The 144,179-nt window shown below is 42.8% G+C and overlaps 1 protein-coding gene across 1 annotated transcript; it reads right to left on the bottom strand.

Annotated features, from left to right (window-relative positions):
* Positions 1-81,217: 81,217 nt before the first annotated feature.
* Positions 81,218-138,440, bottom strand: Itgb3 (integrin subunit beta 3). Its single transcript, XM_027427875.2, has 15 exons — positions 138,365-138,440; positions 121,903-121,988; positions 110,677-110,872; positions 109,422-109,674; positions 106,522-106,684; positions 105,757-105,918; positions 103,449-103,544; positions 102,806-102,895; positions 101,426-101,560; positions 99,769-100,198; positions 91,741-91,963; positions 90,753-90,853; positions 88,285-88,404; positions 83,283-83,449; positions 81,218-81,473 (listed from the first exon to the last, which is right to left on the bottom strand). The coding sequence occupies exons 1-15, from the start codon at positions 138,438-138,440 to the stop codon at positions 81,408-81,410; spliced, it is 2,364 nt and encodes a 787-aa protein (XP_027283676.1). The 3' UTR covers positions 81,218-81,407.
* Positions 138,441-144,179: the final 5,739 nt, after the last annotated feature.

Here is a 144,179-nt window from a genome sequence, read left to right as displayed (position 1 = left end):
GATTCTATGACTGTAGAAAATAGTATAATCCTCACCAACAAGGGTAAAATTAAAGATGCCATGAGCCAGAAACTCAGTCAATTCCTATCTAAGGGAAATGCTAAATCCTAACAGAAAATTAGACATGCATGAATTAATTAAAAGGATAAATACATGAGTAAACTTATTCAAAACAATTGTCTAATTCAAAAATTAATTAACAAAAATAGTATATAAATTGAGAATGAAATTAAAATATTCTTGCACTGTCTGAAAGATGGCAAACATAACTGAATTATTATTGTGATACAGAGAAATACAGTGGAACATATTTCATTATAAAGAAAGCCAAATTTCCAAGCTAATGGGAGAGATAACTGCCCTAATTGTTTAAATGAACAAGACAAAGGAAAACAAATAAGAGAATAAGGAAGGGTACTTGTACTTGGTAAAATGATAGATTTAAACCCAAATATATTAGTAATATCATGAAATATAAGTTAGTCAAATATTAATTCAATGACACATTATTAGTAACTCAATGAGGAAGAATAAATTTTTCCTACAAAAAATTTAAATAATATAATTTTTGTTTGTAATTGTCACACAATACACATAAATACATATATATGACAACTACAAATTCATCAATTTTTTGGAAATTAAGAAATATACTTCTGCGGGGGCTAGAGAGATGACTCAGAGGTTAAGAGCACTGGCTGCTCTTCCAGAGGTCCTGAGTTCATTTCCCAGCAACCACATGGTGGTTCACAACTATCTATGAGATCTAGTGCCCTCTTCTGGCATGCAAGCATATATGCAACAGAACACTATACATAAGAAATAAATCTTAACTTCTCTGGCAATGTGGATTGTAGGATGGTAATCCTTTGCTCTATGTCTAAAATCCATTGTCCAGACCTCCAAACTGACTTCCTCCTTCAGGGGGCCTGGAACAGTCCTATGCTGTTTTCCTAGCTATCAGTCTGGGGTCCACGAGCAACCCCTTGTTCAGGTCAGCTGTTTCTGTGGGTTTCTCCAGCCTGCTCTTGACCCCTTTGCTCATCACTCCTCCCTCTCTGCAACTGGATTCCAGAGTTCAGCTGTGTGTGTCTGCTTCCATTAGCTACTGGATGAAGGCACTTTTGATAGCATATAAAGTAGTCATCGATTTCAGTACCAGAGAAGGGCTTTTTTTTTTTTTTTTTTTTTTTTTGGTTTTTCGAGACAGGGTTTCTCTGTGTAGCTTTGGAGCCTATCCTGGCACTCGCTCTGGAGACCAGGCTGGCCTCGAACTTACAGGATTTGCCTGCCTCTGCCTCCCAAGTGCTGGGATTAAAGGCATACGACACCAACACCCAGCTGGAGAAGGGCTTTTAAAGTAACCTCTCGACTATTGCTTAGATTGTTAACTGGGGGTCAACCTCGTCGATCTCTGGACATTAACCTAGTGTCAGAATTCTCTTTAAACCTCTAATGGCTCCCTCTATAATGGTATCCCTTTTCTTGCTCTCCTCCATTCCTCCCCTGACTAGGAAACAAGGAGGACTCTAAGAGAGATATATATGGTCCCCCAGAGAAGGAGAAAGGGATAAGATCTCCTCAGCAAATTGGGAGCATGGGGGGAGGGGAGAGGGAGCTAGGAGAATGAGAAGGGAAGAAAATGAGAGGTGAGGAGAACATGAGGGAGCAGGAAGTTTGAATTGGGGGAAGAATAGAAGAGAGCAAGAAAAGAGATATCACAATAGAGAAAGCCGTTATAGGTTTAAAGAGAAATCAGGCACTAGAGAAAGGTCTGGAGATCTACAAGGATGACACCAACTAACAATCTAAGCAACAGAGGAGAGGCTACCTTAAATGCCCTCCCCTGATGAGATTGATGACTAACTTATATGCCATCCTATAGCCTTCATCCTGCAGCTGGTGGAAGTAGAAGCAGACACCAACAGCTAAACACTGAACTGAACTGGAATCCAGTTGCAGACAAGGAGGAGTGATGAGCAAAGGGGTCAAGACCAGGCTGGTGAAACCCACAGAAACAGCTGACCTGAACAAAGGGGAGCTCTTGGTCCCCAGACTGACAGCTCGAAACCAGCATGGGACTGATCCAGACCCCATGAACATGCGTGTCAGTGAGGAGACCTTGGAAATCTATGGGACCTCTTATAGTAGATCAGTACTTATCCCTAGAATAGGAATGGACTTTGGGAGCCCATTCCACATAGAGGGATACCCCCTAAGCCTAGACACACGGGGGGGAGGGCCTAGGCCCTATCCCAAAGGATACGACAGACTCTAAAGGCCCCCTATGGAAGGCCTCTCCCTCCCTGGGGAACTGAAAGGGTATGGGATAGTTGGGGGCGGGGCCAGAAGAGGAGGGGAGGGACAGAGAACTGGGATTGACAAGTAAAACAATCTTGTTTCTAATTTAAATAAAAATGGAGAAAAAAAATAAATCTTAAAAAAGAAAGGAAAGAAGGCAGAAGTTTAAGCTGAGCAACAATGAAAATGCTACATATCAAAACTTGCTGGAATGTACTTAAATCAGTACTGGGCGGGGGTGTTCTTCTAAGACATATAGTACAAAAGTTTTAACTCCTTTAAATTATTTAGATAAATATTCATCACTAGATGTCATCAAAAGAAGAAAACCAGAAGACAGAAAAAAAGAACATGAATTTAAGAGATGGATCAATCAAGATAAAGGTTGTATTTTTGTTTCAAAAGAAAAATAAGACGAAAATTATGTAGAGATCAACAGGGAGTTTTTTAAAAGTTACATTCTAGTAACACTGGTTGGTGATGGAAATGAAGTATCATTATAGACATGGCAGACAACAAAAAGAGAAGCAGAAAGCAGCAATAATTATATTCAACATGCTTTAAAATGAAGATAAAATGCACAAATTCTTCTAAAAATTGGCCTACCAAAATTAAGAAAAGTGAATATCTGTATCATCTAAAGTCACTCCACACAAAACTTTCAGTACTGGGTCTGAAGAGATGGCTGAGTGGTTAAGGGTATTTATTACTCTCCCAGAGAACCTGAGCTGGATTCCCAGCTCCCAACATCAGGCAGCTCTGTCAGGGTCCATAAAAATGGCTTGGCTTCATCTTGGCTTAAGGTCTGCCAAGGTTAAAGTCATAAGACCTAAAGGTCTAAGATGTGGCTATTGTAGGATGTTTGGTCTTAGGCATAGAAGTCTTATCTAAATAAAAAGAAATTTAGTCTAAGGTGAGGTTACTAAATGTTTAGAGAATTAAGGAAGAAAGTCTGTTTCTTCCTTGTATCTTGGTAAAGAAGTCTTCCCCTTTTGGGTTGGGTATGTACAAATGTTGAAGAATAAACTTGGGGCATTCAGCATCCACTGACTCTATCCTTCCTGACTCTATTCTGTGTATGTGGGCTACTAGAGATGGCTACTACACAGCTCCCACTGCCTGTGACTCCATACCTAGGGGATCTGATACTTCTGGCCTCCATGGTCACTACCTTCCCAACATGCACACACACTCAAGAGTGCACACACACAGGGTCTACATACAGAGTACACACACACAGAGTACACACAGAGTACACACAGAATACACACACACAGGGTCTACATACACAGAGTACACACATACATAGAATACACACAGAGAGTACACACACATAGAGTACGCACACACATTTAACTTAAAAAAAAAAACTCTCAGTGCATGCCTTCATGCACTGAATATTTGATAAAGAAAATAGAAAGGATATTCTCCAAATCATTTAAAGAACTTGGTAAAGACAACATCCAACCACACCTGCTACTAAAATAATAAAGTTATTTGTGCACTAGTAACTATCTGCTTCTCTGAGCCACTGCTGTGTGCAGCAGCCACTATCATCCTCCATTCAGGTTCTGCTGGATTAGCACCAGGCTTGGAGCTCCAAGGACCTGCTCTGCTCTACAGGGAGAACCCTGGTTGATCACAGCCCAAGAGAGTCAATTCACATGATAATCTCACTCCATCAGCACTACCGTTGACTTCCCAATGGGACAGGATGGGCCCTGGATTCCCTGCTTTATTTGGCTCTGTGGAGTTCTAAGTTGGCACACCAGCAGGGTGGTGTGACCAGCCATCCACTGCAGACGGCACAGAGTTACCCTCCGTCCTGTGTGCTCCTCCCAGACATCTTTCTCCTTCACCTGGTGAGAACAGCCCATTTAAGGTGGACAGATTACAAGTACGCACCATGTTCGGGAACATTTTTTAACATTTCAGTCAGTATGGTTTCAGCTGAATGAAGGTAGTCATTCACCAATAATTTCTTGAAGTCAGAGACATCAATTCGATCCTTCTGAAGAACTTGGGGAATGGTTAGGAGTAGCTGTGTGGCTATAGAAAGACAGTAGAAGGAAATGTTTCAACAGCAGACACCATGCACTACCCACCACTTGACTTGGGTTGCATAAAATAATGGAAATGTACATGAACCTTTGAACATGGTTTTAAAAACAGGAGCAAACAATCATTAAAACCTTAGTGCTAGACACTGCTCTAAGCACTTTCAGCTTACCTATTTAATCTCACAATAATCTTTAAAGTAATCATTATACCCATTTTTCAGATGAAGAGATTGAGTCAAGATTAAGTTGACTTGCTGTAATTGCATTGGTAAGAATTAGATTCAAACTAATTCAAATTACATGGTAAGAACAAGATTCAAACTTGGGCAATACAGGTCCAAAGCCAAAGCTTTTAATGACTATACCTTTCAGACAGACACATTCAGGTAGTCAAACTATCCCTTGGGCCATTTATCACTTCACATGTGGCCCCTGAGACCACTCTGAAGTGTCACAAATAACCTTTAAACCAAAGCTACACTGCATTATTTAACTTAAGATTGTGCTGCTGAAACAAAATAGATGATACAACCAAAGGGTAAACCTGAGGAACAAAATGTAAACATGCTGCCATTTTGTCCTAAATTATTAATAGACACTACTCTTGGGGGACATAATTGCCCAGGTGACTGTTGGCCCAGGAAGCCTCTTCCTCCAGCACCCCACCCTTCTTAGAAAGTCCACCATCAGCAGCTCCCCCACCCCCCAGAGCTGTTCAAAGACAGTGCCTACAGAGTATTTAAGGCCCCCCTCCTTGGGAGCAGTGGTGTGATTTCTCTCCTGCTTTCTTTCCCCAAGAATCACCCAGGGGTGCTTTGCTCATTAAACCTGGACTTTTAATTTGGCCTGATCTGACTTATTGCATCCGCAGGGAAACCCAATACCAAGAATTTCAAAATACTTCTCGACAGACCAAATAGCGAGTGTGGCTGGCTAGACACAGGAAGGCAAACAACTCCAATAATAGAATCGTATTCACTTACTGACAACTACTGAGTGATAAGCATTTTAATGAATATAACATTAAATACCCAGTTGGGATCGTTAGTCTTTACTGTCAGCCTGATGGGGTTACAGTCAACATGGAGATACATCTCTGGCTAAGTCTACCGAGGGGGTTTCCAGAAAGATTTACATTGAACAGGAAAGACCCACCCTGAATGTAGGCGCACCATCCCACGGGATGCATCCTGAACTGAATAAAAAGGAGATTCAATGTCTCTAGCCTCCACAGGCCCACACACACATACACACACATGCCTTTAAAATACAAAACTAATTTAAATTTTCATAGATTATAAAGCAAATTTCCAGTCACCTTCTTGAACCAGAAGTATTCACATACCTATGGAATCCTTAAAGCTTGGAGTATTTTTCATTGCCATTAAGAAATCTTTTAATTTCACCTCCATGTTATCTGGAAGGTCAAAATCAAACATGCTGACATTAAAATGTTATATTTAATCAGCACATGAAATTAAGATTCTGATTCATATATACATTTTACATTTCCCAGGAGTGGGAAAAATGAAGACACTCTTAAGCCAAAAAAAAAAAAAACAAAACAAAAAACCGTATCACACTGGTATCACACTGCTCAAGAGCTTCTTGGAAGTCTTCTTCAGTTAAATTGGCATTCAAACATTGCAAGACATGAGCCAAGTCAGATATAGTGATCTTGCCATTATCAACATGTGACAAGATGTCAGCAGCTTCTTTGATCTCTACAAAGAAATATGTACAACATACTGTCATAAAAAATATATAAAGGGCTGGGAATAGTGGAGCACATTTTTAATCCCAGTATTCAGTAGGCAGAGGCAGGTGGATTTCCATGAGTTCGAAGCCATCCTGGTCTACACAGAGAGTTCCAGGACAGCCAGATTCACATAATAGAGAACCTGTCTTAAAAAAAAAAAAATACAGGCAAACCAATTTATCCCAAACCTACTATGGGCAAAGCCATGTGTTAAAATATTTACGGGAACCAAAAACCTAGTAGAAGTAAAATATTTTCTATTGGTAATGATGACCTCCGTATGTCAAACAATATTTAAGTTTTAAAAAATGTTTTTGGCAAACAGATGGTGATGGATGTTTTAGTTTGCTTTCTGTTACTTCCAAGCAACTTGGGGAGTTAAATGTTCACTTCACTTTACAACTATAGTCCTTTGTGAAGGGAAGTTGGGGCAGGAACCTGGACTCCATTTCATAGAGCTTCTTTGCAAGTTTATCAGTCATCAATGTCTTCTCTCAACCAGGTTCTTTTGTCCACAACCTCTATAGCCAAAATGATACAATATAAAATATAAGGTATATTTTAAAGCATTGATGCTTCAAATTTATTTCAGCTATACCATTTATCTTTTAACCTCAAAATGAAGTTGTGTGTATTTCCCTACTCTGAAGTTACACAAAGGGATTCAAGCCTTCATGAAAGTCACTTGGGAGAAAACACCCACCATCAGTATCCTTCCCACTAACAGTCATTTCACAGTTACGAACAAGCAACATTGAAAAACCAATCCCTCGTATCAAAGAGTTTCCTGTAAATTCCTTAATGAGAGAGGCTGAGGCTGCCATCTCTGTAAACATAATTAAAATCTATCACATAATTGGTGCTATGAGAAAGGATACACGAGATCAATCTCAGATTAACCTTCTCACATCATTAGTGCGTGATAAACTTGGAATAAGGCTCTGTGAAATGGAATATGACATCTGAGCCAAGCTCCTGGGTGGAGGGCGGGAGTAAGTTCTTCCAACAGGAAATATATACAAAGTAAATAGTGTACACAAAAACAAATTGAAGCAATTTAAATGATGGTAAGTAGTATGGCTACAGAATAAATACAAATGCAGTATGATGAACAACAAAGCTAAAGAGATAAAGCAGATCATCCATTCAATGAATATTTAAAATTATGAGTTATCATAAAAGATTCAAAACATTATCTGGCATACTAAATGTAATTAGCTGTAAACATTAGCTTTTCTTAACAGTAAGATAAGAACCAAGATTTCACTGCACTCTAAAGCTACAATTATCCCTAGGCCAAGGGCACTTCCAGGAAAATAAAAGGCAATAACATTAATCAAATAATTAAAACCATGAACAGCTTTTTATATGGAATAAGTACTGTGAAACAGAAATTAACTAATAAGATCACACAACAAAGGAAATTAATTTAAGCTACAGGATGAGGAAAAGGTACCTCCAAGGAAGCAAGCTCACCAGTAAACATAAATGAGCAAAACAAATCAGGGACGAACATGCCAAGAAACAGAATATATACATGTTTAGGAGTAAAAAGAAAGTACGGGGTTTGTGATGGGGCAGGGGAACCAATACAGCTGAAGTAGTACAGACTGCAAAATAAATGGTGCAAAAACAAAAGAAAAAAGAAATGGTGCAAAGTAATGCTACAGAATAATGGCCTGCATGCTATGGAAAACAGTATGGAGTTTTCTCAAGAAACTGAAGACAGACTGTCTACATGACCCAGCTACACCTCTCCTGCACATCTGCCCAAAGACCTCATTCACAACAGCTAAGGAATGGAACCAGCCTAGATGTCCATGGATTAAAAAAAAAGTGGTTATTATACACTATGGAATTGCATTCTGTTGTAAAGAAAAATGGACTTATGACATTTTCAGAAAAAAAATGGAGGAAAGGGGTAATTATATAAAGAGAAGAAATGCAGACTCAGAGAAAATAAATACCACATTTTTTCTCACAACCAGATTCTATATTTGGGCAAGATACACTAGAAATGCATCAGCATTTGACAACCATCTAAAAACTCTCTTGCTTTATGAAATACATGTGTGTATATATACATATCAGATATAAAGTTCATACTCACCACTTATGGTTGGTAATTTCAGGTGTGGAGACAAAGTTTCCTTTATAAGACCTAAAAATATAAAGTAAGCAATAAAAGGAAGAACAGCATTTGACCTTACTTACTTGGACAGGAAACAAGGGGATAAATCAAGTTCTTCTCTTGATAACACTAATCAGTGATGACCACTCCCTTCTCAGACACCGAAGTCTCATTCTTCACTCTCACTCTTTCTAGTTTCCTCTGTGATCTCCTTCACCAACTCCTTAAATGTGGCAGTTCCTAATACAAGAGGTGCCCCTGCTTTACTAGCTTCTATTCAATAAAGTATTTGCTCATTGCTCTGAAATCAATCTCTCTCACCCTCCTTCCTTCTCTTCCTCTCTTTCTCACCTCTCTCTTTCTCCTCCTCTTTCAATGACCAAGCTGCTAACCCTGGCACTTTTCCTATGTTCCAGTCTCAATTGTCTCATTATCCCACATCCTTTCCACAGAGCTGTAAATCTATTTGAGGGATGGATCCTAGAAAAGAAGTCAGTCTGCTTTTGATTTTTTTATTATTTTATATGTATGGATGTTCTGCTAGCATGTATGTCAGTGACCACAGGTGTAGCTGTTGCTTATAGAAGACAGAAGAGGGCATCAGATCTCCTGGGAGTGGAATTACAGACATCTGTGAGCTGTCCTGAGGGTGCTTGGGAGAAGAACAGCCATCTCCCCACCCCACTCTATTTGTGTAAATGGGTCTGACTGTACTTGAGGAGTGCTTTAGGATAATCTATAAGTAGTAGGATATTACGTGAAACAAAAAGTGGTTAAAACACAGATAAATCATACTTATCTTATTTTTTATCTGAGTATGATGACCTAACCTTACTAAAATACTTCTAAAATGGTAAGGTTGAATGATTTTGTAGATAACTCTAAGATTTCTAGACCTGAACACTATTAAGGTTTTGGCCCAGATCACTATTGATTGCAGTGGTTTTGACATAGGTACTGCCAGATGAGGATGCTTAGCACATGACTTTTGCCACTACTCTCTAGATGTAGTCCTTCCTCATTGGTTCTAGCAATTAGAAACTGTCCTGGGGTGACAAATATACACTCAGGAAATTGTAGGGGCAAGACACAAGCCTGTGGTGGTCAAGCAACTCTACCCACTGAGTGATTTCACTGGCTGTACCTTGGGAAAATTTTAACTATATTTTTTTGCTAAAATTCAATTCAAATGCAGCTAATGACTTTCAAAATATAGTTAAGAACCATATAGATGATTAAGTAAACTTGTTGTAAATAAACAAATAATATAATTGGCTACAAAATAAGCATGCTTCAATTGAATTATTCAACAATACTTTACCTAATGGCCTTTAACAAGAAAGGGGGAGTAAAAGCAGAAGAGAAGGAGGGAGGAAGTTACAGTACTGAGATCATCTAAAATATACACAAAAATGTATTAATTGGGAATGAAATGTATGTAGAAATAAACATCAGTTTGAAGACACACAACATGGTGAAATAACGTGAGACCCAGTTTGCATTCCAGTCTATGGGGTCACCTAGGCATTTAATTTTATAACAAAATTTCTTTAGGGTCTGGAGAGATGGCTCAGTGGTTAAGAGCTCTTGCAGAGAACCCAGGTTCAATTCCCAGAACACACAAAGTGTCTCTCAACCATCTGAAACACCACTTCAGAAGATCAATGCCCCCTTGTGGTCTCCACAGGCACCTGTCATGCACATGATGCACGTACATACATGCATACCAAACACTCATACATGTAAGATAAAAATAAGTCTATCTTTAAAAATCTTAATCTCGGTCCTGCAGTGGGTGCCCTAGCCTCAGGTGAGTCTGGGCACTGCTCTGCCCGCCCCCCAACCTCCTCCATCAACACCTGCTCGCTTCTGCCTGACCCCATCCAGACAAGAGTGGACCTTCCCGAACTGGGGAGGTCCACCTTGAATCCAGACACACCCCACCCTTGTCCACCCACCACCCTCTTCGATCCTGCTGCTGCCAGAGGCTGAGCCCTCCGCCAGCCACCTGAGAGAGGGAGAGACCCCACCTGCACTCACTGGAAGAAGGGATGGGAAGAAGACAGAGTAAGAACACACTCAACAACAGAAAAACCAATATGATACCACCAGAATCTAGGGACTCCATACCAGCAAGATCTGAAAAGCCCAACACACAGCATGAAGATGAGATGGACCTCAAAAATTATCTTAGGAAGATGATAGAGTCCTTTAAAGAGGAAACAAGAAAATCCCTTAAAGAAATAGAAGAAAAAACAAGCAAAAAATTACATGAGATGGAGGAAAAGACAAACCAATGAATTCAAGAAGTAAACAAATCTCTTAAAGAATCCAAAGACAGCCAAGAAAAAACAACCAAACAAGTAAAGGAAGCACTCGAAACAGTTCAAGGCATGAAAGCTGAAATAGAAACAATAAAGAAAACAAAGAATGAGGCGATGCTGGAAATAGAAAGGCTGGATAAATGATCAGGAACTAAAGATGTGAGTATAACAAATAGAATTCAAAAGATGGAAGAGAGAATCTCAGTTGTTGAGGACTCTCTAGAGGATATACAGTCATCGACCAAAGAAAATCTCAAGTCCAACAAATCCTTAACACAAAATATCAAGGAAATATGGGACACCATGAAAAAGCTGAACCTAAGAATAATAGGTATAGAAGAAGGTGAAGAAATACAGCTCAAAGGTACAAAAAACATATTCAACAAAATCATAGAAGAAAATTTCCCCAACCTACAGAAGGATATGCCTATGAAAGTACAAGAAGCTTACAGAACACCAAACAGACTAGACCACAAAAAGAAATCCCCTCGACACATAATAATCAAAATACCAAACCTTCAGAATAAAGAGAAAATATTAAGAGCAGCAAAGGAAAAAAGCCAAGTAACATATAAATGCAGACCTATCAGAATCACACCGAACTTCTCAATGGAAACTTTGAAAGCCAGAAGGTCCTGGAAAGATATCCTACAAACACTAAGGGAGCATGGATGCCAACCCAGACTACTGTACCCAGCAAAACTTTCAATCACTATAGATGGAGAAAACAAGATATTCCATAACAAAACCAGACTTAAACAATACATATCCACAAATCCAGCACTACAGAAAGTTCTAGAAGGAAAACTCCAATCCAACGAAGATAACTACACTCACAAAAATACAGGCAATAGATAATCCAATTCTACCAAACAGGAAAAGAAACAGGAGGTCAAAATCCACACACAATGACACCACCAACAATAAATCCAAAACAAACAAGAACAATCAATGGACATTAATATCCCTCAATGTCAATGGTCTTAACCTGCCCATAAAAAGATACAAGCTAACAGAATGGATACAAAGACAGAATCCATCCTTCTGCTGTATACAAGAAACACACCTCAACTTCAAAGACAGGCATTACCTCAGAGTAAAGGGTTGGGAAAAGATTTTCCAATCAAATGGGCCCAAGAAACAAGCTGATGTAGCAATCCTAATATCTAACAAATTAGACTTCAAACTAAAATCAATCAAAAGAGATGAAGAAGGGCATTTCATACTTGTCACAGGAAAAGTCCATCAAGATGAAGTCTCAATCCTGAACATCTATGCCCCAAATACGAAGGCACCCACATTGTAAAAGAAACATTACTAAAGCTCAAACCACACATAAAACCACCCACACTTATAGTAGGAGACTTCAACAGCCCTCTTTCACTACTAGACAGGGCCAGAAGACCGAAACTTAACAAAGAAACAAAGGATCTAACAGAACTTATGACCCAACTGGGTTTAACAGATATCTATAGAACATTCCATCCAAACACAAAAGAATATACCTTCTTCTCAGTGCCACATGGCACCTTCTCTAAAATTGACCACATAGTTGGCAACAAAGCAAACCTCCACAGATACAATAGAATTGAAATAACCCCCTGTATCTTATCAGATCACCATGCTTTAAAGCTAGAATTCAACAGCAATACAAATTGCAGAAAACCTACAAACTCGTGGAAATTGAATAACACCCAATTGCACCATTCCTGGGTGAAGGAAGAAATAAAAAAAAGAAATTAAAGACTTCCTAGAATTTAATGAGAATGTAGACACAACATACCCAAACTTATGGGACACTCTGAAAGCAGTGCTAAGAGGAAAGTTCATAGCACTAAGTGCTCATATGAAGAAACTGGAGAATAGTCACCTGAGAGAATTGACAGAACACTTGAAAGCTTTAGAGCAAAAAGAAGCAAACTCGCCATGAAGGAGTACACATCAGGAAATAATCAAACTGAGGGCTGAAATCAATAAAGTAGAAACTAGGAAAACATTACAAAGAATCAATGAGACAAAGAGTTGGTTCTTTGAGAAGATCAACAAGATAGACAAACCTCTACCCAAACTAACCAAAAGGCAGAGAGAGAGCATGCTAATTAACAAAATCAGAAACGAAAAGGGGGACATAACAATGGACACTGAAGAAATCCAGAGAATCATCACGTCATACTTTGAAAACCTGTACTCCACAAAATTTGAAAATCTAAAGGAAATGAACAGTTTCCTGGATAGATATCACTTACCAAAATTAAACCAAGAACAGATAAGCAGTTTAAATCGACCTATAACCCCTAATGAAATAGAAGCAGTTATGAAAAACCTTCCAACCAAAAAAGGCCCAGGGCCAGATGGCTTCACTGCAGAATTCTACCAGAAATTCAAACAAGAGCTAATACCAGTACTTCACAAGTTGTTCCACACAATAGAAGCAGAAGGGATATTACCAAACTCTTTTTACGAAGCTACAGTCACCTTGATACCCAAGTCACACAAAGATACAACTAAAAAAGAGAACTACAGACCAATATCCCTCATGAACATCGATGCAAAAATACTCAACAAAATATTGGCAAATGAAAATCAAGAACACATCAGAAAAATCATCCACTATGATCAAGTAGGCTTCATCCCAGGGATGCAAGGATAGTTCAACATACGAAAATCCATCAATGTAATCCACCATATAAACAAACTGAAAAAGAAAAACCACATGATCATCTCACTAGATGCTGAAAAGCCTTTGACAAAATCCAACACTCCTTCATGATAAAGATCTTGGAGAGAACAGGAATAACAGGAACATATCTAAACATGATAAAAGCAATATACACCAAACCAACAGCCAACAATCAAAATAAATGGAGAGAAACTCAAAGCGATTCCTCTAAAATCAGGAACAAGACAAGGCTGTCCACTCTCTCCATACCTCTTCAATATTGTACTTGAAGTTCTAGCTAGAGCAATAAGACAACAAAAGGAGATCAAAGGGATACAAATTGGAAAGGAAGAAGTCAAACTTTCACTATTTGCAGATGATATGATAGTCTACATAAGTGACCCGAAAAACTCTGCCAGGGAACTCCTTCAGCTGATGAACACCTTCAGCAAAGTAGCAGGATACAAAATTAACTCAAAAAAATCAGTAGCCCTACTTTATACAGATGATAAATGGGCTGAGAAAGAAATCAGAGAAACATCACCCTTCACAATATCCACAAACAACATAAAATATCTTGGGGTAATGCTAACCAAAAAAGTGAAAGACCTGTACAGTAAGAACTTTGAGTCTTTAAAGAAAGAAATTAAAGAAGATACCAGAAAATGAAAAGATCTCCCATGCTCTTGGATAGGTAGAATCAACACAGTAAAAATGGCAATCTTGCCAAAAGTAATCTACAGAGTCAATGCAATCCCCATCAAAATCCCAACACAGTTCTTGAAACTGAAGAACTGTTGAAAGAACAATACTCAACTTTATATGGGAAAAAAAACAGGATAGCCAAAACAATGCTGTACAATAAAGGATCTTCTGGTGGCATCATCATCCCTGACTTCAAGCTCTATTATAGAGCCATAGTTCTGAAAACAGCTTGGTATTGGCACAAAAACAGACAGACCAATGGAATATAATTGAAAACCCTGTTATTAACACACATACCTATGAACACCTTATTTTTGACAAAGATGCTAAATCTATACAATGGAAGAAAAATAGCATCTTCAACAAATGGTGCTGGCATAACTTGATTTGGACATGCAGAAAATTGCAGATAGATCCATATCTGTCACCATTCACAAAACTTAAGTGCAAATGGATCAATTTGAAGCACTGATGCTTTAAAATATACAAATATTTGACAGAGGGCTGATTTCCAAAATATACAATAAACTCAAGAAGCTAGCTACCAAAACACCAAACAATGAAATTAAAAATGGGGTGCAGAACTAAATAGAGAATTCTCAACAGAGGAATCTGAAATGGCTGAAAGACACTTAAGAAAGTGCTCAAAATCCTTGGCCATCAGAGAAATGCAAATCAAAACAACTCTGAGATAACACCTCACACCTGTCAGAATGGCTAAAATCAAAAACACCAATGACAATCTATGCTGGAGAGGATGTGGAGAAAAAGGAACATTCCTCCATTGCTGGTGGGAGTGCGAAACTTGTAAGACCACTCTGGAAATCAGTATGGTGGTTGCTCAGAAAAATGGGAATCAGTCTACCTCAAGATCCAGCAATTTCTCTCTTGGGTATATACCCAAATAATGCACGTTCATACAACAAGGACATATGTTCAACCGTGTTCATAGCAGCATTGTTTGTAATAGCCAGAACCTGGAAGCAACCTAGATGTCCCTTAACTGAAGAATGGATAGAGAAAATGTGGTACATTTATACAATGGAGTACTACTCAGCAGAAAAAAAGCAATGGAATCTTGAAATTCACAGGCAGATGGATGGAACTATAAGAAACCATCCTGAGTGAGGTAACCTAGTCACAAAAAAACAAACATGGTATGTACTCACTCATATATGGATTTTAGACATAGAGCAAAGGATTACCAGCCTACAATCCTCTTCACCAAAGAAATTAGGAAACATGAAGGACTCTAGGGGATAAATGCATGGACCCCAAGAATGGGAAGGGGCAGGAACTCCTGAGCTAATTGGGAGCATGAGGGCACGGGAGAGGGAGCTGCCAGAATGAGAGCAGGAGAAGAGGAGAGGAGAGGAGGAAATGGAGGAGCAGAAATATTGAGTTGGGGGAAGAATAGAGGAGAGCAGGATGAGAGATACCATATTAGAGGGAGCCATTTTAGTTACAAGGAGAGATCTGGCACTAGGGAGATTTCCAGAGACCAACAAGGATGACATGAATGGACAATCCAGGCAATGGTGGAGAGGATAACCTAAACGCCCTTCCCCTATACTGAGACTGATGACTACTTTTTATGCCATCCTAGAGCCCTCATCCAGTGGCTGTTGGAAGTAGAGGCAGACATCCACAGATATACACTGAACTGAACTCTGGAACTTAGTTGCAGATAGGGAGGAATGAAGAGCAAAGGGGTCGGTACCTGCCTGGTGAAACCCACAGAAACAGCTGGCCTGAACAAGGGGGAACAGGTCGACCCCAGATGCTGTCTGGGAGGCCAGTACAGGACTGATCCAGACCCCTGAACATGGATGTCAATGAAGAGGCCTCTGCACTCTAGGGGGCCCCTGGTGGTGGATTAGTATTTTTCCCTGGTGTAAGAAGGGATCGACATGTGAAACAAGCTTGTTCCTAATTTGAACTAATAAAAAAAAATAGCATAAAAAATCTTAATCTCCACTTGGGAAGCAGAGGCAGGAGGATTTCTATGAGTTCCAGGCCAGTCCAATCTACAGAGCAAGTTCCAGAATAGCTAGGGCTGTTACACATAGAAACCCTGTCCTTTTTTGCTTGTTTGTTTTTTGTTTTTTGAGACAGGGTTTCTCTGTGTAGCTTTGGAGCCTATCCTGGCACTCGCCCTGGAGACCAGGCTGGCCTCGAACTCCAGAGATCCGCCTGCCTCTGCCTCCCGAGTGTTGGGATTAAAGGCGTGCGCCACCAACACCCGGCGAAACCCTGCCTCAATAAATCAAAAGAAAATGAATTTCTATGAATATATAGTCCAAAATCTAATCTATACTAAATAATGTTCCAGTGTATTCATGCCATTATTAGGAACTATTTATTTATTTATTTTTAAATTCAAAACAAGCTTCTTTTACATGTCAATCCCAGTCCCTCTCCCTCTCCCTCCCCTATTAGGAACTATTAAGAATGAATTGGTATCTGGTAAAATAGTTTGAAATCCTTGACTAAACATTTAGAAAGGGCACTGAAGAGATGGTTCAGATGCTCTGGCAGAGGTACTCAGTTCTGTTCTCATGGAGCAGCCCACAACTTCTTGTGTCTCCAGATCCAGGGGGGTCCATCTCTGATCCAGGGGGATCCATCCAGCACCTGAACTTGTGTACACACACCCATACACAGAGACATCCACATAATTAAAAATAATCTTTAGGGGAAACCAGAAAAACAGTAATGTTAACTATTAAAACGGAAAGCCCATTAGTAAGATCCCTTAATTTAAAAGATGTAAAATAAATGTTAATTACAAGCTGCTGGCTGTCTGCTTGATCAATTTACCCTTGACTTTTTCCAGTCCCTCCAGAGATCTGTCTTATCAGACAGATAACTTCTTTTCATGAAGTCCAGCACAGAAATGGCCTCTTTTAATGCTACAAGTATAGAAAATGTGCAAATAGAATACACATACAATGAACATAGATGTGCATTCGACAGATCATTTAGTTTGAGGATCTAAATTTTTGAGCAGATGACCTCTTTTAGCTTGCACTGCCCATTATGCATGTGGAGCACTCCACCCGACTCAGATAGTCTTCTTCATGCTAGCCATCGTCTATCTATATCCTATAGACCTACCTCTCATTTTTTTTTTAAAGAGTCTCACTACATAGCCCAGCCTGGGCTTACACTTGCAATCCTCCTGCTATGCTCAGAGAACCACCTTTGTTTATGTTCAAAACTATCTTGTAAAGCCTAGGATTTGGATAGAGTGTTTCAAAATATACACAAAGATTACTACTTTTTCAGTTAAAAGTTCCCTTCATCCTCAAGCATCCTCCAAACCCAATTCTCGTCTTTCTACTTTCCATCCCTGTATCCCTTGCTCCTGCCAGCTAACTTCACCTATCATTGAAGAGTCCTAATCTCCTCATGTTTAGTAGACATTTGAACTAGGAAGCCTATAGTCAATAAGCTCCTGTAATTAAGAGAGAGGCAGAGAGAGGGGGCGAGAGACAGATAGACATTAAAACACAGAGGGAAAGAGCACCTATATCTAAAATATACATCTAGAAAGGCTTCCCTAATGATTCAGTGGGAGAAATAGATAATAAATTATTTAAATTTTATGTACAAGTAACCATGTTTGTAGGTTTTTTCTGGGCCATTAGCCTATCTCTGCAGATAATTTGATTTTGATTTTAAACCAACATATGAGAGTTTTTGAGGGGGCTGGAGAGATGGCTCAGCGAATAAGAGCACTGACTGTTCTTCCAAAGGACCTGGGTTCAATTCCCAGCAACCATATAGCAGCTCACAGTTGTCTGTGACTCCAGTTCCAGGGGACCTGACACCTATGCCCATAAGATAAAAATGGAAGTTTTTAAAACTTGGCTTTTAATGGACTAATGAAGTGTTAGGTCCCCTACTGGGGACCTCATTCTCTAACTCAAGTAATCTAAAACCAGAAGTAACAAGCGTGGGGCAGCAGTGAATGGACAACATGGTGGGATAAAAATGACCTCCTAAGCTGCTTTTAGGTCAAGGGGGAAATCAATGCACAACTGGAAACATTTAGAAAACAACAGGGGCCAAGGACACGCTCAGTGAGTAAAGGGCTCACTGCGCCAGCCACCAGGGGTCAATCATGAGGGCTCCACCTTGCTGAGCTTGTCAAGTCTTAATCCGATCCCAAGGCCCCACCTCTAAACACCACAGTCAGGTGAGTTTCCACTCTCTTCACATATGGGTTTAAGAGGGACAAATAACAACAGGTATGTAGAGCAAGCATTAAATATGATGCTTGACTACATGACCTCTAAACGACTCCAAGTAGTTGTTGCCTTATAATAGTTTTATTGAAAAGCTCTTACCAATGAAGTTAGAACATTCCATTGTGTTTTTCAAAGCTTCCATACACTCTTTAACACTCACCATGTTGTCTTCTAGAATGGAGAGAGAGAGAGAGAGAGAGAGAGAGAGAGAGAGAGAGAGAGAGAGAGATGTGAAATATAAGAATTTCTGGGCAAAGTGATTTTCAAAACTAATATCAAAATAAACACTTTAAAATGTTTATATTTTTAAACACATTTTATTTACAAAGTACTTTTGGATTCTTTTTGCCAACTGTTATTTCTTACCATAGTCCTATGAGGCTGCAGACATATCAGTTCCAAAATAGAATTCATGTGCCAAGAAGGGCTGATAACTTCACTTGGCCCCAAGTGGTAAAGTAGTATTTCTGCTCAGTTTAAATTCTCAAACCTTTCTTCACTGAGAGGAACAAGGTGTCTGCAAGCAGAAGGATTTTTACAAGGGTGCTCCCCCCTAAACTTAGACTTGTTTATTTAAAAGGCTTGTTTACTCTTATAACTGCAAAACGGTAGATTTTTAAAGGAAAACCTTTCAAAGATAATATTTTCAGAAACATAACCAAATATCTATAGACATGCACACCATTTTTGCAGGTCCTCCTACAAAAAAAAAAAAAGACAGAACAACTCAAAAAACTTTATAAACACTGAGAATAGCGCAAATGCTCACCAGAAACAATGTCTGATTGACGGATTTTCTCCACTTCGTCTTTAAATAATGTAATCCCAAGATTTTCTAGAAAATCTTCCAAGTTCTCCTGAGCTACCTTGTCCCCTTCGAGCGAATTCAGAACTAAGGTTATCTCTTGCAACTCTAGAAATATATATTTAAAAAGACATTTTGATAATTGAACTGAGCTCTGGTTTATCAAAACAGAATAATAAAGACTTTTGTCTATGCAGTCCATGGTTAATTATGAAATCCTGAGTTTAGGGTTTCAAGACAGTTCAGTGGGTAATGGCACTTGCTACATAAGCCTGAAGAAAACCAGTTAAATCCCCAGAACTCCCAATGGAAGGAGAGAACCAACACCTGAAGTTGTCATCTGATCTCCATACATATGTTGTAGCATGTATGTGCCCATATGCGTATATCATACACAAACATCATCATATATACACAATCATCATCATATCCCTTTATGTGCACATATTGAAGGAAAGCATAGAAACTTACAAGCACTATTCTCTGATGCTTCCAAGCTCTCCCATAAGGAGTCTAGATATAGTAAGTTGGTAATGGAGAAAACATTCTGGAAGCCGAGTTCCCTATGCCAGCAAAAACTGAGGCTTTTCCAGAGATAGCAGCCTCAGTTTTGCTCTATTAACTCTTTCTTGCCCTTTGCAACCCTTCCTAGAAGTTCCCAGTCCTATTCTGCACTGGGCGGCAATGCCATCCTCCTTATCTCTGTGGCCATCTCTCAGATTCAGGTGCCCAACCAACATCAGCATTTACTTCATGACATTTACTTTGCTCCCGCTTTATAAAATGTCAACAATCCTGAGTAAGTCTTTCAGAACACTGCCCCCCCAGTTTCAAAATTAGATATAAAGTTGTAACTCTTTATTCGATAAACAACATACTCCCAATACCATGTTCTATGCAGCACACGGATTACTGCATTTGATCCTAACAGTTCTGTAAACATGATGCTATTAGCTTCCCAATTCTGAAGATAAGGAAGTGAAATTAAGGGGCAGATAGCATAGAAAAACAACTATTGAACTACAGAAAGGTGATGAGGAATGTCTAATAAAGGAAACAGTAGGTTTAGGAGAGATTCTATAAAATAAAGCAATCCATAGAATAGTTCTAACCCTGAGGCCTGAAATGCCAAAGGAATATTTTATATCTGGAAAACTTACACACACACACACACACACACACACACACACACACACACACACACACACACTAATAAAGGGGCTGGAGAGATGACTCAGCAGTTAAGAGCACTGACTACTTTTGTAGAGGAACAGAGTTTGGTTCCCCACACCCATATAGTGGCTCACAACCATAACTCCAGATCAAAGGGATCCAGTGCTCTCTTTGGACTGCCAAAGACACCAGACACACATGTCACGATCATATCAGTAGTCAACACACTCACACACAAAATAAAATAAATCTTAAAAAAATAACTAGCAGATTTCCCATAGAGTCCAAGAAGTGAAGATGGAATTTAAAAGATCTTTTAATAGACTTTTTAAAAGTTTTTTTTCTTCTGAAAGAAGTGCCAATTTCTAACCAAACAAAGCTTTGCCTGCCTTCCATCAGAACAACGCAAACGTGTTAATTAGAAATCAAATCAAATTATCAAAATATCAGTTTAAACAGTCACAAGTAATTCACTTACCTTCATTTTTTTTCTTTCTTAACTATCACTGGGGTATAGAACCCAGGATCTCAGTGCACATTAGGCAAGGGCTCTACCAAGCTGCAATCCCAGCTTCAATATCTTTTCTTCAATATCTTTTCTTCTTCTTCCCCTCCTCCTCCTCCCCCCTCCTATTCATCGCATGTGGGTGGTATGCTTGCATGTGTTTTCATATGTGTGAGGGTATACATGTATGGAGATGCAGGGGTACATTGTACACACATGTCCAGGTTGAGTGATAGGTCTTCCCCGATCACTCTTCACTGAGGCAGGATCTCTTCACTGAAATCAGAGTTCATCAATATGCTAGGCTAGCTAGCCAATTTACTCTAAGTGTCCCTGGTCTCTGCCTTCTAGAAGTTAGAATTATAGGCAGATGCCATATCTACCTAGCGTTTCCATCCATGTGTTCTAAGGATCCAAACTCCGATTCTGAGGCATATGTATGCAGCAACACTTTACTGGCAATACTTTATCTGCAGAGCCATCTTTCTGACCCCATTCTAAACCCATACTTACCTTTTACTCTGAGGGTATCCAGCATATCCTTTACTACTTTTGAAAATTCTTTAAGTTGTACTTTGTCACCTTTTGAGGGGAAAATGTTTTATTAGATTACCCTCATTCAGCAAAAGTCAAAGCCAATAAAGCAATCCATAAAAAATGTAAATCGTCTGGTATATGCTTCAGAGTCATATTTTTTTAAGTAACAGGTTGGTTTATGGAAAGAATGCAAAGACTATAATATTTAAACTAGGTTTTCAATTTCCATCAGTTAAGAGAAACCATACGATCCATAGTCATATAAAATGCAAATAGAGTCCTAAATAAAAATCAGAGCTAGGTCTCACTCTTAGTTTAGGGTTTGCCTGACAGACAACCTGAAAGGCTCTTTGAACATAAAATCTGACAGAACTGACACCCTTTTATTTAGGCAAAAGCATACAAGTACCAGACTATTGTCAAGGGACAAACATGAGAGTCAGAAGCAACTTTATTTCCTAACTACCATCAAGCAAGCTTAGGCTGGAGGCTTAAAATTATTGTAGTTGATGATCACAAACTAGAACAAAGCATAGGGGCCAGCAAGGCGCATCCCCAAGCAGTCAAAATCCTACTTGACAGGTTTCAAATATAGCTATAAATATAATACCTTGCCTTTTATCCACCATATGTTATAAATTAGTTCTTGAATTCCTAGGAACTACCTAATAAAATTGCATTCCTATAATGTAGTACATTTTCCTGTTTTTTATAGAAATATCTGGAATCTACCTAACTATACAAAGGCTTTGCCTCTAAATCTGTCAACTATCCTGACTAATGTAATAATAAAATGTTAACATAAAATTTGAACAGACGAGGGCCGGAGAGATGGCTCAGAGGTTAAGAGCTCCGACTACTCTTCCAGAGGTCCTGAGTTCAATTCCCAGCAACCGCCTGGTGGCTCACAACCATCTATAACGAGATCTGGTGCCCTCTTCTGGTATGCAGATATACATGGAAGCAGAATGTTGTATACATAATAAATAATTTTTTAAAAAAAGAACATTTAAATTTAAAAAAAAATTTTGAACAGACTCTTTATCTTGCCCCCGCCCCCTGACAGGTTCTTGCCAGGTAGTACCTACTTGCTGTTAACACAATATACAACATGAAGGTTGGAATAAAAAATAGATACTCACGTTTTATATAGAACAGCCAAATGATGTGAACTTTCTTTATAGTTCCTAAGTCTATGTTTTATCATTTCAGCTGTTAGATACTCCACCTCATTGAGATCTGAATCTAGAGGAGGCATGGAGGTCTTTGTGCTCACAGGTAAACATGTGGGAAACCTGGAATGCTAAGGCCACAAGGTTGTTCCTTCAAGGGAAGGAATGCAAAACCTGTTATCCAATCAAAAGGCTGGAGCTGACATGCTTTCTAGCCTGGCCACCTTTGCATGATCTGTGTGGATACTTTCCTAGCACTGGACCCTCTCCCAGACCCTTATCATAAATTTGGTTTTTCTCAGTCAATCTATCGAGCCTATCTGTATGGATTTTACAAAGAGTTTTGATGGAGTCACATCTGAACTTTATTTAGATTACTTTGTTCCCTAAGGACATTTATGTATGCTTTGTTGTGCATGCAGTATTTGGTTAATTATCACCAGAAAAATTTTCGCCAAATTGTGCTATGCTGAAATATACCTAAAATAAACCACTTGGAGTCAATTCTGGAGTTTGACTTCTGGAGTATCTGAACCAACACTAGCTACTGAGTCACATTGAGCTGAACTGCCTATTTTCTGCTACAGAATGTCACTCTGCTGGCATGAAGGTCACAGAGAACCACTCATGAATCTATAAAAGTGCTGGGGAAAAAAAGCAGAGAAAATGTTCCATGCCATCTGTTCTAAGCAGAGAATTCTTAGATATAACCTGGAAAGCACAACTGACACAAGAAAAACAGACAACCAGGACTTCATCAACATAAAAAGGGTTGTCAGAACAACAATAACCAGGGTGAGCAAGAGAAAGACAGACAGAAAGACAGAAAGACATACACACACACACACACACACACACACACACACACACACACATACACACACACACACACACACACACACACACACACACACAAAATGGGCAAGAAGCTAGCAACCACTCACCCATGAATTGAAAGAAAGTACTTTAAAATCATACATTGGATAAGGGGGCTACTATCTAAAATATATAATGAACTCAAAATACTTAACAGCAAGAAAATATATAACACTATTTCTTTTCTTTCTTTCTTTCTTTCTTTCTTTCTTTCTTTCTTTTTCTTTCTTTTTTTTTTTTTTTTTTTTTTTTTTTTGGAGACAGGGTTTCTCTGTGGCTCTGGAGGCTGTCCTGGAACTCGCTCTTGTAGACCAGGATAGTATCGAACTCACAGAGATCCACCTGCCTCTGCCTCCTGAGTGCTGGGATTAAAGGCGTGTGCCACCAACGCCCGGCATAACCCTATTTCTTAAATGGTCAAAAGTCTTGAATAAATATTTCCCCCAAGAAAATACATAGGCAGCTCACAGCTGTATGAAACATACTTTAAGCATGAGAGAAACACAAGCTGAATGCACAGTGAGATCCCACTTTGTATTTGTTTGGCAGCTTATCACTAAAAACAAACACTAAACTTTGTATATCTCTTAATTTAATATTTGGACTACCCACCATCAACTGTTGCTAATTTCACTGCATCTAAGAATTCATCCTTTTTTAAATGACTATACAAACTAGACAGTACGTTCCAAAGTGAGAAACATCCATCTGGTCCTTGCTGAGGTTGTGGAGGGTCTCAATAGCATCCGGCAACACTAAACCATGGGCAAAAACACAAACTTCATAATATATTTATCCAAGATAACAGCACAACAAACTATTATTTGAATAGTTAACAATTTAGGATTTGGGAGCTAATTTAAACATCAAATATAGCATAAATTAGAATCAAAACAATAAAATATCTAACATGTTACAATATGTCTTAGAAGTTTCTGAAGTGTTTCAAGAAAATATGCCCTCACCCCTGGGTAATCACAAATCATCATCATCATCATAATCATCATCATCATCATCATCATCATCATCATCTCCTAACTGGGAATTCAAACCAATGGAGCAGTTTCCCAGCATATTCAAGGGTCTGAGTGCAAGCCTCAACACCACACACACACACAAAAAAAAAACCAATTCCTTGAATTTTAGATTTATAAAAGTCTGAGTTCCCAAGCATTTCTGATGGGGGATGTCCTTCTATACATATATGTTTCTCTTATGGGCTGATGAATAAAACACTGTTTGGCCAATAGCCAGTAGAGGCAAAAAGACAGGTGGGACTGGGAGATGAAGAGAATTCTGGGAAAGGTAGGCAGAAGGAGCCCGCCAGAAAGAGAATGCCATGTAGCCACCAAAGGAGTAGCAGGTCTGGGCATTCTCTGGTAAGCCCGTGAAAATACACAGATGTATAGCATACCAACTTGAGACTGATCCAGACTCCAGGAACATGGATTTTATTGAAATCGGAAATTTCAATAAAATCTCCGAAATCTACCTCAGAAATCTACAGGACCTCCTGTAGTAGTTCAGTACTTATCCCTAGCATAATTATGGACTTTGGGAGCCCATTCCACATAGAGTTATAAGAATTTAAAAATAATGCCTGTTGGAATACTCCCTGAACTAAGACACACAGGGGTGGGCCTAAGCCCTATCCCAAAGGATATGATAGACGCTGATGACACCCTATGGAAGGCCTCACCATTCAGGGGGAGCAGAAAGGATATGTGAGGTAGGGTTTTAGTTGGGGGGGGTGGTAGGGGAGGACGGGAGGGAGAAGGGAACTGGGATTGTCATGTAAAACAATCTTGTCTCTAATTCAAATAAAAAAATCTGAAAAAAATCCACTACCACTCAATATATAAGCATCAAATAACATAACTCCAGCCACAATGTTTAAAGCACTAATGTCAGTCCCTAAAAATAGATGGTTATGGGGTTGGAGACATGACTCAGCAGTTAAGAGTATGCCATGCTCTTCTAGAGGACCTGAGTTCAGGTCCCAACACCCATGTCACCAGCTCACAACTACTTGAGACTACAGCTTCAGGGGATCCAACATCTATTTTTGGCCTCCATAGCGAACCATATGCATGTCAGACACCAACATGCCAACATATAGCAACATATAATTAAATATTATTAAACAGAGGTTTATAGCCTTACTTTTCTCTATGCTGAATAGTGCGCCAAATACTAGCTCATATTAGCTTACTGACAGCTTAACATAAAGCCCAGTACACAGTAATGGTCCTTAAATGTTATTAAGTAGGCTAGAATGCTGAAAGAAATGCTAGTAAAACAGCTGAAAATGTGCATATTAGTTTTCAGATTCTAAATAGCATCACTTTCTCGGAGTGAGAAGACATTTCAATCCCCCCCACACACTCCTAAATTGATATAGCTCATGTGGTTCTGTCTACATTAAGTATGGAGGTCAAAGTAAAACTATAATAGCTCTCATGTCACCTGGGTGTAGAAGTTATTCTAGAATTAGGGCTCAGTAATGAAAAGATTACAACTACACTTAGCAGCACAAAGGTAGGCAGTCATTGCCTGGTGATCTGTCAGATGACTAATTCTTCTAGTATCTTATAAAAGTCTGATATCTTCTAAAATCTTTCAGACCACTTGGTCCACAAAAAGCACCAAGTGTCAATAACATTCATACGTATATAAATTTTCAGAGAAGCATTCCATATTGCTCATCATGGTATCAATAAATTCTTTAAAGTTCACTTGTTTTGTTCCTAAAGGGAAGAGAAATATTTTCTTTAATATTTTCAAGTATCAAATTATTATGACAAATACTGAATTATGTGAAGATATAATTATATCCATCATTTATTACTAATCACTAAAATATATGTTTAGAAAGAGAAAAGACAATTCAATTTAGAAGCAAAAATCAAACACTTGATAGAAAGATGTTCAAATAGTGCACAGTAGTGTAACTTTCAATATATTTCACCTGGCATCTCATTTTTTGTCCATGTGTGCTCATGGATGTCTGCAAGTTCTTTATCATGCCTTCTGTCACATTCCCTTTGCCTGTACCTGTCTCACAGACACTATTATAACTGCAATAACCTTTCAAGAAAAACACGTGCATACCTTGGCACACATGGTTCATTCTGTTCATTCATACAAACATTAGAATTGGCTCATAAAAGCCTGAATCTTGTTGGAAATTCTTTAGACAATCAAATTAGAGAAATGACAGTCTAAGTTTATGGCCATAACACCCTCAGCATTCCCAGATCTCAGCTCATCCCAAAAGCCTAATAGCACTGGATGGAAGAGCTGACTGGTTTCAGTCTCTGAACCTATCAGAATAAGACATGTACCCATTCAAATCACCCTTTATATCCAAACAAAGTCATATTTTCTCTAAGTTTTATACAGATTATATTTTCTACTTCTTTTTATTATGAATGTTTTAAATACATACAATTAAGAACATTATAATGAATTTTCATACAGTGTCCTTAAAATCAATAATTATTAACTCAACTATTCATCCATGTGGAACTCCACTTGCTTGACTAGCCCACCTCTATCTCTCCCTTAAGGAAAATTCTTGCTCAGTTACATGGGCACTGATACCTCAAATTGGTAAGCCTTTACTGTGAGTATATAGCTTTGACATGAGGGAGACACCTTTGCCCTTTCAGTGCCTTATGTCCTGACTTCCACCTTATCAGAGAGCAAGATCAAAACTGCTTTCCGTTTCTTTGCAGTTTTACCTAGGGAAAATTACCTGAAAAGACAATCAACACTGGCTATTTCTAGATGATGAATTGTAAGCATCAAATTATACTTTTGGGCTTTCCTTTATTAACTTAATACTTTTTCTAACAAAAACAATATTCTGAGGAGAATAGTTTCCTTGAAATTTTAGCATTTACAAGCCGAGTGTTGGTGGCTCTTGCCTTTAATCCCAGCGCTCAGGAGGCAGAGGCAGGCGGATCTCTGTGAGTTCGAGGCCAGCCTGGTCTACAAGAGCTAGTTCCAGAATAGGCTCCAAAGCCACATAGAACCCTGTCTTGAAAAACCAAAAAAAAATCAGCATTTACCATCAACTGCAGTTAATTTTTTGATCTTCTTTAGTTCTGGCTTAGGAAGATAAACTCCAAAATTTTGAAGACAAATTTCTACAACATCATAAGCAACATTTTCATCTTGAATTTTACTAAGGCCTTCAATAGCATCATTCAGTTCTGAAAATAAATTTGTTCCTATTAGATGTAAGTAAAATTTAAGCCAAAAAACCCACAAGTATTAAGATGAATGTTAGGTCTATCATTAAACAAAAATACAAATCACTTTAGACATGTTGCATAGTAACAGCATAATCAGAATGCTTTAAGAAGTTTTGTTGGTTTGCTCAGGTTTTGTTGTTGTTTGAGGACAGGGTCTCATGTCACCCAGGCTGGTATCAAACTCCCTTTGAGGCTGAGGATAACCTTGAACTTCTAATATTCAATCACCATGCATGGTTTCTGCAATGCTGGGGATCAAACCACATGTATGCCAGGCAAACACCCTGCCGACTGAGCTGCATCTCTAGACCCTAATTTTTCAGTGCTAAAAATCAGTAAGTATCAGACTCAATCAACAATATTCTCCTTTGCTATGTGATTTCTACACCTAAGAAATGCCAACTTAATCATATTGACAATATCACCACTGAATACATATAGAAACAAAAATATTATGAGAATGTCCTACTTTATTTAACAAGTTAAAATCTCTTGGTGGTTTATTTCATATTAGCAAAAACCTAAGTAGAAAACCTTCAATCCTTAATGATAATTGAGATAGTATTTTGTGAAATATGTAGTTTGGTCCATGGTAAATTCATTTAGTTTAATCTTCTTTAAATATAAATATGATTACTTAGAAATAATTATCTTATATCTCCTTTATAATACTTTAAAATCTATAATAATTTGGACAGTGTTCCCTTTCCTTCATTAAATTTAAATTGCTAAATTTGTGCTGCAATGAAAGCATTCCTTTTTTTTTCTTTTGCTTTTTAAGACACAGTCTCACTGTGTAGCCTTGGCTGTCCTGGAACTCACTATGTAAACCAGGCTGGCTTTGAACTCACAGAGATCCACCTGCCTCTGCCTCTAAGTGCTGGGATTAAAGGCATGTGCCGCGTTATGTCTGGCTATGAAATCATTCTTAAAAGAAATTCTTCCAAAGCACACAGGTTTTCTGTCTAGCTTGAGCTTGTCACAGGTCTTGAGTGTGTTGTCTCAACTGCTGTTAGTTCATGTGTACTACTGCTCTCCTGTGTCCAGAGAACACCGATTCTTTGTCATAAACCACCTCTGACCCTTACATTTTTTCTGCTCCCCCACCCCATCCTTGAGCCTTGGGAAGAGGGGATATTATAAAGATGCCCCATTTAGGGCTGAGCATTCCACCATCCCTTATTTTCTGTACTTCTCCTAGATAAGGAGCTATTGACAACTGGCAGAAGCTGGGAAAGAGTGAGTAAATTTTCTTTAAGATTTGGTGGAGCATGACGCTCCAGTGGAAGGCCACACAGCTAAGAGTATATAGCAGTGTCAACTGTATTCAATGAGTATTTTTTTTAAAGTGGACACAAACTTGGGTAAGTAGGGAAGGGTGCAGGGGTGGGGTGAGGGATGGGATAAGTGGCAAATGTGATCCAAATACACTGTATGAATTTCTCAAAGAACTAATAAAAGTGAGAAAAAAGAAATTAATAATGAAAATCAAGCAAACATTATTGTGTATATACATGTATATGCATAGTTTTTAAATTGGTTAATAGACCAGATGGTGATCAACACAGAGAATAACTGGCCAAGGTGCAGAGAATAAGAGATTTTGGAATGCTCAGCCCTAAATGGAAATGTGTACCCATGCCCTCTTTCCAAGGCTCAGGGATCATTGTGGAAGAAGGGATGAAAAGAGTTGTAAAAGTCAGAAGCAGTGGACAACTACAGGAAACATTGTCTTCTGGACACAACTAGTAAATTGCACCTATGAACTCAGCAGTTGCAGCAGCATGCATAAAACCTGTGCAAGCCCAAGCCAGGCCAAATCCCAGGATGGAGACAGAAGCTGGGCACACAACTCCACCCCTAGACATGGAGCTACTGACAAAATGTTAGCTGCTAGGGGATGGGACACAGTTTTCTCTAAGAGTGTAGTTCCTAGTGAGATGCCCATGCTCCAGTGGAATAACACATCCAAAAATATTTAGGTGGCACAAATTGGTCTTAAGGGTTTTTTGTTTTTCTTTTTAAAAAAAAAAAAGACACAGAGTCCATGAGTAGTGAAATGGAATAGATCTAAGAAGAGTTGGTGGGGGAATGAATTTAATCAAAACACACTTATTAAACTTTCAAAGAGCTAATAAAAATTTAAAATTTTAAGTAGGAAAAGGTAAATCATTTGAAGAAAAAAGATCTGGAAAAATAACACACATACTGGGAAAAAATTAAATAGGTTTCTCAAATGTAAGATTCAGATAAAGTATCTTATCTCATTTTAATCTTGTTTTTAAAAAACTATTTGTATAAACAAAATAATTATAAGCAAAAATCAACAACAAAATGAAAACAATACTGGATTGTTGTGACCATTGCACAACTCTATAAATTTACTTAAAAATCAGTGAGTGGGTCAATATAATATGTATAAATTATAACCTAATAAGTGCTTGGTAAAAATGTTCTAAAACAAAAGTAAATGATATCAGTATTTCATTCAAACAAGTTCCTCATCAATAGTTGGAAATCAGTTCCTAACCAATGCTCTCTTGCTATCACTTGTATTGCTGGACCTGTACGAGGCACTTTGGGTTTATAAAATTCAGATGACAACTCTGTGAGATGAGCAAGTTAGATGTTGCTACCCTGAGACAGCAAGTTCTTACAAGCTGGCTGTTAACCTGCCTAAGAGTCACAGCAGCAGGAAATGTGGCAGTAAGTGTCCATCTCAAAGCAAGCCCACTTCTTTTTGTTTGGGCTTAGTTTTGCTTAATTTTGTGCTCTGTTTTGTTTGTGTTGAAGACAAGCTATGTAGCTCAGCCTTGAATTCCCCATTCTCTTGCCTCAGCCTTCCAAGTGTGGGAATTGGAGGGCTATGCCCTACCATGCCCCACAGAAGCAAGTTCACTGCCATCTATTCAATCTTCTTTTGAACCTAATTGCTTTTCCTCCAAGTCATTCCAAATCAAATTCTACCTACCATCATATTCAGTAAAATTGTGCTCCTTGGAGACTGCCATAATAAAGTCATCTAAATTCACCATTCCACTTTCTGTAAAATAAAGAATTTAAATTACTCATTCTGATATATTTTACATTAAAAGTATGTTTTCATTTTTACGAAATTAAGAGTAAAAACTTACTTGATCCTTAATTTCGCCATCCTATTCTGCCTTCATACACTCTCTCCTAAAATGAGTCTTTCTGAATTAAGTCAGTTCATATCATTGTTTCCCTTTTTAATTTATGTGATCATAATTTAATTACAACATTTCCCCCTTCCCTTTCTTCCCTCCAAGCCTTCCCATATACTCCCCGCTGCTCTCCTTCAAATTCGAGGCCTCTTCTGTGTTGTGGGATATTATTTTAAGATGTGTTACATTGTTCATGCTGTGGAACATTTGTTTAAAGATACAAAGATATGTTGCATTCTTTTATGTTACATTTGTTTAACTCTGTGAAGCTGTGTTACTTTGCCTGTTTAAAATATCTGATTGGTCTAATGAAGAGCTGAAAGTCCAATAGTTAGGCAGGAGAAATGATAGGCAGGGCTGGCAGGCAGAGAGAATAAATAGGAGGAGAAATCTGGGGAGAGAAGATTGAGGAGCAAGAAAAGGAGGAGAGGACGACTCTAGGGGCCAGCCACCCAGCTATACAGCAAGCCACAGAGTAAGAAGAAAGGTATATAGAAAAGAGAAAGATAAAAGCCCAGAAGCCAGGTAGATGGGATAATTTAAGCAAAAAAAAATATGGCTAGAAATAAGCAAGCTAAGGCCAGACATTTATAAGTAATAATAAGTCTCCATTTGTTTATTTGGAACTGGGTGGCAGGCCCCCAAGAGAGTAAAGAGTAAAAACAGCCAACAACACTTTTGTTTATTGTTATTGCAAGCATAAACAAACACACCTATTATTTTAATAACCACTGAAAGCATATTAGTGCCATAAACTAACTAGTTACCAAAGGCACAAAAATAAGTAAGACATAGTCCCCATTTTTTTTAATAGTTACTTCATGCAAAGGACTGGATTGGATGCTAAGATTTGATAAATATGAGAAAAGGGGGAAGACCACACAGGTGGACCATAAGGAAGTTGAAGAGTCAGTTTCATACCAAGGTGAAAAGCTAGTCAACATGGCATCCATTAAGACATCTTGACAGTATTAACCAGGACTGACCAAGTATCACACCCATACCCCTGGGATTAGAGGTCCAATTCATTATCAGTTTTTAAATATAACCCCTCCAACAGCAATCACTCAAGCCTGATAAGCATCAGAGGGTTCAATAACTTCTCTAGCACCCACTCCTTATAAATTTTGAAATCAAATTTTCTTCCTACTTGTATTAGCTAAGAAATTATGTCCAGACTCTGAAAATTCACTTTTAATGTTAAGTTATTCCCAAGTCATTCTTCCAAAAAGAATGTTCCTTCTTTTCTCTCCCCATATGAGATTCTACAGTGGATAATTCTTAGTTACTAATAAAAATAACTCTTTAGCCCCAGCTAACACTCCTAGCAACAGTATATAACATAGCCTGAACTGGCCATCTCCTGTGACCAGGCAAGACTTCCAAGGAAGGGACTGGGTCACCAACCAGCCACACAACCTTTGACCTACAGTCTGTCCTGCCTATGGGATGTGCTAGGACTAGTGACCACCCCAATTATCATCAAAGATAATCCAGTGACTGATGGAAATGGATACAAAGACCCACAGCTAAACATCAGGCTGAGCTTGAGAAATCCTGCTGAAGAGAGGGAGGGAGGATTGAATGAGCTAGAGGGGACAAGGACATCACAAGAAAACGCACAGAAACAACTAACTTGGGCTCATAGGAGTTCACAGAGTCTGAACTGACAACCAGGGAGCCTTCGTGGAATGGACGTAGGGCCTCTGCATATATAGGACAGTTTTATGTAGCTTGGTCTACTTGTGGGACTCATAACAATGAGAACAGGAGCTGACTCCAGTGCTGTGGCTGGCTTTTGGGAACCAATTCCTCATACTTGGTTGCCTTGCCCAACCCTAATACAAGGAGAGGAGCTTAGTCTTACTATGTGATATGTCATGTTTTGTTGATACCCATGGGAAGCCTACCCTTTTCTAAACAGAAACAGAGGAGTGGATGGGAGGGCATAGAGGAGGTGGGGCCTCTAGAGAATGGGAAGAGAGGAAGGAAGGGAAACTTTGGTCAGGATGTAAAATAAATTAATTTAAAAAAAAAAAGAAAGAAAGAAACTAATACAAAATCCCTCTCAAGAAGAAGAAAACTTAAGGGTTCATCCTGAGACACTGCTCCACATCCCTCCTGTGTGTGGAACCTTCAGCCACTTCCCCTTAAATCCAAGCTACTTGATTGGAGATTTCTATAGGGCCTGTTTTACTCCCTGACCTCTGCAGCTAGCTCAGCCAGTGCCTATTCCCACTCTAGATGGCACAGCAGTGTGGAGCCTTTCCAAAACAAGGCCTAGTTTCCCAAAGCAATCCAGTAACTCACATTTCACAGGGCTTTATGTTTTATCTTTTTTCCACTATTATGCTTCTTTTTTTCCTGAGTATGTGTAGTGTGTAGGTGGTGTAGTGGTGTGTGTGTGCGTGTGTGTGTGTGTGTGTGTGTGTGTGTGTGTGTGTGTGTGTGTGGTGGTCACACAGTGCCTGCTCAGCTTTTATGGTGCCGGAGGAATCTGAACTCTGATCCTCAGAGTTGAGCAGCAAGAGCTTTATCCACTGAGTCATCCCCGCAGTCCCCTATCTGTTCTTTCTTACTCTTTAGAATGACCCATTCCATTCCTCAGGAAGAGAACACCAGCCACCCGGATTGAAGTACTACACCCCCAAAAAAAGTACTAACTTACTCAAAAGTTTAGACTTAGCAAGTTCTCACCAATATTAATCTCTGACACAATCTTCTGGATGTCTTCGTCTGATAAAGTAATCCCTAACGTGGGTAAAGCCGACTGAAGTTCCTCCAGAGAGATGTAACTTCCTTGGAGCTTGTTGACAGCCTCAAGGATACTTTCTAAATACACCAAATATCAGATGGTTATAAGTATGTTTTGTTTTGTTTTTAATATGTTTTGAGACAAAATCTCACTATGCATCTTAGACTGGACTAGCACCCTCTACATGTACAGTCTGGCCTTGAATTCGTACACCTACCTGGACCTCCTGAGTGATGGGGTTACAGGTATGTACCACCATGCACAGCTGGTACCTAAAATCTTGAGAAGAGATTTCATCTATTCAATACCACCTGACAGAAGGACTGCTTTTCCTGTTCTCTAATACTTTCGCTTTTAGATCAAGCACAAAACTGTTACAATTCTACAAACATCTATTCAGGTGTTCCAGTGACCCAGGCTGCTTGCCTCTGATTAAAATACAGCTCAGGAGTCCAAGACATCAAAATATCTGTGTATTTTGTTTAAATTCCAGAACCCCAAGCACAGTTTTAGGAGTTCTTTCCCCTCCTGTAAATTGACCCTGCTATGCTTTGAGTGCACACTTTGAATAAAAATCCTAAAGGCATATACACTTCTGATATTCAGGGAAGAAATGTATAACCTGAATTTACTCACAAAGAAACATAAGGAAAAGTCAAAATGAGGAGTATTGTACAAAATAACAGGTCACTACTTTCTAGTGTCAAGATCATGAAAGACCCACAAGATATCCTAGAAAGAAAGATGAGGGTCACTTTCCCACTAAATGCAATGTGTAATCAGTTTGTGATCAGAAGGACGATCCTGAGACAACTGATAATATCTGAGTAAGGCCAAATGTCAGTAAGGATTGTTGTAGCAATATTAATTCCCTGATTTAGTTCATGGATATATAAGATATTAACACATGGGGATGACATCATTTGATTTAGTAATGTAGGTAGACAGCATTGGCTTGTGAGGCCTCTTCTACCAGCTGACTAAATCTTTACTACCCTGTTATTCTGTAAACCCAGGACTTTCTTACCTAACACACAGTAATAGCAGCAGAGTAGTAGAGGAGTCAGAATGAAAAGCCCTAGTCTTCCTTACTGGGTCATATTCTTTTCTCAGCTAAGTTATTTGAGCTACATGTTAGTGTAGGAATCATTTATTTTTCAGTAATCCCTTATTTTAACTACTGTATTAAATGACAGTGTGTTTTTAAAGTTCCTTTAAAGATAGCAGACATGATACAGTAACTTCAGCAGACTGTAAGACGTGAATAATTAAATTCCACACAAGGTGCCTCTGTGATGGAAATGGGACAAAAGAGAAGGAATTCATTAATTAACTTTGATGAGAGCCATGAATACTAAGGTATACTTCTTCCTAAGATGTATCATATTAATTATTCTAACTTTAATGGTTTCCATCCATAAGAAGTAATACCTGACATACCAGTAATATCTCCACATATCTGAATTGTGGGACTGTAACAAAAATTTCATAATTGCCTACATATCCAAATAAATTATCCAAAAAAATTATCAAAGAAAACTACACCTTCTATGCTTCCCCACCCCTCTTTTTCTCTGTGTATGTGTGTGTATGTTTGTGTGTAAGTGTGGCATGTTGTGGGCTTGGATATGGGCATGTGTGCATGTGAATGTGGAGGTCAAAGGTCAACGCTGGGGCTCATTTTGTTTTTTGTATTTTTTTTTCAGGTGCCACCTGCCACAGTCTTTCTCTGGCATGGAGATCTCAGTTTAGGCTAAGCTGGCTAGCCAGCAAGCTCCAAAGATCCACCTCTCTCCACCCTTTCCCAGGAATTATCACCAAAATCACAGAATTATATCCACTGGTCTGCATATCAAAACTGTTAGTTACACAGGCTAACAACTAAAAAGCTAACTATTAGGGGAGAGGAGGAGGAAGGAGTGTAAGTAATCAGTGATTGGCTCATGCTGCCCACCCATTACTGCAATATCTGAAACACTCCAAAACCTAAGTCCTGACTTAGGAATGAGACACTGACCTAAAGCAGTCATTGCATCTTTTTCCTCAGATGAAACTGGTTTTTAGGGTACTAGACTGCTTTCTCGTAGCTAACTTCTAGAGTTTTGACGTGCTAAAAGTATCACTTTTATCCGAAAACTTATCGAGGCTTGTAGTACTCCTCAAGATAGGTGTATTAGACTTTGAATCTTCAACCTTTGGGTATGGTTGCTGAATCACGGCACAACCAGTGTCAAACCCACTTCTTGTTGTTGGTCCCTCACGATCGATGTCAGCCCCACTTGAGAGTCTTCTTGCTGGTCCCTCACAATCGATGTCAGCCCCACTTGACAGTCTCCTTGCTGGTCCCCTCACGACCGATGTCAGCCCCACTTGACAGTATTCTTGCGGCTCCCTCGCAAACAGACCTCAGCCCCACTTGACAGTCTCCTTGCTGGTCCCTCACGACCGACGTCAGCCGCAATTGACAGTCTCCGTGCCGGTCCCTCACGATCGACGTCATCAACCCCACTTGAGAGTCTCCTTGCTGGTCCCTCACGATCGACGTCGTCAGCACCACTTGACAGTCTCCATGCTAGTCCCTCACGACCGACCTCAGCCCCACTTGACAGTCTCCTTGCTGGTCCCTCACGACTGACCTCGGCCCCACTTGACAGTCTCCTTGCTGGTCCCTCATGATTGACGTCGTCAGCCCCACTTGACAGTCCCCTTGCTGGTCCCTCACGATCGATGTCCTCAACCCCACTTGTCAGTCTCCTTGCTGGTCCCTCACGACTGACCTCAGCCCCACTTGACAGTCTCCTTGCTGGTCCCTCACGATCGACGTCCTCAGCCCCACTTTACAGTCTCCTTGCTGGTCCCTCACAACAGACCTCAGCCCCACTTGACAGTCTCCTTTCTGGTCCCTCACGATCGACGTCAACCCCACTTGAGAGTATTTTTGTTGGTCCCTCACGATCCACGTCAACCCCACTTGAGAGTATTTTTGTTGGTCCCTCACGATCGACGTCAACCCCACTTGAGAGTCTCCTTGCTGGTCCCTCACGATCCACGTCCACCCCACTTGAGAGTCTCCTTGCTGGTCCTTACGATCGACGTCAACCCCACTTGAAAGTCTTTTTGTTGGTCCCTCACGATCCACGTCAACCCCACTTGAGAGTCTCCTTGCTGGTTCCTCACTATCGACGTCGTCAACCCCACTTGACAGTCTCCTTGCTGGTCCCTCATGATCCACGTCAACCCCACTTGACAGTCTCCTTGCTGGTCACTCACGATCGATGTCAACCCCACTTGACAGTCTCCTTGCTGGTCTCTCATGATTGATGTCAAGTGTTCTTGCTGGCCCCTCACTATCGATGTCAACCCCACCTGAGCGTCTTTTTGTTGGTCCCTCACAATCGATGTCAACCCCACTTGACAGTCTTCTTGTTTGTCCCTCACGATCCCTGTCAACTCCACTTGAGAGTCTTGTTTGTCCCTCAGGATCTATGTCAACCCCTCTTGTGAGTCTTCTTGTTGGTCCCGCACCCCTGTCAACCCCACCTGAGAGTCTTTTTGTTGGTCCCTCACGATCGATGTCAACTCCACTTGAGAGTCTTTTTGTTGGTCCCTCACGATGGTTGTCAACCCCCCTTGAGAGTCTTCTTGTTGTTACCGCACCCCTGTCAACCCCCCTTGAGAGTCTTCTTATTTGTAAGGAAGTTTTTGATCGTTTAGATTCAGGCTCGTCCTGTTTCTCCGTGATTTTACTGCGATATTTAAGGGAAGGTACACTAAGTTTTTTTGATGCAAGTAAACTGCTTTTCTTCTTATGTTGTCCTGGTATATCTGACAACCTTTTACTTGAAGTGGCTTCATCCATAATTGCTAAGTAAGAGAAATATATTCTTTTATTTATTGATTTCCTTCATTTGTAGGATTTGTACATTATTTCAAACAAATCATTTAAGTCCTCATAAAGGCCAATCCAGAACTTATGAATTGCTTAAATATATAAAACAAAGTTTAACACAGTTGAAAGGGCTGGTGATTAAACCAGTTACAATCTTACAGATTATTATATTTAAATACATCCACTCAAATATATTTAAAGTTAAAATAAAATACTCTGCTGGTCTGCATAGTTCTCTACTTCACAATTAGAAAGATAACAGGTTAGTAAGCAATGGAGTTAGAAACACCCTCATTGTAACTGTGCAGAACTATAAGAAGCTGCAGAAAGGAAGCTCTTGTTAATAAAGTTAAAATCCAAATAATTATTCTCATGAATACTCTCAATGTCTATAGACAGAAACAATCTGATACAAAAGTCACAGCTCTAGAAAATATTAGAAAATGAAATGTCTGAAGTCACAACTTCATTTATAAAAATCCATGTGACGGTTCAGAAGGATACCTTATGTATGAAAACAAAGTATTTCAAGAGTTCTAATACTGGATCCTCAATTCAACTCTATCTGCTGTGGGTTATTTGTACACTGTGTGAAGATGTGTCACTATGATTGGTTTAATAAAAAGCTGAATCGCCAATAGCTGGGCAGGAGAGAATAAGCAGGACTTCTGGGGAGAGAGAGGAACTCAGGGTTAGAATCTAGGAGTGCTAAAGATACCAGAGAGACACTGAGGAAGTTGGGCATACAGAATGGAGGAGAGATAAAGAGTCACATGACAGAATGCAGATTAATAGAAACTAGTTAATTTAAGTTATAAGAGCTAGTTGGGGACAAGCCTAATCTAAAGGCCAAGCTTTCATAGCCAATAAGAAGTCTCTGTGTCATTAGTGAGGAGCTGGCAGTCTCAAAGAACATCTAGCAAGAAAGATACAAAAGTCAACAAAATATGACCAAGAGGACAGAATATCTGATACACCCAATTTTACAAAGATGACTTTTTGATGTTTTAGAGCATTTGAAGTCAAATCAGTAGTAAAAAAAAATCTTTTAAAAAAAGCACATGCAAATAAATAAATGACAATTATTAATTCAAAGGAGGGGTTAAGGTTATACAGAAAAAGAGCACAGCCATGAGATACTATATAACTCAGCTATAAGTGGTGTTTTCTGGGATTATTAGTAATACTGAATTACAAGCTCGTTACATTGGCATATAAATATGTTAAAAGGATGAATTTGTGTGGGAAGAGCATATATGCTGAGAACATCTCAAAAAGTCTAAAAACTTTTTAAAGTTAGAAAGTTCCCAATACAAACAAATGACAAATGTTTGAGATATGGAAATGCTGCTTATCTTGAATCAAAAAGTATCTTCATTACAAAAAAATTTATCACACTTTCCACATAAATATATGTGTGTGTGTGTGTGTCAATTAAATTTTAATGGAAAAAATCAACAAGTTATAATGATAAATATCAGTTACCACCCCAAGGAAACCTAAGGTGGGGAAAACCAAAGGCAGGGCTTCCTTTTTGTAATAAGCCAATCAAACTACAGAATTTTGGGGGGATATATTATTTATGATTTATTAAAGCTTGCCTGAGGATTCAGAAAGGAAAGTTAGCCACAATCTATAGAGATCAGGCAGTGGTGGAAAACCTTTAATCCCAGGACTCAGTATTAAGAGGTAAACAAATCTGCTAGTTCAAGGCCACCATGGTCTTCCAAAGAGTGAAGAGTAACAGAGCTCATGTCTTTGATCCCAGTACCTGGATCACACACCTTCAATCCCACCATTAGGGCGGTATATAACACAGGAGCAAGGTCTCAGAGCTGGCATTCAGTCTCAGGATTCTGCAGCCACATTGAAGAGAGAATAACAGTCTGGGATTACAACTGAGTTTTGGTGGAGCCAGGGTCACCTTTCAGCCTGAGGTAGAGGTAAGAGCCAGTGACTGGCTGCTTTGCTTTTCTAATCTTCAGCTTGAAGCTTTAACCCCAATATCTGTCTCTGGGTCATTTACTTTTTGTGCTATGAATTTTTATAATTATTGGGATAATCTTGACCAACTTATATTTGAATAAATGAAAGGGAATTTAAAATGTGGTATAAAGTGCAGTAAAAGACCAAAAAGGATGTACTTAATGGAGAACACCACCAAATAATTTCAAATGGTAAAGAATATGTAAGGAACTAATGCCAGGGAAATACCAGTGTTATGTAACCAATATCAAGAAGGAACACTTAAAGAATGTCTATTTGGTCTCCTTGATTAGAAGGTTAGGGGGAAAGGCTCAACACCCATTACAAGAGCTTAAAAAGCTGTGGACTAGGAATTAACTTAAAGATTATAAACAAAACTTATAGCCACAAAGATCCCTTACAAACATCTTCATACTGTTGATGCAGATCATCCAAAGTAATTATAACATCCCCAGTATCCACTGTGTGGTTACCTGTAACAGAAAGAGTCATTTAAAGTACTTCTATTTACTTTTAAGCATACATACAGCTTCCAACTTGAATATAATAGGAATATGATTCAGAAGAGTGTGCAGGTGGAATCAGGGGGCCAGCCATTATGAGTTTTGAGTACTATCTGGGACTGTTCATTAATAGCTCAGTACACAATGAAGTATGAAATTAAGACCATAGTTTTCCCTTTAATAAAAGTTGTTCTTTTGTCTGTCTTTTTTTATTAATTTTTTACATTCCAATCCAAGCTCCCCCTCTCTCCTCTCCTCCTGCTCCTCCCACTTCCCCCATCCTACCTCCCATCTTCTGCTCCTCAGAGAGGATAAGGCCTCCCCTAGGAAGTCTACTAAGTCTGTCCCATCACCTGATTGAGGCAGGACCAAGGCACCTCCCCACCTCTCACATCCCTGTGTCTAGGATGAGCAAGGTATCTCTCCATACAGACTATGCTCCACTAAGTCAGTTTGTGCATTAGAGTTAGATCTTGTATTGTCCCAGCCACACCACTGTCACCTATAATAAGGGTTTCTTTGTCAAAAGAAACAGCCACATTTTAAGTGTCTATACAAAACAATCAGATTAACATTTTATAAAATGTTTTTGAGAATTTACTATAGATATCACTTCAAGTATTTACTCCTTTGTTGCAATTTCTAAATTGTGGACTCAAAAACAGAGAATATGTATTTCAATTATTCTCCCCAATTCTTAGCAAAGTATCTACTTCCTATCACTTAAAATGATTTTAATAAACAAAATATACCAAAAGCTGTAAAGAACAGCACAAAGTCAGAGATGCTAGAAGAATGTCTACAGCATCAGTCCCTCTACATATGTATCATAAGTGTGTGGTCCAAATCTGTTTCCTAAGGTCACTATTTCCCATAATATTTAAACAAAACAGGTGAGACACCCCCCCCCATATCACACACTATCAAAAATCAGTATCTGCCCAAATGCTGAAGATTCCCGAGCAGTTTTTGCTTCCACAGTCAACTTTCCTGCTCTGTAGATTGTTTCGGCTTTGTTTCTGAGATAAGATCTCATGCAACAGCCCACGCTGACTTGGAACTTACTGTATAGCCCATGCTGGCCCTAGACCACAGCAACCCTCCTGGTTCTGTCTACCAAGTGCCGGGATTATAGGCATGGACCACCACACTCAGCTCCCATAGATTCTTGATCTCACATCAGTGTCTATAGACTATCATCCCTCACCTCCAGGTGAGCCAACCATAACCTATAAGCCTTTCTCCTTTAAACAGCTTTTACCAAATATTTTTAATTAATGAAAAAGGCACAAAAATCAATTATACTACAGCTTGGCATTGTATAGTTATTCTTTATCAATTGCTAGACTTTTGCAACAGTCTTCTTATAGCACTGAGCCACTGCTCTGTACCAAATTCCTGGTTTTTCTCATTCGGTGAACTCTAATTTGCCTCTCTGCTCAATGTAGGTACCTCCAAGTTGACTTTAACTCTCATCACCAAACATACCCATGAAGATGATTTTCATGGGTTCAGGAGGTATGGAACTAGCAGAGTGTTTGTATGGCATGCCTGAGGCCCTGGGTTCAAATCCCAATACCCCCAACACAGACAGATTATTTCAATAGCTAAAACATAAGGAGCTTCTTTGTGATGGTGTGTGTGTGTGTGTGTGTGTGTGTGTTGCAAGGGGTATGTACATGTGTATTCAGGTGAGCATGCCCGTGCATACAAATGTGAAGATCAGATGTCTACATTAGAATGTTTTCATTTATTGTGCTCTACCTTATTTTGGGGGGACAAGATTTAAAGCCCACCATTTTTTCTAGGTTGACTGGCCAGCAAGCTCCTAAGATGTGCTGGCCTCCATATCCCTACCCCCTCATCACTGGGATTAAAAGTATGCATGCCTGGCTTTTACATGGGTGTTGAGAATCCAAACTCAAGCCTCATACTCAACAAAGCAAGCCTGTTACACACTGAGCCAGTTCCCAAACCCTAAGGACCTTCTTTAGGAGGAATTTTGTTTAAATTTTAGCTAACTTATTAACATGACAAAGAACACCTCTCTGGTTGGAGGGGATGGAACAAAAAGGTCCTAATTATTAATTCAATGCATATGTGTTCACAGTTTGTATGTGCTGGAAGCACTCTTGTAAATACTGAGGATAAAATATTGAGCAACAGCAGGGGACTGGGAAGACCGCTCAGTGGGTAAAGGGCTTGCTGCATAAAGCATAAAGGCCTGAGTTGACTACCCTGCACCACATCAGAGTCAGGCTGAGCAATGCACAGCTATAGGCCCAGAGCCGGAGGGGGTGAAGACCTCTGATCCCCAGCCTCACCAGCCAGCTAGTTCAACAAAAATAACAAGCTGTAGGTTCAGTGAGAGACCCTTTCTCTAAAGACAAAAAAAGGAAAGCCATAGAGGAAGATACCCAAATTCAACCTCTGGCTTAGACACACACACACACACACACACACACACACACACACAAACCTTAGCATTTGTACACTTAGTGCTTAGGTTTGAGACACAAATATTTTTTTAAAAAAGCAATTTGAAACATAATTTGCACTGTAATTAGTACTGTGGGATATACAACTATACAACATAAGAATGTGGTCTAGTCAGAGATCAGGATAAAACATCTTAAATATATACAATTGTGTTTAGATCTAAAGTGTAAGTAGAGATTGACTAGGAGGAGAAGAATATTCAAGGAAAAGTGTACAAAGCAATGGTTGTTTGGCAGGAAGGGATGTGGTATATAGCTGAAATTCTATGAGGACACAGAAAACAAGAACATGTTCTGAAATACAACTAAAGATCTGGGTACAAGGCTTTTTCTTAGTGAAGGTTACAGTTGTTGTGATGAACAACATGACCAAAGCCACCTGGGGAGGAAGAGTTTATTTGGCTTACATTTCCACATCACTGTTCATCATCAAAGAAAGTCACAAAAAGGGTAGGAACCTGGAAGCAGGAGCTGATGCAAAGGACAGGGAGGGGTGCTACTTACTAGCTTGCTCTTCATGGCTTGCTCAACCTCCTTTCTCATAGAACCCAGGACCACCAGCCCTGAGATAGCACCACCCACAATGGACTAGGCCCTCCCACATCAATCACTAATTAAGAAAATGCTCTACAGGCTTGCCTACAGCCTGACCTTATAGAGGCTTTTTGTCAATTGATGCTCCCTCTGATAGCTCTAACTGCTGTCAAGTTCACATAAAACAGCTAGCACAGCCTTGTACATCAACTTTAAGGTGTTCTTTATCCCAAGAGCTATTGTTGATCAATCCGCAAGGAAGGTAACATGATCAGATCTGTGTTTTGAACAGATCACTCGGCCTGTAATGTAAAAGGATCAAGGCTGGTATGGGTAGGCTTGGGAAGCTGAACTTCCATAGTCCCAAAGAAAAGGTATGTTCATGTAGATTAAAGTAGGGAAGTAGGTATGAGAGATATCTCAGAGTTTAAAATACGAGAACTTCACAATAATAGAGCTGTCAGAGATGACTTGGATTTCCGCCTCACCCCTCTATTCATAATGACAAACTCTGTGATATTTATAGTCAATTCTTACAACAATCCTCGGAAATTAGTTTCATTGTTTAGTCTACCTCTCCAAATCACATGGGAGACCTAGAGACCCGAAGACTTAGACAAGAAACCATAAACCAATAGTTCTGCACTAGTTGCTATACCTGTTGTTTCTGGTATAGCATACCCTAAACACTATCAAATTATATGGCTTTAAACTTACCTTTTTAAAATCTCCACTTTTATGAACTCTACTCACATCTACCATCCAAAAGCTCATCATATATAATAACCTCCAGCTCTGAAAGGCTGAAGCAGAAGGATCTCCACAAATTCAAAGCCAGTCTAGGCTACAAATGAGTTCTAGGCAGGTATGAGATGCAGAGTGAGACCCTGCTTCAAAACCAAAAAGACATGGAACATAAGAGATTACAGTTAAGAGCACATGTTGCTCTTGCAAAAGACCAAAAGTTCAGTTCCCAGCACCCAAACAGCTGCTCACAACTGTCTGTAGCTCTAGTTCCAGGGGATAGGATCCCACTTCTGGCCTCTGTGGGAACCAAGCATGCATGTGGTATATATACATACATGCAGGCAAAACAGATCATTCACATAAATAAAAAAAAACTTCAAACCAAACAAATAAATAACAAACCTATAAAAAATATGCACAGCTTAGGTCTATCTTCACACAACTACAAAGTCACCTCTAGAAAATGACAATAGCCATTGGAGCCCACTTAAAAGGACATAATATCTGTTTTTTCTGCCATGTTTATACAAATTGTTTCATCAACCTACACTCTCTCTCATTCTTCACCATCACTTCATCCATAGCCCCTACTGACCCTTTAGTATTTAGTTCAGACATCACCTTCTTAGATAATCTCTCCCTGATGCTTCCAATGGCAGCCTACAAACATGCCACTATGCATTTACCATGCATTTACCACAGAGCATTATAATTTACATGGTTCTCTCCACACTAGAACTGTATTTTATCCCTCTTTATTCCACCTATCATTACTCTATGCAAAGTGACTATTAAATGACTGACTGGCTTGTTGAATAAATAAATCATTTAAGTCTGTTATTGTAGGCTATCCTTTGGTCAGATGCTAGCATAATATAGAACCTCTCATATATCCTTATAATATTTGAAATCAAGCTATGATGCATAGAGAATAACTAAACAGGATAGGGAATCAAAACTACATAATAAAATTTAGAATTCAAGAATTCTGTGTCTCCTCATTTCTGAAGTCAACACTCTTCCTTCCTACTGTAAGAAATGACCCATCTATAAAGACAAGAAATGACTACTGAAAACGAGATGAAGCTGAATGTTTTCAAATTTTTAACTTTATTTTTAATGTGTATATGCATAGGGCCTATATGCATATGTCATACTGTGTGGTCAAGACAATTATTCATGATAACAAGGGAAGAATTTCACCAACTGAGTTATCTCACCACCCCAATGTTGAGAAGTTTGTTTTTAAGATAGTGTCACTATGTGACTAACCATGGTTGGCCTGGAACTCACAGAAACAAGAATGGCCTGTCTGCCTCCCAAGTGCTGAGATTAAAAGTGTTGTGACACTATGCCTGGCAATGCTGATTTTTTTTTCTTTTGGTTTTTTGAGACAGCATTTCTCTGTGTAGCTTTGGAACCTGTCCTGGAACTTGCTTTGTAGACCAGGCTAGCCTTGAACTCAAGGAGATCCACCTGCCTCTGCCTTCCAAGTGCTGGATTAAAGGTGTGTGCCACCACTGCCTGGCAAGTTCATTTTATTCTTAACTTTTGGGAAATATACCAAAATAGAACAATTTTAGAACTTTCTCAATTTTTTCTATACTAATTTTTACTACCAATATCAGTAAGCAGTACCAGTAGCAAAAGGTAAAATCAAGAGAGGAAGACATGGAGGCAAATAATGTGAAATAGACATGATCAACAAAATTCAAATAACTCACTGTCCATGTAAGAGTGACTTATCAATCCTTGAGTGTCTCAGGGCTTACTGGAATACCCATGGCATCCAAAAAAGCAGCCACTTCATCAATGGCTACGAGACCACCTTTCACCTTAGAAAAAGTCTTCAAGACATCTTGAAATTCTGGAGGAAAAGAAGTGAGCAAAAATGATTGAACTATGAGAATCAGCATCTTTTCTAGGAAACAGGGTGACTGTGTACCAATAACCCAATAAGGAAGAAGTGACCCCAGCCACATAGGTTTCACTGTGACATTTCACACATACACACTACGTCAACTGTAATCACCTGCATTACCCTTCTCTTGTTCCCATCCCCCTGATTACTCTTACCAATCCCTTCCCCCTTCTACCTTCAGGTCTTTTGTTGCTACTGTTGAACCAATGAGTTTAATTATGGTTATGGGAGCACTGGCTGCACCACTGAGAAAAATGAGGAGAGATCTCGATTCCCATTAATATGCTGTAGAGGACACCTTAACCACGCCTGCTAGGGGCTGGCTACAGGTGTGCCTGACCATGCCTTCGAGGGTGTGATGTAGGGAAGGTTTAAGAGTGAGGGGCACACATGTGGCCTTCCCTTCTTCCGTTTCATCTTTTGCTTGCCGTACTTGCTGCTGCCCTGCCAGCTTACTAGGTCACTCTGTAAGTAAGGCTTTTCCCTAATAAATTACCTCATATTTTTACCTGACTCCGTATTGGTAATTCCCACAATAATATGCTTCATTGGTTTTGTTTTGTTCTGTGGGATTTTTGTTTTTGTTTTTTAGACTCTATGAGATCTAGGTCCTCTGATTCTCCCTTGTCAGTAATTGGTAACTCATTTGCCTTGGCAAAACATTTGAATTATGTATGCATGTATTTGTGGGCATATATGTTAGTAGTGATATATTAAAAGTATTCTAACTGGGTGTGGTGGCACATGCTTGTAACCTCAGTTCTTAGGAGGTGGAGACAGGACAATCAAGAATTCACAGGCAGCCTCAGCTACATAGCAAATTCAAAGTCAGTCTGGGTGATGTGAGACCCTGTCTCAAAATAGAACAAAAGTATTCTAAAGTCAATATTAAACTCGTAATTAGCTAGGAGGGGCTAGAGTTCAATATACAGACATCTTACATCTAAATTTTTAAAAATATAATATTGTATGTTATTTTAAAAGGAACAAAAGATACTTGATTACTCTCAAAACATTTTAACCCTAAATACAGGAAACCTAGATTTTAAAACCAAAGAAATAGAGATTTAAATATGGTTTAACAACTATGAAGTACTTAGGAGTCTACAATATAAATCTATTGTCAGAAAAAAGGCACTAAGTCAGAAGACAAGGAGACAAAGAAACCCAATACTGTGGGAATTTGAAGGAAAAGCTAAACAGATAGCAAAGAATCAAAAGGGAAAACAAGCCAAGTATCTTACCTCACATTTGACTATTCAATGTGACCATTGCACATGTGACAGGTGTTTAATGACATGTGGGTAAGTAAAAAACAGTTTTGCTTGCTTTTCCAGGAATGAAAATATTACCACACTCATATAGTCTTGAGTCTAAAGAAACACAGTTTGATGAACTATAAAAACACATGATCCCAAGGACTGAGCTAAGAAACTGATCATGCCTAAAGAGTAAGTGAGAAACACTAACAGTCTCAAATTTTTAGAAGTACTGTTTCTATAACTAACATAAATAGTTCTTCCCATCACTTTATTATTTATTTGTAACATGAAATAAGCAATTAGGAAGTCAATAAGTATCTGAAGTTTTAGGGAGAAATCATGTACAGATTTTTGATAGAGTAGGGAAAGTACTGTCAATGGAGAAGAAAATGAGACTTCAACAGAAAACAAGCACACAGAAGTACAAAAACACAGATGTGAAAATGAAATCAACATGAATATAGCTTTATGATTAACTAGGGAAGAAGGTTCATCATGAAAAATATTCTACGGAGATGGCCCAGCAGATAAAAGTGCTTGCCAAAGAGCCTGACAATCTGAGCCCAATCCCCAGAACTCATGGTGGATGGAGAGAATTGAATCCCAAAAGCTTGAAGGTTGTCCTCTGACCTACACACACACACACACACACACACACACACACACACACCATGGCATGCAAACATCCTCATTCACATACTAATCACAAATATACCCACAAATTAAATTTTTATAAATGAATTAGTCTAAGGGCTAGGGTGATGATTCAGTTGTGGAAAAGTGTGAGGACCTGAGTTCTGATCGACAAAACCCCCATCAGACCAGGCATGATGTCACATGTCTCTAATACCTATAGTGACGGGGGAAAAAGACAGGAGGTTCACTGGATGCTCACAAACCAACTAGGCTGGTGTTCACAGCAGGAAGAGCAAAGAGACCCTGTCTCAAATAAGGTAAAAAGCTAGGATCAGCACTCAAGATCTCCTCTGGCCTACACACAGACACAGACACACACACACACACTGTGACATGTGCACACCCATATATACACATGAACATGTACACATGCACACATAAAAATAAAAAAATTAATCTAGTAGTTACTTAGCAGTTACATACATAGAAAACAGGAGTTTGGCAATAGAAAATTATGATACTGCAGCAGTGATACAGGATATAGACAGAGAGAGAGAGAGACAGAGAGAGAGAGACAGAGACAGAGAGAGAAAGAACTTTATAAATACTCATGACTAATTTGCTGGACTATGGAATAAAATAAAATGAGATTCTAAAAAGACATAAGTTCAACTATCTAGCCCCACATTAAAACCAGTTACTGTCAAAACCATTCTCTTTTATACTTTTGATATTTGTACCTGGATCCTGAGAGGTCAAATGAGAAGCATCATTCCTGGCCTTAAGGAAATCTGTGAAATCCAGTATTCCATTAACTATAAAAACAGTTCAGAAACAAGGCAAAGAAGTCCATCAGTAAACTCATTAAGCTGATAATTTAAGTGTAATTAACTAATATAGCATACCTTTATAACTGAATAGCATACCTTTTATGCAAAAGCAATAACACTTTTACATTGTGTGGAGGAAGAGAGAACTTACCAGAAAGAATTTGAATGCCATATTAAATAATAAACAGTGTTTCAGTAATAATAAGAATGCCTTGGACTAGGATTGTCAGTACTTTCCTGCTCTTTACTCATGAGTACATCAAATTTGTATTTGTAATTATGCACTTGTGTGGGGGAGTGGGGAGGGTTATCTCCCTGTATGTGTAAGTTCCAGGAGAGGCCAGAAGAGGACGTCAGACATCCTCGAGCAGAAGTTACTAATAGTTATGAGTCACCTAACATGTAGGTTGAGAACCAAACTCTCACCCTCCACAAGAACAGCAAACATTCTTAACTGCTGAGCCACCTCTGCAGCCCCCAAAAATCTCTCTCTCTCTCTCTCTCTCTCTCTCTCTCTCTCTCTCTCTCTCTCTCTCTCTCTCTCTCTCACACACACACACACACACACACACACACACACACACACACACACACACAAGCACTCTAGCTTTTGCACTACATATTCAGAAATGAAAGTAAAAACAAAGGGTCCACAAACATAAGTGTATTTTAAGTGTATTTTTCTTCAACATTTTTCCTCCTTTGGACTTTCCAGACAGGGTCCCAGGAAACCCAGACTGGCCTAGAACTAATTATGTAGCCAAGGATAAAATCTTAAACTCCTGATTCTCCTGTTTTGACCTTCCAAGCACTGGGATTAAAGGTGTTTTCCACCACACCCAGCTTCTCTGGCTTTTTTCTTTTTTTCTCTCTCTCTGACATTCAGTGTAAGCCAGGCTAAAGTAAATGACAAACATTTACAATCACAGAGATATGTTGCATTCTTCTTAATTCCTAAAAATTGTGAACTATATAATCAGGCATAAGATGTTGACAAACAGATGTGTACACTACCTGACTGTAAAACATTAGTAACCATTTCCATCCTATACTTTTTCAAGTAAATCGAAACCTTCAAAACATAATTTGACATAAGCTATCTTCTCACAGTCAATTTTGAAAACTATAGTAAAGTCAAATTTAAAAAGTTACACACTTTTAATCCCAACACTTGGGATGCAGAGGCAGGTGGATTTCTGTGAGTTTGAGGCCAGCCTGGTCTACAGAGTGAGTTCCAGGACAGCTAGGGCTACACGGAGAAACCCTGTATTGAAAAACAAAGTTAGACACATCAAGAAACGGGCAGACTTGGAAAGACCTCCACACTCATCAGTGAGATAGTGGACAGGTAGCCGGCATCCTTCTGGAATGAGGTCTCCAACACCAATGAGAGTGAAGACAGGCTATGTCCCTGGTGTCACCAGTGGACCAAGGCCTTTCAGGAACTACCCTGGCTTCCACTTTCATTATGTCAGAGTGCTTATTCCAAAAAGAGTCAGGCAACAGAAGCCAAAATATGATTTATTCGCACAGGATAATAGCATACAATTGATTACACAATCAAGAGGTAGTATACAAAACTACAAAAGGAATCTTGTTTATGTAATATTACTATAAAACCCAAAGATTATATATATCATCAAAAAACTTTGTAAAAAATTATATAAATACAACTTTTAAGTATTTTTAAAAAAACATATGCCCATAACAATGAAAATCCATAAAAGGGAATAAAGAGCATATAACTCAAGACAGTATTTTCCTCAAAGTGGAGAAAGCACAAAATGGACTGTTTCATGAACTTTATGGATAGATGCAAATTATTGCCACGGTCTTAGGTTCCATCTGGAAAGACTGGGTCAGATACTTATTTCATCATTAATATAGCATTACTATTAAAATCTAAATAGGTCACTCATAGTCCAACCATTGACTGCCTCATAACCCAATGCAGTAATCAAACCAATTACATTCACCTAAGAATAGCTTTTACTATCTTTGTAAATAATGTTTTTAAAACATTATAAAAATTATATTATATAAATATCTGACATCTAGCCTTCCCGTCATCTGTAATCAATCAGCTAAACACAGCTTACATTCATGTGTGCAAGACACTTAAGAGAAAACTCACCATCAATGTCAACAGTCTTCAGCACCTGTCGCATTTCTGAGTCATTCATAGGAATCTTCAAGATGTGAAGGACCGTTGGCAAGTCATTCACATATGCCTTACCCTGTCGAACTCTACTAAAAATTGCGCAGGCTTTAGGATTGTGCTGCATGGACATAATGCAACAGCTAATTAAGATGAATACCCATCCTGATTTTCCCACATTCTCACAAGAGAAAACAGTAATAATCACTAAAACAAGAAAGAAGAGGAGGACACTTTTGTTTACCCCGATTGTCCCTTGAAACTCTAACTTGTGACTTAGGTATGTCCACAACATTGAACCTGTCCTCTCCACTCCTGAAGCACAACAAAAACCTTTTATGTTCTTATTGCTTCCAGAAGGCAAGATCTTTCCTGTTTCATCTTTCCAGTACTTCTTTATAGATTCTTCCCCTTCAAAAGAATGTCTGTTGAGTTGAATTCTGTTTAGTTTAATGAAACCAGTATTTAAGAAAAATACGCAATAGCCAGGGAAGCCAAGGCAGGATGGTCAAAGCTCCGGACTACCTGAGTACATGATGAATCCCAGGTTAACCTGGGCTATAAGTGAGACCCTGAGAGAAATGGGGTGGGAAGGAGGAGGATGGGCCAGGAGAGGAGAAAGAGGGAGGAAGAGAGAGAAAAGGGGATAGGGAAAGGAAGAAAGGAAAATACACTGAAAAATAGTAACATTAGGATGTTGATAAATGGTTTATGGAGGAATGGAGGTAGATGAGAGATTTCAGTAAAATGGGAAGTAAAAATCATGAGATGCTAAAGAAAAATAAAACTATTTTAAGAAGTTTTTCTGGGCTGGAGAGGTGGCTCACAGGTTAAGAGAACTGGCTGCTTGTCCAGATGACTAAGGTTCGATTCCCAGCACCCAGATGGCAGCTCACAACTGACTGTAATTCCAGTTCCCAGGACATCTGATGCCCTTCTGACCTCCATGAGCTCTGCACACACATGGTCCACAGACATACATGCAGGCAAAACACCCATACACATTAAAAAAGAAGAATGGGGAGAAGAAGGAGCACAAAGAATGAGGGATGGGAGGAAAAACTTCAAATACAGAGCATAGCTAGACTTAATGATGGCCTTTAATCTCAGCACTTGAGAGGCAGCGGCTGGTGGATCTCTATGAATTCCAGGTCATCCTGGTCTACAGAGTGAATTCCAGGCCAGCTGGAGTTACATTGTGTGACCCTGTCTCAAAACAAAACATATACATATATAATTGCATACATGTATATAAGTGCATGTACATATAAACATATGACCCTGTAAAAGCAGAAACATAAATAAATATAAAAGAAATGTAAAGGGATTTGTCTGTTGAAAGGGAACCATTTCCAAATGGAGAAAAGGGAGAATGTGAATGGTGTTTATAACTAAGTATATGGGTAGGAAAACAAGATGTTTAGGGAGATTCTTTCCAATAGTTTTTATTACCTGTCAATAAAAAAATAAACCTATTTGATCTAACAGTCCTACTTCTGGGTTTTTTAATGAAAACTGATAAACATAGAATGATGGTGCAGGCCTACAATCCCAGCACTTGGAAGGTGGCAGCATGAAAATCAGAAGTTCAAAGCCATCCTTGGCCTCATTGTGAATTTGAAGCCATCACCATATATATATATATGTGTGTGTGTGTGTGTGTGTGTGTGTGTGTGTGTGTGTGTATGTGTGTGTGTGTGTGTGTGTATATGTATATGTATATGTATATTAAAACATCTGTGACCGCAGTATTCACAGTTGACAACACATAGAACAAACTACATAGACCACATCCATCAGATTAATTAATTTTTAAACATGGCACATATACATAGAATATAATTCACTTAGCCTTCTAAAAGAAAGAAGTATTGTAATATGCAATGATTAGAAAAGCTGGAAGATACTGTGTTTAGTGAAATAAGCCAGTCACAGGGCAAATTATTCTATTTACAGTAATTATCTAAAAGAGTTGAACATAAGAAGCAAAGACTAGAACTGTGGCTGTGGGGGACTGAGGGAAGAGAAATAGGGGTCATTCACCAATGGCTATAAACTTTCAATAACATAAAGTAAACCCTATAGGTCTGTACAATATTCTACACATAAATAACAATACTGCATTGTACACTTAAAAATACATTAAGGAGGGAGTTCTTACGTTAAATGTTCTTGAAATTTAGAAAGAAATTGGAAGTAAAATGTTTACTTTCATAGATTTTAGATAAGCAAAGTGTGTGTGTGTGTGTGTGTGTGTGTGTGTGTGTGTGTGTGTACATGCAAGTGTGTAGAGGTGAGAGGTCAACCTCAGTGTCATTCTTCATGAGTCATTGCTTCTCTCCTGATACAAGGTATCTCACTGGAACCTGAGGCTTGCCAACTAGGCTAGTCTGTTTGGCCAGTGAACTCCAAGGATCTGCCTGTCTCTGCCACCCAAGAGCTGGGCTTACAAGGTGCACTGCCACGCCCAGGCTCTTTAATGGAAATGCTGGGATTGACTCATGTCCTCATGCTAGCATGACAATCACTTTACCAACTGAGCTCTCAGAGAGAATTGTAGCCCTAAGACAGAAGCATGTTTGAATTACTTTTGTATATCTTTAACACAATTAAAGACTAGGTGACAGGACTGAGAATTTGAGGAAAATAGTGAAAGTGTGGAATAGACTCAAAGGAAACACAAGAAAATCTGGTCAAAAGTTAAAAGGAATGCCAAGCATTTACCACTTAATTCTTGGTATTTTAAGTATCCTTCAGGTATTTGTTCATATAATGTCAGGTAGAGGTTAGAAGTTGCCTCCTTCTTCCTGTCAGAGAAAGGGCCACATTAGAAAGCATAAAAGGACATTCATAAAACCCCCACAGAAAAATATCAGCAAACTTATAAATATCCTGAAATCATAAGTCTTTTTATTTTTGCCTGGCTTTATTTTAGTGTTTTATTGAAACACAGTCTCATCAAGTTGCCCAGGCTTCATCAAACTCACCACATAGACAGGCTAGCCTTGAACTCTTGGTGATCCTCCTGCCTTAATCTCACAAGAGTTGGGACCTGTGCTACAAATCTCAACTAAGAGAACCTTTGTTAACAAGCTCCCAGGTGGTTAGAGTTGTTATTGTCACCCAATCTTCCCTTGCTCCTTTCTAACTGTCTCTACAGGGAGCAGAATCTTGTCAATGCCCTGACTTATTAGTCACTGGCTCTGGTCCAGTTTTTCCTGCTGTTAACACGAACACAGTAATTCTTCAAAGAAAGGCATATATGACAAATAAGAGAATTTTTAAATATCAACAAAAAGAAAGAAAGAAATCCCAGATTCCATCATCACCTATTAATAAAATGTCTGGAGAAAAGGATTCATCTGATATCACTAACAGCTTAGGCTCAGATACAGGCTTTAGCTATATATACAAAATACTGTGGGGCACCAATAGTCATCCAAATGATACAAGTAATTTCATTTTAGGTTATCCTTATGATTGAGTAAACTGACCACTTAACCATAGCACATATAAAGAAGATTCAAAAAAGACAACCAACCAGGTAGATAGAAAAATTCCACTTAAGAAAATGATGACTCCCTGTGTGTGTTTTCAATTTTTCATGGAACTTTGGGCTTTAAAGACTATGTGGAGAAAACTCAAGCCCCAGGAGACTGATGGGAGTTGGTACTGAGGTCCCACATAAACCTAATGCCCTCCAAAGTAATGTTTTCTCTAAGAACCAGCCAAGAAAAAACAGCAACAATAACAAAACTTAATTCCAATGGAGGGGTACACAGAATAAAGTCTTGTCTGTCTCAACTCCAAGCTAGAGAGGAAAAGGAAAAAAAGAAAAAACCCTCCTCATATTGGTTGTAACCAATCTCTAGGCATGTATTAATATTTAATTCAAATGCATAAGCCAAGAAAACTAGAACATTTTAATTAAAGTGCTCTCAAATTTATAAAATTTGTGAAATGCAAGGCAGAAATGGGTGCAAATTCTCTCTTTAAAAAAAGTCTTTTACAGCCAGACATGAGGATGGTGCATGCCTGTAATCACAGCACTGGGAGACAGATGCAGGAGGATCACCAAAACTTCAAGGCCCTCCTTGTCTATATTGAAGGTTCCAGGGTCACCAGGGCTACATCATGAGACCCTGTCTCTGAAAAATATACATCTTGGAAAAGTAGAAAATCACAAGTGTAGATCAAGTACATGTGAATAAAAGGGCAACAGGCTCACATGAGCAAGATCCACAAAATAACAAGATTTGGATGCCCTAAAGATTTTGTACACTGGATTCGTCAGACACCCTTGAGGTAACTATGAGAAGCGAACATAGTATGATATATAGGTGGACTTTTAGGAACCACCAAACAAAACTTTTGAAAATAAAACAATCATTGAAATTAAAATCTCAATGAACAAGGTTAAACCAGCACATTAAATTTAGCTGGATAAAGAAAAATAAGTTAACTACAAAATAGACAGGGAACAAAATAGAAAAATAAAGTCAAGTAGAGGAAAAACATAAACCAATGTAACTATGGGCAGTACTCCCCCACAGGTCCATGCATTGGAGACTTTTTGCCCTAGGAGGTACTATTAGGAAGTGGTAGGAGACCCCTAGGACACCAGGGTGCACTGCAGAAGGACTGCAGGAGCCTGGCATCTTCCTGACTTACTGTTTCTGAACAGCAGTTCATGAAGGGAGCAGTTTGTTTAGCCTATGTCCCTGACACAGCATGCTGCCTCACCAAGAGTGGACCACAAGCCAACCTATTTGCTTTGGGACTGGAATATCCAGAACCACAATCAAAGCGGAGTTTTTATCTTTACAACCTAACGGCCTCAGACAGTTTGTGGCAAAAGGCAACAAATAGAAATGTCACAGAGCATAAAGAATGGAATGATGTGGTCCAGTGTACATGTGGCAGAAGAGCTAGAAGGACAGCAAAGAACTAGAGGACGGGAAACATCCATAAGATGAGTTAGGGGCTTGGCTGGCATTGCACAGGGATCCAGAGACGGGAAGAATAATAAGGACAGCAGAGTGAATGTTTCTAGAAGGAAAGTGTTCATTCTCAGATTTAAGAAAGACAACAAATAACAAGCCAGAGAAATGAAAAGAAATATGCACCAAAGTACATTACAGAGAATATAGTGAGTGCAATGTTGGTTCCACTTCACATCCTAATACCAGAAACCCGTGAACGTGACCTTATTTAGAGAAAAATAATCCCTGCAGATGTAATGAATTAAGGATGTCAATAGGTGATGTCCAAGGACTGGTGTGCATGTAAGAATAAGGAAAAGAGAGACTGAGATCCAGACACAGGGAAAATGACCATGTGAAGACAGATGAGGGCAAATGTTGGCAATACATGCCACCAACCAAGAAATGCCTAGGATCAAGGAAAAAAAAAAGTAAAACCACACAGTAAAAAAGAAAAAGGAAAAAATTAACTAAAGTAAATCTAGTTTCCTGAAAGGATTTAATGCCTTATTTTTATAAAGAAAGGGGAAGAATTGTTTGTAATTCAATAAAGAAAACACAATTTCTTTTTATGTAGGTTCCCAAGTTAGACAGATACGACCCTTTGCCACTAGGTGTGTACTGTCTAGAAATAGAGTCAGTGGGGCAGGGGTGTAGATGAAGGTAGCAGGTGTGAATACAGCTTCTACCCATTAGTTTTCTTCCTTTGTAACTGTAGCACTGACTAGTGGTCTTCTGAAAACTCGTTTCTCAGAAGTAAATATGTGAATCTGCATAAAGCTCAGCAAACTGTGAATCATATCTGCTTGATTACCTTCTGTAATTGCTCTGGTCTGAGTCACAAGCATTTCACAACTTCTACTGTTTTTCTCTTTTGCATACCATACTGCCTGCCAGTTCTCTGGAATCTTCCAAACAAACCAAGTTTCCACTAAATGAATCTTTTCCAACCACACTGTACAGTGGTGATGTTCAATAATGTGGTGTTTGTTTGCCATTGGGAGAAAAGTACATTTTTGTTTTCAAATGGGGATTTCTCTGTTACCATTTTCTGCTCTGAAATATTAAAATAAATCTATAGTTGCCTTGAAAGAAAAAGAAAGGGGAAGGAGAAGAAAGCCACACAAGGTGGTGAACGCCTATATTCCCTGCAGCTGCTTAAGAGACTGAGGTAGGAAAATCACTTGAACTCAAGATTTGAGATAGTGTGGACAACAAGGATCCATCCAAAGCATACAAACAAAAAAGCAGAAATAAAGGAGTGGCATCTTAGTCCCTTTCCTATTACTATGATAAAATACTCTGAAAGAGCACGCTAGGGGAGAAAGGTTGTTTTGGCTCCCAGCTCCTCACTGTAGTCCATCACAGCAGGGATGTCACAGTAGCAGCAAGAATCTGAAGAAACTGCTCATATCCACAGTCAGGAACAGAGAACAAGGAGTGCATGCACACTTGCTCAGCTCAGTTCCTCCACTCTTATGCAGCCCAGGATTTCCTGCCTAAGGGATGGTAGCACCCACAGTGGACAGCTCTTCCCACCTCAATGTAATCAAGATAATTCCCCCAAAGACATGCCCAGAAGTCCATCTCTGAGGTAATCTTATATCTTATCCAGTTCACAATTGGCACTAACTATCACAGGGATAAGAAAAGTAAAGTAGGAAAGTAACATTTCAACACTTCAACTAAAACATCAAGAATATTTGGGGTCTAAGGACAAAAAGAAAACTTTCAAAAAGTCTTGACTTACCTCAGTTCTTTTACTATGAAACTGCACTTGTAAACTTTTCTTTTTCATGATTTTTTTTTGGTCCTGAAAACTCAGTGGATTTTTCTTGTCTATACAGGAATAATGATGCTTCATATCTAAATGGCACAAAAATTAGAATAATGCTCAGTTTTCTGGATTTATCTTCCTTTCAACCTTTGATTGTGGAAATTTCCAAATAATTGCTAATTTCCCATTACCATCACCCCACTTAAAATAATGGCCTACACTAACTGTCTCATTATACCTTTTATTCCTGCTTCCATCCTTTATAAATTTGAAATCACCATATTTATTTCATCTGCATTGTTTCATTTGTAATGATTCTGATAAACATCTCTATAAGGTATGTTTTCTTCTTGAAAAACATTTAAAACACCATTATGACACATAAAAATTAATAGATATTTCTTAGTATCAACAAATGTAGAATATATGTCCAAGTTTCCAGATGTCTACTAAATATCATAAACTTCAAAACTCTGGTTCAGGATGCAGTAAGTCCCCATGCATCAGGAGGCAGTAAGTCCCCATGCATCAGGATGAAGTAAGTCCCCATGCATCAGGATGCAGTAAGTCCCCATGCATCAGGAGGCAGTAAGTCCCCATGCATCAGGATGAAGTAAGTCCCCATGCATCAGGATGCAGTAAGTCCCCAAGCATCAGGATGCAGTAAGTCCCCATGCATCAGGATCCAGTAAGTCCCCAAGCATCAGGATGCAGTAAGTCCCAGTGCATCAGGATGCAGTAAGTCTCCATGCATCAGGAGGCAGTAAGTCCCCATGCATCAGGATGAAGTAAGTCTCCGTGCATCAGGAAGCAGTAAGTCTCCATGCATCAGGAGGCAGTAAGACCCCATGCATCAGGAGTAACACAGTATTAAAAAAAAATAGAACTATAGGATTCAAATGATCTAATTTCACAAACCTAAGCCCAGATGGAAGAGGCCTTCCATGTCCTTAAATTCTCTTTAAGACAAACTTACAGACCTATGAATCACTGCTCCCAACTAACTGGGACTCTATGATACCTTTTAGACTGCCATGTAGCTGCACCTGAAGTCAGAGGTTTAAGAACAGCTGTGCAACCGTTAAAACTATGTTCCTAAAAGAATGACCATAAATACAACACAATCCTACTGTTACAACACATAAGCTGCATGTCTGGGTTTCTTAAACTTGCCAAAGAATAATTTCATAGTATAAATACAAAGTTTTTAACTTACATTTTTTTTATATTGTGGGACTAAACCCTTAGTTTCAGATGAATTTTTCTTCCCTGATGGTTTAGAAATTTTGCTGCATTTCTTGCTTTCAATATTTCTTGATGACAAGTTAGTTGTGAAAGAATTAAAGCCACGAAGTGATATATCAATACTTTCTTCCGTCTGAGAATAATCAATAGTCACAATCATGAGTATTCTTTCCTAGAGACATACTAAATAGAACATTCAACTAAAGGGAGTTTGATTTTTAAAGGATCTTATTCATTCAAACATTATTAGTCTATAGAAATATATATCCCTTAATACATTGTGTAACTATAAAATGCATAGAATTTATGAATATGTATAAATGAAAATTTTTATATGTTTATATGTTTTCAAAGCAAACATTTTATCACAAAAATAACTACTTTCAGATATAAACCTAAGGTATGGTCCACACAAGATAAAAAATTATTAATTACACTCCATTAAAATAAAAAAGCATCTACTGTGTGAGAAACACTTTCAACAGATTGAAAGGATAAGCGAAGCAATGGGAGAAAGTATTTGCAAAGGACACATTTGATAAAGAATCACTATTCTAAAATATACAAAGAACTGTGTGGGTTGTATGTATGTGTGTGTACACATGTGTGTGCATGCAGATTCACTCATTCTTGTTGCATGTGTGAAGACCAATTTAGAAAAAAATATCTGAACCTAATATGGACAGATACAAAATAAGCTTATGAAAAAATGTCCAACATCGTGTTTTCAGGAAATGTCAACTTAAACAAGATACCACTACATGCCTGTTAGAATGATAACAACGTCAAAGAGAAATGGGATAATTTGAGTTAGAAACGATGGCAAGAAACAAGGCAAGCTAAGACTGAGCATTTGTAAGAATAACTCTGTGTATTCATTTGGGAGCTGGGTGGTAGGCCCCCAAAAGATTAAAAAAAAAAAAAGAACCAACGACATTTTGGCACCCTACACTGGGGCACCAAACGTTGCATTCAATATGGTGGCTGCACCTTAAGCAACTGCTGTCACAACACACAATTGCAACTCCACAGCTACCAGCAGCATTTTGGCCACATGGGCAGCAGCCAGGCCAGAATTCTGTTCCCTCAGACACAGGCTCTATCGCAGCCACTAAAAGAAACTAAATAAATCTCTATCCTCCTATAGAACTCAGGATTCAAAGGTTGAGGTGAAATTCTGCTATCTCAGAGAGGTTGGATAGCAAACAGTTAACCTTCTCTCCTTGCTCTCCTCTCCCGAAAAACCAAGGCCTTCTGCTCAGCCCCCACTTAAGAAGACTGGCTACACCTGGTTCCTCTACACCACTTCCTGTCAGCTAGTTGCTGACTTAACCTCCTGATGCCAGGTTGATTTTATTTAATCAAATAAATGTAACACATCTTTGCATCATTAACAAAGGCAACAGAATCAAGAGTAACATACCTTTACACAGTGAAAATAATATTCCACAGTGTTGGGTCCATAAATTAATAGTCAATTTCGAAACTAGTATAGATGTTCCTTAAACATACCTGTCACATCACACAGCAGCTCAGAAAAACTAAAATCAAGGTATTGCCATGTTCCTTCTAACAGGACTCATAATAACCGAAATAGAGAATCAACCTTAGTGTATACCAACTGGCATGCAAATAAAGGAAATGTATAGAGACAACAGTACAATACTGGCTTAAGTAGAAGTTCTGTCACTTGCAAAAGCACGAAGGGAACTGAAAGGCATTTGTTACATTAGATACACCAGGCATAGAGAGATAAATAACATAAGGTCTTGGTTAAATTTGTTGGTCTCACAGGAGAAAAGTGCTTATCGGGAGGCCTGTCAGGCAATTGGAGTGATGGCCCAGCAGGTAGGAGTGCACACTGCTCTTGTAGAGACCCACCACTTGTATCAGGAGGTTCTCAGCTGTCTATAACTAAAGTGCCAAGGTATCCAATGCTGTCTTCTGGCCTCTGCAGACACCTGCACTCATGTACAATGTAAATACACGTGCAGTGCACACGCGCACACACAGAGAGACACACGAGAGAGAGGAGGGAGAGAAAGACAGAGAGAGAAGAAAGAGAGAGACAGAGAGAAATTAAAAGCGAATTTTTCTAAAGATGCTGGCAGCTCACTACACCCATGTGCATCTGGACAGCACTAACTGAACTCAGTGAGTTATTAAAAAACAAAAACATCATGAAGTTAGGAAGGAGATATGTTGAGAGAGTTCAGCGGGGAGTTGGGAGGAAGGGGTGGTAGCTATAATTAAGATACAGTGCATGCACATATGAAATTCTCACATAGAAACAGACTGGTATGTAAGAGGAAGGATGGAGAAAGGGAAGACAAGGATCAAAGGGGACAAAGTTTCAGTTAAACTGAAGGAATGTTTTCATAATCGAATGTACTGAAGGCATGGTGACAGTATTTGTAATGATATATAATATTAGCAATTGCCATGACTGTTGGTTGCCACCAGAACGAGCTAATAAGACTACTGCTAAAGACATCACACACGTAGGAAACCCAAGCTGAAACTCAGTTGGATGCTCCCTCCTTGCTGGCTAGCTCCAATGGTGCTAGAAGCTGCTATGCAGGCTGTGGGAAGAGAACTTTCAACAACTGTCTTCCTCAGCTGTGGTCAGTGTGTGTAATAACACAGGCAAGATGAGCTCACAGGCAAAATAACGGCCAGCTAATTGTGGAGACAATCAACTGCTTTCTGATTGGATCAGATGCCTGCTCCACAATTCTAACTGTAAGCCTGGTCAAAAGCTAGGAGGCCCACAAGCCCTAGTGGGAAGCTGTCTCCCTAAATGGACATGATGTGCTTGTCAAGCTGCTTTTGAAATGACTGTGTTTATGCCCACGGGAAAGTGCTATTAGCTTTGATAAGAGAAGCTTCTGTTTACAGTGGTCAGCGGTGACTATAACTAGTCACAATATAAATACAGCTAGTCATAGCTAGTCAAAACTAGTCAAACTATAAACTAGTCAAAATATAAGTGACTATGGGACGCTGTAGTGGTTTCAATGAGAATGGCCCTCGAGAATTCTTATATTTGCATGCTTAGTCCCCACTTGATGAACTGTTGCAGGAGGATTAGCCAATGTCACTATGTTAGAGTAGGTGTGTCCTTGTTTGGGGGAGGTGTGTCACTGGGAGTGGACATTGAAGTTTCAAAAACCCACACCAGGCTCAGTCTGTCTCTCTCTCTCTCTCTCTCTCTCTCTCTCTCTCCTTCCCTCTCTCTCCCTCTCCCTCTCTCTCCCTCCTTCTCTCCATCTGTGGAACAGTATGCAAAACTCTCAGCTACTGTTCGAGTGCCATGCCCGCCTGCCTCCCATCTTGATGACAATGGATTAACCCTCTGAAACTGTAAGCAAGCCCCCAATTAAATGCTTGCTTTGGTAAGCATTGCCTTGGTCGTGGTGTCTCTTCACAGCAATAGAACAGTAACTGAAACAAATGTCCACTCATAAATGTCTCAGGGGACATCAGAGAAGATGGAGTAAGAAGAATTAAAAAGCAAGTGGTGGGATTTCTGATGTCGAGGCATGGTGTGGCTATGGTATTCTGGTGCCCACAGCATCTGTGATTATCTGCACAAGATCTCTACAAGATTGAACCTATCCCCATCCTGTCACAGAGGGTGAGGGGCTAATGGAACCCCATCCCTCTCTGAAGAGCCTATCTCATGTTAGTGACAATGCAAAATGGTTAGCCACTTTGACAAAGTACTAAAATTGTTTGACCACCTAAAATTAATCATACCAAAAAGAGAAAATATATTATGTTTATATATGTTAATTTCTGTCTATAGAATTCCATGATATGCCTTAGAAGCTCTTGGCATAGTACTCCATTGTTACTGAATTAGTCCAACATATGTCTACTAAAAGAGTTCAGAAGCCATCAGTTATTAAGCAAGTTCATCGGAACCTTATACTCTCTAAAAATTTAAAAACCATGAATAATAAGCAATCATAAAACTAATTTTAAAAGGAGAAGAAATCTTTTTTAAAAAACTGTCTTGAATGATTTACCTTGCAAAATAAATGTGTTTTCTTCATTTTTCTGTTTGAAGATTAATTCTGTCCTTCAGGACCAAAGGCCTTGCTTGATGAATGAATATAAATGAGCAATAATATAAAAGGATTTCCTGAGAAAACATAAGCAGAAAAAAAGAAAGAAAATATCAATATTTATTTATTGAAGTTACCTCTTCAGTGTAACGCTCAGAATACAATGCCTAATAACCAATACTGGCTGCCAGAACAAGCAACCAATAGATGATAAATTAGAAGTTTACCTTTTTACTATGTAGGGAAGTAGAGACATATATCTCAAATGACATGAAAGAGAAGCTCAACTATATTTATCCAAACAAACCCTAAGACGAAGAAGTGCCAAAACCTTGTTACTGAGCGTTTAGTGTGTGCTAGACATTACTATTAACACATTGACATGAATTATTTTACATATTCCACATACTTACCCTTTAAGGAATTGTCATTGTCTCTCTTTTAAAGAAACACATATCCAGCAAACAGAGGGATAGAATTTGAATTCAGGAAATCTAGCTCCCAATCCTTGGTTTCCTGTACCACACAATATTACCTCAAAACATCACTGCTGCCTGAGGCTGGAGATACGGCTTACAGGTTCAGAGCAAATATTGCTCTTAGGACCCAAGTCGCCTGGAACTCCAACTCCACGAAATCTGAAGCTTGTAGCTGCCTCAAGCAATGCATTCACATGCACAAACCATATAGTCACATACATACACATATAATTTTAAACTTTTTGAAAAAAACTGAGGGGGCGTCAGTGTTTTTGCAAACAAAAGGTATTTTAACCTGGCTTCACTCCAAAAATTTTCACATTCTACAAATGTAATAACCAACATTTTTTAAATCGAAATGTTTTTATTTTACCAATATACGATCCACATTTGATGAGCTATTCATTAATTACAGTTAGTTGTATAACGGTGCTAGTTGCAACTATCAGTGATTTTTTTTTCTATTGTAAAGTATTAATATTCTAGGACAGACTTCCACATCTGCAAGCCGCGTCTTACTACGTCTAACGCCGCTGATGAATGTTCGAACATTAACTTCCGTTTATCCTATTTGCTGAACAAGAGAGCCTCCACCTCATGCAAGAACTTAGGCTGTGGAGAATTCCCGCCAGCCCTGCCTTTGTGAGGTAAAAACTTGAAGAAGAGTAGACACGAAAACAAGGAAAACTTCCTCGATATGACAGCACGTGATGTGACAGGCGCAGGCAAGTTTCCCAACCACTAAGTCGCCACCTAACTAGGACAAACCGTTTGACTGACCACTTGGGTGCCTTCTCCACCTTTCCGGAATGTTCCTTCATCCAGCTTCACTGAGGCCCGCTTTCTCCTTTAGCATTGCATTCTCTCCTCAGCCTCTCAGGTGACTTATCCCTGGTCTCTGAATTGTCCCACCATTGCCCTCACGTCCTCCACCCCGTGCACCGAGTCTCCTCGGGGCTGCTCTAGCTTCGCCCCTTCTCGCGCTCCCTCGCTCCGAGGCCCCGCCCCCAAGATCACCTGATCAGCCCGAAGCCCCGCCCATGGAACTGCCAGAGGGGTTAGGCGCGAAGACCCTGCCACTTGATCCTTCCAGGCTTCCGGGTAAGCGATGGCGAGCGCCTGAGGCCTGGGCGCCTCCTGGAAAGCGCTGGGGTGGCGCGCGCATCCCCACACCTCACAAGGGCCTGTGACCTCACCCGATGGAACCGATCCAACCCAGGCCGGTTGTGGACGCCATTGGAAGACTGTCCTCCCACTGCGGTGCTAGCTGCCTCCTGCTCGGCTTTCTGTCATTCTCTTGTGCTCTGTGTGCCACTGTGGCCTGTCCCCAAGTTCGGGTTTGTCTTCTGTCCGTCATTTGACTGCCTCCATCCTCCCTTCTAGCACCTTCCATGCCTCCTGTTTTCCAATGGACAGCAACTCAAGATCATTTGTCCCGCTTAAATTGGGCCCAGCTGCTTCCTTTGTGGAGGAGTTTGAGTCCCCGAATGGGTTGGCGGAGTGGGATCTTTCTACAGACGAAACGATGTTAGCAGGAAGACACATGGTGATGATTCATGGCTGCCATCGTTATTATATCCCTACGCGATTAAATCCAGTTCTGTGAATGTTAAGTGTTTTTTTAGGACGTACTGAATTTGTAAATTCTGTGAAGTAAAGAATGTTTTGAAAGTAATTTTCTCCAAAAGTCTGTGACAAAGACTTAAAAAAATTTTTTTATTACATGTTTTTATTATTAGGGGGAATGTTGTACACTTGCCATAGGGTACATGTGAAGATCAGAAAAAGATTTAAAGAGTTGGTTCTTTCCGTAATGTGGGTTCCAGTTATTGGACTCATGCCATCAGGTTTGGCTGCACACACCTTCATTGGTTCTCTTGAACCATCTTGCTGGCCTTCAAGTATCTTACCTTTACAAACAGATAAGTGTAACATGTCAGGAGCCATGCAGCCTAGTCTCAGATCAGCGCATCACTGCCTGTCCAATGGGTTTCCTCGGGGCAAGGAACCCATGGAAACAGAATCTTCACTTGGCAAGGACCATGGGACATCGTAGAAATTTGCAGAATTAGTGCAGCCTGCAGGCTCTCTTCTCTCTCGTTATATTGTTGATTCTTTAGGTGGTTTTTAGTTTTACTTTGTCAGTCACACAAGCAACAGCTGTAATTTTCCCTGGAAATTCTGTCCTTTCTTGAATGTTTTCCCCTTAGAATCAGCAGGGGCTAATGCTTCCCAACTCTCTTATCTGGAATTACTAACTACAACTCCTTATCCTGGGAGCTTTTCTGACTCCATAGAGACAGTTAGGCACATGTGAGGAAACAACACTTGGAACATGAACCATGTCTCACAGTTCTGGGAAGGAGAGTAAGGCATGCATACACAGAATAGGGGGAAAGCCTCAAGAACACATAGAGTGCCAAATGTCGAGAGTAAGTCCCTGGACACCAAGCATAGATTCAATGGTAGGATCTGGTATGGTCCAAGAGAAAAAAATACAATACACAATGTGGGATGGACAGATCCATCTTCACCATACACAGGAGCTTATAATGGTGGGGAAAGTGTGGTATAGGGGGCTGGGAAAAGAGTGTCTTATCAAAGTCTGCCTTTACAGAGAGACTGAGACATGGGACCCGGTTGTAGAAAAGGGAACTGTAGAAAAGCATATCTTCAGACATGAAATAATTGTTTGGATTTGAATATTCTTGTCCTTAAAGCATTATACCCATGTCTCTTATTTTTTAACTTTATATCCACAAGTAGCTACCAGCTGACATAGTGCCGCAAAAGCAGGATGTGTCTGGCCTGGTATCTACTTAAGCCTGCAAAAATGCTGAACTCTGTATCTAGAATAAGGTTATGTAGGGATGGGAAGATGTATTTGGGGAAGCATAAAGGGGAACAATGGAGGCTTTCATAATGATTACAATGTATTCCTTAAAATATTATTTCTTCAAAGTCAAAAATAGGAGTCAATAATAAAGCTGTCCATGTAACCCCGGTAAGAAAAACTGTTTAAGTATAAATAAAGACAGTTCGAACTATTTGGGGCCACTTGAGAGCAATCCACCTGGTGGTCAGAATTTTTTCTTGTGCCAGTGCCCCTTCCCTGTCTCAGGACCTGAACCCAAGCTGAGACTGGTCCCTGGAAATAATCCAACCTGAATTCTCCCTTATCTACATTGGGGTGAACAACCCAGGCCTTAGATAGATGAATACTATTCAAATTTTGCGGGACAAATTTCTTATGGTCTTTTGCTTTCCCATCCTTCCAAAGTTATAAGAATTTAAAAATAGTGCCTATTGGAATACTCCCTGAGCCAAGACACATGGGGGTGGGCCTAGGCCCTATCCCAAAGGATATGATAGACTCTGATGACACCCTATGGAAGGCCTCACCATCCAGGGGGAGCAGAAAGGATATGTTATAGGTAGGGTTTTAGTTGGGGGGGGTGGTAGGGGAGGACAGGAGGGAGAAGGGAACTGAGATTGTCATGTAAAACAATCTTGTTTCTAATTCAAATTAAAAAAAATCTGAGGGGCTGGAGAGATGGCTCAGAGGTTAAGAGCACCGACTGCTCTTCCAAAGGTCCTGAGTTCAATTCCCAGCAACCACATGGTGGCTCACAACCATCTATTATGAGATCTGGTGCCCTCTTCTGATGTGCAGATATATATGGAAGCAGAATGCTGTATACATAATAATCTTTAAAAATATATGAAATAAATAAATAAAAATCTGAAAAAATAAAAATAATAAATAAAAATAATGCCTGTGGTGCTTAGCAAATATTACAGTATTTCATTCATTCAGTGTTACCCATTTCTGCCTTAAAAGCCTGATTTGTAAGCATTTAGTAATTTTACTTCTATTTCACTTATTTTTTAATTAGCAACTCATAAGTTAGCAATTCATATCTATTGTGTGTTGAGGTACAGTGTGTTTTAATATATGTATGGAGAATAGGATAATTGAATCAAACTTGTTATCATAGTCATCACCTCACACTTGAAATTTACTCCCCAGGCAATTTTTAAACATAAAATACATGAGAATAGCTGAATATATAAAATAGTAACTGAAAGCTATGCAATAGATTTCAAACTGTGTCCCTCTTATCTAGCAGAAACTTTGGATTGAAGTGATATGTAAGTAAAGCCTTTATGTCTGGCTTTAAGCAAAATGTATAGTAAAGCCTTTGTGTCTTACATTGGGTGAAATGTTTCAGCAAAGACTTAGCTTGTATTTGGGTTAATCAGTAGAGGCTGAGAAATTATTTTGAGGCAGTTTAAACCTTGAAGAATTGTTTCTCTGGAGAATATGCACTTTGGTGCTACGTGAGAGCTTGCTGCTGCATCGACCTTGGTCCTAGACAGTCCTGGCAGACCTGGACTTCTTAGTTTTCATTTTGGCTTCCATAATCAAAAGGGGCTGGGATTTGTGTGGGTTGTCGGCTCTCACGGGCAGCAAGAGCAAGATGACTTTGGTAGTTGGAACCTTTCCCAGCCCCAATTAACCTTGTAATTGTTTGGATAAAGTAACTGGAGGGAGCTAGCCAGGTGTCAGTCTTTTCCAAGAAGGCTGAACCCCTCTGCTCCTTCAGAAAATGGAGGCTTAGCATCTTGGTGGGCTTCTCTCTCTACTGTGGCAGCACCTATGACCCAGCATCAAGCAATACTGTACCCTTTTTAGCAATCCCTCTGCTCCTACTCTGTCTCATTCTCTGACAAACAACAATCTATTACATACTTCGAAACATCTATTCTCATATTCTACATATATGTGAGATCATGCGATGTTTGTCCTGGGCCTGGCTTATTTCTTGTAGCAAAATGTCTATTTTTTTCTTGTTGTCACATTATAGGATTTCTTCCTTTAAGGCTAAAATAATCTTTAGCTGTGAATGTATACATTTTCCATATCCATTCATCCACTGGCAGAGACTCCTCTGTCCTATCTTGGCGATCATGAATAGTACAATAATAAACATAGCTGTGTTGCTGTCTTTTGATATAGTGATTTCCATTCCCTTGGGATTACTAGATCATATAATAATTCTACTTGTTGTTTGAAAACCCTCCATACTTTTCCCGTGACAGCTATAATTTGCACTAACAGTATGCAAGCACGCTTGTCTGTTTTATGTTGCTGTGATAAAACATTAACCAGGGGAGGAAAGGGTTTATTTGGCTTACACTTCCACATCATGCTGTCATTGATGGAAGTCACAGCAGGAACTCAAGCAGGAACCTGGAAGCAGGAGCTGAAGCCAAGACCGTGAAGGAACACTGCTAACTGGCCTGCTTCTCCTCAGGCTCATCCAGCTACCTTCCTTATGTTACACAAGAATACTTGCTCAGGCATGGCACTGCCCACAGAGGGCTAGGCCCTCTCTGTCAGTTAAGTAACCAAGAAAATGCCCCATAGACAAGCCTACAGGCCAATCTGATGGAGGCAATTTCTCAGTTGAGACTCCCTAATTGATTATTGCCTCTTCCCAGGTGTCTCTACTTTGTGTCAAAATGACAAAAGCTGCCCAGCACGGTGCCCTTGGCTTTACCTCCTCACCAACACTTACCATTTGCCTTTTTTATAAGAGATTCTACCAAATATGAAGTAATTTCTCACTGTTTTCTTTTTTCATTTCTCTAGTGAGGCATTATGGTAAATATTTTTCAGGTGTCTGTCAGCCTGTCTTCTTTCCAGGAAATGTTTATTAAGAGCCCTTAGCCATTTTTTCCCCACACGTGAAGAGATTTAGTTATTTGTTTGTTAAATTTGGCCTCAGACAACTTCATACCTATGCATAGTGCTTTCTGATTACTCCCACTCCCTGCCTGCTCTTTTTTTTCTCTCTCCCACCTCCATCAACACCCCAAGTCCCTTTCATGTCTTTTTGTTGTATGGCCCAGTGAGTTTACCCAGGGTCTGGGACTGAGCCTGGTGGGCTCACCAGGATCTTTGCTCTGTTTTTGTTGGACTTTTTCCTTTCTTGGTGCTGAGTTGTTTGGACTGCTTGTATACTTTGGATGTGAAGCCCTTATCAGAAATGTGCTTTACAAATATTCTCCCATTATTCCCGTTGTGTCATTACCTTTGCTTCCTCTGCTGGGCAGAGGCTCTCCAGCTGCTAGTAGCCTAAGTGTCGATTCCTGCTTTCATTGCCTCTGTTTTCAAGGCCAAGTGGGAAGTTTTGCCCAGGCCAGTTATGGAACTTCCTTGTTCTCTTCTAGTAGTTTTACAGTTTGGGGTCTACATTTAGGTATTTCATCCATTTTGAGTTAGGTTGTTTGTTTGTTTATATAAGGACCCAGTTCCTTTCTGGTATGTAGATACTCCCTTTTGTCAGAAGCATTTATGGAAGAGATTGCCATCTCCCCACTGTATATTCTGGGGCCTTTTATTAAAAACCAATTAACTTCCAAGGCAGCATAAAGTCTTTGTCCATCAGCAGAAACCCACGGTAAAGAATCGCATCTTCAAGAGATTTTCGAACTTTAATCTCATGTTCTGGAACTCAGTAAGATTTAAATGAGACTAACACATTTTTTTCTGAGAGTTTTATTACCAGGAACACTTAAAAGGAAGCACACGCATAAGAAAAGGAGCTGAACATGATAATACATGCTGTGATACAGCCCTCGGGAAGCAGAGACTTCATGAATTGCCATGAATTCAAGACTATCCCGGACAACATAATGAGTTACAGGCTAGCCAGAGCTACAGGGTAAGACCCTGTCTCCAAAAAATGAAATAGTACAAAAAGGAGCTGGGAAGATGGCTCAGTCAGAAAAAAATGCTTGCCTTGCAAGCAGGAGGATTTGATGCCCAGAACATACATCAAAACATCAGGCATGGTGGCACACTTTTGTACTTGGGAGATGGAGGCAGATCCCTGGGGCTCACTGCCTAAACAACCTAGGTTTACTGGAGTTCAGATTGAGGGTTTTGTACTTGAGAAGCTGCATTGTACCCAGGAAACATAACCTTCTACTCCTGTATCTGTTTAGAAGATACGAGTTGATGCTATAATGGGATAAGACTCTGGGGCTGTGGGAGGGTGAGTTTATTTTACATGTGGGAAAAATTAAACATAATTTGTGGCCAGAGGCTAGACAGTGGTGGTTTTAGATTATATCTACAAATATTTATTGCTGTTAAAAAATTTTCCCACAAATTTAGTGGCTTAAACAACACAAATTTATTATCTACTACGTGTAGAGGTCAAAAGTCCAAAATGGGCCTTACAGGGATAAAACCAAAGGGGACAATCCTTTGAAAGATGTGGCTCCAGGCTCTCAGCCAGTGGTTCTCAACCTTCCTAACACTGCGACTCTTTAACACAGCCCTTCATGTTATGGTGACCCCTAAACATAAAATTATTTTCATTGCTACCTCTGTAGCAATGTATATAATTATAATTTTGCTACTGTCAGGAATTGTAATATAAGCATCCAATATGCAGGCTATCTGATGTGCAATCCCTATAAAAGGGTCATTTGACCCCAAAGGGGTCTTGAGTCACAGATTGAGAACCACTGTTACAGGCTGTAGACATTGACCAGCTTATGGCCAATTCATTCTGACCCTTTTGTCATCACATTTCCTACTCTGACCCTCTTGGATCTCAAAAGGACTCTTCTAAGTATATAGTACCCACCAGACAACCCAAGATCCTTAATTATATCAAAATGCTTTATTTCATGTCAGGCAACATAGTCACAGGTTCCACTATTAGATGTGAATATATTTGGGAAAGGAGGGACAACAACTCTGCCCATAAAATATGGAACCTGCTCAAGAGGTGGAAATTGTTCCATCCTCAATCAAACATCTCTTGGTTCGGTGAGCTAGTTATATGATTAGAATATGGCTTATGATGTGGCATTATAAGTCTAAGTCATAGAAATCATTGTGACTTCTTCCCTAGTCTCTCAATGAGTTTCTTTAAGAAAAGTCAACAGACAGACAGTCCCATGGAGGTAGCTCACTGGTAAGGAACACCTGTCACCACCAGCCAGCATGGACTCACTGCCTCCTGCCAATGGCCATGTGAGTAAGTCCTCTTGGAAAAAAAGATCTTCCAGCTCTTTTGAGGCTTCAATTGGCTGGAGTCTTAGTCAATAGTTTGAACCCAACATCATAAGACTCTTTGAGACCAAACCACTAAGTGAAAGCCATTCCTGAATTCATGAATCTGGAAGCTGGGCAACAGTATTTTTAAGTTGAAATTGTGAAGTAACTTGTTACGTATTAATAGGTAAGGAACACAGTCCCCTACGTCACTTCCTGATCCATTGCTTCTATTCCTCTACATCCCAGCCTGCAGAAAAGAAAGGGGAAAGCCATGCTTGTCCCCTTAAATGGTGTTACTGGAAGTCATGCACCCACCCTCATTTGAATCTTAATATCTAGAAGGGCATGGAACATCTGGCTGTAAGACTGAGGAAAAATAGGCTGGGGTACTATTAACAACCTGTCTCAATGATGATTTCAATCATCAGGAAAAGCTAACTAAATTCAGCCCACACCCATCAATATTTTTCCATTGGCCATCCAAGTGACATTTACACACCCATCACTGACCCCTCCAAATCCTGCCAGTTGTGCATTAGTCACTGGAAAACGCAGCTAATATATTTTGTAAAACAATTAATTGTGAAACTTTTTCTTAAATTCTTCTCAGAGTAGCTGAAAATGTAGCTTAGTTTGTAGAGTTGTTGGTTCATTTGGGTTTTTGTTTGTTTTGTTTTGTTTTGTTTTCAATGCATAAAGCCCTGGGTTCAAATCCTAGAGATGAAGGCTGGAGAATCAGAAGTTTAAGGTCATCCTAGGTTATATAGTGATTTCAGAATGTGCTACCTGAAACTATCTCAAAAACAAGCAAACAAAAAATCATGGGGCTGGACTCATTTGATGGAGAATGGGGTATGCAGTCACTGGCTAGCCACCTCCTTTTGCTTTTGTTCTAAGCAGGCCCCTTGCCTTTGGTTGGTGCCACCCACCTTCAAAAAGGGACTTTCCCCTGTTTGCTGTGATTGTTAATTTTGGTTGTTAATTTGACCAGATCTGAATTCAACTAAAACCTGTTTTGGGGTGGGCTTGTAAACCTGCCTCCCAGCAGGATTAACTGAGGGGAGAGCCCTCCCCTCCAGTGAGTGGCACCTCCTCAGTTGCCCAGATATGAAGTCTAAAAGAAAAGCTGTTGCTTTTTGCCCACTCGCTTGCTGGAGACTGCATCCACTTGCCTGCAGCCAGCGCTGCTGCCCATCCTTCACAGACATCAGAACCCAGCATCATTCCAGGCTTTCAGCGCCAGATTGTGACATTGCTGCTGAGACATCCAACTTGATGGACTGAGCAGCTAGCTATTGGTGTCCTGAAAAGCTAGTCCTTTTCAGTGTGCAGCCATTGCTGGCCTACCCAGCATGTATTGTGTAAGCCATCCTAATAAATCCCATTTGTAATGTATATGCATTTCTGTAGATGTTCACCCTCTAGTCCAGGGGTTCTCAACCTGTGGGTCTCCACCCCTTTGGGTCAAACAACCCTTTCACAGAGGTCACCTAAGCCCATTGGAAAACACAGATATTACATCATGATTCATAGCAGTAGCAAAATTACAGTTGTGAAGCAGCAATGAGAATAATTTTAGGACTGGGGGTCACCACAACACGGGGAACTGCATTAAGGGATCAGAGCATTAGGAAGGCTGAGAACCACTGATGTAGATAATCCTAACACAGTTCTGCTCCGCATACCAGTCACCTTGAGAGGTGGACAGTAAAGACCACACTCATGAAGTTTCATATAGAAACCAGGGCTTTGTTGGAAATGGGACTGGAAGCCATTCATGTTCATCCTAGCATACAAACACATACACACACACACATACACACACACACACACACGAAATCATGTCCACAAACTGCCCATCCCCCTCTAAGTAAGCTATTGGCTGAGACTGAGTCTAAAGGTAATAGACTGTTTATCAGATGGAGGAAATTTCAAGGCAGTAAAGCACACAGGTGCTGGTATCGCTATTGTAAGCTCTGAGCTGAGTTTTCAGAGAGAACTGGAGCAATGTGTGGCAGGGTCAGAACCCCTGGAGAGGGTAATGCATATAGCTGAAAAAAAAAAAAAAAAAGCCTATCGGTGGTGGTGCACACCTTTAATCCCAGCACTCAGGAGGCAGAGGCAGGAACATCTCTGTAAATTAGAGACCAGCCTGGTCTACAGAGTGAGTTCTAGGACAGGCTCCAGAGCTACACAGAGAAACCCTGTCTTAAAAAAAAAAAAAAAAAAAAAAAAAAAAAAAAAAAAAAAAAGGAAGGAAAAAAAGTCAACACTGCAGTGAGACTCTAAGATGTTGGAGAAGGCAGGAAGATAGACTCTTCTGAAGAAAGCTGTAGGCAGTAAACCCAGCCTACTAGAAGAGCCAGATGGGCTGCAAAGGGCAAGGCCACAGGGACAGTTCTGCCCAGCTCATCATAGCTCACAACACCCCAGATGTAGGACATAGAGCTACAAAATGGTTTGCCGTGTAGGGCAAAAGTCATGCTTTAGTTTCATTCTTTCTATGCTCTAATTACACTATTTAAATGTTTATTATTTTTGTAATTTGTGTGTGTGTGTGTGTGTGTGTGTGTGTGTGTGTGTGTGTGTGTGTTGTATGGACAGATACAGGCCACAGTGCTTGTGGAGGTCAGAGGACAACTTTGTGGAGTTGGTTCTCTCTGCCCACCTTTCGGTGGGTTCCAGGGATTGAACTCGGATCCTCAGGCTACATTCAAGCATTTCACTCACTGAGCCATCACACTGATCCCCATTGTTTCTTAAAGCGTGTACCCTGTTAGTTGATTTTTTTCACAGAGGCCCCCAGCTTAGTAGCTCTCAGAGGAGACTTGGGACATGCACAGTGGGACTGCTGATACTGTGGAGACTCTTGGAAAAGGACTAACTGAATTTTTCATTAGAAGATGGGCATAAGCTTCTGAGGGCAGAATGTTAGGCTTTGGATACCAAATACCTTCCCCTACCCCACTAGCACATGCAAATACGAATACCTTATTTGTCCCAGGCTCATCCCCATCGCAATAATCAGAGAGGTTTTAAGGAGGTGTTGGGATCCTAGAAGCTCTGTGTCTAATCAACAGATTCCACATTCTATTTATATCAAATTATAATAGATTCATAATTTGATGGCATTGAGGTGGTGAAAACTAGGAGAGAGGGCCTGGTTGGAGGAAGCAGGTCACTGGAGGTATGACTTTGAAAGGTTATCTCATCCCCAGCTTTCCTCTCTTTCTACCATGAAGAAGACCCGCCACCAGGCCCTTCCACCACAGAGTTTCTGTCTTACCAAAAAGCAATGAATCCAGCCAACCAGGGATTGAAACCTCATAACTGTGACCTAAAATAACTCTTTCCTCAAGTGTTTGTCACAGAAACAGTATCACAAAATCCCACCCCCAGACATTTAATCACCAAATGTCTACATGTAAATAAGAAACAGAGACTCTCACAAGACCTTAGACAAGATTGGACACATTTAGGGAGATATGGCTGTAGACAAATCCCACAGGATTTCAGCATTAAATGACTGACCATGTCTGCTCATGTCTCTTTTATGATGTTGTACATTGTTGCCAAAAAAAAAAAAAGTTTTCTAATTTGTATATGGGTGTTTTGTCTGCATGTATGTCTGTACCCTGCATTCATGCCTGGTGCCTGAGGAAGCCAAGAGGACATCAGGTCCTCTGGGACTGGAGTTATAAACAGTTGTAAGCCGCCATGTCAGTGCTGGGAATTGAACCCTGGTCCTCTGGAAGAGCAGTGGGTGCTCTTAACTACTAAGCCATTTCTCTTTCCCTAAATGTTTATTTTTTTAAGATGTTTTGGGGGGCAGTGTCTCACTGTATACCCCTGCTGGCCTGGAACTTACAGAGATCTGTCTCCCAAGTTCTGGGTTTGAAGGCATGTATTATCACGCCTTCACAAGACTTTTTTAAAATTATGCACAGGAGAAAACAAGAAAGGAGATACCATAATATAGGGAGACATTTTAGGTTTACAGAGAAATCAGGCACTAGGGAAAGGTCTGGAGATCTACAAAGATGACACCAGCTAACAATCTAAGCAACAGAGGAGAGGCTACCTTAAATGCCCTCCCCTGATAATGAGATTGATGACTGACTTATATGCCATCCTATAGCCCTCATCCAGCAGCTGGTGGAAGTAGAAGCAGTCACCCACAACTAATCACTGTACTGAACTGGAATCCAGTTGGAGAAGGAGGAGTGATGAGCAAAGGGGTCCAGACCAGGCTGGTGAAACCCACAGAAATAGCTGACCTGAACAGTGGGCAGCTCTTTGTCCCCAGACTGATAGCTGGGATACCATCATGGGACTGATCCAGACCCCAGGAACGTGGGTTTCAGTGAGGAGACCTCGGAAATCTACAGGACCTCCTGTAGTAGTTCAGTACTTATCCCTAGCATAGGTGTGGACTTTGGGAGCCCATTCCACATAGAGAGATACTCCCTGAGCCAAGACACACCGGAGCCCTATCCCAAAGGATATGACAGACTCTGATGACCCCTTATGGAAGGCCTCTCCCTCCCTAGGGAGCAGAAAGATATGTGCTAGGTAGGGTTTTAGTTGAGGGGGGTAGTGGTAGGAGAGGAGGGGAGAGGGAACTGGGATTGACGTGTAAAACAATCTTGTTTCTAGTTCAAATAAGAGACAGAGAGAGAGAGAGAGAGAGAGAGAGAGAGAGAGAGAGAGAGAGAGAGAGAGACCAAAAAAAAAATTATGCACAGGGAGGACATGTGCACTTAAGTGCAGGTGCTCACAGACTCCAGCAGAGGGCACCAGATCCTCAGAAGTCAGAGTTACAGGCAGTTGTGAGTGGCCTTATGTGGGTGCCGAGATTGGATTTGTATCTTCTACAAGAGCAATTACACATTCCTAACCACTGAGCACTTCTCCAGCCACCCCTTCCCGAAAGATTTTCATTATGTAAGGGATATATGAGGCAAAGAAAAGATTGTCATAATCAAGCATCCTTATGCTTGGTGTTTTCCAGGGACCCAAAGCTAGTGCTTCTTTTAGTTTTTGTTGTTTTGGGTTTTTTTTCTTTAACAAACTTGTGCCTATGAAGAAACGCAAGAATTCCAAGATCAAAATGGACCAAAAGTCTATTTTCAGGGCTGGTGAGATGCTGAGAGAGCAAAGGCACTTACCACCAAACCCTGAGTTCAATCCACAAGACCAACTTGATGGAAGGAGAGATCCAGCTCCCACCAAGCTATCTTCTAAACTCACATGCATGCTGTGGTGCACACACACACACACACAAATAACTTAACTTTTAAAAAAGAAATGTTTAAAGAGATTTTTTTGTGTGTGTATCTGGTTTTCTGAACCTGTCCACCGGTAGAGATGTACAGTATAGTAACTGAACTAATGATAAATTTCTATGTCAGGACACATACATACCAGCAACGGCTACTAAGTATTCTTCAGTTCACTATTCTCAAACAAGCATTCATCAGAATGGGAGGACATGTTAAAGCAGACTGCTGGGCTCCACCCTCAGATTTTCTCCCCCTCCTCCTGCTTTTTTTGAAAACAGATTATTTTCTCGTATATCCTGATTACAGTTTCCCCTCCCTCTCCTCCCAGTTCCTTCCCACATCCCCTCCCATCCAGATCCATTCTCTTTCTGTCTTTAGAAAAGAACAGGCTTCTAAGAGAATAATAAAATACAGCAAAATATAGTAAGATAAAAACTGTCACATCGAAGTTGGATGAGACAGACCAACAGAAGGAAAAAGACCCAAGAGAAGGCCCCAGGGTCAGAGACGCACTCGCTCACACACTCAGGAGTCCCATTTAAACACTAACCTGGAAGCCATCATATATAAGCAGACCTGGTGTAGACCCTGTGCAGGCTCCGTGCTTGCTGCTTCGTCTCTGTGAGTTCATGTGAGCTTTGCTCATCTTGATTTAGAGGACCTTGTTCTCCTGGTGTCCTCCATGCCCTCTGGCTCTTACACTCTTTTCTGCCTCCTCTTCCTCAAGGTTCCAATTTAGGGCTGAATGTTGCATTACACTCTCTGTGTAATGTCTGGCTATGGGTCTTTGTTACCACCCTTCAGATTTTCTTATTCAGTCCTTACATGACATACATTTTGTGTATATGACAGTGGCCTCGTGAGATTATGATAGAGTTGGTTTTTTATCACTTAGTGACATCATAGCTATCGTGTAACTAAATGAAACTGTTGCTGCCAAAGTATCACACACACACATTGTATACAGTACATAATACTTGACAATAGCTATGTTGGTTGTGTCTTCACCATACTATGTTTCAGTCATTATTTTAGTGTGTACTCCTTCTATTTACTTGGTTTTTTAAAAGGTTTACTGTATAAAGGTATGTTTTGTTCCCCAGACAGCAGCCTCTTATCTTTTGTTTTCCATGTCTCACAGCTGTATCACTAGGCCTTCTGTGGTGACTCCCTTCTGGTGGACCCCACCCCCCCCCCAGGTCTATGTGTCCACTCTCCCACAGCAAGAAAGCTACTCAGCATTTCTCAGAACATATGACTGTAGTTCTGGGGTATGACTTGTCAACTTTCATTTCTTTGTGAGTATGTGTAGAGTGTCTCTGTCTGTCTGTCTGTGTCTCTGTGTCCATACATGTGTGTGCAGGTTCCTATGGAAGCCAGAAAGGGATCCTCTGGACCCGAAGCTGCAAGTGATTGGGAACCAAACTCCAGTCTTCTGAAAGGGCAGAGAGCGCTCTTAACCACTGAGCCATCTCTCCAGCCCCTCAACTTAATTCTTAAAAACTTTCTAGGTGATACTGCTACTGTTGGTCCTGGGGCCACACTTTGTCACCAGCTGTCTTAAGTAAAAGTTAGGCATATAAATGGTCCTGAAAATAATTTGCCATCCATCAAGCCTTCACTGGTTTCTGATTCCCACAGGCAAAGCCTAGGCTGTGTCGACAGTCTGTTCTGCTTTGGTTTCCAAAGTTCCTTAAAAAATCCCCAATTTAAGAAAAACAAAACCTTAGAAAGTAACGACGGTCTCATTTTGAAAAAATCTCAAAGTTCTGGATTCCGAAGCAAGCTGCAGTTCCCACAGTCATTACCATTCTGTTACATCTGGAAGCAGTGACAGTCTTTGCACCCAGAAAAGACAAAAATAACAACACAGGAAGCTTGGGGTAGCCTGAGGCCACTTCTTTTAGAAAGCACATTTAATTCCACTACACTACTCTGACGAGGTGCCGAGGAAGCCAGGAAGGTGCTGAAGCAATCTCAACCAGAAATTGACAAAGAAAATCTTGATGATGTCAGCAGCTTCAGAGTATCTGGGAGATAAACAACCAACTCCAAATGGAACACTGTGTCAGGCAGGCGTGTTCCACTTCCTATTATTGTCCTCAGACCCTGAGCCTGGGCAGAAATCACCTGTAACAGAACAGGGGACGATCCCTTTGTGCTGTGTTGCTCAAAGCCAGAACAATTTTAGATGGTCACCCTCATGATACCAAACAGACTGTTCCTGGGCCTCTGGTAAAAACAGCTCCAGGTATTCCCACATCCTGACGAACAGTGCGAGTCATCAACAACCACAAGCCTCATTCCAGAAACAGACAGGGTTCCTGCTCACCTCTTCATCCTTTTAATGCCTTTTCTTCTCTTCTCTTAGTTTCCTCATCTAAACCATCTTCTCTAAAGAAAATCCCACTCTACTCTCATGGATGGATTCTGCCTCAGTAGCTAAAGGTGATAGTTAATATTTAAACTTCTTAGATTTGTGACCACCCTTCCCGGTCCTTCCCTCATCCCTCTCCATATCCTACCTGCTAAGCCCAGAGTAACCTAAGGACAAGACAGGACAGTAATTGGTTTATTCCTGTTCCTGTGGCCTGTTCTCAACACTGATGGTCTTCCCAGACATGAAGAGGCAAATGCAGAGTGAGCACGAAATGACCAACCAAATGACAACCAAGTGCTACATTAGATGCCCCCATTAACAAAAGATGCAGGGGTTCTGAGAAAGGACCAGACTCACTGAGAATTATGACAATGACATCTGCTCTTGTAAAAGCCAAGGGATTCAGATCTCAAAACTGAAGGACAGACACCAGCAACACACACACACACACACACACACACACACACACACACACACACACACACACGTTTTCTTTCAGTGCTGGGAACCAAACCCAGGGCATTCCATAAGCACTCTACCACCGAATAATATCCCAGTCCCCTTATAGGCAAACAGAATCTTGGCTGTATGCTTGATGCCATATTCAATCTCAGCATCTTAGGGTACTGACACTAAAGCTGGAAATATAACTCAGTCAGTAGTGTTCTCTCCTAGCATGTGTGAAGTCCCGGGTTCTATTCCCAGCACCGCATAAACCAGGCAGCACATGCCCATGATTCTAGCACCTGAGAGGTGGAGGCAAAGAGGATCAGAAGTTCAAGTCATCCTCGGCTACACAGCAAGCTCAAGGCCATCCTGGGCTACATACGACCCCGTCTTCCAAAAAGTTAAAAAGAATATTGACACTTAAAACAGACCTTCCAAGTAGCTGGTCCAAGGTCCAAACTCTTTATTTTTCAAACTAGAAAACTGAACAAACTGAAAACTGATCAAAGAAAGTGGCTTTAACATAAAAAAAAATAGCTACAACCCTGAGGCCAGGACTCAGATTTTCTGATCAAGATCACAGTAACAGGTCTCTTTTCCTTGGGAGGTTGGGTGTTGGTTTTTAACATCCTCCTTGAGAAAGGTCCAATTTGTCCACATGCCCACCCTCACATGCTGACAGGAAGAGGGGCCCCTTAGAGGCCCAGCAAGTGAGTGGTAAGTTACTAAGAATGATGCCACAGGGGAGAGTGCCTGTGTCTCACACAGTCTGTGGGTTCTTTATGCCCTCCTTTGTCATCATATAAAACTACAAACATAATAATCCAAGTACATCTATATACATCTCCTTTAGAGCGAGTGAACCTCATCATAGTTTTGGGTGTCCCCTTAGAGAATAAAATAAAATTGCACTTGTGGCTTCCCAGATTAAAGGCTGAGATAAAATGAGGTTGTCCAACCCCTAGGAAAACAGGCCACACATGCAGACCCGCCTGGCCTGTCATTCCTTCCCGGCACTTTGCTCGGCACACTAATAGGAATGACTCCTTCACAAGACACCCAAGAGGTAGCTAAAGATAATCACCCCCATGGATTGGTGTAGCACACAGAGGCAAGGGATGAGGTGTGTGGAAGTGCCTGGGAAGAGGAGCAGAAGACCTGGAGAGTGGAGATAGACCTCTAGTTCTGAGCGTAGCATTCTCCCCTGAGAGGAAAGCATTTATTTGGTCACGAGAGGTACCCTCAGTGCATAGCAAACGTAACAATGAGAATGTGGAGGTTGGAGGTAAGAGATAGTGTTGACGTAACAATGACACTTCTACACAAATCTCTAGGGAAGAATGAACATCCTTCATGAATGAACATCCCCCAGGCCATGCACGACCCCTGAGGGGTCCTGCCATCATCATGCTCAACAGGCCAAAAAGCCAGGTGGCACGGACTTCCCTTATGAGAGAACCATAGCAGAACTGAGGAGATGGCAAAAGATGCAGGCAACTCTTGAGGACTCAATTCTCCCCTAGCTCCACCTTCTGCCTGAGGGAAGGGAGGTGGGCAGAGGCACAAATGATACAACTGGCCTTCAAAGGCAAGCAGTTCCTACTGTAGCTGTTGACAGGACCAAGAACCAGATCATACAAACTCAGTATAGAGCCAAGGCCTGGTATCGCTTCCTCTGGAACCAAAACATCTCAGCCCCACCCTTCTCTCTAGGAGAATGACCTAACAAGGCAAGCTGGCTTCTCAGAGGTAACAGAGAGTGCCCGCTCAGCATCATGAGTTCCCCTCAAGCTAAGCACGAAGAATCCCTTCAGGAGGGATTCTGAGGACAAAGGCTGTGGAGCTCTGCCTATGGGGACAACTCAAAAGTTTTAAGCTACACATTACCCCACACTCAACACACACACACACACACACATATATACATATATATGTGTATATATTTATACACACATATATATACACACACACACACATATATATATATATATATATATATATATATATAGAGAGAGAGAGAGAGAGAGAGAGAGAGAGATAAACTCCCATTAACACATACGCACACACACATATATATACACATACACAGAGATACACTCCCACATACTTTTTTCAGCTGGTCCCAATCCAAGCCCCAGATTCTACCCACAAATACTGTCCCCTGTAAACATGATGTCACAGACTCCCACAATCTGACAAATCTGGCCTAAGCTGACAAAGTTCTAAGGATGACTTCTTCTCATTAAGTGCCCCGGTAGGTGATATTGGTGAAGGTGGAGGTGGCCTCTTTAAACAGTGGGTTGTTTGCCTGCAAAAAGAGCAGAAGAGAGTCACAGTCAGCTCCTTGCACTTCCTTACCCTCAGCAGTTGAATTTCATCTGAGAATTTTGCCCAAGACATCCTTCTCTAGAGTCAACTGTCAAAAGCAGCCGTGTGCACATATACGCTTTTGCTCTGAGGATGGGACTAGACAGTTAGTTAGGAGAGGAGAGGATGGTGTGTTGCTAGTCAGCCGCCATTTCTAAGGGCTTCTAATTCAGCCCATAACTTTTGGTGGTGAATACCCATTAGTTCTTGGCTGTCCCAAAATAGTGTACCATTTTACCCAGTCTCTCCTATTTCCTCTTCTCTCTCTACTCTTCCTTTCCCTTCATCACGGCAGTGCCAGGAGATGTGAGCCAGAAAGGAAAAGGGGAGTAGGTGGGGTCAGAACACAGAGCTTTACTGAAATAATTCTTGCTTTATCTCATCTCTTGAGTCAATTGCTACCCACAAACCTGTTGTGTGCTCAGGAAGACAGAAGACCTTTACTGAGTTTCCAAAATTATTTCCCAACAAAACTGATGAATCCCCCGCTCAATGGCAGTACGAGATATTTACAAAATTCTTTGGTCCCTTGGTGGCTCAGAATGTTCTACATAGTCCCAACAGAAACATCTCTGCTTCTTGGGTCCAGTGAATACAAAATCTAGGGTCACCAGGAACAAAGTTTCAGCCTAACCCTGGATACTCTATAGAGTCAAATGGTCACTTGGTAGGTTCAGGAAAAATAAAATGAACAAAAAGAGAATAGAATTAAATATACAGGTGGTTCTCAAAAAAAAAAAAAACTGCTCGTTTGATAGGCTGGTGAGCTGGCACAGTAGGGGTGGGGGGAGAACTTGCTGCTGAGTTCCATCCTCAGAACCCACAAGAAAGAAGAGGACTGACTCCTGCAACTTGTCCCCTGACCTCTGCACAAATGCCATGGCATGCATTGGTTTGCACACACACAAACACTCTTTTCTTAATGCTCATTTGGTTGGATTAAATCAGGATAAACTGCATCCTGGGTCCCCCAGAGAAGCCTGGTTTGGAAGCTACTACTTTGCATTTGCAGAAAAGGAGAGAATGAAGTAAACAGATGTACTGTGGCTACATCAAAAGGTCGACCCCGAACGGAATTCCTACAGTCACCCAATTCCTTTCTGGGTCAGGCAAGCTACTTTAATTCTCAGCTTCAGCCTCCTTAACAGAGAGAAAGCAAAGTAAGGTGTCAAAAGCACCTTACAGTTTTTGGTGTGAAGTCCTCAGTAAATGTTCACTCTTCTGTCACTTTCTGTTCATGTTTAAACTTCAGACTTGCTCACCACTATACAGTGTGTTACAGATCTGCCCTGTCTCAATCAACTGGAGAGTAAATGTCTCCTTTCATCACAGAGTCCTATGTGTGCACAGACAGGGATCACGACTTTCAGTCACTGTAAGGTAAAGGACTGGGTGTTTTTCATGAACTATAAAGACAAAAGAGGATAGTCAAACCATCTGCCAAACAGGATAACTAGGGAACAACTGTCGGGGCTGACTCCGACCACAGCGAACATCTGGTGCCTGGACCTCAGGTTCTGGTTTGGGGGAGGCTTTGTTTGTATTTTGTTTTGATTTGTTTGGGATTTTGGTTTTTTGAGATAGGGTTTCTCTGTGTGACACCCCTGGCTGGCCTGGAATTCATTCTGTAGACCAGGCCAGCCTCGAACTCACTGAGATCTGCCTGCCTCTGCCTCCAGACCACTGCCCGGCAACCTCTGGCTCTTGAACCAAAGATTTAAGAAAACACAAGCACAGCACAGCCTCTTACTGTGTCCCATTTTGCTCTGGCTCGTTCTTCCTCAAATTTAGCAAATTCCTTCCGGTCATGGATGGTGATGAGTAGCTTCCAGATGAGCAGAGTAGCAAGACCGATGAGCAGAATGGCTCCCATCACTGACATCAGGACCATCAGGATGTCAGGACCCTTGGGACACTCTGGGAGACAGAGGGAGAAAGCAGGAGTCACCAGACATGTCTAGGAATGAGGTCTTAACACGTAAACAAAGGACTGGAACTAAGATAGTCAAAACAGTAATTTCACCCTTTTTTTGAAGGGGGGCAGTCTTTAAAACAGCCATAATCTGTCCTAAGTGGTCTAAAGCAGAGTTCTCAGGCCGAATTGTACCCATCTGATGCAGGTTCACCCAAGTGTACATTTTAAAACTTAGTGGAGAGATGGCTCAGAGGCAAAGAGCACTCCCTGCTATTTCAGAGAACCCACATTAAATTCCCAGCACCCACATGGTGGCCCAGAACCATCTATAAATCCAGACCACTTGACAACCTCTTCTGACCTTCCCTGGCACCCAGGCATGCATATGGTACATATACATACATACAGGCAGGCAAGTCACTTATACACATAAATCTTAAAAACATTAAAAAAAGTGATTTGGGGAGTGACTAAGAGATGAATAAAGGTTGAAGCGTGCGCCAAAAGATGAACTGTGATCCGGGATGGCAAAGTCTCTTTATTCAAGAAACACCGGGGCAAAACGCAGGCCAGAGCGAGGTTACAGGAAACCAGCAAGCATGGCCAGAAAAGGGCTACGGTCTTCCGGTGCAGCCCTTAAGAAGCTCCCTTACGTCACACCGGCTTTCCTTCACCACGCCCTTATGGGCGAGTCCCAGGTCCACCTGGCACCTGTCCCATGACTATTGTGCGGGGCTAGTGTGTCTCCCTACAACTAAGCTTGGTGGTAAAGATCTCACTATTTTCCATGAAGCCTTGGCCTCTATCCCTAGCACTACAAACACAGGGGTGTGCACGCGCGCGCGCGCGTGCGCACGCACGCGCACACGCGCACACACACACACACACACACACACACACACACACACACACCCCTGCCAATACTAGAACTCACATTCCAATAGTGCAGCCACTGGCTACAGGCAGGAAAAGCTAGCTCTTTCATATTTGGAACATTTGTTTTCTACTTACCAGAGTCCTCATCTCTTTCCCCTTTCTCCCCTAAGCCCAGGCAATGTGTGACTTGTCCTTGGGTCTATGCCACTGGGCACTCTGGAGCCAAGACTGCCTGGGTTTGAATACTGGTATTCTTGTTTACTTTGCTTATCTGACCTTCAATAAACTAATTTTTCTGGGTGTCTGTTTCCTGTTTCTCCATCTTTAAAATGGAACAGCTATTCACACTCATTCAAGAGTTTGTGATGAGCAATGACTAAGCTAAGTAGATTTAAAGAGCTCAGAACAGTGCCCGGCACAAAATTAACCCCTCATAAATGCTAGCTGCCATTGGCACTGGTGCTGTTCTCATACCTAGCCTTTCTACTTATTGCCCCATCGGCAATTGTGTCTTTTGTCCAGTTCAAATATTTACATCCCTGAGAGCTATAAACTTGGTGGGCTTCTCAGCATCTTTAGAGACCAGGACACCAGGCAGTCTGGATAATATTTGGTCATCGAAAATCTTAACCCTATTGTTCAACCCCAGTCAACAAACAAAACAGGCAAGCTATGCCACTCCTTCACGGGTCAGCTGATTATTTCTGTAGAATCCAACTTCCCATAAGGCTTGGGTATCCAACAAGTGATCTCACACTGGCAACCTCCAATATTATGAAACCAGGTGCTTGTATATATGGGTGCTGATGAGTCTGGAGAGGAAGTCATGCCCACTTTCCACTCTGTCTCCCACCTTCTTCTCTAAACAGACACGCTAGCTCACCACATACTGCACAAAAACAACTGCCACCACAAACCACGCTGGCTGTTTCCCAACCCACCAAATTACAACCTATCAATAATTAAGGGGTTCCTGGAGAGAGCTTGCAAGGTTCCAGTGTCAAATTACCAGGAGCAAAGGGCCCCAGTTCTTCTGGGAAAAGCAACTGTGAATTCTTTGAAAGCTTGGGATAGGGCTGACCCTCAAACCTCAAAGTGACATTTTCACATGATGGTCTCAGCAACACAGGTAGAATCCTAGAGAAAAGCAATCTGTCATCACTAGGGGTGGAAGGCAAGAGACAGTATCAGATGACTCTGGAGGGCCCTCGCAACCACAGCAGTAGGCCCACAGTGGTCCATCCACACACAAGCAGATTTAGTAAACAAAAGTATAGGAAGTCCAGGTCGATTTGACTTCCAATAAACAAGCTACTATTTCAGTGTGTGTGTACTAAATATCGCATGGAACACACCGTGTTTTTTTCTGGCAGCCCTATCGGAGAGTGAAGAGGGCCCAGTTCCGATGCCCATTCCATGTGGCTGAATCCATTTGGAAATATTCTTTACTGCCCTTCAAAGTAAGCATTTGCAAGGCCATGAGGTGGTGAAAAGAAAGAGAGGAGTCTCTTTCTAAGCTTCAGGACTCCATCTGCCCATGCTGCTCCAGGCTAGAATGTTGGGTCAAAGGAGAGGCAGAGCCATGGAAATAGGAAACTCGGGCCCCTGGTTGAGGGCATGACTTTAAAATACAGCACCTGCACGGGGCCCTAGGTTCTACTTCCAGCACCACAAAGTCAAAGACACTGTAGGTCACTAGACCTGGGGATCCCACGTCCCACTGTGAAAAATGGGTGCATTGGCAGAGAGCGTAAGTGACCCCCTCCCCCAAGGGTTGTCTGACTATCCCACATAATCATCACCTTTGCCCCCCTTAACTATAGTAGATTCCAGTCTCAAAATCCCAAGCCAAACGTTTGAGTAAGTTATCCAACAGGAACACCAAAAAAAGATTGTGCGACAAAGAGACAAAGTAACAGTAGAGCCAAAAGTAAAGACCTAATGCCCTCCTGAAACACACAGGGATGGAGTTATGGCTAGGGTAAGGATGGAAAAAACCTACAGGGTGAGTAGGAAACTGTGGTCAAACCGTAACAGGCATGTTTCTTCACACACCTGCTTGTCCTTCCCACAACAGCTTTCCCTGGACTTTCTAAGATGAACATGATGCCCTTTCCAATCCGTAGTCCACATATAAAGGTTGAGAGGCCTAGAAAGGGCTGATAAGCTATCCCACATGAGAGCATCATGCTCTCCTTACCCCAGAGATAGCAGGATCCTGGGATCCTGGGTACCCAAGGAAGCTCCTATGGATTTTCTTGCCTCCACTGTCATACCTTCATCCCCTTGCTTGTGCAAGTAGCCAAAATTCTGTAAGTAAATTAGCCCCAGAACCACATAAAAAACTGGATGTGATGGTTCATGTCAAACTCCAGCACTCAAGGAGAGGCAGGAAGATCAGAAGTTCAAGGTCATCCTCATTACAAAGTAAGTTTGAAGCCAGCCTAGCTACATGAGATCCTCTCAAAAAAAACAAACAAAAAAAAAGTGTGTGTGTGGTGATATATATTATTTATGATTTATTAAAGTTTGCCTGGAGATTCAGAAAGCAAAATCAGCCTCAAGCTATAGAGATCAGGCAGTGTTTGTACACACCTTTAATCCCAGGACTCAGGAGACAAAGGCAGATGGATCTCTCTGAGTTCAAGGCCATCAGGGCTACATGAGAGTGAATCAGTCTAAAAGAGTAACAGAGTTCATGCCTTTAATCCCAGCACTAGAAAGATATAAAAGATATGAGAAGGATCTTCAGTCTTAGGCCTCTCTAGCCACGCTGAGGAGAGCATAGCAGTCTGAATGAATCTGAGGAGCAGTGAAGTTGGGAGCAGTCTGAGGATTGCTCCTTTGGTCTGAGCTGAGGTAAGAACTAGTGGTCAGCTGCTTAGCTTTTCTGATCTTCATCTCAAAGCTTGAAGGCTATTATCAGTCCCTGGGAGTTAACTGTATTAACTTGAATCTTCTGTCCCTGGACATGGTGGATGGGATTGAGAAGGACCCAAAGGAGCCTTGAGGCAGGAGATTTATTGGATAGAGCAAGGAGAGTGTCTAGGGGTATGCAACAATCTCAGGACTGGTACACTTCCGGGCTTGGGCAACCTGTCTTGTGTTGATTGGTCAACTGGTTGCTGTGTCCTATAGGCACTCCCAGAGCGATTGCTGCACGCCACTGTTTTGACACTGTTACCATAAAGCACATCCAGAGCTCCCCAGCTACCTTCTGATTGGTTCCTTGCCACATGGAGGGTATCCGACCTCCTAGTGACTGGGGCAGGTCCACCAAGGTCAGAAGGCTGGAAACTCAGCAACATGTGCTGAACTGAATCTTGCTGGGTCTTTTCTGCAGCCTGTCAGGGCTGCTAAAGCAGGGGGCTGGGTGAGGGTCTTCACTCTTAGGGATATCTATATTCACCTTCTTCGTCTAGTTTTTTCTGTCTCCTCAATTAACAAGTCACTTTATTTTTTAATTAATTTTTAGTCAGCTGGTAGTGGTTGCACACCTTTAATCTCAGCAGGGAGGCAGAGGCAGGCTGATCTCTGAATTTGAGGCCAGCCTGGTCTACATAACGAGTGCCAGGATGGCCAGAGCTACAGAGAGAGACCTGTCTCCAAATTTAAAAAAAAATAAAAAGTTTTATTTTTATTTCTAATGAAGTGTATGTGATTGTGTCTGTGTTTAAAAGCTGTTGTCTGCAAGGGCTGGCAAAAGGGGGGTCACATCTCCTAGAGCTGAAATTACACCTGATCTTGGTGCTGGGAACCAAGTTCAGGGCCTCTGTCTGAGCATCAAGCAATCTTAACAGAGTGAGCCATCTCTCCAGCCCCAGTGAGTCACTTTCTTGCTAGTTCTTAGTGTTCTATCCCCTTACCTCTTTGGCCTGTTTTGTTTGACAGGGTTATAAGTTGAAATTCCTGCCTTACAAGGTAGTCTCTTTCTCCCTAGGGACAGGCAGGGCTCACTTACCTGGCTCTTCTACCACATACAGGATGGCCCTTCCACTGGTGTCTTCATAGTACTGGAATCTGACAACACAGTCATCCTCATTCTTGTAGGTACAGTTCACTGCATTTTTGCCGGTATCCTCTGACATAGGGAAGGGAGAACATGGAGAATGAGAAAAAGATTAAACCCCAGAAGAGAAGGGCTTTTCCAAAACCCAGGTCATAGGACATCTGGGAAGTATGTGACAGGAAACTGCCTGACATTAAGCAAGACACCCAGGTTGGAGATCACTCCTGGCAATCGGCATTGACTGGTCCGTGGTGATGAATTTTATTTCTCACCGGCCCTTTTCGGTTCTTGTTCCTTCCTCTGAACGGGGCATACTTAACAGTATAGTCTGTACATTCTGGTCCGCAGCCTGTCTCTACCACCAGCTGTGACGCCTGCTGTGATCGGCCCTCATCATCTTCATCTAAGAAAGGAAAGCGATGCCCCCACCTTACATGGGAATTAATAGCATCCAACAGTTGCTAACACAGTAGGCATCTCCTCCCTCTTTCCTTTCTCTGCTTCCCCACTGCTTCTCAGTTGATACAACCCTTCTGGTTCTTTCACTTCTGTTTCTGATCTAGTGTGGCTCTCCACAGTCATCCCCCATCTCTGATTCCCATCATGATCTGTAGGCTTCAGCCCCTCTCATTCTGAAACCCGCCAGTCACTGCTAGACACTGTGGGTAACTCTTCACGAGGTGCACTTTGCCATATCCTGATGGATGCAGATGGGCAAAACTGACAAGGGCAGCATTCAAAAACTATGGATAACCACTGGGCAAGTCGAGACAGGGAAGAGGGAAGCTGACGCCTACACTGTGTTAGCAACTGTCTACTTTATGTCATTGAACTTCCCCTCTAAAGTAGGGGCCGTGGTTTTTCTTTCAAAGAAAAGTAGACTCAGTGGAGTCAGATAAACACCATTTCCCGCTGGGTGTTGGTGGTGCACGCCTTTAATCCCAGCACTCGGGAGGCAGAGACAGGCAGATCTCTGTGAGTTCGAGACCAGCCTGGTCTACAAGAGCTAGTTCCAGGACAGCCTCCAAAGCCACAGAGAAACCCTGTCTCAAAAAATAAAAAATAGAAAAAGAAAGAAAGAAAAACACACCCTTTCCCCCTGAGCTGATCACAGAAGTCTAGTCTCCTCTCGAGGAAATACCGCTTCTTCAACCCCTAACCACCCACCTCACTCCAAGCTGTCTTCCGGTGGCTCTCACATGAAGAGGCACTTCCTGTCTGCCTGGGTGATTGCTATCTGTGCAGAGATTGCCATCTCCCATGCACCACCCAGTCCCTTGCAACTCAGATAATGTATGTACTGAAAGCAGCAAAGATCATCTTTAAAGACAGCAGAATAACTAACTGTAGGTAAGGATTCTATTCCCCCTGTTTACACTTCTGTCTTACTTCAGGGGGGCTCCAGGAAGTCACAAGAACTTTAGGGGAACAGTCATGATTATGCAGCTACACCACTGAAGGCTTCTCTCCAAACCAACAAACTGCAAGCAAAAGCCCAGGGATAATTTAACACTCTTGTTAGATCTTGTTTTTATTTCATGTGTATGGATATCTTGTCTGCATATGTACACTCGTGCACCATGTATATACAGTGTCCATGGAGGTCAGGATGGGGCATTGGATCCTCTAGAACTAGAGTTCTTAGATGTTTGCTACCTGAGTCCTCTGCAAGTGCTCTAAACCACAGAGCATCTCTCCAGCCCCTTAACACTTGTTTGTTTGTTTTTTGAGACAGGGTTTCCCTGTGGCTTTGGAGGCTGTCCTGGAACTAGCTCTTGTAGACCAGGCTGGCCTCGAACTCACAGAGATCCATCTGCCTCTGCCTCCCGAGTGCTGGGATTAAAGGCGTACGCCACCACCACCACCCAGCCTCCTTAACACCTTTTAAAAATAGTTTTTGGAGAACTGGTCTTGCTCTGTAGCTCAGGCTGTCCTGGAACTCACTATCGTAGCCCAGGCTGGCTTCAAAGTCAAGATGCACCAGCCTCAGGTGACAGGATTTCAGGTATATGCTACCAGGCCCAGTGTTGCTTACTCACCTTCTAAGTTAGGGGTGGTGGTCACAGGTCTGTGCCTTGGTTTCTTTGATTATAAAATCTAGTACATCACCTTCCTCTCCTTTAAGGGTAAATAAAGACTTACCTGACTTGTACATCCTTCACATGTTATGCACAGGCTCTTGCTGAGCCTGGGACTGCAGGAAGCAGGCGGTGTGAGCTGCTAAACACATTTGCAAGGATGCAGGAGGCTCTTGCGAAGCCAGGCTTCGCCGTGTGCCTACTGCATGTCAGGCCTGCATAACACTCCTTGGGGTGGGAGATACTCTTCCACTTTAGAGAAGGAAGCTGGCAGGTTCTGAGACAGGAATGGAACTATGTACAGCCTGGCTGTGTAAGACCCTTAAGACCCGCTGGACTTACTCAGTTCCGTCACGAGCGTGATGTCATCTCGGCAGTAGAGGTTGCAGGTGTTTTCTTCATGGAGGGTTCCCCGGTTGAACTTCTTACACTCCACACACTCCCTGGAGGAGAGAGGACACAGTGACTAAAGCAAAGGAGGTAGAGCCCTAAGTATGCCATATACCTGGAGAGTGTCATGGAGATCAGGAATAGGGGGCCCTCCTCACCCACAGACAGGACCTGGCCAGCCAACCCTGGATCTGAGGCAAAGCCTCACTATAGAGCCTGATCTGATGGTCTTGAACTTGATCCCATTGCCTCAGGCTCCTGACTGCTGGGATTATAGGATCAAGGGCTTTGATGGTGATGATGGTAGTGGTGGTGGTGACGGTGACTTCCCATCACTTCTGGGAGATTTAGGGTCAGAACTGGTCATATGATTTCAGAGTCCACTGAAAAAATTAAAGTTCTGTTCAAACATCGCTAAGGATTTCAAGAGAGTGAAAATAGGGCATTTGGCCCAGCATGAGGCTCTTTATTCTGGGCACTGGTTCCTACCACAGCTCACAGTGTATAACTGTGAACCTGGCAATAGCAGAGCCACAGACTTGGGCTTCCTGTAACTTCCAAACAGGCCAAGTCTGTACTGGCAAAATACCCGTTTCACTGAAGCCCACCATTACTTCAGCCCCTGCACCTCCCACAGGAATCAGAACATTGCATTGGAATGTTAAGAGAATGCTCTATTTGATCCCCCTCTCAATGCAGAGGGATCCGTGATGCCACTCTGGAAGAGGGTTTGCTCCACTTGGTACTACTCTGGTCCCTGCACAGCTGGTACCACCTCCAACCTCCCCAAAGAAAGGCATTCTGGAAAAAAAAAAAAAGTAGTCATTTGGCTGGAGGAACCCACTCTTATCTAAGACAGATCCTTGAGAGCTGGGAGTTCTAGTCCAGAGGCCCTCTTCTGTCTTGTGGCCTCCCTCCTTGCCCCAAACTACTGACTCACTTCTTAAATGAGCAGGCATCTGGACAAGTGGGACACTTCTCACAGGTGTCTCCATAGGAGCCTGGCTGGACGCAGACACAGCTGCCGCACTCACACTTGCCCCGGCCGCTGCACAGCAGCCCGTTGCTGGACATGCAGGTGTCAGTGCGCGTCGTGCAGTTGCAGTAGAAGCCAGTCCAGTCTGAGTCACACACGCAGTCCCCACAGTTGCACTGGCCATGGCCTACAAACAGAGCCCAGGACAGCGGACCAGCTGGTGAGAAGCCCATCCCATGACAACAGGCTACTGTCACCCTGTTCTCCCTACCGTGCTAAATACAATCCTGCAAGTAAGCAGAGGAACTTGCTCATTGCCAGGAGAGCTCTACCCAGTAGAGACAGACAACAATTTAGGAAGACCTGGAAAGCAAAGGGATATTTAGATCTATGTCTCCCAGACTTCCTGCCTTTTTTCTTTACCTGCTCTGAATCCCTCTTCCTTCTCTGCCAGCATCAGTCTGAGGACTAGAGCCAGCTCTTTAACCCAAGGGCTGGCCCAGCAAGAATCCATAGCCTGTGCCCACACGGGGCATTCAGGAACTTTGCCAGAGTAGCCTGGTGATGGTAAATGGCTCCTCTAGCCCTTACACCTGTCACCTTTGACCTGACAAGACTGCTCCCTCTCCTGGAAAGGCCAACCACTGTCTTCTCCCTTAAGTCAGACACCAACACAGGCTTGGATTTGAATAATTTAGCCTCTCCCACCAACAAAACAATGGGCCAGCCAACAGGCTCCATTACTGTGTTTCTCAAAGCAGCTAACTGTCATCTTGCAAGATGTGAAGCCAGGCTCTGAGGGAGAACTCATGAGACAGGAAAGTGCACTGTAATGAGCTTGGAGGGATGGGGCATCCTGTTACTGTCTCCTGCCAACGCTAGGAAGGGAAGGTACACAGCATGCCTTGGGTAGGCAGGTACATGGGGTAGGGTATTCAAGGGCCAGACAGAAGGCCCTGGGAGCCTTCAGTCAGCCAACAACGCCAAGGAAAAACGGAGAACAGCCTACCTTACAGCCTGCTCAGGGCCAGTACAAATAAATAAATCCCATGAGTGCCACAGAGAGAAGGCAGCAGAAAATGAGAAGAGCAGAATGAAAAGAGATTTTCCAAAGGTAAACAGCCGTAAACTGGTTAGCGATGACCTCACATAGCCCAGAGGCTTCCACAAAACCTCTGCTGATCAATTGTTGTTCCTGCCTCTCTGTTCGAAAGCTGCAAAAACATTTAGCATGATTAACATCTGAAGTTGTAGCCATGGTTCAACAGCATCCAGCCTCACCAATACAACCTGTCTTCTCCTCATATGTCCCCCATATGCTTGCCTTTTGATCTAGTCGGTGACGCTATTCTGAGAGATTCTGGAAACTCAAGAGGTGGAGCCTCACTAGAAGAAATGAGTCATTGGGGGTGGGTCTGTGCAGGGTATAACAGATATATCCCTGGCCAATTCCTGGCTTGCTCTCTCTGCTTCCAGGTTGGCCATGAAGTGAGCAGCTCTCCTCCACCACATGCTCCTGCCCGTATGCTGCCCTGCCTAAGCATTTGGGACCAAGCAAACATAGACTGAACCCTCTGAAACCATTAGCCAAAAAAACTCTTTCCTCCTTCATTTCTCTTGGGTATTTTATAACAGCAACAGAAATAATTAATACAACCTGTTGTCCTGTGTCAGCAGTTCTCAACTCATGGGTCGCAACACCTTGGGGGGGGGGGGGGTCGTGTGTTAGGTATCCTGCATCAAATACATGGAAAATGCGCACACCACACACACACACACACACACACACACGCACGCACGCACGCACGCACGCACGCACGCACACACACACACACACACACACACACACACACACACGCACGCACGCACGCACGCACGCACGCACGCACACACGCACGCACACACACACGCATATAATAGGACTGGGGGGGGGGCTGGCATGGAGCATCAGGCTACCGAAAGGCAGATTTTAACTCCCAAAGCCATATCCCTCTAGTATTCACTTGACAAGAGTTTAAAAATTAGCAACTGACCCTACAAAAAGTGGCCCATTCTCTAGAGCTCTGCATCAGGATGAACTGGACAGATAATTAAGACACAACTTAATCAGAGGAAAGACAAGGAACAAATACTGGTCTGGAGGCCACATCAGTAGCTCCAAGGTGGGGAGGATGGTACAAGGCCAGGCTCTGGCAGTAACTAGATCATACCTACTGCTGTCATTGAGCCTGCTGTCTTTTGAACACTATGGAACCCTCTGCTCGTGGCCTTGACACTGTCATCTCATAAATACATCATCATTCAAGACTCAAACATATAACTAGGACTCAACTACATCACTTCCTTGAAAGAAATATGTTTCTTCTTAGAACAGAAGGACCAGTTGTGGTGGGCCTATAGGATATGCTAAAGAAACAGGTCACAATGTCAAGACCAGCCTAGGCTATACACTGGGGCTGGAGGACGGCTCAGTAGTCAAGAGCACTGGTTGCTATTCCAGAAGACCGGAGTTGGAATCCCAGCACCTGCATGGTGGCTAACAACTAACTCCAATCCTAGGATGCAATGCCTCTTCTGGTCTCTACAGACATTGTATGCACACGGTGTACAGACATGCAGGCAGAACACACACACACACACACACACACACATTTTAAATGGGGCTAGAAAGATAGTTCAACAGTTAAGAGCACTGGCTGCTCTTCCAGAAGACCCAGGTTCAATTCCCAGCACCAATGTGGCAGCTCACAACTGTCTATATCTCCAGTTCCAGAGGATCCAACACAGTCATACAGAAGTACATGCAGGCAAAACACCAATGCACATAAAATAATAAATAAATAATTTAAAAAAATATCCTGGCGTTGGTGGTGCATGCCTTTAATCCCAGCACTTGGGAGGCAGAGGCAGGCAGATCTTTGTGAGTTCAAGGCCAGCCTGATCTACAGTGCGAGTGCCAGGATAGGTTCCAAAGCTACACAAAGAAACCCTGTCTCAAAAAAACCAAAAAAAAATAAAAAATAAAAATAAAGAATAGCTGGGTGGTATTGGCACATGCCTTTCCCAGCACTGGACAGGCAAAAGGCAGGTGGATCTTTATGAGTTCGAGGCCATCCTGGTCTACAGAGTGAGTTCCAGGACAATCAGGGCCACACAGAGAAACCCTGTCTTGAAAAAACATTAGATAAATAGACAGGCAGATAGATACATTAAAAAATAGCGGGGTGGTACTGGCATGTTCCTTTAATCCCAGCACTAGGGGGAGGGGCGGGGGGGGGGGGCAGAGGCAGGCAGGTCTCTGTGAGTTTGAGGCCAGCCTGGTTCAGAGAGCTAGTTCCAGGACAATCAAGGTTACACAAAGAAATCATGACTTGAAAAACCTATATAATGCCAGGATGTGGTGGTGCACACCTTTAATCTCAGTACTCAGGAGGCAAAGGCAGGCAGATCTGTGTGAATTCGGGTCCAACCTGATCTACCGAGCAAGTTCCAGGACAGCCTGCAAAGCTACAGAGAAACACTGTCTTGAAAAACAAAAACAAAAACAAAAACAAAAACAAAAAAAAAACTAAATAAATACATAAGTAAATGTTTTTAATTAGGACCAAAAGATGGGACCAGAAGCAAGCTGGCCAGGGATATCTAGAGATGGGGAGGATGGGGTGCTGGCAGGAAAGATTGGAACCAGAAATACTCTTAAGTCTTGAGGTTGTCTCTAGAAGCTTGGCTATGGTTAGGCTCTTCTTTACTGTGGAGAAGAAATAGAGGAAGGAAAGTAGTGGTCAAAAGCTAGCTAGGCTTGGGAAACAGCAGTGTTTTTGCCACAGAGGCAAGAGGATCTGAGCTCTATCCCTAGCACCTATATAAAAAGCCAGATGTGTAGGCACATGCAACACAGGAAGGCAGAGACAGGCAGAGGCCTGGGGCTCACTCACACACTCCAGGTCCCAGCAGGAGACCCTGTCTCAGCAAGCAAGGAATGGCACTCGGTGACCGTCTGACTTCCACACATGCGTGTGTGCATGCACATGCTTGTACATGTTTACACACACACACACACACACACACACACAGAGAGAGAGAGAGAGAGAGAGAGAGAGAGAGAGAGAGAGAGAGAGGATAGAAGCTCCCTTCAGTCTGAATCCATGGAGAGTTTGGAAGTATGAATGGTACCACACAGCTAGGCCCACTTTGAGGAAAAGGAACTGCCCTTGTAGAACCTTCACCAGTCATTGGTCAACTTCTGAAGGCAAGGCTACTCTTGTCAGCTGTGAACTACAATCAGTCAACCCTCCAGACAGCAGCTGGGGGTGGGTATGCCAGACAGCAGAATGAACCCCATGATGTCCACCCTGCCTTGCTTTTAGCCATGGTTCCTGGATGGGGAAAGAAGAATGCCACAGAGGCCTGGCAGCACTTAGAAGAGGCCTCAGCCTCCGCAGAGCCCTTGTCCCACAGTGTTTCCTTTGTGAGGCAAAACAAAGTGATCTTTGAGGAGATGATCTTCAGGGCCAGCCAGAGATTGATGTTGGGAATGGAAATGGGTAGCCGGAGCCAGCAGGCTGACCCCAAGCCCTGGCAGAGTCAGCCCTTAAAAGGAAGCCACAGTGTAGTAATGTCACAGTGCTGGCACCTCTCCAGCCAAAGGACGGCCTCTGCTGGGTTCACAGGAAAGCCAGAGGAGGGAGCAAGACTTGAGGGTGGAAGAGGAGGAGGAGGGTTTCAGTCAGAGGGTACGTGATTACTCTCCCTGCAAAGCCAGACTTCCAGACTGACTCATGACTCCACTCCTTTCCTGTGTGAGCCAGCCTTCCGACATCACCACCTCCATGAAACTGCCCAGGATGCCCCTACCCATGAGTCTCTCTCTGGGCACCCTCTGCAGACATCTCATTTCCGGATCCTGGAAGGTTGTGACTCCTAATGTGAAAGACACTTTGGTATAATAATACTAAACAGTAAAACTGCCTGTTGACACCTGTTCCTCCCATGTGGCTACGGCACAGGACCTAGCCCACAGAGGAAGCCTATCTGTGTGTAGCAGGTGGGAAAGAACATGAGGAGAGGGACACATTTCCTGTCTCCCTGCGGTAGAGGGGGAGCGGGTTAGGGGCATAAGCAACCTCAAAGACCAAGCCAGGGCCATCTGCAGTGCTTAGAAGAGAGGCTTGGAAGAGAGCGGAGTCACTCTCCTGCCCCACCACCCCACAAGGCAGGCATCAGAGTAGAGGGACACTGATGGGCTGGCCATAGCTCTGGGAGGTCAGGAATCATACATAACACCTTGTTCAACCATATGAACCAAATGTCAGCACATCTAAGGATGTCATAACCGTGTCACAAGAACAACATGTGAAACTGGATGGGCACCAGACACCCTGGCAAGGAGGAGTAAAATGGGTGCTGCAGCCAAATGAGTCCCCTCAGTGGATTAGAATGGAGCACACAGGACCAGAAATATCTATACCTCAGGGGGTGGGAATTGCTGAGGCTCTGTGGGGCTGGCAGTAAAGAAGACACTCTGGCTGGAATCCATCCAGCAAGGCCTCATGCTAGACTAGGATCAATCAGCCCTGGAGCAGTGAAGGGGTCTAGAGGCCAGCATTGCCAGCTTTCTCCTTTGGGTGTGTCTTTGGTAGTATGAACATTATAGAAACACTATGAAATATTCAAATGAGCTGGAAGCCCGCCCTCACCCTAACTCAAACTGCTCTGTGTGCCTGTTCTCGTCATTAGGGCCCTGATCTCTCTCCACTACTCCAGTTAATAGTGATACCACTTTCCCCCAAGCCCTTTCTCAAAACTTGCTGGCATAACTGAAGTAAACAAAATCACAGATCAGAAAAGGCATCATTTTTTATGTTTGTGGTGCATATGTTTTATGTTTTTAGAAGGTTTTAAAATTATGTTTGGTGGTCATGTGCACTTTGAGTGCAGGTGCCCTTGGAGGTCAGAGGCCTGAGCTCCTCTGCGGCTGGAGTTGCAGGTGGTTGTGAGCTACCTGGAAACTGAACTCAGATTGTCTACAAGAATAGTACCACTGAGTCATTTCTCCAGCCCCTTGGGGCCTGTTTTTACATGGCATATTTATCTTTCTTATTGAGTTTTTTTGTAGTGGTGGTGATGATGATTGGGTGTAGACTAACCTCAAACTTGGTTTGTAGGTGAGGATGACCTTGACCTCCTGATCATAGTCTTTAGATAGTCTATAGTACTGAAATTGTTGGCATGTGCCACCACGTTAAAGTGAGTTTAGCTCAGCTGGCTAAATGACAATGCAAATGAAGCCCATCTGGGTCTTAGATTATCACAGAAAACAATTAGAGCCTCTCTGTTCAGTTGATTACACAGAATACCCATAACCTAGCTCCAACCAATTTGTAAATGTCTACAGCCTATCTGTCCCAAACAGGATTAAGTCACAGTGACTACAGTCCAACATAAACCTACCTCCAGAGCCTAAGAAAAAAGGCTCGGCCTGTCCATTTGCCCTGAGAGTTCTAAAGACCACATTAATAGTGATTTGGCTTCTCCTGGTCAGGAAAACACCCAGAAATGGGTCTTTGGGACCAGTTTGAAGTTATCAATAGGCCTGGGGGTGGGGGGGTGCACTGAATTTGCAATAAGGAACAACTCGGATCCTTCAGGCTCAAAATTACAGTTCCCAGGATGGAGAGACAGCTTGCATTGCCAACATGAGGACCTGAGTTCAGATCTCCAGCACCATGCTTTAAAAAAAAAAAGCTAAACTCAGTGGCACATGTGTGTAATCCCAAAATTAGGAAACAAAAACAGTTGGATCCCTGGAGTTCAGACAGCCAGCCTAGCCAACTGGTCAGCCCCAGGGTCAATGAGAGATCTAATCTCAAAGCATAACATGGAAAGTGATTGAAAAAGACACATAAATCTAGCTCTGGGATGGGCGTTGGTGGCGCATACCTTTAATCCCAGCACTCGGTAGGCAGAGGCAGGCCAATCTCTGTGAGTTCGAGACCAGCCTGGTCTACAGAGCAAGTTCCAGGACAGCCTCCAAAACAATACAGAGAAACCTTGTCTCTAAAAATCAAAAAAAAAAAAAAGTCTATCTCTGGTCACTATACCTATATACACACATGCATGCCTCGTGTGGGAGCACGCACACACACACACACACACACACACACACACACACACACAATTTTAATCTGCTGGTAGGAAGTCACTATGGCAACATTATCCAGTGGAACTTCCTGCAATGTCAACATGTTCAATATCTGCATGGTCCAATATGATAGCCACTAGCCACATGAGGCTACTGACCAACTGAAAACTGAATTTCTGTTTCTATCTCACTTAGTTAATAGCTACACATGGCTAGTGGATACCATTCTGGACAGCACATGAATACACGCAGTAAAAAACAGATGCCAAAACAAGGATAACATTTAACACAGGTACACCACTTCCCAAACACTGTTCTGGTGCCCCCAACGTCCTGCATATATATCACTACTGTCTACTGGTGATAGAACGATAAAGTCATGTAAAATGATTATGAACTTTACAGTATATTCCGATATCATATATTTTCTGTCTGTAAACACTAACAGTTTAATTACCAAGAGACTGGTTTCTTTAGTTGAAAACTAAGTCAGTCCTTATATTCAAAAGGATTAGGAACCTGAAATATCAGAGTGAGAAGAACAAAAAGCAAAACAAGCTACCTCTCCTTGACGTTTCTCCACTCCTGCCTACCTCCAGCTTAGCTTCCTATGCCCCACGAACAAGCTAAAAGATCCGGTTCCCTCCCTCCTCTGCTTATGTCTGGGTTTCCACTCTGAGTGAAATGGATTCTCAGTTCTGCCCACCTTGCCAGCCTCAAGCCTTCCGAGTGTTTCCCAAGGCACCGGGGTGTGTATACATGCACGGCTACCGAGCACACGGGTGTACACTTCTACTGAGGTGTGTATGCATGCATGGCTACCGAGCACGCGGGTGCAGGCTTCTACTCACCAGAGCACATCTCCCCTTTGTAGCGGACACAGGAGAAGTCATCGCACTCACAGAACTTGCCAGTGATCTTGCCAAAGTCACTACTGTGACAGACACACTGGCCGCAGAGGCACTCGCCTCTCTGGCTGCAAATGGGTTGGCCCTCCTTGGAGACGCACTCTTCCTGCTGGGAGGGTCGGTAGTCCTCCTCAGAGCACTCACACATGGCTCCCAGCCAGCCCTGGTCACAGCGGCACACTCCACACTCAAAGGTCCCATTGCCGTTGTTGCAGCGTGGGCTGAGAGGCTGGGCAGAGGCCTGGCAGGCACAGTCACAGTCAAAGGAGACCTGGACAGTAAGGCTATCCTTAAAGCCCACAGGCTTGATAGTGAAAGACTGCTCTTTCTCCTTGGGGCAGCCGCGTACCTTGGCCTCGATGCTAAAGCTCACCTGGATGGAAAGATGACATTCAGACCTAAGTGGATCTGAGAAATGCTACGATGCACCCTACCAAGGAAAACAAAACTAGGTGTCTGAATTCAACCATCCCAGGGGGTTCCGTGACCTTAATACTATCAAAGTCTACAGAGTAACAACGACAGTGGCATAGAAGTTACCACTGTGACACATCTGACTGGACAGATGGTTACAGACAAGCAATAGAAGGCTGTTCTATTCCCGAGAGAGAAACCAGCTGAAGCAGGACAGAATCAGTGATTTTTGTGAGCACTACACTAGCCAACTAAGCCAGCTGGAGGATCAATGTTGCATATTAACAGCAAGACAACAAGATTCTGCTTTGTGCCACACCATGCCAAAGAGTGGTTAATCAGTCCCAAACTGAAGGATACTGTATAAGGCATCATTGCAGCGTGTGAAGTGTGGGGCTGTGGACATACATGCTTGGAAAATAAGCTTACAGGGCAATGGACCAAAAGATTGACTTCTTGTCATTCCTCCCTGCCATCCACCAGTCTCTTAGGTAGAGCAGAGGAGGACCAGCACACAAAGAAAACCCGGGCAGCTAGAGAGATAACTCAGCAGTGAAGAATGCTGGCTGCTCTTCCAGAGGACCTGGGTTCAAATCCACATGGCAGATCACAACCCTCTGTAACTCTAGTTCCAAGGAATCAGATACCATCTTCTGGCCTTCACAGGTACCAGGCACCCACATGATACATAAATATGCACATAGGCAAAATAACCATATGCATAAAATGCAAAACAATAGCCATCAAGAAAACCATGGAGGGAATGCAGGGGCAATATGAGCATCTGCACTCTTAAGTGAGTCTCAAGGGGTCCAGGTATTTTTTCCTGTCCACTTGCTGCTGGATTTTCATCACCCAGAATAAAGCCTGGCGCACAGTCAGTGCTCAGCTAAAGTCTACAGATGATATACTGCCATTTTATGTCACAGAGAAAAGAAAGGCACTACTCTGGGTGAGTAGATAAGAGATCATTTCATTTGCAATCAGATATACAGGTGTGAATATCTCAAAAACTGATGGAGATGTTAACTCAGTGGATACAGAAACTTTAGGCAGCAGAAGCTTCAAGAGGAAAGGTTAAGAGCTCTTGAACTTCTAATCTGAAAAGGGTTGGAGTACACACAGACTCTGGGGTCCACGTCACAGCTTCAGTATCAGTCCCTGCCTCGCCCACTGCCCACCTTACCGTGTCTCCAATCTTGAGTCCCACACAAGACTTGAGGCCTGGGATGACCTCATTGTTGAGGCAAGTGGCATTGAAGGATAGTGACAGCTCTTCAGGGAGGTCACGCACTTCCAGCTCCACTTTGGAGCGGATTTTCTGAGCAGAAAGGGACAAAAGAAAGTAAAGACACAGACAAAGGCCAAAAGCATCCCACGCAAAGCCAACCCAGAGGCCTGGGACGTGCTTTGGTAGTGCCGGATGCTGAGGGTTATCTGCCCGTTGCTGCCAGAATGTCTCTGTACTCAGTTGCCTCTTTTGTGTGTGGCTAGGACCTGGCTCTCCCTCATTCTGCCCTACAGATGCTCCTTGTCAATCTGGCCCGCATCTACAGTCCCCTCCACCTCTAAGCGCCCCACTCACCGTCCGTTCTGCCCTAGCCTTCCTTTCTCTCCCACCTCCTTTCCAGAAGATGTCATCTCTCCCAGGGCTGGCCATCCTCTAGGAGCACAAGAGGAAAGCAGGAAGGCCACATGGGAGAATGGCAGCCTAGGGCTCCCAATGCTGAGCTCTGTCATAACATGGGCCTGCATCTTTAGGCATGATCCCACAGGCAAACCAGGCCACGCACTCCAGCTCGCTTTGGGACAGAGTTCCAAAGCAGTTTGTACCGTGACTTGACAGTTGTCATTGTAGAATACTTGGCTTCTCTATGTGCTGTGTTCAACTAAATCACATGATATGAAACTTCCTGCCACTCCTAAAAACATAAAAAGCCAGACCTTTCCTTTGTTCTAGGAATTGGTCTAGAGAGAAAGGCTGCTTTTGAAGAGGGTCTCTTTGCCTTCACGCTCATGAACATTGTCTCTCTTTGGCTCCCCCTACCCACTCTCCTCCTGACCTCTCTCGATCTCACTCTTCTGTGTTTGTTTGTTTGTTTGTTTGTTTGGTTTTTCGAGACAGGGTTTTTCTGTGGCTTTGGAGGCTGTCCTGGAACTAGCTCTTGTAGACCAGGCTGGTCTCAAACTCACAGAGATCCCCCTGCCTCTGCCTCCCGAGTGCTGGGACTAAAGGAGTGCTCCACCACTGCCCAGCTTCGCTCTCACTCTTAATAAAGCTCCTCTTCAGGCTTTAAAGGGACACCTCTTGTCCCCTTTAAGGCCCTATTATGTTTAGACCTCCCTATTATATTGTTTCCATCTAATGCCTCCCTTCCACCTCCAGGCCCAAGCATGGCCTTGAGGCCCATTCATTTTAAGAAATTTCAATCCTGGGGGGAATTTACATGTCAGGCTCCCATTGTAGAGGGACCACTGCATCCCACTTTTACTTCTTTTTAACACCCTCTGCTCAATGAGCCACATCCAGCAGACTCGACCAGCCCTCCCAGGCCAATATTCTTACCCCATAAGCATCAACAATGAGCTGGAGGACATTGCTTGAGTCAACAGACAGGATTCCCACTGTGGTCCCCGGAATGAGCTCACTATAATTCTAGAAAGGAAGACAAAGATGTCCACAGCTTGCTCAAGGAAAGTGGTCTCCTCAAAGTCCCCCTAGTCAGTCTTTTGGGGGGTGGGGGGCATCAAGACAGGGCTTCTCTGTGTAGCCCTGGCCGTCCTGGAATTCACTCTGTAGGCCAGGCTGGCCTCAAACTCAGAGATCTGCCTGCCTCTGCCTCTCAAGTGCTTTAATTAAAGGCGTGTGCCACCACTGCCAGACTGACAGTCTTAAAGTGAAGTTGTGAGGACACTGTGGGATGCCTCACTTGTCACTACCAGAACAGATCTATCAGATTTTCATATCTGAGGGAAAAGTAAGAAACCTTTTTACTCCCCTCCCCCAACTGATTTATCTCCTCACCATCATCTCAAACATCTACACCCTCTTCCTAGCAGGTTAGAGGCTGAAGGAAAAAGGCTATAGGGAGTTATGTTAAGTACCCAGAGAATGAGTTTTAAAAGGATTTTTTTCCTGGTTGGGTCCATGGCCACCTGGGACAGGTCCATCTGTGGCAACAGGACGGAAGCCCCAGAGGCATAGTTACCTGGTAGAGGTTGGCCACGTCTGCAGTGACTGCGAAGATCAGGTTAATGTTATTCTGGGATAGTTTCTCAGTCATCAGCCCCAGAGACGGGTAATCCTGGAAAAGAGGGAAAGGTTCATGGGGATATCGCCAAGGAAATGTGAAACTTAAAACATTTATGCACTAATCAAAGTGAGGTGTTGTGGTTTGGACATGGCTCCAGTGTGTCCCTTGGGTTTCATGTGATGAAATTGAATTCACACTGTGAGATGCTTGGGTGGGGGGGGGATGAAGACAAGCCCCGCCCCCCAACAGTACTGGGGAGTAGAGTATTCGGGAAGTATGGTTAGAGGTCATTACAGCAAAGCCCCCAGAGTTGAATCCCACTAGTGTCATGAGAGGAGAACAATGAAAACAGAAACCCATACACACACTCCCTGACCTCTGCTTCATGCCGGCCTGAGTCTTGGGACTCAGCCAGCAAGATGACCACCAGATGTGGTCTCTCAAACTCGCAAGTTCTAAGAACAAAACTGAAGTTCTTTTCTGGCTTACTGTTAGCAACAGAAAGTGGATATGAAATGAAAGTTGCTATATGAGTGAGAAGGGCAATGCAGTGCAAGCTTAGCAAAGAACCCTAAGCTGGTGGTGTTCCAAAGCCAAGCACCTTCCTTCCCACTCAGATTCAAACCAGCTCCATGAGTTAAGGCCCACCGTTGCAGAGCTGTGGGCAAATGTCCTAGCCTCGCTCTACTGATCAACCAACACGTGACCAACAACCATCACTCACCCCTACTCCTCTTCTACCAGGCACTGCTCTAGCTCACTCCTCCTGCGAGTGACCTTCATCTTGGCAATCCTCCTCCTTCCTTAGCCAAAGCTCACCTCCTCCAAGAGGCCTTCCTTGACCACCCCAGCTCCTAAGGAGCTTTCCTCTTCCGGCTGCCAATAGCCCTTGACTGTATAACACACTTAGCATTCAGCATGCATTCGCTGCTATTGATAAATGTGCTGGAATATATCCTCTCTCTTCATCTAAACAAAAAAACTTGTAGGAGTAGGTCCTTATAGCTTTTTCATCTCTCGCAGCTCCTGATCAGTGCCTTGTATAGACTAGTATCAGAGTCCGATAGTGCTCAGCTTGTATATGGCTAATACCAAGGACTTGAAGAGACCAGGAAACAGTATGAACCAATATGTCCATGGGCTCATAGACCTTGCAAGGGAGCTCATGAGTTCTCTAGCTCAGTCTCCTCCCTTGAATCACTTTTAAGCCACAAAATGGTTCCTCTATTGACTAGAGAAAATAAGGAGTATGTTTTAATAATAAATAAGGTTTTGTTTCTTATTTAAAAATAAACAGTAGGCTGGGGATGGCCTGGTGGATGAGCAATTATCTAATATACTATGAGACGTTGAATTCAATTTCCAGACTAAGGGAAAAAAAAAAAAAAACAGGCATGGTGGTATAAGCTTCTAATCCCAATACTCAGAAGGTTGAGGCAGAGGACTGCAAGGAGAAAACCAGCCTGGGCTATATATAGAACAAGGCCCTTTATCATTTAATCAATTAATTAAAATCAGGTATATTGTCAAATTACTGTAACCCCACTGATGTGAAGGTGATGGCAGAGGACTAAGAATTACAAGTTAACCTGGACTGCATGGCAAAGCCCTGACTCAAGAAAATGAAGGGGGGTAGGGGGACAAGACAGGTAAAAAAAAAAAGTCAAGACTTTCTCCAAATACCCTAAGTGTTATTATTTTAAACTTAGCTACATTTGCCTCATGGTTGACAGTAATTCCTATTTCAATTTAAGCTCCTTTCTTCTTATTTAGTTAACTGTCTATGGTTAAATAAAACACATGAAATAACTTTTCATAAGTTTTCTTACCTATCATCCTAAATTATCCACAAACATCTTTCTTTCAAACCGAATGACTCTGTGCCCTTTAACCTTTCCTCAAGAGGCTCTGCTCTCTGGGTTTTACCTTTGTCCTTTTCTCCCCCTTGTCTTTCCCCAGTAACCACAAATGAGCTTGATTCCAAGAAGGGACCCATCCACAGAGGAAGGAGGGAAGAGAGTTTTCTAGCTGTGCCTTCCCACATTTTGGATGGCAAGATGCTGTTGCTGGTGCTGACGACTGCGGAGTCAGTGTGACGCCCTGGGTGAGGGTGCCCTATTGGGATGTGGCAGAAACAGGCACTAACTGAGCCCCATATAATGCCCAGAAGTAAGTCTGTTTTCAAATTCACACAAAAGCCTTGCCTGGAATAAAACAGCCCTATCAGAGTGAACAAGGACCACAGTGGGACCAGGCATCTCACCATGGTAGTAGAGGCAGAGTAATGGTTGTCACTGCCAATGTGACACTGTCCATCGTTGGGCAGGACAATGCCTGCCAGCCTTCCATCCAGTGCAATGTGGGTCTTGGCATCAGTGGTAAACACCAGCAAATGGGATGCATCATTCCTCCAGCCAATTTTTTCCTGTTTTGAAAAAAAAGACACAGAGACTTCAGCTATGTCATCCGCACTGAACAAAGACTGCAGAACCTCCATTCCTCAAGAGCTGGACAAGCTGTATTGGAGACGGACCTCAGCCCCAAGCCTTGAACATAAACAAGAGCTTTCTAATTCAGGCTTTGTTCCCTTAGGGAAAAAATCACCCCATTGTTGATTAGTGCATGAGTCTGAATCCCACCTTCTTAACTCTACACATAACTCCTCCAGTGACAGAAACCCTCTGCATCCACACAGCTGGCCTGGATTAGAAGAAATCCCACCCAAACATCTGCTCACTTTGCTGAGGTCAAGTTAACGCAGGCTTGACTCTGAAATAATTCCAGAACATGTGAGCCAATGCTCTCCCTAGGAAAGATCTGGGGCTACTGTGGTTCAAAGAGGTGTCAGCTGTGGCCTCGGTGAGGCTATAGAGAGAGACTACACAGCAGGAAAAATTATTACTCATATTGTACAAAGTCCTGCTTGGTTCCCATCCTCCAACACACCGGAAATCCCCAACCAAACTGTTTCCTCCCCCATTTTGATTTATGCCAGCTACACCTGGCACCCCTTGCCCTCCAAACTCACATCACAGACTGTAGCCTGCATGATGGCGTCAAAGCCGCCCTCGGGGGCATCTCGGTTACGTGACACACTCTGTTTCCTCACTTCCTCATTGAAGCGGGTCACCTGGTCAGTTAGCGTCAGCACGTGTTTGTAGCCAAACATCGGCAAACATGTAGTCTTGATACTGGGGGGTGGGGAGAGGGGGAGAAGAGAGGTCATCTTAAGAAAAGCTGTGGTGGAAAGGTGGTACCAGGGTCAGATAAAGACAAAGGGACAGATACTGACAGTAGTGTGCCCAGATCGGGGAGAATCATATTGGTTCTTCTCCTTTTTTCAGCACTGAGAATTGAGCCCAAAACCCCATGCATACCAGATAAATGCTCTACCACACAGTTACACTCCAGTCCCAGAGAATCACAATTACTCAGACAGTCTAGACTCCAAGTCCTTCAGACTACCTGTGGCACCACATCTGTACCTCCAGATAGCCGGAAGGGCAAGTAAGGCAGTGATAAAACCAGACAGGACAGATTAAACCCCAACTCCCCATTTACCAAGCACGGACTCTCTGACGGCCTCTCTAAACCTGCATTCCATCACGCATTTGGTCACAGCCACACGAAAAACAATTAATACACAAGCCAAACAAAGACAAGGGGCTGTCAGTGTACTTAAGTGGTAGGCTTATATATGGAGGCGTATAGTGCTTATCTCAGAGAGCTATCTCAAGACCAACTAAAGCAATTATACAAGACGAAGGCTCATGCAATCATGACTGGAATCATTAACACATTTTTTTTACTGCAACAATAAAGCAAATGTCCAGTAAATTTATAGATCATGCTGTCCCCAGATATGTTTTCTAGGAAAACATATAGCCCAGTCAGAAATTTAAAAACTGTACTGTAATATTTTTAAAGTAAACCCATGCCTTGTCAATCCAGCAATCATGATTTTAATATACTTTATTTTTAATTACATAGAGAGGGAGTGATATTATGGGAGGGAAGCGGGAGAGAGAAGAGACAGAGACAGAGAGAATGAGTTGTGCAGGCGCCCATGGAGGCCAGAAGACAACATGAGATCCCCTAGAGCTGGGGGATCCCCTAGGCTTGGGTTAAGAGCTGCCCGACTTGGGTACTGGAAACTGGACTTTGCCTGGTCCTCTGGAGGAGCAGGAAGTATTCCTAACCACTGGGCCATCTCCACAGCCCAGTGATCATAATTTTAAATCACTACCATACATAGATTTGCAGTCTTCGTCAAGTTAGCCATTCGATAGTAAGCTGCTATGGTTTGAATACAAGATGGGCACCACAGAGTCGTCGGTGTTTTTGAATACTTGGTCCCCAGGCGGTGGCACAGTTTCAGGGAGGTTGTAGAATCTTTGTAACATAGAGCCTAGCTGGCATAAATAGGGCTATATGGGCAGGGCTTGTTTTGTTTGTATTGTTCCACACCAGCTCCGCTTCCAGGCCTAGCGGCATATAGCAAGTGGCTGCCACAGGTTCCCACCACCACAGACCAAGCCACTTCAGACTTCATGCCTTACCTGTCATGATGGATTACATTCTCTGAGCCATGAACCAAAATAAACCTTCACCCTTAAGTTACCTCTAACAAGTATCTGCTCACAACAGCAAGAAAAGTGACTAACACAGCAGCTAAACAGGCACAGGGCTGGAGATGCTGTTCAGTGGTAGGAAGCCTGCTTAGCAAACCTGAGACTCTAAGCTCAATTCCTAGAGCTCCTCCAGCCCCACAGCTAAGGTGGGTTGGCTCAGGCCTGTAATACAGCACTCGGGAGGCTGAGGTCAGTCTAGGCTACATAGCAAAAATCTCTGTCTCAAAGAAAAAAGTGTGAAGGCTGGAGAGATGGTTGAGTGGTTAGGAGCATCAGCTGGCCAGGAAGTAGTGGCTCACGCCTTTGACCCCAGCACTTGGGAGGCAGAGGCAGCCAGATCTCTGAGTTCGAGGCCATTCTGATCTAGAGATTGAGTTCCAGGACAGCCAGGGCCACACAGAGAAACCCTGTTGGGAGGGGAAGCGGGGACTGGCTGATCTTCTAGAGGATCCATATGCTGGTCCTCTGGCACCCACGTGGTGGCTTAAAACCATCTGTAACTCCAGCTCCAGGGGATCCAACACCCGCTCCTGGCCTCTGATGGCACTAGGCACATGCATGGTACACAGATGTGTGCAATGCCGGCAAACACTGATACACATGAAACAATGAAATTTAAATATGTATGTATTTTTCTAAAGGTGGCAAACAGAGAGAGGGATAACTTAACAATTTATATATTGTTAAAGAATTCAATAAAGTGATTTATTTTTCTTGCATTTTAACTTTGCAAGATTTTTGCTCTTGATGCCTGGATGTTCTTCTGAAATCATAATTACATTTTCACTCATCTAGACCTCTCTCTGCTTTTGACCTCATCCCTGCCCCCTCACTTTCCTCTTTCCCTCTATCCATTTGTGACAAAGCCAATAAGCTGATGACATTTCTGTGTAGGACCCCTAGCAGCCTTGAGCCTATTGGTGTAATATTCCAAAATAGGCCCATCTGCCTGGCAGAGAACAAATTGAAAATGATACGATTTGGCAAAAAGCGCAAACAAAATAACCTTGAGGGGTGGGGTGGAGAGGTAGATCAATGGTTAAGGTATCTGATGCTCCTCCAGCACCCATGTCAGGCAGAATCACCTGTAACCCCACCCCACGGGATCTGACACCCTCCTCTGACCTCCACAGTCACTCGGCACACATATCTACAAACGCATACGTATACCTAGAAATAAAAATAATAAATTTTTGAAGGAAAATAAAAGCCTGGAATTTAAAATGGCAACCAGGACTTGGGCCAGCATGAGACAAAGGGAAGGAGTGCGACACTGGCTTGAGGAGAAAGGGCTTACCTGTAACAGGGGTTTTTGAGGGCCTCTGGTGGGGAGATGAACATGAATGGTGATACAGGCTTGTCCACAAAGGCCCCAAAGCCAATCCGAAGGTTGCTAGTAAGCTTTCGCATCTGAGAAGCCAACTTGGTCCCCAAGTTCTGGATGCTCCTCAGATCGTCCTTCATGGAGAAGGACAGGTCCATCAAGTAGTAGATGTCTACAGGGTAGTCCTCCACCTGCCGCACTTGAAGTGAAAAACTCTTCGAATCATCTGGAAGGCAGAAGGATGTTAGTTTTTCTCTCCTCCTTTTCCTCTAGGAATAAATACACAATTAGGCCACCATAGGGGACAAGTAACTGTTTAATCAAACTAAGCTTGAAAGTTTTGGTCACACACACACACACACACACACACACACCTTACAACTCTATTCCTCATGCAGTCTCTTGAAAGTCTTCTTTTCTGTGATTTTCCCATCTATAAATCCCAATGTATGAGAACCTCTGGGACCCCAGGGTCTACTATCCCAAGTCATACATAGCACTTGGCAGCTGCTACAGTTCAGACTCTGTGAAGGACAGGAACTGTGCTGAGTATGGTGGCACATGCCTGTAATCCCAGCATGCACGAGGCAGAGGCAGGGAGATTCACACAAATTCAAGGCCAGCCTGGGTTGTATAGTGAGTTCCAGGCTGAACAGAGGTCCTGTCTCAAAAGTAAATAAATAGCACCCTGCTTACCTCCAAATCCCATATATGTATTGCATATAATGGGGCTCTCTCAAACTCTTACTGATTCAGCCAGGCCAAGCATTGGAAAGTTCACTCTAAGGCTAATACTCCTCCCTTTTCTATCTCTTTGTCTGCTCCTAAACAATCCTTATCCCCTGTGGAAAACAGGCTCACAAATATCCTTCATCTTATTTATACCTCCACACAAAGCTACAAACTAGACAAAACACATGAGAGGAAGCAGAACCAGAAGGGTTAAATAACTAGTAACCAGCCAAATAACTAGTAACATGGTGGAGTTGGAATTCACACTCGGATCTTCTGACTCAGATCCTGACACCTTGTTTTCTTCCATTCTCCAGCCTACAACTCCTCTCTCTCTTTCTCTCTCCTTCCTCCACCCTTCCTCCCCCTCCCTCTTTCTCTCTCTCTCTCTCCACCCCTATTCTGTATTGCCCCTCCCCCCAAAATTCCAGCTAGGACCTAAATATCCCTTGCCCACTTGTGCCAGGTGTCTCCCCAAGATAAGCCCTGTGCCTACCTGGCCGTAGTCGAAGGGCAATCCTCTGGGGGCTGACTTGAGTGATCTGGGCGCTGTCTTCAGAGCCCTTGCTGCTGAGTGGTCTATCCTCCAGGATCTGGACCTCACTGACTGGGAACTCAATGGACTCTGGGGCACAGTTGTCCTTCAGCAGGTTGTCCTTTAGGTTACAGCGCGGTGAGCCCTGAGGCAAAGCCTATGTAGACAGGAGCCCAAGGGGAAAGCCTGACATCAGAGCTAGCATGGCTATGCTATGCCTCTGGCATGACATGTCACCTCCCAGTGTCTTAGAGTTTACCCAGTCCTCTGGAGCTAATCTAGCATAAAAGAGTTGCTGAGGCCCCTTCCTAGGATAATCCTCAGGGACACATACAGGAAGATCGAACAGGCTGAGTCAGTACCTGTTCATGATTGACAGCTGGGAAAATGGTGCATTAAGTAAAATGCCTGGCAAACTAGTGCTTTCCATATTGTAAAACAGAAATTAGTTTGTGAGTCTCAGAACCAGGTTTACTAAATAAAACACAATTTTATAGGGAATGTACTGTGTATGTTCATCTTATTGATTATTGAATAAAATACTGTTTGGCCAATGAGACAGCAAGTTAGACAGGACTAGGAGTCAAAGGGGATTCTGGGAAATGTAGTAGAGAAATGATGTTCCAGGCAGGAAGTGACATAGTAAGGAGACTCATATTTAAGAAAGGAGAAACAGGAAATGTCCCTTTTCCCCTTTGCCTCCTCCAGAGGCAGGATGTGAGCCACCAGCAAGAGAGGGCACCAGCGAAAGGCATCCTCTATAAGATAAGTCTTATAAAATATATAGATTTATGATAATTAAGACTGAGCTAACAGATGAGAATGCTAGTCATTGGCCAAGCAGCTTTGTACCTAGTATGTCTCTGTATTACTTTATCCATCCATGCGGTGGGCAGAACTCGGGTGGCTGGCGGAGACCACCCACGTGGCAGTGGGGCTTGGCGGCATTTGGCGGAATGATTTATCGTAACAGAATGGTGTCAGTGAGTGGGATGACCCCATGCCCCAAGGTTCCCAGAGAAAAAGGGAAACCTGCCGCCACAGCCTGCCCCGTCGGCCCACTGAGAAGCATAGGAACAGCTTCCATAGGCTCGCACCATCCCGCTATTGGGCGTTGGACTCGACACTTCTGAGACAATAAAGACAGATCCAGATAAAGAAAAACCTCTAAAGGTTTACACTGCATTTAAAAATATATGTAGGCTTGTGAGAGAAAAAATAACAGGAGGAAATAGAGTAGCCGGTTGTGGTGGCGCATGCCGGTAGGATTTGCTGAAGGAAGCAGAGGCAGGCAGATTTCCACAGAGACACCCTGTCTCGGGGAAAAAAGAAACAAAAGAAAGTAAAAATAAAGTAATAAAAAAAGCCACATAAAGATGGAAAATACACAGAGAGTCTGGATACTATATGCCATGTTGTTGTCTTTAAATTGTTTGATTGCCGAGGAAAGACTTACTGCTGCTAAAATACATTTGATTATAAATGCTGCTAAATTAATCCAACTTACACATTTTAAAAATGCTTTGACTTCAAAATTTAAGTCTAAGGACAGGGTACTTGGAAAAATAATTTCTACTTGTGTTCCCACAGAAAATGAAAAGCTGTGGATTCCTTCCAGACTAATATGGTTTGATCAAGCAAGACCCCCTGAAGCAGTGACTCAACTGATCCTACATCCAAAAAAAGCTGAGACAATACAGCCTTTCAGACTATGAAAAAGAGGACTTGGTCAGATTTCTATGTTTTATCATGATTCCAACAGTATAAACATCGCCCCCAATCATCAGGAAGCAGTTTAGAAAGAACGACACCCATATTCCCAAATATTGTTTATGAATGTTTGTTTTCATTTAAATGGGGTTGGTTATAAATGATAATGAGCATAGTCAATTTTTTTTAAAAAGGGGGGGAATAGGATATAGGAATGAATACTTTGCATTGGTATGGATTTTCATTTATTGATACAACTTTAAGGTCAATTTTGTGATATGTATATGTCTCCTCTTGTTTAGGTATTGTGTTTATACAGATCTTTTAAAATGATATGCATAATTAAATAAGGCTATATAATAGCCTATGATAGTCAGAACTTATAATTAGGTTAGTTAGGTTTTCTAGATTTACAGAGATGTATTTGAGATGGTTAGGTATTCTTCAAACCTTTCAAAGACCTACAGAAATATGGCATTTAAATGGTTTAGGATTTTTCTTGGCAGTGAGACACAACTGCTCCTGGCACACCAGTTACCTCAGAAAGGAGGATGGGCATCGAAGAAAATCATTATGGAGTTTGCTTTCAACATGGCAAGATTAGCCATTTGGGCAAGAAACTGCTCTTGCCTGGACTGTTCATTACTGTATAAACTGGACATGCAGGACCTACAAGAAAGTGTCTGCTGAACTTACAAAACAAGACAGTACTGAAGGGTTCCTGCTGAAATGGAGAAGTGTGCCAGACACACTGTGGCCTATAGGCTGAAGATGGATGCCCCAACATTACAGAGGAACTTTGGGTGACTGTCCAGGTAGCAGATGTCTCTGTCAATTCTAGAGTTTATATATTATCCTTCTGTGGTCTTTGATAGAGTTGAAGACAGATAGTTATGGTTATAGTTTTCTTTAGTTATTATAAAAGATAAGTTACCCTTCTTTTTATTTAGACAGAAAAGAGGAGATGATGGGAAATGTACTGTGTATGTTCATCTTATTGATTATTGAATAAAGTACTGTTTGGCCAATGAGACAGCAAGTTAGACAGGATTAGGAGTCTAAGAGGATTCTGGGAAATGTAGTAGAGAAATGGTGATCCAGACAGGAAGTGACATAGCAAGGAGACTCACATTTAAGCAAGGAAACAGGAAATGTCCTTTTTCCCCTCCATTCTTCCTCCAGCAGCGTAATGTGATCCACCAGCAAGGAGGGACACCAATAAGGCGTCCAATAAGATAAGTCTTATAAAATATATAGATTTATGATAATTAAGACTGAGCTAACAGATGAAAAATCCTGGTCATTGGCCAAGCAGCTTTGTACCTAATATGTCTCTGTATTATTTTGTCCATCCACGTGATGGGCAGAACTCAGGCGTCTGGCAGAGACCGCCCACGTGGCACTGGGGCTCAGGCAGCTTTTGGCGGAAAGATTTATCGTAACAACAATTGAATAGAGTAGAAAAAATACCCAAGTATATACCAAGTAAATAAAAGTTTTGATGTTATTTGGGGAAACTTTTATTTACTGGAGGAGGGGATTTAGCATACATAATGAGTAATACTATATGAGGTATTTCTTTCTGTAGGTCAAGGTTAAAACTATGTAAAGCTATTATGTTAGATACTGGCTGCTTTATAAGATCAGTGGTTGTGTGTCCCTGTCTCCCTGCTTCACCCAGGACAAAGGTGACACAGCAGAGTCAGTGGAGGGTAAAGAATAAGAGCACAGGAATGAGCTAGCTGAGACTGACCCTCAGTGTCACCACTGACGGGTACCAGAGCATGACACACAGCTCTCCAAGCCTAGTTCCTTCGGCTGTAACATAAAGGGTAAAAGTCTTCCTTAGCTACAAACAGCAATCAAAACCACAGAGACAGAAGAGGAAATGATGGTTGCTAGGGGATAGGGGAAGGAGGAAGGAAGAGTTGATTAATAGGCCCAGAGTTTTAGTTTAGCACAATGAAATTAGTTATGGGGATGGATGATGGTAAGGGTTTCATATACTTAGAAAGGGGCTGGGGAAATGGTTCCATTGGAAAGGTGTTTGGGAACCTGAGCTCAGAACCCACATTAAGAAAAAAATAGGAGCTAGAGAGATGGCTCAGAGGTTAAGAGCACTGGCTGCTCTTCCAGAGGTCCTGAGTTCAATTCCCAGCAACCACATGGTGGCTCACAGCCATCTATAATGAGATCTGGTGCCCTCTTCTGGTGTGCAGGAATATATGCAGACAGAATACTGTATACATAATAAATAAATCTTTTAAAAAAGAAAGAAAGAAAGAAAGAAAGAAAGAAAGAAAGAAAGAAAGAAAGAAAGAAAGAAGAAAAAATGTGTATGGTGACACATGCCTACAAGCCCAGAGCTAGGGAGGCAGAGACAAGAGGACCCCTGGGACTTGCTGGCCAGCTAGGTTAACTATATGGGTGAGCACCAGGTACAGTGAGAGACCCTGAGTCTCAAGAAATACGGTGGAGAAAGAGGAAAACACACAAAATAGATCTCCACACACGTACACACACACACAGGTTAAGTGACTTCCCAGAGTTGCAGAACTTGGGAGCAACACAACTAAGATGCCACCGTGGCTTTCTGCCTGTGAGTATATTGTCTCATGAAGTAAGTTTTGTTGCCTTCTGTAGAAAATATAATAAAAAGCACCACAGCTGGTTGGGAGGATGGTCCTGGGAGGAGCCAGAGCAGAAAACAACCCAGACATTCAGAGAACCAGATACAAGACAGAGATGTGAGGAGTGTGGGGAGAGATGAAAAATGTCCTTCCCGTCCAGCTGTGCAGAGCATGGCCACCAGCACAACTGCGTGGCGACCGATCCACAAAGAGACACCCACATTCTAAAACTCAAAAGGGGCCCTCAGAGGAGCTGAAGACCTGCCCTGTAGATAGTGACACAAGAGGTAGAGCAAGCACACATACCACATACACACACACATACACACACACACACCATATACACCACATACTACACACACACACAACATACACACCACATAGTACACACACACACACAACATATACACCACATACAACACACACACACACACACAACATATACACCACATACTACACACACACACACAACATATACACCACATACTACACACATACAACATACACACCACATACTACACACACACACACACAACATATACACTACATACAACACACACACACAACATATACACCACATACTACACACACACACACAACATATACACCACATACTACACACACATACACAACATACACACCACATACTACTCACACACACAACATATACACCACATACTACACACACATACACTCCACCCTCACACACAAATATACATACTTCACACACTCCACCCTCACACACACCACACACACATACACACACACCACAAACCCATCACACACACACACACACACACACACACACACACACACCACCACCACCACCACCAATCTTATCTCTGATTTCAACTGCCCACAGACCTCAGAGAAAACCTTCCCCAAAAGGCAATGATTAGATCACCAAGATGCCAGGGGAGCTGAGCCTTTCCAGAACAGGAAAGAGGCTGGAGGAGGGAACCAGGAGGGGGAGGCCAGGGAGCTGAGGAGAACTGCAAGCCGTGAGTATCCTCAGGCTCTTCTAAAGGAGAGGGTGCTTCTGGGGCTTTCCTCAGGCTCATATTTTGGCAGTATGTATGCTTTCTAGAATTTCCTTAGAAAAATACAAATAAAGACTGACAAATTTAAACTAAGTAAATAAATAAAACACGAAAAACAAGACCAGGCCATCTCCCTTCTCTGGCAGTCATTGACATCAGAGGTCAGAAACCTAACAGGCTCATTGACCCAGCTCTTCCTGAGAGCCTTCTGCCCTGGGAAGATACCAAAGATGCCCAGGCAATGTCCTCAACACCACTGGCCACATTCGAACCCCAGGCCCACACAGGAGGAGGGATATCTCTAGGTCACTCAAAGAGAAAAATAGAAAAGGGGTTGATTTTAATGTTCTAGTTCCCACCAATACCGGATGTTACAGGAAAGAGTCAAGCCCTGCCCCTTGGGGAAAGAAGATCACCCACAGAGGTGGGAGGCTCCAAGCTCTGGATTACCTCCCCTTCCTGAGGAGTGACACATGCTATTAGGACCAGTCCCCTTAATCCTGTTTGGGAAAAGCACAGAATGAATAATAGTCACTGTGATGCTGTCTCACAGGGTTGGGCAGGGGCTAAAATAAGACTGTGAGATGATTTCAAATTGCAAAGTCTCAGTATGAGTCAAATACATTCAAATCCTCTGGGGTCCTGTGTAAGTAACAGCAGCCGCTTTCCACCATTGTAACCACCACTGTTACTGTGTACTCCCTCCTTGGAGGAAGGCAAAGGAAAACATAGCCTTGAAGTTTTCTCTTATTTTCAGCACTAGGAGTGGACTTTCACATGCCAGGCTCTACCACAGAGCTGTCTCCCTGGGCCCACTGAATGGCTCACTTAGTAACAGTAAGAAATGACCTAACACAGAGAGGCGTATGGAGGGGAGACAACAGGGAAAGAAGGCATTGTAGTCTGTAGCTGTCAGGACTCATGCTTTGTTGGTTATGAGGATAAGAGACACATTCTTACCACTGTGTTATTTGTTTGGGGGGGGGTTGTTTGATTGATTGATTGATTGATTGATTATTTTGAGGTAGGATTTCATTTAGCCCAGGCTGGCTTTGAACTTCTATATAGGCAAAAATTACCTTGAATTTTTTTATGGGTGTGTGTGTGTGTGTGTGTGTGTGTGTGTATGTGTGTGTGTGTGTGTGTTACCTGTGCACACACATGAGGAAGTCAGAGGAGAATATTCATTCTTTTTTTAAGACAGGGCTCACCGTGTAGCCCTGGCTGCCCTGGAACTCCCTGTGTAGGCCAGGACAGCCTGCTTCTGTTTCACCGGTGCTGGGATTAAAGGTGTGTGTTACCACTGCCAGCCACCTTATTTTTTGATATAAGGTCTCTCAGTGAATCTAAAGTTCACTGCTTTGGCTGGGATGTCCGGCCTGCAAGCTCCTGGTATCTAATTGTCTCTGCTCCCCAACACTGAAATTTCAGACACGAGTGACCATGCCCAGCTTTTATGAGGGTGCTGGGGATTTGAACAAGTCCTCATGCTTTCACAGCAAGTGCTCTTACCCACTGAATCATCTCCCTAGCCCAACCCTGAACTTCTACCTTTACCTTGATCCTCCTACCTCTGCCTCCTGAGGACCAAGACGACAGGTATGTGGCCACCATGACCAGATTATGAAGTACTGGGTAAGCCAAACACCTCATGCCTATAGTGTAATCACTCCACCAAATGAGTTACATGGCCAGACCCTACTGTCTTAGTTGGGGTGTCTATTGCTGTGAAGAGACGGCAGGACCATGGCAACTCTTATAAACATTTAATTGGGGTGGCTTACAGTGTCAGAGGTTTACTCCATTATCATCATGGTGGCATGCAGGCAGACATGGGACTGGAGCTGAGAGACCTACATCTCGTAGGCAACAGGAAGTGAACTGTCTCGCTGGACATGGCTTGAGCATTATATGAGACCTCAAGCCTGCTTCCACTGTGACACACTTCCTCCAAAAAAACCATACCTACTCCAACAAGGCCACACCTCCCAACAGTGCCACTCCCTTTGGGGGCCATTTTCTTTCACACCACCACACCTACTCCACATTTTTTTCCTACAATAACAAATTTGGGGACCAACTCAAGGTAGACATCTATGCTCCAGGTTAAAAAGAAATATAAAGAAATTATAGACACACACACACACACACACACACACACACACACACACACACACACACGTACATCCTGAGGCTTTCCCTACAGATACGGAGAAGGAAGTCCTATTAGAGTCTTTTATCTGCTAACCCCAAACCCCACTCTTCCTCTTTCATTCCTGGAAGTTGGGCTGTGAACTGGTTCACCTTCCAACATGTGCTCAGGCCTGTGTGTCAATCCCTAGCATTTCATCCTGCCTTAAGGTTGCCAAATTTAGAAAATATGCAAAGCATACCAAGATGAAAAATTATTTGCTATTTAACCCAACTTGAATTAGGTGCTCTGTATTTCTATGGCAACCCCGTCGGCCTCCACCCACATAGTCCAATCCTAGCCTTCACCAGTAGCAATGTTATCCCCCTTGCTAACATACAACCTGTTCAGATGCAATAGGTCTAAGGTCCATCCTGGGAGCCCTTATATTTTACAAACACTTCAGGCTTGTTAAATTACCCTATGACTTCATAAAGTTCTAGACTCCAGTGTGATACCACTTAAGCCAAGAACACAGGCTCTAGCGCTGTATGAAGCTGGTGTCTTTGCTAGCTCTACAGACCAGAGATAGCACGTTACCCAAATCCATGTTATCTAACCAAGTATCTATCTCGCCAAGAACACACCCTATGCAGATGGGCCCAAAACACCCCACTCATACACATTGGCTCTATTTTCCTCTTACCCAGCCAAGTGCTTACTATACACACCCAAGAGCTGCTGTCCTTTAAGGACCAGAAGCTGAGCCCAACCAGTTGTTTTCAGAGGCACTGCCAGCATCAGCACCCGAGACAAGTCAAGGCAGGGAAGGCAGAGGGTTGAACAGCGCCCCCAACCCCACCTTTGGTTGTTTGAAGTCAAGATCCAAACATTTTCAATAGCTAAGCTTGCCCTGGGCAAAGGAAGTTCTGCTCCGGCCACCCCCTAGGGAAAAGATAGCAGTCATGTTCTAGTTCGAGTCCAAGGCTCCTCCCTGCTGGACACATTTTGTCCCACATCCGACTCCCTGGCCCAGTCCCTCCTCCTCCTCACTTAGTGATGGTAGGTGCTGTCAGTCACTGTTCTACTCTGAGAGCTCTCTACCTCCCTTCTCTAGTTTCCTTTGATCCTAGCTGCCACCCATTTCCTGACTCCACCCCATCAATAGACCGATCCTCCCCAGCCTCTCTCCCTCTGGCCCCTCAGTCTGCCCCAGAGGGCAAAGATTCACCATAGTGACCAGTAAATATTCCACATTTGCCTCTAGCCCTGTGGAATCCTAAGGAGGGGCTTTGGCTGGTCAGGACCCAGTCTAGTTTGTCCCTATAAGACCCAGATGGGCAGCAAATGGAAGAGGAGGATGGGGCAGGACTGGACACCCCTCTAAAAGAACAGGCTCTCTGGGGATTCTTTCTTTGCCCCAAGACTCCCTTGCCCATCTCTACATTAACTTTAGGTGGAAAGGGAGGGAGGAGGGAGAGACATCCTTTGCATGCCACTAGGTCTTCTTCAGGGGGCTCTCTTGCTCCAGCCAGCCAACCTCAGGCCAGCCTGTCCAAACAAGACAGCTTCTAGGTCCCACTCCTCCTGGAATTGTTGCAGAACTACAACTTCCTCAGAAAGGAAGCTTAACAAAACCGTGATGGTGACCAAAGGCAGGAGGATATGACAAATGAGAAGGAAGAAGCCACGTCACACTTGAGTCTCCAGTACAGCCCAGAGGGGAGGGGCACCTGTGGGGGTGGAGGACAAGGGCTTACCCTCCCCAAGCCCCAGAGAATGTTTCATTCGCTAAATGAGATCAATCTGGCCCAGATGTTGGGCAGCTGCCTCTAGAAGCAGTTCCCGTGCTGAACAGCACAGAGGCCAAAGCTGTGTATAGAGCCAGCCTTGGAGACTCTGGCAGCCCTACTCTAGGGGATAAACACACAGCCTTCTGCTCCCTTCCTCCCCAGTCTGCCCAGGAGGTTGCCTTTTTAGGAAACTCAGAGGATCTGAGAGAGAAGCACACAGACCGTGAGGGGATAGCTAGAGTAGTCAGGGAGCTGTATAGAGCACAGGCTGTCACTCTGGACGAAGTGGCCAACTCAGGTGGCTGAGGAGCAGCCAGGCCAGTGGCTCAGGTGACCATCTGCTGGAAGATGGTGACTCACTCCCTCTGTAACTTCTGGGTACCTCTCCAGCCACATGCACCACCTACATCCCTGTCAGACTTTGCCAGCTCCAAATTCCCAGCCTGGCCACAAACATAGCCATTCCCTCAGACACACTCATTCCCTAGGGCCTCAGACACAACAAACTTTCTGCCTAGACACGGCTGACCCTTTCCTGTCACCCTCTGGTCTTCTCTAGTGGGCTGTACTCCTTTCCCACCTCAGAGAGGGAAAGGAGAGAGGGAGGGGAGGGAGGAGAGGAGGGAGGGAGGGAGGGAGGGAGGGAGGGAGGGAGGCCTCATCATCAGAGAAAAGGGAAGGAGAAAGGATTTCTAAGAATTCGCACGCTCGTGCGCACGCACACACACACACACACACACAGAGAGAGAGAGGGGGAGGAGAGGGGGAGGAGAGAGGGAGAGAGAGGAGAGAGAGAGAGAGAGAGAGAGAGAGAAAGAGAGAGAGAGAGAGATTCCTCTTTGGGTCTTTGTTTTTTCATTCTGAGGAAAAAAATAAGCTGGCTTCCCTCCACACCCCTAGCACCTCTCTCTCTCATTTTGAGACTAAAGGACTAAAGCCCTTCCATCCCTGAGATATTCTAGCCCAAAGTAATCAAAACCTGGTGAAGGGTAGCAACAGTCACAGCAAGAAAAGACACCCAAGCAAACTGGCTTGGACTGGGAGTGCACAACAGACTCTAGCCTCATGTACCAGCTTTCCACCATCCGTCAGTGGGAAGGCTTCACCTGGTCTTGCTCAGCAGGGGAAAGAGACTGCATTTAGGAGGAAGGAAGGAACTCCATATGTCTGTGCTTACACAAAAGCACTTAAATCTAGGGAAACCGCTGTGAACTGAAGTTTAGGGGGGGGGGGCATACCTGTATTGATCATTCTACAAGGCCAAATGGAATGCTACAATTTGGGAACCAAATTACTTGGGGCTAATTTATTCCCCTAAATAGCCATCTATTGCCCACCTTTGGGCTTGACCTAACATTCTTGAAACTATCAAGTAAAGTCCTTTTTGGAATTTGCAAACAGACTCCTAGCTTCCACCAATCCAGAGGCTAGGAATGTCATCAGGTAGCATCAGATGCTCATAGCAGGGACTCCATCTCTTCACTGCAACCCACTGACCTGATATTTCACTGGTGTATTTTTTTTTTTTGAGACAGAATTTCTCTGTGGCTTTGGAGCCTGTCCTGGAACTAGCTCTTGTAGACCAGGCTGGTCTCGAACTCACAGAGATCCGCCTGCCTCTGCCTCCAAGTGCTGGGATTAAAGGCATGCGCCACCAATGCCCGGCTCACCGGTGTATTTTAAAAACACCTTGGTTTATTACTTTCTTTGTTCTGTTACAATAAAACCTTCATTAAACTGGTCATCATGTTGGGAATACAGTATTTGAAGCAACCTGAATCCATGTTCCTTGGCCACTGTCAGTTACATTTGGCTCCAAAATAAACTTCCCTATACTCCTTTTGAGTGAGATGTTATTGCATTGACAGAATAAGGCTCCTTACCTCATCTGAACACCAGGCACACACAGGACTCACAGCCAGACACTGCTGGCAGGAGTTCACGCCTCGTGTGGTACAGATGTTGGACTCTGCAATGAAGAGACACAGACATTAGCACCTGATTTGCTCAAGGCAATGACCATCCTGCTCCAACTACCCCAAATTTCCCAAACACTCAAGTCGACATTTCCCAGGTACACACAAACACACCCTAACTTTACTAGACATTTACCAAACATGGGCTATTGATAATCTAAAAAAAAAAAATAAAGAAGATGGGGAGAAACTTAGCACTTATTTCAGCTGGTGAGGCCGCAGTGACAGCAGCTGATAATGGGACTGGGCCACAGACCCAAGCGTCCTACCACAACCGATAGAAAGGATTTAATTAATGATGGTTTTATACCTAAACTGGTCGAATGAAAATCCAGGGCCCAGAATAATGGCCAGGTGCCTTCTCCAGCTGTCTAATTGTAGTCACAGTCACAGCCACTACAGAGAGGACCTAAGGCCCAGATGACCTAAGATTAACACCTAAATACTGTGGGGCAGGGGGCAGGGCACCTTTAATGGCTGTATCTCACTATCTCAACAGATGTTCCAATACATCTGTCTTGGAGGCCACGCATTCAATGCTGGGAAGGACTGAAACAATCAGGAAAGGCTAACAGAGACTGGAAGGGCATGACATTTCAGAGTTGGAAGCTAGTGTGTTTGATGCCATGCCCCTGAGCAACTCATCTCATCTCTGCGAAATGGCTGATCTACTGCACAGGACTGTTGGAAGAATTCGATAAGCCAAGAGGATGCTTCAAGATGACACTCAGAAGTGAAGAGTCCCAGTGCTGACAAAAGGCAGAGGAAAGACTACAAAGAGGGACAAGGACAGCCAGAGGCCCAAAATAGGCCTGAGAAGTACAGCCAGTAAGTAAACCCCAGGCAGCTGCTCCTGTAGAAGGCTCTCCCCTAACTGGTGTCCCTGGACTCAGACAAATAAGCCCCCTCTACCCACAGTGCCTCGGGGGAGCCTTTTCTCCCAGGAGCAGAAGGAAGATCTATCCATTCCTTCTCATGCAGCCAGCTACCCCATCGGTTCTCTTACACCCAACTTTCTGAAGGGCCTCCTTTGCCCATAACTGTTATTTCTGGCTTTGTCCTCAACAAATCTATTTCCAAAGAAATTATCCTAATTACTTGGGTGTTTTCCCAGTATCTCCAAAACTTCTCATCTAGTCAAACATTTATTTTATTATCACTGAATTCTATCCATCCCAACATCTGAACAGAACACACTCAGAAAATGATCTGCCATGTTCAGAGACTATCTGCATCTTTTGTTTGTTTGATTTGGTTTTTCGAGACAGGGTTTCTCTGTGTAGCCTTGGCTGTTCTGGAAGTCATTTTGTAGATCAGGCTGGCCTCAAACTCAGAGATCCACCTGCCTCTGCCTCCCCAGTGCTGGGATTAAATGTGCCAACACTGCCTGGCAACTATCCGTATCTTTGTCTTGAACTGATTAGGGTGTTTTACAACTTTGTATTGGTAGAGGTTAACACAGAAAATTGATGATAATACTAATCTATTTTTATGAAGTAAACACGAGTGATGCTCATCTAACAAAAATGCCAATGACGTCTACCTGGTAGAGAACATAAGCACCAAAGCGGATTGTTTCACAGGCAGTGGCCAATTCATTTCCATATGACTGGCCAACTATAAAACCTTCCTAGAATCCCCTTTGGAACCAGTCCCAGCACCTTTCTGGTTCCCACACTGTTTAAACTGGCTAAAGTCTTTTTTTGTTTGCATGATGAAAATAATACCTTTTAAAATTACATTTAACAGCCTAGAAAAATATTTCAGTGATACAATGAATGTTTAGAATGCATGTGGCCCTAGGTTCCATCCCCACACAGAAATAAAATAAGAAAAGGAAGAAAGGAGGAGGAACAAGGAGAAGAAAAGAAAAAGGACAGGTCAGTTTAACCATTGAAGCATGCCTAAACCAGTCCAAAGATGTACTGGTACCAACTGAAACAGTTCTATTTTGTTGCAACTGAGCTCATTTCTAAAGAGTATGCCAGAATTCTAGACTAAAACCTATAGACCAGGCATGGTGGTGCACACCTATAACCCTAGCAGTCAGGTGGCTACAGCAAAATTACCATCATGAGTTGCAGCCAGTCTGGACTACATTGCAAGTACCGGGCCAGTCATAGCAAGAGTTTATTTCAATATCTAGATATATGTTTTGATATGTAGATATATAAACACATACATATAATATATAAATGGAACCTGCTTCAAAACACTGGATTGTACATGGAATCCTTGAAGCAAGGCTTCAGGTTTCCTCGGGGGCTTGGCTTCATCTTGCTTCAAGAGCCTTTCTTCACCCCAAGTGTTACCAATGAGACAACACTACAAGCCTATGAGTTACTCCTGGGGCTCTAGTCTCAGACGTGAATAAAACTTGAGTGTGTGCGTGTAAGTGTGTGTGTGTGTGAGAGAGTGTGACTGTGAGACTATGTGTGATATGAGTATGTGTGTGTGTGTGTGCGCGTGCGAGAGAGAAAGAGAGAGAGAGAGAGAGAGGGAGAGAGAGAGAGAGAGAGAGAGAGAGAGAAGATTGTGAAGTGGCAATTGTGGCACTAATTCCCAGTCAGGCCCCAGTGCATCAAAGTGGGGCAACTTTCAACAGTGCAGTGTAATGGAGGAAAGTAGCTGATCTTTCTACAGATGCCAGGTTCTGAGCCTATAAAACCAACAGTGCCACCCAAGGCTTCTCCCTGCACGGGCAGTCTGGCCAGATACTAGCTTCACCATTGTTCCTCCTGGGGACATGAACATAGTCCTTCTTCATTATGGCTCCATCAGAACAGAGGAACCGTCCTAGACTATTTTAGGTAGCTCCCCTCTTTGGGGTGTTTCCATGGAGACTAGCAGCTAAGAGTGATCCTGGACATAAATACCATCAGTGTTCACTAGAAAGAGAGGAAATAGTTCAAATCAGAAGTGTAAGTGTTTGGGTACTGTCAAGTTCTTTTTTATTACACTCATTTGTTTGGTTTGAGAAAGAATAAAAAAGAAGGTATGAGCATTTATGCCACAGTATGGAGACAAGAGGACAACTGAGAGAGTTGGTTCTCTCCTTCTACCATGTAGATCCTGAGAATCAAACACAGACTGTCAGGCTTGGCAGCAAACGCCTTTACCCTCCTGAGCCATTTCAACAGCCCAGCCCAAGTTATTTTTCAAAGCCTTTCCCAATCTGTCCTTTGAATTCATTCATCCATTCTCAAATTAGCATTCCCTACGAGTCCTTGACTTACAGCTGCTATAGGAAGCCTGGCCAAATGTGAAACAGCAGGCCCCTCCCAGTGTAGCAGCAGTCCCTGACCTCAGAGGATGAGCTGAGCTGCAGGGATCTGTCCTTTAGGGAGTCATGGTTACCCTGTTCCCTTGATCTCTTATTTTTAATGAATCCCAGGCTGATTGTGTAAGAACCAATGATCCCCCAGCAATCTCCCCAACCAAGTCCTACCACCGAGGGCAGGAGCCCTGGAATGCAGTGGCTGAAAGTGGCTGACTCATCAGAAGTCTCTGTGCTGGGCCCAGGCTGATTCAAAGGACTGTTGCTCCCAGGCTGCCCCTCCCTTCAGAACATGTGGGCCTCCTCCAGGCCTCTGTTTCCAGTCATTCATGAAGCCTGTATTCCTTCTCAGCCTCTGTGGTCCAGAAGCATTTACTGGAGAAGTGAGGGTCCTCACTGGAATGTCAGTGAGAACAATAGATGACTCCCAAAACCTGTCCTCTCTAGACTTCATCAAAGATGCCAAGCAAGATTGACCAGACCTGGTCCTCAACAGGAGGCTGTAATCCTTGAATGAACATCCTTGAACTCAACAGCTGGCATACATAAAGTGTTAGATGGATGCTGTTGCTGGAGTTGTTTTTGTTGTTGCCATTTTTATCCTTAGCTTCAAGCTATTTAGAGTAGACAACTACCATACCATTTTTTTTCAATTCCTTAAAGTCATTTTATTGGACACCAGGCACAAATTAAACAAATTAAACCCTGAAAGGGGGGTTAAAGATGGGAGTGTGCAGCCAAAAAGTATCACAATGAGGTAAAAATCTAGACAGAGCAAGGAATGTTCAAAAATCCAATCTAGGAATGGTGACTGAGAAAAGGCGGTCACTGGGAAAGACAGCCAAGGCCAGCCAAGGAGTTTGCCTAGAAAGTAGAAATAAACGGCTGTGGTCTGGCACATCAGCCTGGTTCACAGAACCAGAAAAGAGATAAAGGGTGGGGAAAAAAAAATAGAGGCAAAAAGGAAACAGGGAAGGGAACTGGAACCAGGGGAAGTCATAAAGGGCAATGCTGAGGACCTATTGTCCAATGTGACAGGATGTCAGAATGCAGGCTGGGACACCCTGAGGCCATGGACTTTTAGGGCTTAGACAGGGTGGACAGAACACCCTGATGAGGCCAAGAACCTTCAGGGCTTAGTCAGGGTGGAAGGGACCTCCTGAGGAGGCCATGGACCTCCAGGGCTTGCTTAGTCAGGGTGAGAACAGAGGGTCCACACTAGTGAACACCATGGAGATCTCTCTCCTACAGCCTGCCAGAGAAAATTCCTGGCCCGGAGTCTCAGCCCTGCTCCTGAGCCTTAGTCACTTCCCAATTAGGTCCATGGGGACACTAGGTGACCAGGTGGTGCCTGATCTTTCACTGTAGTCTCCTGGATGGGTGAGTCAATGGACAAAATGTCTCATGCTAACTGCCCTATGTGTGCACACAAGGCTTATCAAGAACAAGTTGAAAAGTATGTTTTTGGTTTTTATTTCTCCCTTAAGGGTAGCTCAGTAGCTGAAGGACGAGAAAGAGAAGTGAAGCTCAAGACCACACTTCTGTGCTCAGGAGCAGATGGCCCCAAGATGCATTGCAGAGGTGATAGAGAGCTCAGGCTCCAACGTCTTATCCAATCGAAGACCATGGATGCAGGGGTATCTGATTTCAGATTTCAAATCATCTTAAGTGCACCAAAGCCAACTAAATGTGGAATTTAACAATGGGAATTATGTGTGATTTGCCTCCATGAACAGTAAGTATTAAAATATGTTACTGCTTGAATATATCCCCTGACACGCAAAGATATAATGCTGTCCTAACCCCCAGTACCTGTGAATGTGACCTTATTTGGAAATTTGTAGATGTAAACAAGATGAGGTCATCCACCCAAGATGACTGATGCACTTGTAATAAGGGAAAAACCCCAGGTGAAGGCAGACACAGACAGAAAACACCGTGGTATCAGAGATAAGAGCCCGGAGTGACAAAGGAGTACCAAGATAGAAGCCAGGGAGTACCAAGGATTAAGCCAGGGAGTACCAAGGACTGCCAGCCACCACTAGAAGCTAAAAAGAGACAAAGATGGATTCTACCCAGAATCCCAGACATACATTTCTGATGTCCAATTTATGGGACTTGGTCACAACAACCCTGAGAAATTAACTCTAGGTAGATTTGCATTTCCATAGCCATTTATTTGACCTTATTTTGATGAACAGCGTCCTGAGATACTTTGATGAACTGGGGGCGGGGAAACGGCCACCCTGGAATGGAAACTTTTCCATGTCTCATCCAACCATGGATAAGATCAGAAAAGAGGTTCCTTTAGCTTTAAAACTTTCCACCAATATTTATCAATGGTACTAACATTCATTCATTCATTCGCCCAATATTTATCAATGGCACTCCAGCATCCATTAATTCATTCACTCAACAAGCTTTTGATGAGCACCTACACGCACTAAGCACTCTCTTAGGCACTGGAGACACATGGATGAACTAAGCAAGCCCTGATCCTGTGGTGGTCACGTTTTGGTGAGGAAGGTGAAGACAAAGAAACAGCAGAATTAGAGGCAAATGCTTAAAAACAAAGCAAGGCAGAGCACTGGTGAGTAAATGAGTGTTCTCATCCAGAGAAAGTGGTCCAGAAAGGCCTTCCTGGGAAGTTGACATTCTACAATGATGTTAAGGAGTGGGTTGTGGGGAGCATTCCCCAAAGAACAAAGACCAGAGCTGGATGGACGTCCTCCTGCTGAACAAGTAGCGGAAGACAGAGGAAGGAGGAGGAGAGAGGCAGAGGGGAGACTGGAGAACCAGGGAGCAACACTCGGAAGCCGTACACTGCTGGAGCACAGTGTTTGTTCACCACACAGTGGGAATACTGAAGGGATCTGAGACGTGAAGGGAGAGGCTTAGCCTGACCACCAAGCACACAGACAAGACTGAAGCCAGAAGGAAAATGGATCAACTAGGATATTATTAAAACAATACGGGCAACAGATGTCAGTGGTTTGGCTTTAAAGGGCAGTGATGTTAATGGTGTGGTCAGACTCTAGATGTATTCCAAGGGCTTGCTGATGGGTTAGGCATGTAGAACTCAAAGAATTTGGACCTGAGCAAGCAAAGCTACCTTTACAAACGGTCAGTCAGATGTTTTCACTCCTGGCAATCCCGCTTCACTGACCCTTTGACCTCTAGACCCTACTTTATAAATGAAGCCAGATCTTGTCTGGTTACATCTCTAAATAGGTTCTTCAGGAAGCTGTGGGTGAAGACCACAAAACCCCTTCCTGGGAACAGTTGTGGTCTAAAGCTAACACCTAGCCCTGGGGAAATTCAGGAAGTAAAATAGGGTCAGTAAAACAAGGGACAGAGTGGGTGTAGCAGAGAAAGCAGTTAGCCCAAAAGGACTAAAGTCTGCTTTGTCATCCGCAGACCATACGATCTCAGTGGCACCTCTACGGCTCTTTAAAATAGGTTGTATGCCTGTTCAAAATGTATAGCTGCTCCCCAGGACTTAGCCAGCCACCCGGCTTTATCAGACAAGCTCTGAAAGCCCCAGGCAGCTATTTTTATCCCCCCCCACCAACTCTGTCTCCCAAATATGGGCATAATATTTACTACATGAGGATTAAGTGAGGTAGCATATGTGAAAGACGCCCCCCAACCCCCGCCATGCTCAATAAATGATCTGCTGCCTTCTCTTACTGAGAGCACTGGGAATGCGCCTCATCTTCCTTTTTAGCTCAGGGTCACACTTAAGAGGGCCCTTTGTCTCTGATGGGACACAGGGAGGAAATCACCCTGGCTGGAGACAGGAGCCCCCAGGACCAGACCTCTCCAGTCACTAAACTAGTCTGTGATTTTCATGAGTCCCTCGCTTCTTCCAAGCTCTCTTTTAGCTTTTCTGTAAAAACAAACTGTACTAGATTAGAGGATCTATTAGATCTATTAGAAGCGCTACTGGCCCTGAACATGTATATTCTTCCACAACCAGAAAATGTCAATAGGGCCACTAATACTCTAGAATCTGTAGATAGAACCCCTGGACCTGAGGTCCCTAGATAGACAAGTGGGCATTTCTTCCTTACCCTAAAATTTGGGCCAAATGCTGTACTTTAGAGTTCTGGAAGATTCCATTCACACCAGCTCCACCTCCCAACTGACTCACTCAGCATACAGAAGAGGCATGCCTGTACCATGCTCTGCTTGACACCCAGCCCATTGGTGTCCTAGAGGTGACCTGGGCATCCAGCTTTGCAGTTCTGGGGTGTCCCTCCCAGATCTTTTCTCCACAGTCTCCACGGTAGGAGGGCAGGTGGTTATGATGTGAACAATTCTAGCTGTCAAAGCCAATCTTGAAGACAAATCCACTCAACTGCTTTTGGAAGGCTGTTTGGCAACATTTATTAAAATACGAGATGGGAGCAGTAATCCACAGATATAATCCCAGCACCTAGGAAATAGGGACAGGAGGATCAGGAGTTCAAGGACAGCCTCACCTATAAAACCAGTTTGAGACCAGCCTAGGCTAAATTGGAGCCCATCTCAAAAAATAAAGTCAAGCACAGTAATGCCTGTAGTCCAAGAATAACTAATACTGAGATGGAATATGGTGTGAGTTTAAGCCTTAGAATCTAATTTAGATAACAGCAGGATTTTATATAAATAAATAAATAAATAAATAAATAAATAAATAAATAAATAGTGGCCAGGGAGGGGTCCTAAGTAGTTAAGAGCTTGAAGCCCTGATATTAGTTCATACACTAATATCGCAAAGCAATTAAAAACAAATAAAATGTCCACACCCTTTGTCCTACCCAACATAAATTCAAGAAATTACTCTTGCAGTCACAGTACAGAGAAGGTGGAGACAAGATTGTGAGTTCAAGGCCAGACAGGGCTACAAGTGAGAGGCTATCTCAAAGGAAAGGAAGGGGATAGAAAAGAAAAAAGAAACTAAGTTTATAGAAACACATCCACAAAGGAACATAACATACAAGGTTATTATACCTCTGTGACTTTATTTGTAGCAGCAAATAAATGCCAACAGGGCAGTTAAGTGTGCTCCAATATAGCTATGTATCACCCTTCCCTTTGTGTTTTCTGCAAGAATTACAACTTTTGGGATAAACAATGAAAGGCCATAAGCTGACATAAAAGATGCATAGAGTGGGGGCTGGAGAGATGGACCAGTGGCTAAGAGCACTTGTTATCTTGCAGTGGGCCTAGGTTCAATTCCCAGAACCCACAGGGTGGCTCAAAACTACCTGTAATTCCAGTTCTAGGGTATCCAACACCCTCATCAGACACCAGGTGTACATGTAGTGCACATACATACATGTAAGCAAGCAGTCACACACATAAATTAAAAATAAAAATCTTAAAAGGATGCCTAAGCCGGGCGGTGGTGGTGCACACCTTTAATCCCAGCACTGGGGAGGCAGAGGCAGGCGGATCTCTGTGAGTTCGAGATCACCCTGGTCTACAAGAGCTAGTTCCAGGACAGGCTCCAAAGCCACAAAGAAACCCTGAAAGAAAGAAAGAAAAAAGGATGCCTAAAGTATATTATTAAGTGACAATGTTCCTACTGTGGGAGGTGCCATTTGAGAAGTAACAATAATGATACAGAGGAACATATGTATGGGGAAAACTCTAGATAATTGTCAACCGTGGTTCTCTAAACATGAACCTACAAATCTTGTCTACATTACTTCGTTTCTGCTCTGCTGGTTTTTTATGTTATCTTGTGCACACCAATGCATGCAGCTGGACACGGTGTGTATGTGGGAGCAAGGGTGTCAAGTGTCCTGTCCTCTCGTTCTCCACTTTATCCCTTTGAGAAAGGGTCCTTCTGAGCCTGAGGCTCACAATCTCACTAAGCTGATGAGTTAGCAAGCTTCTGGGGTCTACCTGTCTCTGCTCCCCAGCACTGGGTTCTCAGGCATTTGTAACCATACCCACCTTTTACATGGTCTCTGGAGATTTGAACTCAGATCTTTGTGCTTGCAAGAAAATGCTTCTTATCCATTGGGCCATCTCCAGCCCCTGAACTGCCTATTTTTACAACCTGAATCATTTTTATTACCCAAAAAGAAAATTAAAGTCAATTTTCAATGTTCTTGGTTCTGCCTCCTTTTCCATGCTTGCATTCATTCAGGTAGGTTCCTCAGCTTAGCTTTGGTGGTATCCCAAAGCTAAGCAGGAACCTAATAATAAACTTTGACAAATACAATTGAGAAAGAGAATGCTAGCCCAGGTTACAGAATAGAAGAAGCATCAGGAAATCTAGTATAACATGGTTCCTAGAATCATCAACATGGCATCTTCTACTTGAAAATTGCTTTTTAATGAGGCAGTTTAGCTGGGCTTAGTGGCACACAACTTGACTCCCACTTGGGAGGCATAGGCAGACAGATCTCTGTGAGTTCAAGGTCAGCCTAGTCCATATAAACACAGAGTTCCAGGACAGCCAAGGCCACATAGAGAGACCCTATCCCAAAAAGTAAAAGATAAGAAAATAAGTAGTTTAAGCATTCTCACCAGAAAAAAAGTGATAACTATGTGAGCTAATGCATGTGTTATACAGGTTGACTTAGCCATTTCCCAACGTGCACATTTCAAAATATGTAACACATCATATCTAGAATTTTTATTTGTTGCTTAGAAGAGAATGAAGGAAAACAATCTTTGATAATTTTATCCCCATGGGCTTCTAGAGCTACTCAGGGCGGTGTGCTCTGTTCTCAAGGGTAGAATTCCCAGGAGTGGGGCTCAGCACTCTCTGGTCTCAGGTGAGATGCTCAAACACAGACCTCACAAACAGTCCTGGCAAGGGCTTACTCAGGGAGAGTTACCTATCCCATGAGGAGACTGGCACCAGGGTCTAGAACTGTCTGAGAGCTCACAGACCAGATTTTCTTCCTCTAAGAAGTTTACCAGAAAAGAGAGTTGACTTCAGGGACTTACAAAGTGGCTACTGAGCGTGTCTTTGCCAGCCTTCAGGAACTCTCCTCTAGTGCAACATTTCGAGCCTTCCTCATAAAGAAACTTTCCGTGAAGATCCAAATCACTAAGCAGTTAAAGGAGAAACATCTCTAGTAATATATGAGAGAGAGAGAAAAGAGAGAGAGAGAGGATGAGAGAGAGAGAGAGAGAGAGAGCAAACCAAAAGAAAATCTCTCCACTTGCCCCTTCACCAACTCCACCACCTCTGAGATACCAGGACGAAGGCCCACAGCTAAGACAACTTGTTCAGTCATCCAGCTAATTGACATAAAAGCCTACAGAGCCATGACACGATGTAGTTAACTGCTGGCTTGCTGTTCTTTTCGTGGCATTTTTTTCTGGCATGTAGCATACATTTAAGTATAGGAAAGCACATCTGCACACGTGTGACAATTTTACATCTCAGGGAGAAATATCTTAGGAGAATACACCACCTTCCTGACTATGAACTGTGGAGGAGTCAAACTGGGACACCAGCAACTCCAAAACAGGACTTTGCAATGATGAACATGACTCCAGCCCATTCTTCCTCCCCGCCCTGCAAAGAAAAGGACCAGCAGGGGCGGCAGTAGTCTTCTGTGGGGATGTGACATCTAAGGAGTTGCTGGGTTCCGTGGGAATGTAACCTCTAAGGAGTTTTTGGGTTATGTTTTGCTTTTCAGAGATGCTACCAAACACATGAGCAGTAAAATGGCTCTGGTTATATTAACCAGCCCTTTGGCTTGAAGAACTGTGTCATATTTGACCACAAAACATCTGTCACAGAGGCAGGAAGATTGTAAGAGCCAGAGGTTGGGTAGGACTGGAGTAACAGTGTCTTGTGGGTGTGACAGGACAGCTTTACTCATCACAGTACTGCACCAGATAATGCCAGTCAACATTCCAGCACACAGGGGTGGTGGTTCACAAGGCCCCTCCCCTAACTGAAGCACTACTGACAGCTGACGGCCTCTGGGGACTGGAGAGACAGTTTTCTTCAAGGATATGGCCCCCAGAAGGTGGCTCCTGCTCCAGGGAATAGTCCCATACTATGGGATGGGGGGTGGCGTTAAGTTAGGATGGGGGAAGGATCTGGAAGGAGTAAGATGAAGAAGTGAGGGGGAATTATACAAAATCCTCAGTTCTTTATCTAGCAGTTGGAAAATATAATGGCTTAAACATGGCTCAAGTGTGTCTCTCCATTTGAATACTGACAGCACCTCCATGGTTTAGAGGCCATGGCCTCACTTCATTCAAGGTAATATCTGCACGACATGAACTGTAGGAGGATGGAATGGCCCCGGTGAGCTCTTGGAATTACTGATACAAGCAACACCTTGGGTGAACTGTAAGTACATTACATGTGGAAGAAGCCAGACTTAAAAGCCTACACACTACAGTTTCATCTCTATGACATTCTGTAAAACATATCTATGGGAACAGATCAGTGGTCACCAGGAACCAGAAGTGGGAAGAGACGATTTACGAAGAAGCTGGAGGGGACTTCTCTGAAAATACTCCCTATCTTCATGATGGTAGTGATTATTTGACTATCTTTACCAAAAGTACACAGAACTGTAACTGAGGATGATGAACTCCATGGCACATAAGCTATACTTCATCGATACTCTTCCTTAAAGACTTCTTTATTTTCATTTCTGTCTATGTGTGTGTATGAGTATGCATACCTACATGAGTTTATGTGCAGCACGTGCGTGCAAGGACTAGAGTTACAAGTTGGTTGGGAACTGTCTCATGTGGGTGCTAAAAACTGAAGCCAGGTCCTCTGGAAGAGTATTACATGCTCTTAACCACTGAGCCATCTCTCTAGCCCAATCCTCCTTTTTAAAGATGTATATATTTTTACTTTGTGTGTATGAGTATTTCACCTACATGTATGTTTGTGCACCACGTGTGTGCAGTGCCCAAGGAGATCAGAAGAGAATGTCGGGTCCCCTGAAACTGAACTGACAGGCAATTGTGTTTAGTTCTGGGAACTAAACTCAGGTCCTCTACAAGATCAGCAAGTGCTCTTAATGGATAGATCTCTCTAAGCCCCCAGTCCTAACCCTTTAAAGGGGGTGAAAGTTTTCTGGGGACACTGTGTACCTAGAGAGAAAGGCTTATCATTTTGCTGCAGAGTCTCAAGTTCCAATAAATTCTGGCAGTTTCCAAAGAGAAGCCTTGAGCTGCATCATTCCCAGCTCCTAGGGTCACATCCATTAGTGACTTAAGTTGCAGTAGGCACAGGACTCTTCCACTTGGGGAGAAGGCAGAGGAGGCGACGGTGAGCTATCGCAGGCCACCCTGTGGGCAGCCCCAAAGCTGCTCAGCCATACACACACCCCTTGCCCGGTTAATTATCTGTCTGCTGATTCATGACTTGCGGTTCCTGTGGGCATGCTTCCTGGCTGTTTCTGCCAACAAGGGCAGGCTTCTTGCAGCTGGGAAGAGATGATAAACAGAGATCCAAGGAGGGTAGGGAATTGCAAAGGAAGAATTTTTATCAGGAAATTCTCGAGTCACACTCAGTTACCCCTCCTCACACCACTGCCTCCTTGTCCTATCTTATGCTATTCCCAGGAGACATATGTCACCACTCACCTTTGCCCTCAGGCTCGTGAATTTGAAAAGAGTGTTCTAGTGACTCCTCCAAAGACAGGAGAAAGGGCAGACACTTCAGAGGACTCCCTGTGTTTTCCTCATCCTCTGGTCAGAAGATGAACAACAGTGCAAAAGCCCACGCAGCCAAAGGGCCAGGGTTGTGGTTTAGTTGCACAGCACATTTAGCACACAAAACCCTGGGTTTCAGTCTCAGAAACACACACACACACACACACACACACACACACACACACACACACACACACACTCCAGAGTGTTCAGGTAAGAACACTTGAGGTTACAAATGTGTAAATACTGGATTTCTTCAAATTAAGAGTCATCACCTCTAGATGCCTTTTGTACCATTCCCTGCATAGTTATTTTGCTACTGGTGTGTCAAGCTCTGGGCACGGTGTTGAACAAAATAGACATTTTACTCTCTTTGTGGAGGCTGAAGTCTTAGGTGTTGGGTTTTATGACCCCCACTTTACAATGTTGAGATGCATAGGGGAAAAAAATGAATGTATGGAATTCTCTCCTCCTGGGCCTTCTCTGTAGACTCTTCCAGGACCATGAAATATGCCAAGCCACCAATGAGGAATGGGTTGAATTAAGAGGATATGAGAAATGAATTCTCATCTGGGAGCCTGCATTGCACTAAAGTATGACTTAGCAACAGCTCTGGCCTGCAGTCGATAGTATATACACCACTGATAGGAAAAGTAATGGCAACAGGAATCACCATTTATTGAACATTTAATTTGTACGTTGGTCTCACTTAATCTCCACAATAGAAAAACTATGTTTCTCTACTTTACAGGTGAGAAAAAACTACTAAGACATTAGCAAGATCACATGGTCAATCAGGGGGAAAGTCAAGACTCAAACCTACATCCTACTGGCCTAAATCCCAGCTGTCACTTTCCACAGCAACATGCCTTTCCTAGTCTCTCCAGGCCCTTCAGACTCCGGAAGAGGGCTTCAGTTGGAGAATTTCCAGAATACAAACTCTAGAAGAGACATAAGCACTTCATCTCTGAGCTACTTAGGTTAGAATAAGCACTAAATATAAGGTAGTCACAGATGAAGCCAGAAAGATTATCTTTGTGGATAAAGACTGAAAGCCAATGCTATCTTCACAGAAGCTCTTGTTACCTCACAGCACAATCTCCTGCTCCCAACATCGTCTCTCTGCCACCTCACTCCCATCCTGGTCCTTCTGTGTCCCTTCAACACTGTGTATCCCAAAACAACTGTCATCCCAGCACCTGCTTTCCCAGGGACCTAATGGTATTTGCAGCTCTGCCACACTGGGCTGGGGTGTGAGTATAACAAATACTTCTTTCGAAGGATGCTCTAGAGTTCTCTGTTCCTCAACAGGACTCCACCTGGCCCTCAGAGGGAGTCTGAGGCTAGCTCAGCACAAGCCATCGCCTCTCTGGGTTATTCCAATCAAAATAGATCTGTGAACAGAGCTCCTGGCGGCTTTGTGGGGGTTTTTTGTTTTGGTGTGTATGTGTGTGTGTTCTTGCAACTCTTTTACACTTCTTCCTGGGCAGAGATCAGAAGACAACATTGGGTATCATTCCTCAGAAATAGCACTTTTTCTTTTCTTTTTTTTTTTTTTTTTTTTTTTTTTTTTTTTTTTTTTTTTTTTTTGAGACAGGATCTCTTTCTATCCTGAAGCTCCCCAAGTAGGCCAGGCAGGTTCACCACGGAGCTCCAGGGATCTGTGTGCCTCTGTCTCCTCCCCCAGCACCGAAATTACAAGCACGCCACTAAACCAAGCTCTTTTAATGGGTTCTGGGGACAGAATTCAGATGGTCCTACTTATCAGCCCAGCCTCCCCATCTCCCCACTAAAGGATCTTTAAACCCAGACTTAGGTATACCAGAGCAGTGTGATACTATATCCATCATAGTACCTATGTGAACCAAACCAAAAAGTAGTACACTGGGGTTCAGAAAGGGTGGGAGAAAATGAAAGACCAAAATGATGAATCTACTTCATCCTCAGTAGAGCTGAACCAAGCACCCTGCTATCTATGGATGCACCATCTGTGACCTCATTACTTTCTTCTCAGACGTCAGATGATGATGACGACGACGACGACAACACTCGGAAGCTAATTTGAAAGCTATGGATATCAGCAAACTACAAAGTGTTTTAAATATGTCTCAAAAAATAGCTAAGAGAGCTAGAAGTTGTGTAACACAACAAATACTAGCTACCTTGATTTGAAGAGAGTGTATCTGTGTATGCATTTTCACACTTTACATAGGCATGCACTATCTTTATATGACATTTAAAAATTCAGAAGTAGTAAATTTTTAAAGGTTTTAAGTTCATGGAAGTTAGCATATCTGTAAGAAACATCAACTTTCCTGGAGAATTTCCCCATTCCCAGTCAACAGCTAGCAGCAGCTGCTGGAGGCTCAAACATCTCCGGGGCAGAATGCTGGAGAACCCGGATTTCTGTTCTGTGGTCACAAGGCTTGTTCAATGTAGGCTAAAGACCAGTTTTCATCTGTCACTTGGAAGCTTCAGCAACAAAGGGCAACTGGAAGTTCTCCGCTGAGACACCCTTTCCCTGTCCCATGGCTATGTTTATCTATCTGTACCAGCATGGAAGGGTCTTGAAGGCAGCCACCAAAACATTTTTTAGAATGCTTAGCCTCAAAGTCAACTTAATAAATTTTATCTTTAAAAAATAGTCCATCTGGGTCTGGAGGTGTAGCTCAATTAAAAACGTGCTTGCCTGGCATGAGGAAGCCCTGGGTTCAACCCCCGGCGGCACATAAACCCTGAGCGGTGGTGCATATCTATAATCCTAGCACTCATTAGTGAAAGTCTGAGGTTCAAGGTCACCCTCAACTACACAGAGAGTGTGAAGCATTCTGAAATACGTGAGACCCTATTACACACACACACACACACACACACACACACACACACAATCTGCAGGGTTTAACTTGCTCCAGCTGACCCAGAGTCTCAGTTTCTCCTCCTCCAGCAATATCACCTCCCGCTCCCCTAGGCTCTGCTGACTGGACCACTCCCCATCCCCGCAGCACCAGAGAGGCCAAAAGCTGACCCTCCAGGCGGGGGATGATGTGAGCTGCACGCAGGAGAGACAAAGCCAGCCCCAAGGACGTCTGTGCTGACTTCCCAACACACAGTCAGGGCGTGGGGGATGCGAGGGCTGCCCCCAAAAGGACTCGGGCTCGAATCCTGCTCCTCCTTAAAGAGTGTGGCAGCCAGATGAACAAACTCGAGGGGACCTGCCTGCCTGACTCGGAGAAAGGGGCAACCCAGTGCACACACTCACCCAAGTAGGTGAGCCGCATCCTTCTGCCAGCACACGGGGCGGTCCGGAGGAGCCCCACCTTGCCTCTACCTCCCGCGACGCGCCCTCGAGGCCACCGGAGGAAGGACCCGCCCCCGCACCTCAGCTTCTCAGCCGGAGCTCCGGGATCCCACGGTCCCACCGCAGGGGGCACACCCGCCTGCCTCACTCACCTCCAACGACCACGCCCGCCAGGGTCCCCAGCGCCAGCAGAGCTGCCCAGAGCCGCCCCGGCCGCCGCGCTCGCATCCTGTCCGCTGCCCTTCACACACCGCGCGCCACGGCGAGCCTGGCGCCCACGGCTGCTTTTCCCGCGGCGGGATGGGAGGGGAGGGCAGGGGAGGGAAGGGGAGGGAAGGGGACGCAGTGGGTGGGACGCGCGGGGCGGGCCAAGGGCGTGCGCTCCCTCCCCTCGGGCGCCCGTCTGGACCCTGCCTGAGGCTGTGAGCGCCTGTCTTCAGAACCCTCCCCAGCCTTCCGCCGTCGAGGACTCTCCCACCAGCGCTCACTAGTGGAAACCGAGCCCCACGGGGTCGTGTACACGTCTGGGTCCCAGGAGTTCGCTCCTAGGTGCTTGCTTTAAAATAAAAATTTAAAAAAAAAATGTAGCTATCGGGCCACTTCCTGGACTCTTCTAGTCCCACCTCCACAGAGACATCAACACTGATAACTTCACTTCGATTTCCTCCAGGCTCATTCATTGTCTAGGTCACTCGTTAACCGGCAGCTGTCGAATGCTTTCCCTGCAGCCTCTTGGCAATACCACTGTCTCCAGCTTTTGTTAGGGAAGATGGATCTGTGAAGAGCCTCTGTCTTTAAACGCTTGCTTGCACGTAGCAGGTGTCTTGATAACCGTCTCAGGGCCGTCACTGTATTGGTCCCCTAACTCAAATTCACTAGCTTTGTGGTATTTTCCTCAGAGACTACTTGCCTGCTGTTCCTATCCCCTACACTGGTTTCATTGGGTCTTCCCCAGGTAGGAAACCTTCGCAAGTTCAAAAGGTGCAAAATACTGGAACTGAAGACGTCATAGGAAGTGGCTAAACCGGTGTACCCTGATGCAAGAATGGTAGTGTTGTAAAAATGAGACTAGGGCTGGCGATGCAGTGCCGTTGGTAGAGCACTTACTTGCCTGCCTAGCATGCACTGCCTTCCATTCCCAGCACTTCGTAAGCAGATGTGATGGTGTGTGCCCATAAGCCCAGCGCTAAGGAGGCAGGGACCCGAAGTTCCAGGTAGTTCTTGAGTACATAGGGCGTTTGAAGCCAGCCTGAGCTGCAGGAAACCCTGGAGAAGGGACGTGGCAAGAAGAGACCTGACATCTGACCATGATCCATTCATTACTCTCCCTTAGCCCAAGACATTCTTGTCACTCCTAAATGTCCCATGCCTTTCCATCTGACTGACCTTCCTTCCTCTTTCCATTTGGAAAATTCCACTTATTTTTCAAAGCGTATTTATTAAATGTCATCTCTTCCATGCCATCTTGTCTGATGTGTCCCCTCCTCCAGCTTTTCAGAGGTGGGCACTTCTTCTTCAGTCCTCTCAAATGCCAGGAGATTGTATCATTTTGTGTAACAGGTAAGGGCTTTTGTTTGTTTGTTTTTCAAGACAGGGTTTCTCTGTGGTTTTGGAGGCTGTCCTGGCACTCGCTCTGGAGACCAGGCTGGTCTCGAACTCAGAGATCCGCCTGCCTCTGCCTCCCGAGTTCTGGGATTAAAGGCCTGCGCCACCATTGCCCGGCTAGGGCTTTATATATGTATAAATTAATTCACACAATTGCATTGGGGGGGTCAAGACAGGGTTTCCCTGTGTAGCCCTGGCTATCTACAAATTCACTTTGTAGACCAGGCTGGCCTCAAACTCACAGAAATCCACCTGTCTCTGCCTCTCAAGTGCTAGGGTTAAAAGCGTGAGCCACCACCGCCAGCCACAATTACATTTACTACGCTATTATGACCTAGTATTTATTACACGGTGATGCAGAGCAGAGCATGGCAATGTATGTCTCAGTTCCAGCCCCTGAGGGTAAGGCAGGAGGAGTACAGCCTAGGCTACATAGCAAGATCCCATCACAAGCAAAATAATAAAAACAGGCTAGGGAAATTCTCAGTGGGTAAGAGTGCTTGCTGGACCAACATGAGGACCTGGGTTCAAATCCCCAGCACCCACATAAAAACCTGAGCCTGGACACATGCAGGCCTGTGACCCCAGTGCAATGGGAGTGAGTGCCGAGACAGAAGGCTGGCTGGCAGCTAGCCTAGCTTCAGGTCCAGTGAGAGACCTTGTCTTAAGAAAATAAGACAGAATGTAACAGGGCTGAGCATCCCTCCTCATGTTCTCCTCTGACCTCCCCATGCATGTGCACAGGTGTGCCTATAACACACACACACACACAAAAAAAAAAAAAAACAGTAATTCACAATTTAATCTCTTTTTATTTTAAACAGTTATTCACCTTTTAAATAAGGAGACCAGATTCACCCACATATTTACTGTTTCTGGTACTTTTCATGCCATTATATGTTTCTGAATTTTAATCTAGAAACACTTCCCTTCATCCTGGTGCGAGAACATCTTACATTTAGCAACTCCTGGGGCTGAAGAGATCACTCAGTGGTTAAGAGCACTGGTTGCTTTTCCAGAGAACCCTGGTTCAGTTCCCAGCACCCACATGGCAACAGCTTACAACTGTCTGTAACTCCAGTCCCAGGGGATTCAAGAACCTCACACAGACATATATGCAGGCAAAACACCAATGCACACAAAATAAAGATAATTTAATTTTTTTAATTAGCAACTCTTACAACTCTCCTTAAACAAATATGCCTAACTTCCAGTTATTTCACTCTGGTTTTAACGATATTTCTTATAAACAGCTTTATAGATTGTCAGAGGTTTTCCCACCTCTTATTAATCCTCTTCTTTAAGTTAATTGCAGTGTGTGTGTGTGTGTGTGTGTGCACGAGCATGCTTGTGAGTGTGTGTTGTATGCAGATACATGCATGCCATTGTACACATGGAGGTCAGAGGACAACATGGGATCCAGGGGTGGAACTCGGATCGATCATCTGATTTGCTCAACCAGCACTTCCACCCAGTGAGCCATCTTGATGGCCCTCCTCTTAGTTCTTCTAATATTACATTGCTTTTCTCAATGTACCTGACAGACACAACTTAAAGGAAAAAGTGTTCGTTTTGTCTTCAAGTTTGAGGGACTCTCAGTCCATTGTGGCTGAGAAGACCCCATAACAGGAGCCACTTAGTCCCTGATGAAAGGGACCTGAGGCTGCCGGTCACATTGTGACAGGAAGTAGAGAGACTTAAAGCTAGATGAATACCAGAACTGATCTATTGCCTTCAGAAGCTTCCTTCTACCACCCAGGACTCGCCTTCTAAAGATGCCAGAAAACTCAAATCTGTACCACCAACCAGGGACCCCAAAGTGAGCCTGTGAGGGACATTTTACATTCAGGCCATAACAAAGATGCCCCTCTATGTGCTGACCCCACCCCCTTGTCGCTGCTGAAGTCTAGCATCTTTGTCAATCTTTTCCCTATCTTCTTGTTCTAGCTGTTCCCCCACACACTAACGTTTCATTCTGGAGTTAGTTATGTTTGTCATTACAAAGCATTAAGGAAAAATCCACTTCTGTCCTTCACCCAGCTTGTCCACAATCTTGTCTTAATTGCCACATCATGATTACCAAACAAAGGCAAACACGGTTTATTCAATACCGTAAACTACTCCCGTTGCAGAACTTGAGTTGTGCTGCTTCTCCTCCTGTCCTTTCTCTGATCCGGGATCTCTACTGTATTTAGTCTTCGCATCTCCCAACTCTCCTTCAATCTCTGATATTTTCATAGTCTTTATTTTAAACACTATTCCTGGTTGGAAAACGAAAAGGATCTTTTCTACTAGGTTAACTGCTCCCAAGAAGGTGAGTACATGGAACAGTGGGCAGAGATGCAGACATTGCCTGGGTCCATGGCCTACCCTCCTTTTCTTTTTTTCTTTTTTTTAATTCTTTAATTACTACTCATATTTACATATCCACTCCCCCATTCCCTTGTCCTCCCATCCTCCCATGTTCCCCACCAACCCCCCCAACCCATTCCCCAACTCCTCCCCAGGGATAGTGAGGCCCTCCACAGGGGACCTCCAAAGTCTGTCATATCATTTGGAGGAGGGCCTAGGCCCTCCTTTCTGTATCTGCACTGCAATAGTATCCCTCCATAGGGACTGGGCTCCCAAAGTCCATTTGTGCTCTAGGGATAAAGACTGGCTCCACTGTTAGAGGTCCCATAAACTGTCTTGGGCTCCTCGCTGGCACCCACATTCAGAGGGCTTGGTTTGGTCCAGTGCTGTTTCCCCTGCTTTATGACTAGGGTCTCCATGCTATCAGTAGGTCAGGTCCACTGTTTCTGTGGGTTTCTGAAGGCCCATCTTGGCTCCTTTGCTCATCCCTCCTCCCTCTCCACAACCTTATTCCAGTAGTATGGTTCAGTGCTTAGCTGTGGTTGACTGTTTCTGCTTCGAACAGCTACCGGATGAGAGCTCTAGGAATGGTAACCAAGTAGGCATCAATCTCATTATGGGAGAAGGGCATCAGTGGCATCCTCTCCACCACTGCCTGGCTTCTTAGTTGGGGTCATCTCTGTGGATACCCTAACATTTTCCCTGTGCCAGACTTCTCTCCAAACCTGTACTGTCTCCCTCTGTCAAGGCATCTCCTTTCTTGCCCTCCTCTATTCCTCCCCTGTCCCAGTCCTCCTGTTCTCCTCCCCCCTCTCCTTCTTCCCTTCCCACCTTCTTTCTCTCCACCATCCCACTTTGATCAGGGGTTCTTGTCCCCATCCCCTTCTTCCAGGGACTATGCAATCTTCTCTTGGGGTCCTCCTTGTTTCCTAGCTCCTCTGGCAGTGTGGATGGTAGACTAGTGATTCTTTGCTCTATGTCTAAAAATCAAAAATGAGTGAGTACATACCATGTTTATCTTTTTGTGATTGGGTTACCTCACTTAGGATGGTTTCTTCTAGTTCCATCCATTTGGGAATTTCAATATCCCATTGTTTTTTTCCGCTGAGTAGTACTCCATTGTGCAAATGTACCACATTTTCTCTATCCATTCTCCAGTTGAGGGACATCTAGGTTGCTTCCAGGTTCTGGCTATTACAAATAATACTGCTATGAACATAGTTGAACATATGTCCTTATTGTGTGAGTGTGCATTCTTTGGGTATATGCCCAAGAGAGGAATTGCTGGATCTGGAGGTAGACTGATTCCCATTTTCCTGAGAAACCACCATACTGATTTCCAAAGTGGTTGTATAAGTTTGCACTCCCACCAGCAATGGAGGAGAGTGACCCAAGAAACTCTACCAGGGAACTCCTACTGCTGATCAACACCTTCAGCAAAGTGGCAGGATACAAGATTAACTCAAAAAAAAAAAACAGTAGCCCTACTATATACAGATGATAAATGCGCTGAGAAAGAAGTCAGAGAAACATCACCCTTTACAATAGCAACTAACATAAAATATCTTGGGGTAAAGGCAACCAAAAACGTGAAAGACCTGTATAGTAAGAACTTTGAGTCTTTAAGGAAAGAAATTAAATAAGATACCAGAAAATGGAAAGATCTCCCATGCTCATGGATGGGTAGGATCAACAGTAAAAATGGCAATCTTGCCAAAAGCAATCTACAAATCCAATGCAATTCCCATGAAAATCCCAACACAGTTCTTCACAGACCTTGAAAGAACAATACTCAACTTCATTTGGAAAAACAAAAAACCCAGGATAGCCAAAACAACCCTGTATAATAAAGGAACTTCTGGAGGCATCGCCATACCCTCCTTCTCTTAACTGCTTCCTCACCCCAGCCCTCCAAATCCTAAGGGAGCAGGGCAGTTCCTGGTGGCCATATTTCATTCTGGACACAGATGAATAGACAAGGGTATGTGTATACTGTGAGCTCTGCCGATC

The sequence above is a fragment of the Cricetulus griseus genome, chromosome 7, assembly GCF_003668045.3.
Source record: "Cricetulus griseus strain 17A/GY chromosome 7, alternate assembly CriGri-PICRH-1.0, whole genome shotgun sequence".
NCBI lineage: Eukaryota > Metazoa > Chordata > Mammalia > Rodentia > Cricetidae > Cricetulus > Cricetulus griseus.
This window is presented reverse-complemented; position numbering and strand designations above follow the sequence as displayed.

What these genes read in the sequence shown, in the direction of transcription:
- Itgb3 (XM_027427875.2), bottom strand. Translation starts at nt 138,440, where the DNA reads ATGCGAGCGCGGCGGCCGGGGCGGCTCTGGGCAGCTCTGCTGGCGCTG. An exon ending in TGCAGGCTACAGTCTGTGAT is followed by an intron (nt 105,919 to 106,521) that starts GTGAGTTTGGAG and finishes TTTTCAAAACAG; the next exon opens with GAAAAAATTGGCTGGAGGAA. An exon ending in GTATGTGGTAGAAGAGCCAG is followed by an intron (nt 83,450 to 88,284) that starts GTAAGTGAGCCC and finishes TCTGTCTCCCAG; the next exon opens with AGTGTCCCAAGGGTCCTGAC.